General features: G+C 33.5%; 2 protein-coding genes across 7 annotated transcripts; one reads left to right on the top strand and one right to left on the bottom strand.

The window, feature by feature from the left end:
• Window positions 1-7,483: 7,483 nt before the first annotated feature.
• SLC25A46 (solute carrier family 25 member 46) lies at window positions 7,484-45,690 on the bottom strand. Of its 6 annotated transcripts, XM_051994360.1 has the most exons (10): window positions 45,590-45,627; window positions 45,422-45,485; window positions 39,697-39,811; window positions 32,617-32,659; window positions 31,303-31,360; window positions 29,427-29,504; window positions 28,813-28,913; window positions 16,418-16,474; window positions 14,923-14,980; window positions 7,484-9,899 (listed from the first exon to the last, which is right to left on the bottom strand). In XM_051994360.1, exons 3-10 carry the CDS (start codon window positions 39,761-39,763, stop codon window positions 9,321-9,323), a joined length of 1,041 nt encoding a protein of 346 aa, XP_051850320.1. In that variant the 5' UTR covers window positions 39,764-39,811; window positions 45,422-45,485; window positions 45,590-45,627; the 3' UTR covers window positions 7,484-9,320. The 6 variants fall into 6 exon arrangements, with proteins under 6 accessions (XP_051850320.1, XP_051850331.1, XP_051850302.1 ...); XM_051994371.1 differs by lacking the exon at window positions 39,697-39,811 and having other exon boundaries at window positions 45,590-45,690; XM_051994342.1 differs by lacking the exon at window positions 39,697-39,811 and having other exon boundaries at window positions 45,422-45,689.
• A 15,705-nt stretch (window positions 45,691-61,395) lies between these two features.
• On the top strand, window positions 61,396-112,738 carry ISOC1 (isochorismatase domain containing 1). Its single transcript, XM_051994405.1, has 5 exons — window positions 61,396-61,794; window positions 88,363-88,482; window positions 88,598-88,801; window positions 89,012-89,128; window positions 112,143-112,738. The coding sequence occupies exons 1-5, from the start codon at window positions 61,456-61,458 to the stop codon at window positions 112,287-112,289; spliced, it is 927 nt and encodes a 308-aa protein (XP_051850365.1). The 5' UTR covers window positions 61,396-61,455; the 3' UTR covers window positions 112,290-112,738.
• The last annotated feature ends 9,158 nt before the right edge of the window (window positions 112,739-121,896 follow it).

Genomic DNA, 121,896 nt, shown 5'->3' with positions numbered 1-121,896 from the left:
CTCCTGTTGTGGTGGTTGCTAAATTGTGAATCATCCCGATTGTGAGTTCTTAGTACTTGAATTCTTTCTTTCTGGCTACTTGCAGTTTTTTTTTTCTTTGACCTGTAACCCCTAGATTTTGTCTATAATGTCTGGAAGTTTTGTTTGTTTCTCCCTTTTTTCTTTTGGGAGCAACTTGTAGATTCTATTTTTTTGACCTTTGGTTCAGAGATCTGGAAAAGTTTCATGATTTCTTGAAATATATTATGTATACTTTCAGGTTATTCAATGATTCTTAAATTGTCTTTCCCTGATTAGTTTTTTTCAGGTCAGTTTTTGAATGAGATACCATTCATTTCCTCCTCCCCTCCTCCAACCTTTTGACTTTCAACATTTATTGTTCCATAGAGGCATTAGTTTCTATTTGATTCATTCTAATTTTTAGGGAGTTTATTTCTTTGGCAATGTTTTGTTCTTCTTGTGCCAAGCTATTCTCTTTCCAGTTCCTTCTTCCCTAGCTCACATTCTTTTAATGTTGATTTCATTTATAAAAATATTTTAAATGCTTTCAAAAAAACTTAGGTCATTTTTTCTGAAATTCTAGCTGAATTTGTTAACTATGGTTTTTGTTGTTGTTGCTGTTACATTTAAATTCCAAGCTTTCTCTTCTCGCTTTTTTTTCTCTTTTCTCTTCTCTCTTTTCTCTTTTCTCTCTCCTTCTCTCTTGCTTTGTCTCCCTCTTCCTCTGTCATTTATCTCCGGCTCTTTGTCTCTCTCTTCTTTCTCATTCTTCCTCCCCTCCTTTCTCTCTCTTCCCCCCTCCTTTTGTGGTTGTGTACTATACAGCATAGACAGCTAGATGGTACACGGATAGTGTCTCATTCTTTCTGTCTCATTCTTCCCCCCCTCCTTTCTCTCTCTTCCCCCCTCCTTTTGTGGTTGTGTACTATACAGCATAGACAGCTAGATGGTACACGGATAGTGTATTATTGGGTCTGGAATCAGGAAGATTCATCTACTTGAGTTCAAATCCAGCCTCAGATTCTTAGTAGCTGGATGCCCTGGGCAATTCACTTAACCCTATCTTTCTCAGTTTCTCATCTGTAAGAGCTAGACAAGGAAATGGCAAACCATTCCAGTTATCTTTGCCAAGAAAACTCCAAAAGAGGTCACAAAGTCAGACACAAATAAAACAGATTAAACAATAATACATATTATCATATTTCCATATATCAATTCTTTCTCTGTAGTATTGTGAATAGCATCTTCCTTCATAGGTCATTTGTGATTGATTCAAGTATTCATATAACTCATAATGGTTTAGTCATTACGTTGCTCTGAATAATATAGCTACAACTTTCTCTTGGTTCTGCTCATTTCACTCTTATTTCATACGTCTTTTTATGTTTTCCTAAAGTCAACCTGCTCATTTTTTTCTTTTTCTTTTCTTTTTTTGAGGCAATCAGGGTCAAGTGACTTATCCAGGGTTCACACAGATTTAGTAAATGTTTAAGACCATTTTTGAACTCAAGACCCCTGATTCCCCAATGCTCTAGCTAATACTCCAACCATTCTACCACCTCGCTGCCTCGTTCATCATTTCTTATAATAGTATCCCATCATAATCATATACTCCCTTTGAACTCTGACCTGCCTTTGGTCTTGCTCTATTTGGAATTTCAGTTGACTGCTACAGAACTCAATTACCATTCAAGCTATCTAGAAAACTCCAAAGGTCTGGGATTTCTGGCCTGGAGTTTTCATGCTTCAAACTAAATCATTAGGTAGAACTGAGACCCTGGGACACTCTTGATATCTGAGACACACAGCTTGTTCCATGCTTAATACATAGGCTGGGGTCCACTCTTGAAGAGTCCACTCCTAGGTGCAGGTCCATTTCCAATTGATGCTGATTCTATGACCTAGAACTGGTAGTGACACCTGTCCCTGACTGCTCTAAAAAGTTTGGTCTCCTCAGTGCTGGGAATTTGGGTCTTTCTCTTGCTCTTGTCTGCAGCTTGGAATGCTCCAGATGTGGTATATTCCTGGTTAGGTCCTGTGCCCAATGTCTGTATACCTCGAAGTCTCCATTTACAGATCTAGATTAGGAGAATTACTCATTGCAAATTTTTTTCTTGGATTTCCTAATCAATATTTCAGTCTGATATGTTTTCTAGATCTGTTTGGAGAACTTTGAGAAAGATAAATGGTAGGGGTAGAGTGAAGGTGGAACTTGCTGTATTTCTTCCTACTCTGTTATCTTGAGTCTGTAGGTTTCAAAACTTTACAAGAAAAAGTAGCCTAACTCATACGGGGCAGGGGTTAGGATGTTGTTCCCATCACACAACCAAAATGAAAAGGGGAAGGCAGAACATTTGTTAGAATGCCAAAGACTATTCTCTGGGGCTGCTTTCTGCTGCCACAATATGATCAGGAGAACAATTATACAGTAACAACAGTATTATAAAATTCAAATAGTAATTCTTATCAATGCAACAACCATGATTCCAGAGGACTCATGGTAAAATGTTATCCATCTCCTGACAAGACAGACATACACACACACACACACACACACAAATTTCTTCCTCTGTAATGAAATGAGTGAAAAAAGCATTCACTGAGTACTTACTATGTGCTAGGTACTGTACTAAGCACTTAAGATTAGAAGACAAAAACAAGATAGTTCTTTTTGTTAAGGAGCTTATATCATGTAACAAGGAAGACTACAAGCATTGTTAGGATCTAGGGCAACTAGAAATAGAACTCACAAATCAGGACAGCACAACTACAAGGTGGGACTTTGCTTTTCCAGTGTATTGAATCTAGAGGTCCAGGGTCAGGATGGCTGGATAAGAGAGACATGAAATGTAAAACAATGGAGTTGGACTAAATGCCCTCTCAGGTTTTTTCCAACTCTAAAATTCAGTGATTCTATTTTTTTTGTATATTCCCATTATCTAGCCTAGTGCCTAGTAGGAGCTAAATTAGATCAAAGAATTATAAATCTATAACTGGCAAGGTTATTAGGGACTATATAGTCTTCTCATTTTACCGATGAAAAAAATGGAGACCCAGGAAGGATAAGTGACTTGCAAAATGTTGAAGATAGTCATTATGAAAGGCAGAATTTTGACCCGTGTTCCAATTTTAAGTTTGAGATTTGTGAAAACAAAACAAAAAGAACCACTGATAACCTAAGTATTTAATGAATGGATGTTGCCTTTAGTCCTAAACTTCATTTTGTGTTTTTCATTGATGTTTATAGTAAAAAAAAGTTTTTAAAAATAGATCATTCTAAAAATATTAAATTTTTCCATGATGATATACAATTCAATTGATTCAAAATATCTAATATACAAATCACATGGGAAAAAAAAAACAATATTTCTAGCTGAGACAATATTTCATACGATTTAATGTCAAATTACATTTGGTTGCTCTGCTATATGTGATACTAAAAATCCAACAGGCAAGACTGTACAGATTCAATAAATTTTATAAAAAAAAAAAACAACCTATGAGGTTATAAAGGAAAATCATCATCTAAATTTAAGTCTCAAATTTCAATATTATGTGAATTGTTGCCAGGAGGATTTTAATCAGTTGTTTCTTAATTTCAAAAGGACTTATGTACTATTCTTAAGAATTACAGGGGTTCGTATCGATCAAAAGAAGAAAAAAAACCTTCACCATAGATTGTATACAATATTACACTATTTTAGTTTAGTTTAGTGAGGACAAAGATGAAAAAATTTTTAAGTCCTAACCAAAAGTCTCTAAATAAGCATATGAAAATAGATTTTGAGACAAATGTGATGTTGTATATATGGTGAAATTGAAAAAAATCTTGTCATTTTTGCAAATTGAAAAAAAAAATTAATGGATCAAGGAAATCTACAACAAGAGTTAATTTCAATTCACTTAAAAGTTTTTATAGTTATATGATTAATAGAATTAGTGTTATGAAAATTATGAAGGATAAGAAATATGTCTTAATAAGTCCCTTTTGGGTAGAAGAAGCGGCTGATATGGAACTATGAAAGTTGAGAATTTGTTAAAAAATAGATACAACCTTTTACTAAGTTATTTTAATTTTCCCCAAATCCACAGAAATTTTTATTTTAAAAATTATTTTCTGCTGATTTGGAGCCAGATGTATATATAAATTGCATTTTCCCAAAGTAAAAATTATTTTTAAAAGGTATATGGTATATGCAAACAAATGTTCTGTAGAAGGACTACTAAATTGTGAGAGGTTGGTATACAACATATGTACATCTCAAAATCACTGAACCAATTGAAGCAATTTATAAGTTTATTAGGTAGAGTGGCTAATTTTTATCAGACTTTTTTGTAACTTTGTTTTTACTTTTTCTGGGCTAACTTTTTCCAGATGAAGGCTATCTATATTTTCAAGGGAAGGCACAAGAAACATCAATTCATACACAAATCATAAAAAGTTACCCACATTTTTGGGGGAAAATCTATTTAAAAATCTAATTCAAAATAATTAAAATTCAAAGAGTAAGCTTTTTTTGTGTGAGAAATTTGTTCTAACATTAAAACTAAGCTCCAAAGGTTCCTTATGTTCTTTCTTTTTAAGAGGATTGAATATATACAAAAATGAAGTAAAAGTGAAATAATAGTTATTTGAAGAAAAATAGTAAAAGTAATTGCTTGCTTTTTCCATTTTAACCTTAGTATAAAATTATTCATATTTAAAATAGACTATGAAATTTTAGATAATTATTGATATCTAATACAGCAGTTTTCTAGAAATACTAAAGATAAAATATTAATCACATTTAAATAATTTTAAATTCTCAAAACATGAGTTTCCACATAAGCCAAATAAATGATCCTATAGGTCTTTAGCAGAAAACTACTCAAATCAATTCAATTTTAAGTCATCTATATAATAGATTATAAACATATGAAGAAATTGGTTTTAATTTTTTTTTTAAATAATGGCCATAAATAATAAGGGACTCTTTTCTTATCTGGGTTCAAGGACTCTACTGCATTGCCCATACACAATTCCAGATTGCATTTCCAGGGTAAAAAGTGCTTGCAGCCATGGAGGTTCTAGTTCTAAGGGGAAAGAGTATGATCATTCACAAAGGTTAAGAGTACAGACCAGGAGGGGAGTGACCACACCTTTCCTTAAATCATATCACCTTGAAAGCACTAAAAACCTATAGATTCCCTAGTTCTGAAAACAATAGTGCAAAAAAAACTGAGCTTGGGACAGTGCCTCCTCTACCCCAGGAAGAGAAGACAATTTAACATATTAAAATTTTTAAAAAATGGAAAATGAGCAAATAACAAAAAGAACCTGATCATAAAGAGTTACCCTACTGAGAGAAAATCCAGGCACAAACTCAAAGTTTAATAATCAAAACAGCCACAAGTAAAGCCTCAAAGAAAATATGAATTGGACTGACACCCCCAAAAAGGTCCTTGGAAAGGTCCAAAAAGATTTTAAAAATCTAATGAGGGGTAGAGGTGGACTGGGAAAAAAAATGAGAGATATGCAAAAAAAATTATTAAAAGAGAGTCAGTTACTTGGTAAAAGTGGCACACAAAAAAATACTGAAGAAAATAATACCTTACAAAACAGTATAGGCCAAAAAGATTAAAAAAAAAAAAAAAAGCACAAAAATTCACTAAATGAAAAAACTCCTTGGCAGTACTGGGCAAATGGAAAAAAAAGGTACAAAAGTGCACTGAAGAAAATAATTACTTAAAAATTAAAATTGGACACATGGAATCTAATGATTCCACAAGACATCAAGAAACTATAGAACAAAATTTTTTAAAAAGAAAAAATAGAAGAAAAAGTAAAATATCACATTGGGAAAAAAAAACTGACTTGGAAAAGACATCAAGGAGAGATAATTTAAGAATCATTAGGTTATCTGAAAATCATGATTTAAAAAGCAGCCTAAATGTCACATATTTCAAGATGTTCTCAAGGAAAACTGCCCTGATATCCTAACAAATTGGTAATCATCAAAACAATCTGGTACTGGCTGAGGAAAAAAAATGGCCTAGATTGTTAGATTATCAGTGAAATAGATTAGATACATAATACAGGTTGTAAATGACCACAGTAATATTAAATTTGACAAAACCAAAGATAACAAGGCTTTGGAGACAAAAATTTATCATTCTGACAAAGATTGCTGGGAAAACAGGAAAATAGCTGAAACTAGGTATAGACAAAAATCTCACACGATATATGGAAATGAGGTCAAAATGAATTTATGATTAAGTCATAAGAATTTATAATCAAATAAGAGCTAGCATTACAGGATGTAAAAATAGATAATTTTGATTTAAGGTAATCAATTTAAGTAATTAAAAGGATTTGCACAAACAAAACTACACCAAAATTAATAGAAAAGCAGGAAACTAGAGGGAAAAGTTTTATAGCAAGTTGAATTGATAGAAAAGCCTCAAATATTTCTCAAAATTACCTGAATCAATTTTATTTTTAAAAGAGCCTCTCTCAACTGATAAATGGTCAAAATAGTATGTGATCAAGCAGTTTTCAGAAATCAAAGCTATTTACAATCATAGAAAAAAATACTTGCAAATCAAAACAGCTTTGAGATACTACCCCCTTCACTTTTATCAAATTGGCTAATATAACAAAAAAATAAATACTGGAGAGGATGCAAAAAAATGACATATTAACTGTTGGTGGAAATTATGGACTGATCCAACTTGAAGTTATGTTCAAAGGGCTACAAAAATGTGTATATCCTTTAATCCAGTTAGATTCCAGAGATCAAAGAAAAAGGAAAAAAGACATGAGCAAAAATATACATAGTACTTCTTTTGATGCTAGCAAAGAACTGGAAATTTAGAGGATTTACATCAAATGGGGAATAACTGAAGAAGTTGCGGCATATAATTCTGATGGAATATTTTTGTGCTATAAAAAATGATAGCTGGTTGCTTTTAAGAAAATCTGGGAAGATTTACATCACTAATGCAGAGTAAAGTATGCAGAACCAAAACACTGTGTACAGTAACAGCACTATTATATGATGATCAATTGAATGACTTAGCTATTCTCAGCAATATAATTCCAAAATAATTCTGAAGGGTTTATGATTTTAAAAAATGTTATCTGCTCCCAGTGAAAGAATTGATGTAGTCTGAATACAGATTAAAGCATATTTTTTAAAATTTTATTTTCTTTAGTTTTGGAGGGTAGTCAGCGCATCTTCTTTTGCAACATGGCTAATATGAAAATATTTTTCATGACTGCACATGTATAATCTATATCAAACTGCTTCCCTTATCAAAAAGGGGGAGGTGAGAGGGAGGAAAAGAACTTTAAACTCAAAATTTTAAGAGCATATTAAAAAATTTTACATTTAATTGAGAAAAAATAAAATAAGAAAATTAACTGTTAAAAAGATAGTAATCAATAACCACAGAAATAATAACTAAACCAAAAAATATAAAAAGCTTAACCAAAGAAAATAGCTATTGAGCAGTATTTTTTAATTTTATTCTTTCCCTCTCTTAATATGGCATATAAAATGAAAACTGTATATGCTTCAGCAATTTTATTTAAAAAAAAAAAAACACATTTTACATGGACAACTTACAAGACAGCAGAGAGTCCTGATTTTTAAAAAATTTTAGGCCATTTGAATATCATTATTTTCTGATTACAACACATTCTGAGTCTTATGTGTTTCCATTAAACTTTCAGTGAATTTAACTACAAAAGTCAAAATAATGACAAGTCACCATTCTCTTGATATTTAACAAAAGAACATTTCCATTTTCTTCTATTCATGGATTTCAAAGTGTTAAATGGCTCCCAATTAAATTATGGATCATTGATGTGAGAAATTGTAGAGTGCTTAATGACCAATAAGTTAAATACACATCAATTTACATTGCAAAGAACCTACTCACCAAAGCTAATTCAGAAGAAAGGCAGAGCCTTTGCCCTTATTTAAACTGATACCTTCAAGTTTTTGTTTGTTTTTTTTTTACCCCATTTGGTTAAAGTGTGTTCTCCCATGAAAATGATTAAGAAAAAATGAAAACTCATCTATTACCAAATCCCCTTTTTCAGGGTTATGGTGTTTTTCTTAGTACTCATTTAAACATAAGATCAAATTTTTTAAAAATGGAAATTAGTCTTGCTTTGCTCTTTATACACTTATATTTTGAAAAGTTTTAAGCTAGTCTTAAGCTAGGACTAAATTTTTAAAAGGAAATTAATTGAACATGACTACAAGAAAGGCAAAGGTCAATAAATACATTAATTCTGGTTTTGTTTCTTGAAGATCAAGTAGCTCTGAAATAAAATATTTTGAGACTTTTCAAAACACAATTTGTAAATATGGACATCAGTGATAATCAGTTCTCATGATTATTCTACATTTTATACATCTTCAAGTGTAATGAATGTCTGAAAAATGGCTCTAAAAATAGTACCTGATAGTTCATATAGCAGCTATACAAGTAAAATCAAAACTGCATTAAGTTGCTGGCAAAATACAATTAGTGATAAACCAGATTCACTATGTGGACATTGAAAAACCAATTAGTTTATTCTGCCTCATTGTTACCAAATTATTGAGACTATAGTCTGTATGTTTCAATGTTAGTGAGATACCAAGTACACCATTAATTTCATTTTTGGCTAATCCTGCAATAGGGTAAATTAGGAAGATGAATATGGAGAATGATATGGAGGAAAGTTTTGAAAATACCAAGGTGTCTGCACATACAGCCTTTACTAATTATTATTTTATAACTATACTTTCACAACACACTTAAAACACACAGTCTCAAACTCCAGCTCATAATTTGCAAGGTATAATATAACCCTTTTGATCTTTTCATGGTTGACTAAATGCAATTGTTATCATTAAGACATAATCAAATGACTCTGTGTAACTCAAACAGATATCTTTGAGATGCCATTCTAATATCAATCTAGATGCTTAAACAGATAATAAATATTAAGGCCAGATAAAATAGTCTACATACCAACATCTTTTCACATTACAAGAAAAAAAAGGTGTTTCTGTTCAGAATATTATTTTTAAATCCAGCATAGAAGAGCTCAGCAACACCACTTTAATCTTATGAGGATCATTTTGTTGTGATTTGGGAATTTAGAATATTTTTGATCCAAAATAAAGTACTTATGTCTTATAATAAAAACTGTTATCATGGACTCTTTTGTTTACCAATTTCATTTTCCTAACCATTTTTCAATATTCCTTTTCTCATAATTTCATTAGTAGTTAAAGAGTCCAGATTGTGTTTCCTGGACTAATGAGTGCTGGATTTCCATTTTAAACATTACTTTGAAGCAGTGTAGAGTAAATAATTTTGGTAATCTGAAGAACAGCTGCATGCAGGGTATATTGTACTATGATAGCTCCAAACCCTTTATAAAAACCAAGCATTCCTTCTTCTTGCTTTATAGTATTGATACAGTCTTTCATTCCCTCATACTGAGTATTGATTGGAAGCACTTCATAGCCAAGGTCTGTATTGTCAATTATAGTACGTGTTCCTTGAATATGAAGACGGTGCAAAACTGTTTCCAGTGGGTAAAGCATAACATCAGAACAGAGGCTGGCAGCAAAACTCGCGATCAGTTCAGGAAAATAAGCATCCAACATACTCTGTACAGGACTGGTGCTTTCAGATGGATGACTATGAGCATTCTTCCTTTTCAGAACCAGTAGAACAAATTTCTGGATGATAGAACTTATGATATAATGAAGAACTCCATGCAAAACAGTGGGAAAGGTCAAGGCAAGAAGTGGGAGCAACCTCTTGCTATGAGGTACTCCCAAGCCTATCACTCGGCCAATCCCTTCTTTTACACATTCCAAAATTCCAGCATTATCCCGAATGATCTCACTCTGCAATCAAAAGAATGAAATAATTTAAAAAATTAACATCTCATTTTATCAAAAAGTACCAAATATGGCTCTAAAATTCTGTTATTCTAAGTCAGAATACTTCCCCCAAAAGAAAGATCAAAAAGAGGAACTGTTTTTGTTCAATTTTCAGTAAGGTCAACTGAGAAGGAAAACAATTATATAAAGGGAGTTAGAATAAGTTATTATTAAAAACGAAGTTGTGGTACAAACCACAGAGCTATTGGAATTCAGGAAAGGAAAAAGATCAATGTGCAGTCAAGACAATCAAATAAAGTTACACAAATGAAGCTAGAGTGGTCCTGGGGATTTCAATGACAGTGGGAAATGAATTAGTAGTGAGTAGGAGAAAGGCCATTGTAGACAACTAGAATGAAAAATAAAAGTAAAAGGGAAAGAAAAAATAAGGGACACATAGGATTAGGATAAAGAAAGAAATTGACTGATTGGAACAGTTTTAACCGAAGAATAGGAAATAATTTGGAAAGGTAAGATGAGGCCACTAAAAGCTTTGGATACTAGATTTAAGAGCTTAAACTGATTTCACAGTCAATAAGAGAATACCATAAAGCAGAAAATAAACTTATTAAAGTAGCACTTTATGTTAATGTGAAATAACAAGACACTGACTTGTCAGCATTATTTAAATGCCTATAATGCTTTCCACATATAATCTTGTTTCAAGGATGATGGCTATTACTTCCAGCCTACAGATAAAGAAACTGAAGCTTAAATACATTCTGATTTGCCCCAAAATATATAATCTGTTATGTGTCAGAGATGGGATTAGGACCCAGATCTTCTCTGATTGAGTCTAGCACTCTTTCATCAAGCTGTCTCTGGGGTAGAAGAGAAACCATTGATGGAGACAAATGAAAGAGCTTCTGATTTGAGGAGTAATGACAAGCAGGAGGACAAGCAAGGAAGCAGATGAGGTCTGAACCAGGGTGGTATCAAGGAAATAAAGAGAAAAAAATCTTAAAACGCTGTAAAGAAAGAATTGATATAAAATCTGCTGTCAGTGGGAAACGAATGTGAACTATTTGCATTTTTGTTTTTCTTTCCGAGTTGTTTTTACCTTCTGAATCCAATTCTCCCTGTGCAACAAGAGAACTGCTCGATTCTGCAAACATATATTGTATCTAGGATATACTGCAACATATCTAACATATATAGGACTGCTTGCCATCTAGGGGAGGGGGTGGAGGGGAAAAATCGGAACAGAAGCGAGTGTGCAAGGGATAATGTTGTAAAAAAATTACCCTGAAATTGTGGTATATGAATGTTATGGAATATTATTGCTCTGTAAGGAATGACCAGCAGGATGAATACAGAGAGGCTTGGAGAGACCTACATGGACTGATGCTAAGTGAGATGAGCAGAACCAGGAGATCATTATACACTTCGACAATGATATTGTATGAGGATGTATTCTGATGGAAGTGGATTTCTCTGACAAAGAGACTTAACTGAGTTTCAATGGATAAATGATGGACAGAAACAGCTACACCCAAAGAAGGAATACTGGGAAATGAATGTAAACTTTGCATTTTTGATTTTCTTCCCGAGTTATTTTTACCTTCTGAATCCAATTCTCCCTGTGCAGCGGGAGAACTGTTCGGTTCTGCAAATATGTATTGTATCTAGGATATACTGCAACATATTTAACATATATAGGACTGCTTGCCATCTTGAGGGGGGAGGGTGGGGGAGGAGGGAAGGAGGGGAAAAAACGAAACATAAGTGATTGCAAGGGATAATGTTGTGTAAAAATTATCCTGGCATGGATTCTGTCAATACAAAGATATTATTAAATAAAATTAAATTTAAAAAAAAAATTACCCTGGCATGGATTCTGTCGATATAAAGTTATTATAAAATAAAATAAAATACAATAATAATAATAATAAATAAAAATTAAATAAAAATAAAATCTGCTGTCAGATTAGCTGTCAGAAATAGTCAGTGGAGATTGATAACTCAAGTCATAGAACAAGAATTCAAATCTAAGCTGTCAACTGTGACTCTGGGCCATTCAGATAATCTATCAGGGACTCAAGTTCCACAACAGTAAAATGAAAAGACTAAATCAGATGGCCAATGAAATCCATTCCAGCTCTAAATCTCTGGCTAGCCTAAGAAGGAAAAATCAAAAGTTAGTTGGAAAAATTAGAACCACTCTGAAATTTGTTTTTGCATTGACAAAATGATAAACTTGCATCAATCAACTAGTTGTTCTCTAAGATCCCTTTCAATTCATGAAGCACTTATGAAGCAAACATGAAGCCAAAAAAAAAAAAAAAAAATGGTAATACCATTGACAAGAAAAGAGAAATCAGGAAGAGGAATCAGTTGTTGTGAAGGAGAAGAATTTGATTTTTTTACATTAAATTTAAAGTAATAGGACAAAATGATATGCTATAGGAAGCCAAAATGAGAAAATGGATACTTGGTTAGAGGTATGAATTGAAAAAAATTTCCAAAACCATTCTGGAGAACAATTTGGGTCTATGTCCAAAGGGATACAGAACTGTGCATACTCTTTGACCTAGTAATACCACTATTAGGTCTGTATCCCAAGGAGATCAAAGAAAAAAGGAAAAAAGGATCCATATGTACAAAAATTATTGCAGCAACTTTTTTTGAAATTGCAGAAGAGTAGAATATTAAATTGATTTGGAGGTTACACCTAAAAATTAGCATGCTGAAAAACCGGTAAAGGAAAAAGACAAGAAAAGAATGGAAGGAAAAACATAAGATCGTGACATGAAAACATGAGAAAGCTAAAAGTCTGAGACAAGATTATAGGATTTAGTTAGGAGGTCATTAGAAATTAGAGAGACAGCAATTTTAGAGATAAGATAAAAGCAAGACTGTAAGGAGTCTATAAGGTAAGTAAAGAGAAGATTCAGGTAACACAGAGAACTCATTTAATGAGTCTTATACGAAAAAAGAGGCAGAAAGGTGAAAAAAATAGAAGTGGTGGGAAAATGTGTATCTTTAAAGCAAAATAAAACTGTTGAAAGTGTGTTTGAAAATGAATGTTGGTGGGGAGAAAAAGAAAGGGAGGAAAACTTTAGAGTGAACGTTCCCTAAGGAATTAGGAAGGAATAGGATCTGGAATGTATGTTTAAAAAAAGAGAAAAAATATCTTTGGGGTTGCTCTATTTTAAAATCAATGCTCTTGAGTCGCCACCTTGTGGTGAAAATGGCCCCCAAAAGAGCTGACTTTTATTTAATATTCTCATAAAATTTATTTGGAAATTTTTCATATATTTTTGTATGATATTTTATGTACATTAAATCCATTTAGAGTATGCTACCAATGGGGATCACCCTGAGACAAAAATGAGAGGGTAAGAGTCTGAATTAGGATTATGGCAGTATGAGAGGTAAAGGGAAGAAAAGAAAAGCTATGAGAAAAATTATAAAAGTAGAATCAATAAAATTTGACAACTCATTAGACCTAGGAAGACAATATGAATGATAAGTTCAAGATGATTTAGATTTCAATTCTGAATGATGATACAAGAATAATGGACTGTGGAGAGAAGAGTAGCTTAGGGATAGGAGGTTGTGGAGGAATTGAACATATGTTTGAGGTTATTGACAGAAAATCAATATGGAGCTATGTTTTCAGCATTTAATTCGAAGTGCAGAACAAGAGACAGGAATAAGGGAAAAGGACGGATATGAATTGAGCAATTAAAGTGAAATGGTCATTAAAAATTCAAGGCAATGATCATAGAATATTTTTTCTATAAGTTTTATAGTTAATCAGCAAATGAGACAAGGAATATGGGTTTATAATTTGGGGTGTCTGAGTCAAGCAAAAGTTTTTTATTTTGTTTTAACATAGATCTATGAGCATATTGGTAGGTAAAACAGGCGCTATTAATAGGAAAAGATTAAAAATAAGAAAGAATGAATATGCAGATTTAGAAGAGACTGCATGACTGGAAGAAAATCATTAATGGTATCATGGAAGTAAAAACTTCCAAATAAGGAATGACTGCTTTTACAGTAGGCAGCTTCTCAGAGGACTCTAAGAAGAACTGAATTCCAACTATGGATATTGTAGAGGGGACTCTTGGATAGGTTGGATCAAATTGCCCTTGGTTGATGGGACAAAATCCCACACTGGATATGATTAAGACAAAGGTGGTGGAATGGTTAGCCTTAGCAAAGAGGAAGACTACGTCATTCTCTAAGACCAGATGAAAGGAGTGAAGAATAGGCTAAGTTTTGAGGTAGAGAAGAAATATGAGAAAGCTCAAGATGTGGCTTCAATCTCTTCTGAAAAGAAAGCTAGGTCCTCAGCCCAATAGGGGTGAGGGGAGAGAGAAGGAATGTTGTTAGGGGTTTGAGAAAAGAGGAGAAAGTTTGGAACAGCTATTGCTACAGAATCACTTAAGATTCTGTTAAGGAATGTTAAGGACTCACAAGATTAGATATTTCAAATTTATAGTGGGTCCAGGTAGTGCCACGTTTTGATTTCCTCTAATAATGCCTCAGCAAATTGGAAATGGGTAGAAATACAAGGTAAAGACCAAAGGGAGAGAAGTGAACAAATAATTTAATTCTTGTGGCAATTAACTTCTGAGTGTTCTAAAATAACCTTAAAAAGACAAACAAACAAACAAACAAAACTACACATAAACTGCACCTGTGACAAATCCCAAATGAAAGTCTAATTTCAGAGTTGATAAAGAAGAAAAGAATGGCTAAGGGGCAGGTAAGAGACTCAAAACTAGAACTGTGAGACTAGCCTGTCTTGTAATCATCCTTTAGAAAGATGTATAGGGTATAACAATGTAATGAAAACACTAGTTAGGAAATACTACTTTAGTCCAAATGATGTATTACTAATCTATACTATTTTTACATTTTCATACAAAATTCAAGTCCACAAAATATATCATGTGTATATAAAAATATTTTAAAAATAAGAAATATACTTAAAAGACACACACACACACAAAGAATAAATATGTTGATAATTTACCTGAACAGTTTCAATCAAGCTTGCTGAATAAAAAGGCATTGCCACCACATAAGTTAGGCTGTAGGGATCAAAATAAACTTATCATTGTCTTATAAACAAGACTTGCTTATGCCAGCTTTTTAAAAAGCTATTTAAATATAATTATTAACGATTTGCATTAAAGTAGCAAAATTTTATGCAGTTTTCAAGTACTCATAATATAAAGAAATTAACTTCAGAATGCATGGATTATTATATAGTTCCTTTAGTAATGAGGGAAAAAATCAGCTTAGAAGTAGTGACAAGATATTAAACAGCCCATAAAATCTGTTTCCTGTGAGTCTGGATTTAATTTATCCATCTAAACACTTAAATATGACTTATGACAAAAAATTTATTCCACATCTTCAGATTCAGAAGTAGAGCTCACTGTCATTGTACCAATATCATTCACTCATATCAATCCAAGTCCTTGAATCTCACCAACAGAACAAAATCAGCTTATAGAGGTAAATGAAGTCCTTTTTTATTTTAAAAAAAAAAATGAAATCTTTGCCAAGCAGTTTCATGTCACCAATGTTTTATCATACAACTTTAGTGTAAGACTGCCGCATCCAATTATTAAACAAATTCCAATGTGGGAGCTTCCTTTTACAGACTAGGTCCTCAACAAGTAGTAGTTTTTCTGCTGAATGGCATGCACGCGAGTGCGCATATACACATACACATACACACATACATATACACATGTATATAAGGAATCAATTGGAAATTAATAGGCTCCCTTATGATTAGATACTACAAATTTACATTGTGGTCCTGTCACTACTATGTTTTCATTTTCTCCAATATGTGTATACATACATACATATATATATGTATATATGTGTATGTGTGTATATATACACATATATACATACATACATAATACATACATACACATGCACATAGTATATACATAAACCTTCATATATACATATATCCATATAAACATAAACACATACATATACATATTTATGCTAGAGTATCTAATAATAGAGGCCAGGTAAGTTTGCACTTCATGATCTTCAAATAAAAGTCTGTTGTTGTTTTGAATATGTAAAGTTCCAATCTACAGAACTGGTCATGTTATACTAATTACTAAAGTCTTTTAAGTACAGCATATTTATGTCATTAGGGTGATAGATGTCTTAGCTCTTCACTATACAAATACATATGTATGCCTGTGCAAATAAACAAGTATGAATATTAATTAACTGTGTCAATTTTTGTTAATTTTTTAAAAAATGAATAAAAAAGTTGAGCTTACAGTCCAAGGTATGGTGAAATTTCTTTAGTATGGGAAGGATATAATAATTACACATTTCCTTCCCTTTTCTCATATGCTTTTCCGACCAATATCTGATCAATCTCAAAAATTTGGAAATAATCAGTAATCCTGCTATTTATTTAGTATGAATTTTTTTTAAACCTTTGCCACTGTAATAATAAGAATAACTTCTGGCAAGATACTTACGCTTTAAGTAGAAGGTGTTCCCCCACTTGCTTAGGACTCCATTTGTGAGAAAGTTCCCTAAAACAAACAGATTGTAACTTATTAATTAGTTCTTGAATAATCTCCAGGTCCTATCTAATTTTCCTATGTATAGTCATAACATTAGGAGATGACAAAATGAAGGGGGATGCTTATGATTAAGCTAATTTTGCCCCAATGTTCTAAAAATGTTCTAAATTTTCTCACAAAACCATGACAGAAAGGAAAAGGAAGATTAAAAAAGAAGAGCAAATTAAGGATGTGATGATATTTAGTAATTTGGATAGGAATTGTAGAAATGGCTACATTTCTTCAGACAAAATAAAATTTATGCTTTGTTTATTATGGTAATGAAAATGGTGAGAAAGGGAAGTTAAGGGGGAAAGTAGAAAACAGAAGTGAAAAAGAAAGAAGGAAATGGAGCAAGGGAGGAAAGGCAAAAACAAAAAGGGGAAAGAAAGTATAGAAAGATGAATAAGAAAAATCAACAAAAGTAAGATGAGAAGACAGAGAATATCTGAAAGGAAAAAAGGGAGGAAAAGTGGAAAGCACTAAAAAGAGAATGTGAAGAAAAGAAAAAGAACGAACTCTATAATCTGTTTACCTTGGTTCTATACTATATTTCTGCTATAACTTGGTAATCTGCAACCACGGGTTAGTCATACATATCAATGACATGCCTAATCTCATTCCTGAGAATTGCCTTAATGTCATAAAATTCTCTTAACGGGGTCCACAACAAATTCGACTAGAATCTCACAAATGCATGGTAATTATTTTTAATGTCAATTCGTTTAATCATTTACATATTAGCTAGTACATTTCATTCTTATCACTTACAATTTTAATTAAATTTTTTCACATAAAATGAAAACTAACTAGTAGAGAATGGCCTCAACTCATTGATTTTGAGAGACAATTAAAAACACCCCCATTTACTAGCAACATGGTGTTAGAAGAATTCATGTTCTGAAATGATTAAGTTTTAACCAATGGATAGATAATACAAGAAGTAAATTCTCTAGTCTGACATTACAGTAGGCAAACTAAAAGCAAGATAGATAGTGGGGACCTTTAGAAATCATCATGACATAAAACAATAACCATTTCTTAATACTACTGATAATATGAAATTAGTATACTGAGCTTATTTTTTATTTGGACAAAACACTGATTTTTCTTACATTTAACTTTAAAAAGACATGGGATCTTTAATGCTTAGGACACTAGTACTTCCAAGTTTGCTAAACAAAAGTATAATTAAGAGAATAATTCATTTTTATCCAGTGTCCTGAGCATTAAACTGCATGACTTTTCTGTAGCATGGCTCACAGAACTTCCTATTTCATTTTATGAAACTTTCCTTTGGTTTCTTCTAGCTGGGGATTCTATGAGTTCATCCTCTGTTTCTTCCAATGTTTTTCTCCTATAAGCAATTTGATTTTCTCCATTCTATCCTGTAAGTACTCTTTAAGAGGAACAGACATCAACATAGACATTGCTATGAAGGCACTCGTCAATAATGGATATTCCTCCCAAAGTTACAATGTTATTAGGTAGTGTTGCAATCTAAAAGATGGCATATCAGGTAATGCCATTTCTACTTTGGAAAATTTTCAAAATGTCCACTATGCTGACAGGTAATCCAATTAGTTCCAAAAAAAGAACATTCATTCCTTTTAAAGACATGGCCCTTTCTCTAAAGAAATTTTATCTTTTTGCTGTTTATGGTAAGAAACATCTACTGGCTTCCTTTCTTTTGAGATATGTTGTGAAAGAGATATATGTTGCCAATGGTTTTGAAGACAGTATACCAAAACAATCTTGGGCCAAACATTATATAAAATTAAACATCCTTTTGTGCTTTAAAAGTACCCAATGGAACCAGCTCCATGTGATACCATATTTGCTGTCCTATTTGCTAGTTGAGACATAGTCCATAGTAAATTCCATTACATGTTGATGAATGGTGGTTGTTGAATTCAGTTCCTAGAGAGTTGTATGTTTTGGGAAAAAATCATTACTCAGAAGAAAAGCCTAGACAGCAGAGCCTGTACCTATTTATATTTAAATGATCCTTTATCATTTTCTTCTTTATTGAGTCTCCAGCTCTCTCCTGTTATTAGCAAATCACCAGGCTTCCTGCCTTTTATCTTATTGAGAATGTTGAGGTAAGTGTAAGTTCCCTCATTTTATTTCATTTTTATTGATACTATACTACTAAGTTTCAGAAGATTTGCCTCTATCAAAGTTAACCTCTTCATTTCTTTTCTTGATTTCACTTTAACATTCACTTCATAAGCACTATCATCTTCAATCTCTCTGTTAACCAAGATTGCTTGTTCAGATCATTCCTATTCTAAAAAAGCACTTCCCTTTGACTTTGTCACTATATTAGATTAACTTACATATCTTTTCCCTTTCCCTGTGAAATGACTAGAAAGAATAATTTAAACTTCTTCTTTCACTTCTCAACCCCTTATAACTGGGCTTCTTTTCTCACCTCTAATAGAACTGTTCTTTACAAGTTTGAAAATTAGCTATTTTCTCAATCCAATGGTATTTTCTTTGACCTCATAATTTCTTTTGTTGTTGTTGTTGTTGAGGCAATTGGAGTTAAGCGACTTGCCCAGGGTCACACAGCTAGGAAGTGTTAAGTGCTGAGACTAGATATGAACTCAGGTCCTGTTAATATCAGGGCCAGTGTTCTATCTACTGTGCCTACCATCTAGCTGCCCCTCCCTCATTTTTGATATTCTCTCCTTAGCACTCCTAACAGTACCATCATCTTTAGGTCCTCTTCCTAACCATTTGAATATTCTATGGTGATTCACTTTCAAATGCCCAGCCTCTAAGTAGAGAAGCTCCCTAAGGCTCTTTCATTGGTGGTCTTCTTTTTCTCACCTCCCTTGGTGATCTCATCTATTTCTTTGGCTTTAAATGTCATTTTTATGACTCCTAAAATTCACATTTCCAAGTGCTTAGTAAAAGCTCAGATCTTTTCCTTCAGCATGTATGAAATGGAATTCTTCCTCCTTAATACCTACCACTCCTCCTCATTTCAGTATTTGTCAATGACACCCCAAATCTTCTAGTCAATGAGCTTAAAACCCACAATTTATCTTTAAATCTTGTGTCCATATCACTTCCCTCCTCAAAAGCCTTCAATGTCACCCTGTTTACGATAAGATAAAATACAAACTTATTTAATATTTAAGGCCATCTATAATCTGGCTTTAACCTATCTCTCCAGTCTTATTTCCCTTTCTTGACACTTGCCAGACACCTGAAATGTTTTTTCATTTCCACTCAAACTCAGCCAAAAAAATTTTTCCCTCTTTACCCAAAAGTAATTAAAGAAAGAAAATGTATCAATCTGGGCTGACATAAATAAGATCCTCCTCCCCTCCCCCCCTGCCTTTTTTACCCCTTTGGGTAAATCAGGAAACATTCCACTTTGGTATTATCATCCTATTCAACTAATTACTTGGGGAGCTTGGGGAGGAGGCAGGGAGAAGAGAACCAAGATAGCAGAGTAGGGAAAGTGGCCCAGCTTCTTCTATAACTTTAAAATAACACATCCAATCAAATTTTGGAGCAGCAGGGCTCCAAAGAAGGTTGGAATGAGACATTCTTGCAGTCCAAGACACTGAGGGGAGCAGAAGTCTGTGACACTGGGGTGGAGGCTGGCCCAGAGCCCACAAGCATACTAGCAGTAGTAGCAGTTTCAGAAGCCCTCAGAAGAAGGGGGACTGGACAATTGATCAGAAAGAGACATCAAGGGATGCCTGTTGAAGCACTGGGGGCAAGGCAGGGCAGTGCTTGGCACTCCACTGAGCCTAACTTCTGTATCATAGTTCCAGGGCAGAGAATGCTTAGTTTACAAGAGAACAAGGACTCTGAGGAACTGTATGTTACTGATCACAGAGAAGCAGGGGCTCCAATTTTTTTCAGTCACAAGGGAATAGGGATCCTGAGGAGCAGTGTTATTTGTAGGTATAATGGAACAATGACTCTTATAAAGTTTGATATCCCATTTCTAGGTTGCAGCCACAAAACTTTCTTTGTGGGCCTGGGAATTGGAATTCTAGATCCGGTTCTGGGATAAGTACAACAGAGCTTCTGGCCTATTCCTGGTCTGCCCAAGAAAGTTGAATCTATAATCATTCTCTACAATCATAGTGACATAGCTCTGATATTTCAAAGACCCAAGATTTAATTCTTGATCTTAAGCTAGAAAATGATCTATTGTTGTTTCTCCTTGAATATTCTTATAACTAGTTGGTCTGGTACTCTTCCTAAGGTCCATATTTGAATAGGTGTGAGAGAGTTCAACTAACCTAATTCCTTTGACTTCACTATCCAACAATATTTTTTTTCCAGTGATGCTGTTTTGACTACAACTCATGAAATATCATTCTCCAAAGAATTAAAGTTGAGTCTTCCAAGGCACAATGGAGAGATTCATGGTGGGCCCAACTAGATTACTGAATATTATCAGTAAAGAATTCAATTAAGGAAATGGCATAAAAGATGTCATCAGATTACCAAAAAAAAGAGGACTAATCATATAGTCAAAGCTAGAGATCACTAAGGTTATCCTGCATGATATATTTGTAATATCAAGATATTTAGAAGTTCTGCAGCTTGATGGATGGGATCCCCTACAAAGTACTTACAGGATATGAACAAGAGTTATTCAGGATAAAAAGGTGTGAATGGGTTGTCATCTATATTAGAAGTAATACCCACCTTCATACCAAAGTATTTAAGTTAGATGAGAAGATAAACTTGAAATGTTTTTAAAAATGAGAATTTCTCAATTTCAGAGAAAAATGCATCAAGAAACAATCATTTTAAATTGAAAATTCCATGAATAATTTATGCAGAAGATCACAGAATGTTGGAATAGGAATTTATAACCAGATCCCCTTGTTTGAAAGATGAAGAAAGATAAGGGCCAGATTTATAAAGTAACTTAACTAAGATCACACAAATAATCAGTTGGTAGAAGAATTGTAATGCAAATATTCTACTACACTATTCAGCCTTCAAACCCTTCAAGGAAAAATAATGAAAGAATAAAGGTAATATATACTGATGATGATTTGAGATAGAACCAATTAATTATACAAAACTTAGAAACAGCTCATTCTTTCTTCCTTTCTACAGTTATTGCAGTCATTACTCTGCTCACTGCTTCTCAGAGAGAACAGTTAGGATTACTTATGAAGAGAACCAAAGATATTCCACAGTTAAAGATTCTGCCTTAGGAAATAGTTTCCCCTTCACTGGGGAAGGAAGCTAAGAAACTTGGGGCTTATCCAAAAGACCTTTCCTTTATCAAGGCTAGTTTCAAATCTAAAGTATAAGCTAAATTTTAAGACTTTTTAAAACCATGTTGAAAATCAGTCTTACCAAAGGATGAAAATATCTCAGCCCTGATTTTTTTCTCCATTTTATTGATTTGAAAGCATGCCCAATGATCTAACAAAAACAATGTTAATAATTAGAGCAGCAAGGGAGATAAAAACCAAAGTTAGGAGAAGGGCATTTTAGGGATTTAGGGATAAATAATATACCTTGAAAGAAAACAAAAGAGAAAAGCTCCTTGCAAAGACTTAGCAAAATGTTCCCACAGGAAGAGAGACAATCAATATCAAGTAATAAGCTTTTACTCCACATCTAAAGAATGCTAGGCCACCTTCAGGTGTGAGTTAAGTGATGGATAACCTTTCTCTTTGAGAACCTTCACAAAAAGAAAGTTATGTTATATATAATTACGTATTATATTGTTATGTATAATTACAATACTAGTAAATAGTATGGAATAAAACTACTAATAAGTACTCCTATTTAGCAGAATAAAATAATGGATAGGATTCTCAGAAGTCTTCTAGTTCATTCCTTCTTAAAGTTTGTGTCTTTCCATAATATTTTGACAAATATTTGACAAAGAAAATACCTAAGTTTTCGTTAAGTCACTGCAATGGATAGGCTCTGACTTAGGCCATTCGTCATCTTAACAGTGTTCCAAATATATTCTTTCAATGTCACCCTTTCAAGACTCAGAGCCAAGATGGAAAATCAGAAGAAGCACTACATCTAAGTTTTCCCAACATTTTCCTCTAAATGACTTCAAATTAATGCTTCTGATGCTTAGAATTCTGGAGCAGCAGAGACAATAAAAGGACAGGATGAGACATTCTTCTAGTCAAAGACAATTTAAGATGTTGAAAGGAAAGATCTGTGACATAGAAGCAAGATGTGGATGCAACATCATGGTGAGACTTGGTGGTGGAGAAAGGAGCAACAGGTTTGGGAGTGCTCAAGTTAGAGATAGTAAGATGACTGGATAATTGGTCAGAAAAAAATTACTGGAGATTCCTGAAACAGCAATAGGAGCAATAGGAGCAGACAATGTTTGGCAACTCCGTTGCCTATGAACATTTAACCCTGGAATTAAAATCACACACACACACATACCACACACACAAATATAAAAATTTCTGCAAAGTTGATCCAATCCTATCAGTACATGGAATGTGTGCACATTTATGGACATTATAGAGACAAACAGTCCTTGTTGTGAGAGAACTCAGCAGGTATCACAACCAAAAAGCACCCCTGAATGAAACAAAATTGGCAAATGAAGACTAGCCTACCAAAAGTGGAGCTGAATGAATTGTATTTTTTTTTTCCTGGAATGGCTACAGTGAAGGCTAATGCCATGTACCTGGCATACTTCTGGAATCAAAACTAATCTAGTCAACAAGTTTATATGCCTCCCAAAAGAAGTGAATAACAGGCTCATGAAAATGTGATTGCTACTTGAAGGAAAGTACAGTACAACCATCATTAGTGTTCCTACTATGATGAATCCTGAGGAAGTCAAAGAAAAATTTTATGAAGACTTGGAGACCTTCATCATCAATGTGCTGAAAGAGGATCTGAGTTCAAATCTGGTCTTAGACATTTAACACTTCCTAGCTGTGTGACCCTGGGCAAGTCACTTAACCCCAATTGCCTCAGCAAAAATAAAAAACAATATGCATAGACTATCAAACATGGCAAGGAGTCATTGAATAGAATGCAGAAATAGCTTTCACTATATATTCACAATACCTAATTAGTTACTACTTACTGCTGCATCTCAACACCAACACTTTCTTCCATTTATCTAAATGCAATTAAACTTCATGAATACAGCCTTGCAGCAAATACTAGCATTTAATGGACTATATCATTGAAAGGAAAAGAGAGACAGAATATCAAAGTGATAGAGGTGATATATGGCACTTACCTTCTCCAAGCCAAATATTCACATTTAATAAAAGTGGTGGCCTTAAGGCAAAATGACTACTAGAAGACTTAACCACAACAGATTAGAAAGTTTCTTTGAATGGAAACAATTTGTAGCTAATTTGGAGGGAAACTGAGCCAACCTAAAGTTGACAAAAGTACAACAGAAAAGCAGTGGCTAGCTTTCAGAGATCTGGTGTATTAGATTGCATTTACTTATATGGGTCAGAACACTTGCAAACATCAAGCAGGGTAGTCCATCTATTTAGGCAGCATTTAACTCCATGAACAGTAAAGTGCTAGTGAAGTTTAGAAATGCAGGATTCTTGGCTCTGTAAAAAGGCAGATGAAATTCAGGTTTAGTTTGATAATAACAATCCAAAGTGCTTTTATGAGGCCCTGAAAGCCACTTATGGGCCAAAGTTCTTTGATGCATCTTAACTACTTGGTGCTGAAAGAGCCACAATGATTAGTGATAAAGACATGATCTTGGAGAAATGGGTTGAATAATTCCATAGTATTCTCAAGAGACCATTATTAAATAATGCTGAAGCTACTGACCACATACCTTATGTTAAAGTACATCTAATTTCCAACTGAAGAAGAGGTTTTAAATGTCATTAGGTTTCTCTCATGTGGCAAAGCACTTGGTGTGGATTCTATTCCAGCTGAGATTTACAAAGCAAGGGACACTGCTCACATAAAAGTTAAATGAAATATTCTGAATTATGTGGCAAGAGGAGGTTATTCCCCAGGAGTTTAAGGATGTCCATCCCTATAAAGGAAAATGAAATACACTGTCTTATGACAAAAGTACAGGGCAGGAGGTGGGGGGTTGTCTCTATCATTGCTGGCAAGATTCTTGTTCAACTTAATAGGTTGATCCTTCACCTGGAAGAATGTTGAATACAATATAGCTTCATAAGGAACTATAGAATGGTTCATCTGGTCCAGGAGTTCCAGGAGAAATGCTAGAAACAGAAGACAGGTCTGAACACAAGATTCATCAATCTGACCAAGGCCTCTGATACCGTCACTCATGAGGGTTTATGGAAAATTAAATTTGGCTGCCCAGAGAAGTTCATCAGTATCATTTGTCAATTCATGACAAATGGGTTCTTCACAATGAACAATGCTGCTTCACTTTCCAAGTCACCATCTGTGTGCTTGTTCCCATGATTTTTAGTATATTTTCAGCAATATTATCAAATGCCTTCAAAAAAGATATCAGGAGCAGCTAATGCACTAATGGCAAATTATTTAATTTGAAAAGGCTACAACAAAAGTCAAGACTAAAATGCAAGAATTGATGCATGATCCCTTTTGTTCCCAGATAACTATGTGCTCAATGCAAACTCTGAAGCCTAGATGCCACAAAGTATGAATCGATTGTATGCTGCTTGTGTAATTTTGGCTTAAGAAAAGAGATTCTCCATCAGTCAGTACCATACCATTCATACGTGGAACTATCAGTTATAGTAAATGGAACAACTTTGAAAATTGTTAATAAGTTCATTTATCTTGCCAGTATACTTTCCAGGGATGTCCATAGAGATAAGGTTGATTCACAAAATGCCAAAGCTGGTTCAGTATTTGGGAGGTTCCAAAGGAAAGTGTGAGAGAGAAAAGTTGTTAGGCTGCTTACAAAACTAAAGATCTGCACAACCATTACGCTGACTTCATTGCTGTATGCTTTTGAAACCTGGATATATACCAGAATCATGCCACAAAACTGAAATACTACCATCTGAATTGTCTTAGGTAGATTCTGAAAATCATCTGGCAAGATCAGGTACTGAAGGTCTTTCTCAAGTTCAGCTACAAAGCACTCAAACTTAATTGTAGAGAGAGCACAACTCTGATGAACTAGCCATGTTGAACTGATGCTGAAAGTACATTTGCCTAAACACTTATTTTATAGAGAACTCACACATGGTAGGTGCTTACATGCTAAGTTAGAAGAAGGGATATAAGAACATTCTCAAAGTCTCTCTGAAAAACTCTGGAATTGATTTCATGACATGGAAACAGTGGCAAAGACCATCCCACATGACATGCCCTTATCAAAGAAGGTGTGTATTCTATGAGCAAAGCAGGATTGTAGTAGGTCAAAAGAAATGAGAGATGCAATTTTAGAAAATTTCCATTCCAAATATTCATATGAACTATCTGTGCCCCACCTGTAGTAGTCTTTTGAGCATATAGTGGTCTAATCAGCAAAGCTGGACACATTGTACTTTGACTGCAACACAGTGATGTCATTTTGGTCCTCTTCTAGAATGAAAGACAATAACCAACTATGCTAAAGGAGCAGAAGCCTTGGAACATGACATTCCATAGAGCAAAGAAACTAGGATTAAAGGCAAGAATAATTTGCTCAGCAAAACTAAGTAAAATCTTTCAAGGAGGGAGAAAGAGGTTGAAGAATGGACATTTAATGAAATAGATGACTTTTAGGTATTCTTCATGAAAAGAACAGAGCTGAACAGAAATTAAGACTTTCAAATATAAGATTCAAGAGAAGCATAAAAAGAAAAACATGTAAGAAAAATCTTAAGGGATTCAATGTGGTTAAACTGTTTACATTCCTATATGGGAAGACTTTTTTATGTAACTTAAGAAGTTTAAAATTATTAGGACAGTTAATAAGGCAGTTAGAATATAGAAGGTACATGATTGAGTCAATTATGTTGAGATTATCTAAAATAAAATGGGTGAGAAAGACATACTGAAAGAAGAGAGGGAAGGAAGAGGAAAATGGGGGAAATGATCACACATAAAAAAATGCAAAAAAAAAAAAAAAGATATAGTAGGAGGAAAATAGTTTGGGGGGAAGGGGAGGAGACAACTTCATTTTTATCTGAATTGGTCCAAAATAGGAAGAATATATATACTCAAATGGTTATAGAAATCTACCTTACCTAACTGGGAAGTAGAAAGTGAAAAATAAGATAACAGGGTTGGAAGTAATAAAAGGGAGGGCAAATTAAGGAAGGAAGTGATCAGAACCAGAATGAATACTTTATGATCAAACCATTAAAATTTATTACTCTGTTGTTACCTTTCTTGTACACACACACACACACACACACACACACACAAACACACACACACACACATGTATTTCCACAAGAAAAAATGTCAAGAAAGCTATATATTCATAACCATGCATTTCACAAAGCAAGTGAATTAAAACAAATCCCCTTAAATATAAAACTAAATACTGTAAGATGTTCCTCTAAGAATATTACAAAATATTTTTCTTCAACAGAATCAACTACCACATTTATCCACTTAAATACAATCTAATTTATCCCATTAGTGTCATTGGATATTAAATATCAATCTTATTGAGCAATATATAAAATGAATTACAGAAATCACATTTATGTATTATTGTTCAGTTGTTTTAGTTCCCTAACTTTTCATGAGTAAGATCCCCATTTCGGATTTTCTTGGCAAAGATACTGGAGTAGTTTGCCATGTCCTTCTCCAGCTCATTTTCCAGATGAGAAAACTAGGACAAAGGGGGTTAAATGACTTGCCTAGTATTCACACATCTACTAAGTGTCTGAGGCTGAATTTGAATTTAGTTTTCTTAAAATTCCAGGTCTTATCCACTGTACCATATATAGCAGCCCTGTGCATATACATACAAAATTTGATTGCTTTATTCAGCAAATATTTAATTTTTATTAATATGTACAAAGTACTGTGCTAAGTAGGAAGGGAATACAAGGAATAAGAAGACATAGTCTGAACTTTCAAAGAGCTTCCTATCTAGTGCAGAAAGAGATTCAGGCAATTAACTCTCATATTGTGATAAATATTAAGAGAAATACACAAAGTACTAGGAGAATTCAAGAGAAAAATAAGTTTTGCTTCCTTCAATCCCTTACTTATATAAGATTATAGCCTATACACAAATGTAAATTAATACATTGAGTCTGGAGAGGTAAGAACTCAGATTGGAAGGTCAGTAAGAATTTTATTAAAACATTATTGCCTTCTTTTTTCACACAACCCACCAATTCCTTTCTTGGATTCTGTTCCTTTAAATGTAATACCTACTACTCTGAAACATACATTTATTCATTCATTTATTTCTTCTTTGTGCTTGTCCTTTGAGAGTAAAGGAAATGTTTTATATTTGGGGGATATTTTCCATAACATATATATTGAGCTCACTACAGATAGACATAAATATTTATTCCTTTCCACATTACATTATCTTTTCACAGGTTTTAAACTCTGACCAAACTTCTGAGAGTACTTAGCTTTGAGTATGAATTTATACTCTTTTAATATAGTAATATCCAAAAAAGAAAGGTGAGTATGAATGACCCAAGAAAAAAGATTTCTAGGCATGTATATTCTGATAAAAACATTCACTAACCAAAATTTTTAAGTTAAAATTTAAATATACAAACTTAAAATCTTTTTTTGGATGACTATATTTAAGAGAATTTTAAGACCATAAGATGAGGAGACAGACTACACCTGAATCCATAATTTCAATGGTATACAGAAATTTTGGTTAGAAAACTCCCTCTACCCTTACAGGTTGGCTTTAGAAAAGCATGCGAAATTTTAAAAGTATTATTTCTAGAAGGAAAAATTTGAAGATATGGTTGAATAAGAATAGGCAAAAATGTTCTTCTAAGTTCCTTTCCATTTCTAAGGGATAGGGGTAAGAAATAGATCTGTGAGTTCATTGACATAGGGAGTTCCCTTGGTAAGGAAATTCTCTTTACCAATTTAAATTCATACCTTTTCTGAAATTTAAGAGTCTTAAAGAATTACTTAGAGCACTGAGAAGCTGTAATCTGCCCAAAGTCACATAGTCAGTATATATAATTTTAGACACAGGATTTGAATTAGGTCTCCCTGGCTTTGAGAACAGTTCTCTATTTATTACACTATGACTACTCTAGTTCAAAACATTAATCTGTCATTTATTGGGCTATAATATTATTGGTAAATTTCTCTTTTGACTATTTCAGACTAGATAACAGTTTCAACATGAACACTTAATTTTCCCCCCTTCTATTTCACCATAGATTTTAAAAGGATACCTTGGCAAAGGTGTGAATTCGCTGATAATTCCCTCGGCCCCAAGTGTGATGCCCTGAACAATAAATGTGCTTCCCATTCCTTTCCAAAGGGCTCTTGGACCCTAAAATGCAAAAAAACCAATAATCACCAAAAAAAAGATATACCCATTAAAGCCTATATAATATGGACAAATTCGTAATTATTTTGTAATAATTATTGATGCTTTTTCAGAGAAAATCTTCATAGGAGGTTTTGGCTCAATTTCTTTTCATACTTGTAAAATATTCAATTCAATTAGAATTAATTAAGCATCTAGTATAGCCTGGAGCTTTGTTTGGTGCTGAGGATACAAAGAAACAATCAAAATAGGCCTTGAGGAGGCTTACATCTTATTCATACAGAATAGTTTGAATTAGGGTCATGGAAAATATGCTAATTAAATATGAATCCATATATTTGATCCCATTTTTAAAAACTGTTTTCTTTACTGTGCTAAATAATTCTAATAACTAGATGATTCACTGTCCATCTAAGTGAAGAATAGTTCTTTTAAAATTAAGGTAAATGAGTATACATAAAACAACTTCAAATTTTAAAAATTGTATCAATCAAATGTGTAGACTGACATTCTCACCTGGGTTTTGTTGAAGCTGTACATAATATTGATGACTGTAAATGGAGTGAGGTGATAATGTCGAGCATGATAATTAACCTGTTAAATTTAAATTAAAAGATTTATTATCAATGTTGTTATCATTTTCCCTTTAATACATGTAAATAAACCAATTTTAAGTGGTATTAATATATTTTTATGTCAGGAAATATAGGAATATATTTGAAAAGCATTAATTTTATTTTTAAAAAACGAGGAAGTAATTAAAATACATTTAAACTATATTTTTACTATAGTATAATGTTATATAGTTATATGAAGAGATTCCTAGTGAACCTAAGTTCCTCAAATATTTATGTTTTAAGCTTAATTCATTCTCAAAGAACCTATATATGGCTACTATATAACAGGAAAGAACCAATGTAGATGAGTTCCTCAAAAAGAACTCACAAATTCACTATTCAAAACAGATTGATACCTAAAATGCCAAATCTTCCTTTTTTAACTCCAAGATCTCAACCTTTGCATGTAATATTTTACCCTATTCTTTAAGTTATCCTTTCTATCTTAATTCATTTTTAACATAAGGCTTCAGAAATGGTACTCCTTATACTCCTTAGTAAGGAGGCTACATGAACTGAAGACATTCTGGATAGTCAAAAAAAAAAAAAAGTCTATGAGCTATGCAAAGGCAAACACTTCTCTCCAGAGAGCTCTAGTACACAGAACACTATGGTAGCAGGGAACTTAGTACATCAATTTTATACATATCATCATATCATTTCTTTTAGGAATTAGAAAATTAAGAGGGAGAAAGGAAGAAAAAGACTAACTGGATAGCAGGGATGCTTGCTGTGACTGTACCAAAACAAATTATTGAGGATAAGGCAAATTTTCCATATTTATAGTGATTTTTTTAAATTAATTTTTCCTTTTAAACCCGTAGATTCATAAAACTTGAAATAAATTAAGATTTAAATAAATCTTAATTTGTTTACATTTTGAAAAGCACTATCTTTACTATAAAACTTTTTTTTTTTGAGGCAATTGGGGTTTAAGTGGCTTGCCCAGGGTCACACAGCTAGGAAGTGTTAAGTGTCTGAGGCCACATTTGAACTCAGATCCTCCTGATTTCAGGGCTGGTACTCTATCCACTGTGCCACACACCTAGCTGCCCCATATTAAAATATTTGAGAGAAAAAAATAAAAAAATAAAAAGCTTTAATTTCTGTTTTGAAATATGAGGAGCCCATCTGCAATCTATTTGGACAAATCACTTTATCTCTAAGGTTCCTATATTTCTAAAATTCTACGCATTTATTACTCTAAGATGAAAAAGCTGGTGAAGAAATGTTACAGAAGTTATTAACAACTTTAAATTTTTGATTCTATCTATGTTCTATCTATGAAATTCTATGAATTTATCACAAAATAATAATACTCTTTATAGGTATACTAAAGATATACTATAGATATACTAAAGGTATACTAAAACAATAACTTACAGTGCCTTCACTTATATACAATATACAGAAAAATAACACTAGAGTGAATGTCAAAGACAGAGTGAAAGTCAAAGAAAATGAGTTCTGATCCTGACTGCCATTTATCAACCATGTGACTTTAGGAAAGTTATTTAAACTCTCTGCCCTCTGTTTTCTATTCTTCAAAATGACAGAACTGGACTAGAATGCTAAAGTGCCTTGTAGTTCTCGAATTCTAGGATCCTAAATACAGATTTTAGAAAAAAAAAAAAAATTACATGAAATAACAAATTAAATATTTGTAGCCTAATTTAACAAAGTTCATCACAAATCTTGGAAGTTTTACCTCCATATCATTACTAAGTCAACATTATTTAAAATTTTCAAAAGGAAACTGAAATCATGCAATTTACCTGACACTGGCGACGGAGAACAATGCAAGGATGGGCCAAAACATTTTCTGTAAACAGACTATAAAAACAATTTTTGAACATTTGTATAAATACTCCAAAATCTATCTTTCTAAAGAATTGCAGACTTACAAAAAACAAATCTAAAATTGTTTATATTTACTATCAAAAATTTCAACTACACAAAAAAATACTTCAAAAAGCAATGTACTCTTATTACTAACAAAAATCACACAACTGAGCTATAGCAATGTAACTGAAATAGACTACTTATTTATGAAAAACAAATCCCTAATGATGAATGTGTGCTAAGATAAATCCTTTCTCTTTAAGCCTTAAACAAACATTCACTTTCATTTTTTTTAAAAAGTCTTTTTTAGTATGTATTTATGGCATCAGAATATATGCCCCAAAAGTCCTCCTCTGATTTGTCATCAAGGTATAAAGATGCAACCAAGTTCTTTGTTGTCCAAGAAATGACATAGCTAAACTTGGGGAGGTGTATACATATGCTGGCCACAGGGTGATACATTTTGAAACCAAAGAAACTTTTAAGTTGCAGAGGGTTAGCACAACAGAGAAAGGAATTCCTCAGCAATAAACCCCACAAAGATTCCTGAAGTCTTAAGGTAAGCATTAAAAAGTAATAACAATAAGAAGCAAAAATAAATTTGGTATTTTGTCATTTACTGAATTTGATGAAAATGTGAATAAATGTCCTGAGTTGGCATTAAATGAAAAACTATACGTAAATAAAAGGGTATGTCATCGTTAAAATCTCCAAAATAACAAAATCATATGCTCTATTAAATGTATTCTGCAAATATATTCGGCTCATTGTAGATAATGTTTGTGAATTTCAGATTAATTTTAAATGAAACTCAGATTTTCTAATGTTTCTTTCCAATCTTTCTTTCCAATGTCATGCAAAAATCACAATTTTTTAAATTTTAATTTTAGAAGGAATTCTTAGCATAGAATAAATTTCAAGAGATTCATGAAGATGGATAAGAAATTACATTTTTATTTCTTTATTTCAATAAAACTCTATTTCAAAGTTTCCTTTGTAAACCCTGTATTTTACTTTGTGCATTTAAAAATATTATTTTTTAAAGAAGAGAACCATAATTTTCATCAGACTGCCAAAGGAGTCCATGACACAAAAATTTAAGAACCTTTGATCTAGCCTGTCTTCCTCTGATCACAAACTCAGAATCTTGATTCTTACTGCCAAAATAATTATCCCCTATTCAATTTCATCTTGGATATTACTCATTTTCTAATTAACTTAAAGCACATATTATATAAAACTAGTACCTTGCAAGTCCAATACCAAATCCAGCAAATCTATTCAACTGTTCTGAAAGAGAAGATTATATATCATTTAAAGTTGGGCAAATTGTAGCAATTTAAGATTAATTTCTATTTTTAGAAAGTTCATATAAATGAATTTGTACTGGAGACTTTGAAGTATTCCATGATTTCTAGTTACTCACAAATACATTTTCTCCTGCATACAATAAAGATGGATACATAATTACAGTTGTACCATTAAAATGTTAAGCCTATCAAAAAAAAAATTAATTTCATGTGAGTGTTTAATTCACTCATTGGCCTAAACTTGGGTATCATTAGTGCCTTGTAAATGATAAATTCAATGGAAAAATATCCAGTTAGAAGCAGTTATGCACAGATGACAAAAACAGACAGATGCTTTCTCTGTTATCTATAACTAGCAGAAAAGAATGTTATGGTCAGGTATCAAAATGCAAAAAGTTTGGACTTCAAGAGACATTTTAATAAAAGAGACAAAATGGGATAATTTTCTTTGACCACACTTTTATTCCTTTTATTTCCTTGCTTCTAAGTAAGCAATTACCTTACTCTTCTCCCCTTTAAAAGAATCTAGAATATAATAGCATATGTCCAGAGGAGTAGAAGAAACTATTTGGTTAACAGTGTTTAATAAATGCTTCATTCATTCATGCATTCAAACCAGCCTCAAAAAAAAAATAAATAAAAGACTACTTGCAGAATTTCTTTCTTCCTCTTACAGTTATCTCTACATCCCTTATTTTCTGTGAAATATCTTCTCCATTCTAGCCAGAAAAATTAAGCATCCAGGAAAGATTGTAGTACAAAAAAAAAAGGGGAAGGGGAATATTAAATAAAGCTTAAAAAAACAAAAATCAAAAGCTACTACTTTATTCTCTTTTGCAAGAAATGTCATACTTAAGGAGATTTTCTAAGGTTCAAACTAAATTGCAAATTGAGAGCAATAGTAGTTATCTTATTCATCATTATAGGCCCAACAGTGACAGTACTTAACAGAATCTATATAGGATAGGAATTGAATAAAATATTAGCTAAATGGAATTGCTTGCTCTATAGACTATACCATAAGCTATTAGTTCCTGTTTTTACTACCACAACTTTATACACTATTTTTAATGTAAGTAACTGACCTTAAGCTAAGCTTCTACTCTCATTTTAATATAAATTATTTCAAATTGAAAAAAAGGAATTTGTATCTTTACAATGAAAATAGTAATAGAGTTCTAGTAATAACTGTATAAATAATTATTTTCTCAATGACTGACCAGGATAGAATTATCAATTTAGATATGGAAGGAAATCTAGTTCTGCAACTTCATTTTTATATGGGAGGTAATATGCGATCTGCAAATTAGTTGACTTGCCCAAATTCACATAAGTGATACAACTAAAACTGGAAATCAAGCCCTTATAATTTCAAATTTAGGACTCTTTTTCAATTGAATCAGAAATGTCTCCTAGGATAGCAAATAAGTACTTTAAACATATAGGAATGTGTTGAAACCAGTTTTCATCTGTGGCTTATAAATTTCAGTACTTTATATAATAATTGTATATTCATATTTAGTACACTGTTTAAGTGTCAGGAACATAATGGATCTTAAGTGTTTAAGTGTATTTCTGGGGAAAGAGTTGTATGTATGAGACAGTAGCATCATAAAACTTCAGAAGACCACAAAAGGAAATCCTTTATGTTTAAATTCCTTCTGTAACATAATAAGACAAATAGAGTTTCCTACAGAGAAATCCATCACCTTTCAAAGCAGCTCATTCTACTTTTGGAAACTTTTCACTCTTAAGAACTTTTCCTTTACATTGTCTAAAACTTGTTCCTCTCAATTGCCATAAAGTGTTCCTATTTTTGACTTCTAGGGATCAACCAAATTCTTTTTATACAATATCTTCCCCAGCAATTAAAGGCAGTCATCAAGGAATATTTTCAGTTCCTTAGAGATCTTTCAGTTCCTTAGAGATCCTATGGCACTGCTGTCAGTTGTCTCAACCTCCTAAACGCCTCAACATCTTAACAATCTCACACGTATTCCAGTATATTGGTGTAATTTCTAAAATGTGATATCCAGAATTGAACACAGTTTTCTAGATAAGGCCTAACTAGGGCAAAAATGGGTCTACCATGTTTTGAACAGTATGCCTTTCACTACAACTTAAAATCACATTAATTTTTTAAAATTAATTCATTCATATTACTGCCATAGTTTTAGCCCCTTTAAAACTCCCTAACTTTTCTCAATGGACTTTATTAGTTATTACTTTAACTACTATTATATAACTATAATTAAAGTAAATCATTCAAATAATAAAATATTTTCACATTATGAAACTTTGGAGCTACAATTCCAAATTTGGAATCACTTTAGCATAAGGATGTCATTTGCAATTTCAAATACATATTTTGACATTTAGTTATGTTGTTTTATCATTATCATGAAAGCAATTAAGTTTTTTTAAATTCAAGTTGAAATCGTAAAATTAAATTTTAAAGAGAATCAAAATAAACTTTTTTTTTCCTGCATGTTAAGTTCAAGAAGATGTCTCTACTCCTAATGAGGATGGAAAGTCTATAAAAACCGAGAGTTCAAGATGAACATGAACAAAGATTTTAAAATTACTTTGAAGAAGGGAAAGCATTTAAAAATATTTTTTGAAATTAATGATGGCTCCAGAATACAATTTAACACCAGCCTTCCATACAATTGATACAAATTGTTAAATAAAAAATGAAGATTCATAGATATATCTAATGCCCATGTTATTGAAATTTCAAGTGAAAATAAATAGGTACATAATATATAAAGCTCTGAAAGCGCAGATACTGCGCTAACATTTTAGAAATGAGAGTTTAAGTGAATTCGCCCTCACGTGGTGAAACACAATAAGATAAAATTTAGTCTTCTGACATCCTACTCAAAATAATTTTCATTTTAAGTGTTACCAAACTGATTTCCTGGACCTTTAATATGCCCTCAGATTTCATATGGGGCATCTCATCTCGGAGGCTTTGGTGGAAAAAGAAGAAAAAGACAGTACGATTAAGTTAAAGAATAGAAATAATCTGGATGAGGCTTGGAGAGCCGGGAGAGGAGTAGGGGGTAGGGGATGGTGATGGTGGGGGAAGCATTAAGGAAAGCAATCTCGTGGTTAGAGTTAACAGCCACCTTCCCTTTCCTTTCAGAAGGAGCATAAAACGTTAAGGTTCCTGTTCCATCTCCCTCCGCACACCCACCCCTCACTCAGTTTCATTGCCCCGGCACTCCCGACTCCCTTGCCCCTCACCGCTACTAGCCCCGGGCCCGCTGCTGTAGCTGCCTGGATAGGGCTCCTCGCTGGCCCCACCGAGCGGGGTTGAGGCTGCTCCCGGGCCATAATGTGGAGTCTTCTCCCCCCAGTGCAGGTTGCGGCTGCCAGGGATGTCGGGAGGAGTGGTCACCCAGTGGCTCAGGTCGGAGGTGGAGCTGAAGGACTTTGCGGAGAAACTGTTGCCCCCGGGTTCCTCCCGGCTGCCGCCCCCACCCTTGTAGCCCAAGCCATCGAAGCCGTCCGGACGTCGAGGATGCATCGAACTCGAGGAGGAAGAAGGGAGCCACTACGTGCCAGAAGGCACCTGAAGCATCAGAGGAGGCCCACCCGCTGCGACCACCACTGCTTTCTCCTCTGCGTCCAGAGATTCTGACAACCGGAAGTCGCCCAGTGCTCCCGGAAGAGGAAATCCCGGAACATTAACCTTGCTTCCGCTAGCCCTTGGGGCGTCGGTTGCTGGGGTGACGCAGGTGTAACTAAATTGTATCCCAAATGGAGTCCAGGGGGATTGTAAAGGTTGTGATTTAAAAAAAACAAAACAAAACAAAACAAAAAAACAAAAACCGAAATAAAGGGGCGCTGTGGCAGAGATGTGAGAGAGGAAATCTGGTTAAGCAGTTTACCCCTAAGGAAGGACTGACTAGGGAAAGGGAAAACTCGTATAGGAGGTGTCTCGGCTTTTAAACAAAACCTTTTCTTCGAAGGCGATGACAGGCAAATGTGTCAAGGAAAATGCGTCACTTTTGTTGATGGCGAGAGCCTCACTCAACGCCAGCAGGGAGCAGACACTAAGGGAAGTCAGTCGACCAGGCAGTTGAGGAATTCTGTTTTGGTATCTCTTGGAATGTCTCTGTAGTCGCTGAGGTTTGGCATTAACAGCAACGAGTTGTTTTTCTCCAGTTTTATCAAATCTAACAGATTGGATTTTTGATGTGACTTTTTTGGTCATCTCAAATATCCAAAATACCTCTATATTATTACTACAGATACTTCTGCGAGGGCAAGATCAACCGGACTAGGGCAAAGACGTCGAGTCAATTCAAGTTATAATTAGGGCAAAGCGGGGAAGGAGAGAGAGAAATACAGCGATTATGATACTGCAAAGCAAATTTAAAGCATTTTAGGGGCGTGTTTCCACCTTTCACCTGAAAAACACATTACTTAATTCAGAATAATTAAGCCTAAAGACGAGCCATTATAGAAATACTAAGATTACAATCTTTTTCGAGTGCTTTATACGACCTGTTTTCATTAGCTCCAAGGACTCCTGGAGCAAAGTCGTACTTTCTGAACCTGAAGTTGCTTTCCATCTGTTCTTTACTCCCTTCTCTTGGCACCTCCTGCTCAAGATTCTGAGTGTTTTCAATAGAACATTGAATCATCCTTCGTTCTTGCCTATAGATCCGTTATTGGTCGATTTAAAATGGTAGGCAACCAATCAGTCAATTAACATTTATAAAACACCTTTGAGCCAAGCAAAGTAATGAACTTTGGGTATACAAAAAGAGGCAAAAGACAATCCCCTGCCCTCGAGAAGTTCACAATATAACGGGAAAGACACAAAACAAATGTATAAACAAGCTATATACAGGATAAATATGATATAAAAGAGCAAGCACTGGGATTAAGGGCAGCTAGAGATTAAGTGGATAGAGAAGTAGATTTGGAATCATGAAGACTCCTTTTCTTGAATTCAAATGCAGTCTCAAGCACTAGCTATGGGACCCTGGGCAAATCACTTGACCCTGTTTTCCTCATCTGTAATATGAACTGGCAAAGGAAATGGCAAATCACTCCAGTATTTTTGCCAAAACAAACAAACAACAACAACAAAAAAAAAACCTCAAACGGGGTCACGAAGAATTGGATAAAACAAAATTAAAACATGTTGAGAAATGTTTCCTATAGATGATGAAATTTTAGTTGGGACTTAAAGGAGGGCAGGAATAGTCAGTACAAATGCCAAAACAAATTGAGTGTCTTGTTCTTAGAACAGCAAGAGGCTAGTACTACTGGATTAAGGAGGAATAAAATTTAAGAAGCCTGCAAAGAGACTAGACTCTTCCCTTCCTCTAAACGTCAATGGTCAAAAAGCACAATTATATACACTTTTAGGGTTTAAAAAGTATCATCATTTAAGGTAGAAGGAGAATGATATCTATCAGTTAATGAAACCCTTATTTGTGTCCGTAAGTCATTGGGAAATAAAGTAATAAAATGTTAATAGCCCCTGCTCTTTATAAAAGGTGTACAATATTCTATGAAAGGAACACATATAAATATATACTTTACACTGAAATTATTTTCTATTAACATATTAATTAGAATTTGGGCTTCTTATTTTCTCATTCAGGGATCTGCTCCTGTAGATGTCAGCTAGGCCCTGAAGGACATAGCTAATAGAAAAGAATGCCCTACTCTCTTCTATCATGGACAGGCCCCCACTTAATTAGGAGACCTTACTTTTGTTTGAAGTGTAAACAGAATTTAATCTACAGGAATTTTGGCCTAAACCAATAAATTCTTATTATTGTTATTATTATACTTTTCTTATTAGAGTTTAAGTAACTTGGCTTATGAAGGAGAAAACAAAGAAAAGGCAATGAGAGGGAAGATCGATTATGATAATGTGAGCAGTAGAGAGAAAATGGGTTTGGTTGTACAGTATAGATTGAGGGGGAAAGTAAAGGATAAAGACACTGCGGAAGAGGTTGCAACTTAAATTGTGAAGTACTTCAAAACTAAAGAGTTTAAGTCTAGGTAAGAGATGGATTTCATTATCCAGATTACTGGATATTTCTGAGTCTCATGATCAAGCCTTTCTCAACAGGAAGATCTGAAGACTTTTAGCCCACCCCTTCATTTACTATTCACAAATCAAGATTGATTTTTACCTGTCAGGGGCACCCCCTTTTCTAAAAATATATTAAAGTTTCTAATTTCTTCATGTCTCTGATGATAAATCAAAATTTATCAATTATTAGCTAGCCTGTTAATAAATTGATCATTAATTACCCAGAAATTCTGTCTTTTTAGTTTTTTCATTCATCACAATATTTATAGAATAAATACAAAATAGTTACATTCAGGTGTACTAAATGTTCTTCATTCTGAAAGAGGACCATGATATTATGGAAGTGATTCCATGACATGTAAGTGAATTGGATTTAAGTGAGGGAGGGCTCTGCAAAATCATCAGCCTTATTTTTTCTCCTCCAGAGCCATCTGGGTCAGTGGCAAGTTATAGAGGATGACAATGGAAGATTGGCCCTGAATGAAATGAGAGACCTTGAAAAGGCAAAAGTCCCAATTTGACTTAGATAACACCCAATCAGTGATAAAGTCTAGGTAAGAAATAATGCAGATAAAGATCTTTTTTACCTAGTCCAAAAAAAAAAAAAAGTCAAATCTGGGAGGAGAAAGCTCTAAGGGTTTCCCGCAAAAACAGAAACAATTGCAATTTACATTCCCTCTTGAGTCAATCAGGGCCCACATGATAACTAAGTAGGGCTTGGCATGGGACCTATTGTTGATCAATGAAAGCCAGAGTGATTTGGGTTTAAACCATGCTCTTATGCATAAACTCCAAAATCTTTTGAGGTTTCAGCAATCAAAATTTATATTCCTTTAGGAAGAGCATACACAACTAAGAGCCTGATAATCTATATGGACAGAGGGAAGAAAGGGAAAGAAGACAGCAAGAAAAAGAAAAGAACAGAAAAGTAAAGAGGTGTATTACTCAACTGGTCAGTTCCAGTTGGATCCTCGGTGGGGCAGCTCCTACTCCTATAGATTGTTGTTTGTCCTTCATTCTTCACGATGTCCATCATCAGGAAGTGATGCCATGATGTGAAAGGAACTGGATTTAAGTGAGAGAAGTCTGTACAAAATCATTAGCTTCACTTTCTTTGGAGCTATCCTGGTGTCCTGATCTAAGAGCTATCCTGGTGTCCTGATCTAATGGCAAGATATAACAGGAACACTGGAGAAGGCCTTTAATGAAATATAAATGTGTATCTCTGTGTACTTGAGCAAGTCTCTTCTTTTCTCAGGGCCACAGTTCCTCTTTTTAGGTAAGAAAAGGAAAAGGCATTGAGAGGGCAGATGGTCTGTGATGTGAGTAGCAGAGAGAAAATGGGCTTGATTATACAATTTAGAATGTTCTGAGGGAAAATGTAATGTATAAAGATACTAGGGAGATAGGTTGTATCAAACTTTATGAATGACTTCAAAAGCTAAACAAAGTAATTTATATTTGATCCCAGAAACATTAGGGAACCACTGGAATTTATTGAATAAGGAAGTGGCATGGGCAGATCTGTCCATAAAGATTATTTCCAGGATCTTTCCTTCAGACAATACCACATCTCTTTTGCCTTATTCAAATCTTTGAAAAAATTTCTCTAATATTAAGAACTGAACCAAATTTATAAAGACTTCAGAACCATTCCATAATAAATGGTAAAAGAATATGAACAGATAATTTTAAAAGGAAGAAATCTATCAATAATATGAAAAAAATCTATAAATCATTAATCTTTAGAGAAATGCAAATTAAAATAAATATATTTTATTTTACATCTATCAGACTGGGAAAGAAGACAAAAGAGGAAAATGTTAAAAGTTGGAGCAATTTTTCCTCTGGGAAATCATGTGCACTAGTTATAGCACAATGCAGTAGCAGAGTTTAACTGCAGCATGTAGTATGTAGAATAATATGAAATAAGGCAAATCACATTAAATTTATTTAGCTAGGTGCATTTAAACCTCACAAATTCAGAAAAGCAAAAACTATTCTTAAATATCCTTTAGTGATTAAAACGCAGAACAAATAATAAAGGGCTGCTGGAAAAAACTAATTAGAGACTAAATTCTAAAGAACTGATGGGTCAACAGACGAATCATTTTTAAAAAAAGATCTAGACTGCTTACTTTATTGTGAGATCTAGGCAAGACACATTGAACATAAAAATATTATATATAAAATTGTAATTATGTATTGTCAAAAGACTATCATCCTTAAATTAAAAATGGCAAATAACTTGTTTAAAGCAATTGTCATGTAATATTCTTTATATAATTATTGAACTATAAAATTGATCATTACAGATTTGGAAAATATCCTAACAAAAACTATGTTAGTGAAATAACTTAATGTAGATATTATAAATTCAGCATTAAAGCCAGAATTCAACTCTTCAAAGTTAGGAAGAAATGAAGTATTTGTGAATCAATGTCCATTTAATAAAAGAAGAAATTTACTTTGCCCAAAAAACAAAGATAAGGGTACAGAGTAAGGTTTACAGCAATGCTTTGCTACACTGGAAAGTGCATTGCATCTGGTCAATCAGCCATATGTGATTATGGGAATTCACCAAGTCTAAGAAGCCTTGAGCTCACATGGCTTGGCCTTTTTATTGGCCATGGACTCCTTATATAAGTGAATTTGTTATGTACCAGGACTAAATTGCAATAAAATTCAAAATAGAACAGAACATATCAATGCAAGGAAATTATAAAGAACTTTATCTCTAAATTCAAATTACATAAAATAAAAGCAAAAAACAAGGAATTATTTATACTTGAAGAAGGTAAAGTCAAAGAACATTCAGTCACTGAAACATTCAGTCACTTAAATCCAACTCCAGAAATTCTGTTTAATATGAATAACAAAAACCATGGATAGTATTTCAAAGGATCTTAAAAAGGAAATGAACATATGTAGAATGGAATTTTGAAAAGTCATTTTCAAAAAATGATGACACAGATGACATAGTCAAATAAAAGATTTCCAGAATGGTTCACGACCAACAAGAGATAGAGAGGGTCATAACCAGAGCCAGGATGGTAAAGTGAAGACAGGAACACCCCAAAGTTCTCTCTAAAACCCCTGCAAATATCTTTAATAGTTTAAATAACGCTAAACAAATTTTAGAGCATCAGAACCCACAAAAAGATAGTGTGGAACAATTTTCCAGCCAGAGACAACTTAGAAGATCTGAAGGGTGGAAAAGTAGCATAGTTCTAGCAGTTCCAGCCCCAGTAAACCAGGAGTGGGAATTGGGGCCTCTGAATCAGTGGCAACAATAGCACTTTCCCGATCTGTCAGCTCACAGACACCAAAAACCAACATGTCAGCAGGAAAAGTTGAAAAAGAAAGGAAAGGAAAGCACTAGGGTGAGAGGGAAGCCCCAGCAAACCAGAATGGAAGTCACTGAATTGTCAGTGTAGCAATAGCAGCAGCAACAGCAGCATCAGGAGCACTGTCATAGGCAGCTTCCAGAGATCTCAGCCCACAGACTGGATGGGGGTCACTGCACTGAGGCAGAATTCTGTTGCTTTGCCTAGACTGAGATCTGAGACACACTCTTGGCTCACAGTTCCAGAGCAACAAGGAATACTAGCATACTAGAACTAAAGAGTCACAGTGGAGTAGGAACACCCCTCACAGTTCAGGGGAGAAAAGACCATTCACAGGCCAGACCATAGTCCAGGAGAGAAGTAAATGCAACTCTCCTTGGATCATACCATCTTGGAAGAACTGAAAAGTTAGGTCTCTAGAAGAATCTCTGAAAACAGTGACACAAAACCCCTGAAGCTTGGGACATTGCACCCTCTACCCTGGAAATAGAGCCATACTTTAACAAAGAGTTAAAAGCCAAGTAATGGGGGAGGGAGGGGGGAGGGGGGAGGTGAGCAAACAAGAGAAACAAATTTTGACCACAGGAAGTTACTATGGTGATAAGGAAGATCAAAACACACACTCAAAAGAAGATAAAATGAAAGTTTCTATATACAAAACTTCCAAGAAAAAATAAGAATTAGTCTCAAGCCATGGAAGAGTTCAAAAGAGACTTTGAAAATCAAATAAGAGAGGTAGAAGAAAAATAGGGAAGAGAAATGATGCAAAAGGAAATACAAAAAGCTAATGAGGAAAAAATGCCTTAAAGAGCAAAATTGGCCAAATGGGAAAGGAAGTACAAAAACTCACTGAAGAAAATACCTCCTTAAAAATTTCAAGAAATTATCAAGGAAAATTGTCCTGATATTTTAGGGCTAGAAGGTAAAATAGAAATTGAAAGAATCCACTGATCACCTCTTTAAAGAGATCCCACAATAAAAACTCCTAGGAATATAATATTCCTAGAGAGTCTCCAGAATTCCTAGGTCAAGAAGAAAATATGGCAAACATCTAGAAACAAACAGTTCAAATATAGTGGAGCCACAGTCAGGATAGCACAAGATTTAGCACCTTCCACATTAAAGAATCAGGGAGCTTGTAAGAATACAATCTGGAGAACAAAGGAGCTATGATTATAATCAAGAATCACCTAGCAAAACTGAGCATAATTATTTGGGATGAAAGGTGGATATTCAATGAAATAGAGGACTGACTTTTAAACATTTGTGATGAAAAGACCAGAACCAAATAGAAAAATCTGATTTTCAAATACAGGTCTCAGGAGAAACATAAGGAGGTAATCAGGAAAGGAATATAAAGAGAGATATAACCTATAATCTGTTTAGTTTCCTACATGGGAGTATTCCTACCTTTTTTCATTGTTAGGGCTGTTAGAAGGAGTATATCAAATATATAAATACTCAAGAGGGTTCAGGTATGAGTTGAATATGAAAGGATAATATCTAAATAAAAATAAAATTAAGAGGTTGAAAGAATGTACTGGGAGAAAGGGAAAGGGAAGAAGTGGAATAGCATAAATTAACCTGCCATATAAGAGGCAAGAAAAAACTCTTCTAGTGTAAAGGGAAGAAGGGGAAGAGAGGGAGTTAGTGAATCTTATTTTCATTAGAATTGGCTCAAAGAGGAAATAACATGCAGAGTCAATATAAATATAGAAATCTATGTTATGCTGCAGCAAAGTAAGAGGGAAAGGGGATACAAGAAGAAGGGAAGATGTTAAGGAGAGAGGGCTTAATGGGGGAGGGATTAGTCAAAAACAAAGCATTTTGAGGAATGTGAAAAAAGTGAAAAGAGAAAGAGAATAAATAGGGGGAGGGATATGAAGCAAATTTCTCTGATGAAAGTCTTTTTTCTCAAACATATAGGGAACTGAGCCAAATTTATTTTTAAAAAATGTCATTCCCCAATTGATAAGTGATCAAAAGATATGAACAGTTTCAAGATGAACTAATCAAGTTACTGATAGTCATATAAAAAAATTACTCTGATATAGAAAAGATCATAAAAGTTAAAAAGAACTTTTTTCATTATACAAAATTTTATCTTGCACAAAGAAAACTAATGCAACAAAACTTAGAAGAGAAGCAGGTAAATGGTAAAAAAAAAAAAAAAAAAAAAAAAAAAAAAAAAAAAAAAAAAAAAAAAAAAAATTTGCAGCAAGTTTCTCTTTATAAGATCCCCTTTTTTAGACACCAGAAACTGATTCAAATTTATTAGAATTAGTCATTCCCCATCTTATTACAAAATTGAAAATAGCAAAAATAAGTAAGTTTCATAATTATTGGTTCAAATGGTTCACAGTGGCTCATGCAAAGAACTTTATCAGTATATCTTAATAGGGTCTTCCCTTACTAAAAATAATCACATGCAGAAATCAGAAAATTGGGGGAAATTTTTTATAGACAATTTCTCAGATGAAGGGTTAATATCTCAATACATAGAATCTACCAAATTTATAAAAATATGAGTCATTATCCAATTGAGAAATGGTCAAAGGATAGGAATCAGCAGTTTTTAGATGAAAAAATCAGTTGTATGAAAAAATGCTCTAAATTATTATTGATTAGAAAATTGAGAATTAAAACAATGTTTACAAATATTTTCACATTTATCAGGAGGAAATGACAAATATTGGGATCATGTAGACAAATTGGGATGCTAATACACCATCGAAATGTGAACTGATCCCACCTGAAGAGCAATTTCGAAGGAGTTATAAAACCGTCTCTATCCTTTGACCTAACAATACAGTTATTAGGTCTGTTGTCCAAGGTGATCAGGAAAAAAGGAAAAGAACCTATTAATTCCAAAATGTTTTGGCTCTCTTTGCCGTGGCCAAAAACCCCTAGAAATTGAGGAGATACCTATCAGTTGGGAAATGGACTAAACAAGTTGTATATGATAATAGAATTGTACTATGTGGTAAGAAATTATGAGCTCAATACTTTTAGAAAAACATGGAAAGAAATGAATAGAATAATGAAAAATGAAATGAACATTTCCAATTATAGGAAATTTACTAGTGACTTCTCCAAATATAAACTAATTATATGTTTATGTATTTTTGAGATTTCCTAGAGATCCCTAAATTATTCTCAGATCCATGTCACTATCTTCTGTCTTTGCCTCAAGGCCTTCTCCAGCACTCTGGATGACTTTCCCAGATCAGAACCACATCCAAATACCAGTATCAGATGTTACCCCACACCCTCCACTCCTTCCACTCCCACCATCCATCCCCCCATGAACACTGCCCTCAGGGCTTACCTCTGCCTGTGTCTGCCTTCTCCAAGTTGGGTCTTCTGGGCCTCAGACAACTTAATATCATTACCTGTTGAGAGGTTGGGCTTTGAGGCAGGTCTTTAAACAGTTTGATTTCCTGCCTCTCCCTCAGTGGCCCTCTCATTAGTCATGTTATTCTGCTTGTATTCATACCTTTATGGTTCACATACACTGATCCTGTCATACTCTCCCCATCCCAGTGATTCTTCTCTCCCAGCTAAGTAGTACAGTAGATTGAGCACTGGTCTGGAGTCAGGAAGATCTGTGACACTACTTGTATGATGCTGAGCAAGTCACTTGACTTGTTTGCCTCAATTTCCTCAGCTGTAAGATAGAGGTAATAATAGCACAGAGTTGTGAGGATCAAATGAGATAATATTTGTCAAGTGCTTAACATAGTGGCTGGCACATAATAAATACTTAATAAAATGTTTAATCTCTTCCTGTCTCTATTCCCCATTCCTAACTACCCATTCTCATCATTCCTATTCCCTCAATTTTGTTGTTTTGTTGTTCAGTTGTGTCTGTTCCTTATGACACATATATTATAGCACACCCAAGCCCCTCTATCCTCCAAAATCTCTCAAAATCTACCCAAGTTCATGTTCATTATTTCCTACGACACTCTCGTCCTCTGTCATCTTTCCTTTTGCCTTAAATCTTTCTTAATATCAGAGTCTTTTCTAATGAGTTCCATCTTCTCATGTAGCCAAAATATTTAAGCTTCAGCTTCAGTATTTGACTTTCCAGTGAATAGCTTGAATTAATTTCTTTAAGTATTAAAACTGAATTGACTTCCTTGTTATTCAAGAAACTCTCAAAAGTTTTCTCTAGTATTACAATCTGAAAGCATTCTGGGATGCTCTGCTTTCCTTATAGTCCAATTCTTACAGCCCTACATTACCACTGGAAAAACCATAACTTTGACTATATAGACCTTTGTTGAAAAGGTGAAGTTTCTACTGTTTAGTACGCTGTCCTGATTTGCCAAAACTTTCCCTCCAAGGAGCAAGGATTGTCGTCGTTGTTGTTATTGTTGTTTTTAATTTCATGATTACAAGTTGTCATCTATTGTGATCTTTAAGCTCACAGAAGGACAGAAAATCTGACACAGCTACATTTCTTCTCCTTCTTTTTGCCAGGAAATGATGGGATTAATTGCCAAAATCTTAGTTTTTGTGATGTTAAACTTCAATCCAGTTTTTACATTCTCTTCTTTCACCTTTATCAAGAGGCTTCTTTTCTGCCTTCAGAGTAGTATCATCTACACGTCTGAGATTTCTTCTAGCTATCTTAATTCCAGCTTTTGATTCATCCAGTCTTGGAGTTTGCATAATGTACTCTGCATATATGAGTTAAATAAGGTGACAATATATGGCTCCCTAGCATAATTGTTTTATTTTTCTTTGAAGTGCATTCAATTCAGATTTATTAACCAGTCAAAATTTAGTAGATTTTTTTCTCAATGAGTTCAGTGCCTGGCTCATAGTCTTTTTCTCCTCCACAACTACTGCCTTCATTCTAGAGCAGGGGTGAAGAACTAGGTACAACAACCTCCCACTGCTTGAGTTCTATTAATTGATAATTTTGTATAGCCTGTGATGTTATAATTATCCAAATGACCCTTAGCAGAAAAAAGTTTCCCCATCTCTCTCTTAAGGGAACTTCAATGTATATATTAATACTTCCTAACTTCTTAGTTTTTTGATCTATACATTGCTTATGACCTTTTTCACCTCAAGTATACACAGAGATGGTCATATTATTATCTTACCATCATGTACAAGTGTTCTAGTTCCATGGTCATATTTATCAGCTCTGAAATTTCTTTATCTAATTATAGTTTTTTAGCATTCTAATTTTTCTTCTAGAATCTTAATATTTATATTTATAACTTTGTTCTTTATCATCATTGTGAACCTTGAATACCTGTACTTCTCAGTCCTTCTCCAAGCCTTAACTCTTGGGCTGATTATACTAGCCCCCTTTTCCACTCTTGACATGTTAGCAAACCAGATTTACTCAATACTAGCCTTTAGACTCAAGTCTCTTGTTCCCATATGCTATTGCTGATCATATCTTGCCATGATCCAACTTTAGATTCTTCTTACCTTTAGTTGCCTTCTGAATAAATTTCCAAAACTGCAAAATGGATCCATTAAAAATTTATGTTGCAAAATATCAACTTGGCCCACATTGAAGTAAAGCAATCTTTTTACACCTTCCTAATGGATTTGTTCTCCCACTCATCTCAGTGATTATTTCAAACTTATTCATCTTTTCTTAAAGTTTCCAACAGAACCTCTCCTCCAAACCACCTCAAGTGAAATTCTTGTCTCATATTTCATCGAAAAAATTGATATCATTTGTCAAAAGCTCCTTTTTCTTCCTTTCTCATTTCATTAATATCTTCCCCCTCTATCTTCTCCTCTCTCTTGTCTCACATTAAGATGCAGCCCTTCTCCTTGCCAAGGTAAATCCTTCTAACATAGACACTTGTTCCCATTATGTCCTATCTTCTCTAGCATATTATATTGCCTCCCTTTATTATATCCACTTTTTCTGATTGCTTCCCTGCTACCTACAAACATATCAGGTTTTCTTTATCCTTTAAAGCACACACACACACACACACACACACAACCACTCTGATACAATTACTTTTAGCTAATAGTCCTATATCTAGCCTCTCCTGTTCAGAATCCTTGAGAATGTCATTAACAATCAATTAGATCCTCTTGTTTCTTTCCCTCTTACTTTGTTATAAATCCTTCCTAATTTTTTTCTGAACTCAGTTTGACTGAAATTATTCTCTCCAAAGTCACCATCGGTTTCTTAATTGCCAAATCTGATGAGCTTTTCTCAATTTTTATCTCTGCAATCTAATACTGTTAATCATCTTGACCTAGATACTTTCTCCTAAGAGGAGAATCTTTCCTTAGATTTCTTTAGTTCTGACTATATATCCTTTTCAATCTTCTTTTCTGCACATTCATCCCAGTATTATGCAGTAACTATAGATGACCCCCAAAGTTCTATCCTGGAACTTCTATTTTCCCTCTATGCTCTCTTGCTTGGTGATCTCATCAGTTTCAATGGATTCAATTATCTTGAGCTATGGGTGCAGTGAGTAAGGCACTGGACTTGGAATTAGAAAAATTTATCTTCCTGAGATCAAGTTCAGTCACAGAAACTTACTAGCTGTGTCACCCTGGGTAAGTCACTTAACCCTGTTTCCCCATCTGTAAAACGAGCTAGAGAAGGAAATGGAAAATTACCCTAGTATCTTTGTTAAGAAAACCCCAAATGGGGTCATGAAGAGTCAGACATGAATGAAATTATTTTACAAAAACAAACATTATTTTTAGCTCTTTTTATCAATTCCTTATCTCAACCACATCACCAAGATGAGCCAACAAAACCTACATTAAAAAAATCTAAAAAATACGAGACTGAATTCCAATTTAGAAACAAAAATCTTAAAAATTAACATAATGAATTATTTTTCCAGCCTAGGGTGTCTTAAGGAGATAGAAAGGTCTGCAGACAATGGGGACAAAGTCTGATTAGAAGCCCAAAAATTAAAAGAGAGGCAAGATTCGTCATAAGGACAGAAAGCACTGAGACAGGAAGAGATTCCAGGAAATGCCAGAACAAGTTTAGGGTTTAGGAATAGGTGACATCTGGCAACTCTGTCATCCACTACCCTGGGTGGTAGTGGTTAGGTGCCCTGGGAGGGAGGGGTTGGTCTGAACATAAAAATGGCAGAAGAGTGTTTACTATAGGACTCTACCTGTTTACTGAGCAAGAAAGTTTAGATGTGAACAGTATGGCTCTGATCCCAGCAGAGCAGGAACTTAGTTGTAGTCTCCAGATAGAGTGAAAGCCTGAAGTAGAATAACTTGGGTAGGAGTCCTAGACAAAAGAGGAGCCTGTGATTGAGTTTCTCTGACTCTGCAGAACCTTCCAGTGAGCTAATAATGGCTGAGTATAACAACAGTTGAGTGAAATTCCCCATTGGGAACAAACTGAAATATTAAGACCTGGGTAAGGAACTTACAGAGCTCAGAAGATAACAGTAAGCAGACTTCTCCCCAAACAAATCAATTTGACAGCATAGAAAGTTTGCAGTCCACCAGGATGAGCTCTGAAAATAGAAGAAGTATATAAAAGGACAAAAATTTAGCTAGACTCTCTTTAAAGTGTATGGAATATGACATTAATATAAAGTTCAAAGTGAAGAAGTAGACTAAAAGGGGGTGAAGCCAAGATGGCAGAGTAAAAGTAAGATGCACCTGAAATCTCCCAAATTCTCCTCCAAAAATCTTAAATACCTCAAAGTGGAATCTTGAATGGCAAAACCAACAGAAGGAAGGAGTGAAACAATTCTTCTCGTACTTCATTTGTATTAGGTAATTGCTCCTTTTTATCTTTTCCTATCCAATGTTGTTTTTTAGAATAAACCTCATCATAGCTCAGCCCCAATCCTTCTTTAAAACTACTCAAGTACTGGTGACAGTCTTAAGAATACTGATGACATTTGCACATGTAAATAACAATTTTACCTTATTGAGTCCCCTGTAAGTGGTCTTTGATGTTTACCTTGTATTTCTCCTGCATCCTATATGTCAAATTTTTCATTAGGTTCTGGTCCTTTTGGACAATACCCGAAACTCTTTCAGCTTATTTAAAATTCATTTCTTTTTCACATTCAGGATTATACTTAACTTTGCCAGATAAATTATTTTTTGGCTACAACCCCAGCTCTTTTGCTTTCCAAAATAGCCTAAAGGACTATCAAACTCTGCATACTCTTTGATCCAGCAATGTTTTTATTGAACTTGTATTCCAAAGAGATCTTAAAGGAGGGAAAGAGACCCACATATGCAAAAATATTTGACGTGGCAAGGAATTGGAAACTGAGTGGATGCCCACCAGTTAGGGATTAGCTGAATAAGTTATGGTATATGAATGTTGTGGAATATTATTGTTCAATAAGGAACAATCAGCAGGATGATTTCAGAGAGGGTTGGAAAGACTTACATGAACTGATACTAAATGAAATGAGTAGAATCAAGAGAACAGTGTACATGGCAATAGCAAGGTTATATGATCATCGATTCTAATGGACTTAGCTTTTTTCAACAATGAGATGATTCAGGCCAGTTCCTGTGATGGTCTTGTGATAAAGAGATATCTGCACCCAGAGAAAGGACTAAGGGGGTTGAGTGTGGATCATAGCATAATATTTTTACTTCTTTTATTGTTGTTTGCTTGAATTTTGTTTTCTTTCTAATTTTTTTTCCTTTTTGATCTGATCTTTCTTGTGCAACATGATAATTGTGAAAATACGTATAGAAGAAATGAACATGTTTAACATATATTGGATTACTTGCCCTCTGGAGGCGGGATTGGAGGTAAGGGAGGGAGAAAAATTTGGAACACAAGGTTTTCAAGGGTGATTGTTGAAAACTATCTATGATATGTTTTGAAAATAAAAAGCTTTTAAAAATAAATAAAATGAGATGGAAAAATATTAGTGTTCCAGTTTTAGTGTAGCACATACTAGATCTTGTGTAATTCTGCTTATAGCTCCACAGCATTTAAATAGGTTTTTTGTTGGTCATAATATTTTCTCCTTAACCTTGGAGTTTCATCCTGAGATCTCTTTCAAGTGATGGCAGATGAATTTTTTTCTATTTCTACTATACCCTCCTGTTCTACAATTGCAGGGCAATTTTCTTTAATTATTTCTTATAATGTATCAAGATTCTCTTTTTCATTGTAACTTTCAGATAGTCCAATAATTCTTATATTGTATCTTTTCAATCTTTCTCCAGATCAATTGTTTTTCTAATGAGATGTTTAACATACTCTTCTATTTTTCTTTCTTTTTTTGTAATACTTTATTATTTCTTGGTGTCTTATACCATCATTTGCTTCCTCTTGTCCAATTCTAGTTTTCCAGGAGTTGTTTTCTTCTTTAAGATTAGTGATCTCTAAAGATTAGGAGCCAAGATGGAGAAGTGAAATTCTCCCCCAAACACTTCCAAATACCTTTAAATAATGATGCAAAACAAATTTTAGAGTGTCAGAGCCTACAAAAAGATGGAATAGAACAATTTTCCAAACAAAGATGGCTTGGAAGATGTCATGTCGACAGGAGGGATCTATTGCCTTGGGATGGGTCTGGAGCATGCACCTCAGATCTCAAAAAGTCAGGAACAGGAGGTGGGGGCCTCTGAATCTGTGGCAGTGGCAGTGATCTTTGGGCCTCTCAGCCCACAGAGGCCAAAGACAACTCAGCAGGAAAGGTTTGGTTCACTAGGGTGTGAGGGGAACCCCAACCCAGGATCGGGCTTTAGGAGCCACTGAATCAGCAGTGGTAGCAGCAGCAATAGCAGCAACATGTGGCAGCAATGGAAGTGACTTCTAAAGATCTCAGCACATAGGTTGGGAGGCCAAACAGTTGGTCAGAGAGATTGCAGGTTTGTCTTTGATGGCACTGTGGCAGGACTTTGTGCTTTACCCTTACTCAGATCTGTGTGGTAGTGCTGGCTTACAGTATAAAGTCCTCAGAAGGATCTCAGAAAAAAAGTGACACAAAACTCCTGAAGTTTGGGACATTACACCTTCCATCCTGGAAACAGAGTCCTACTTTTAACAAGAGTTAAAAGTCAAGTAATAGGCTGGGGAAATGAGTTAACAATAGAAAAAGATTCTGACTATAGAGAGTTAGTATGGTGACAAAAAAAGGTCACAATACACATTCAAAAGATGATAACAGAGTTAAAGCTTCCAAGAAAAACAAGAATTGGTGTCAGATGATGGAAGAGCTCAAAAGTAATTTTGAAAATGAAGTAAGAGAGGTAGAAGTAAAATCGGGAAAAGAAATGAGAATGATGCAAAAGGAAATTTAAAAAAGCTAATGAAGAAAATAATGCCTTAAAAAGTAAAATTGACCAAATGGGAAAGAAGATACAAAAACTCAGAGGAAAATAAGCAAATGGAAGCTAATGACTTTGTGAGAAATCAAGATACAATAAAAGAAATCCCAAAAAATGAAAAAATAGAAAAAAGATATGAAACACCTCATTGGAAAACAACTGACATGGAAAATAGATCCAAGAGAGAGATAATTTAAAAATTATTGGTCTACCTGAAAGTCATGATCAAAAATTTATGTTAGACATCCTCTTTCAAGAAATTACCAAGGAAAATGATCTTGATATTTTAGAGTTAGAGGGTAAAAATAGAAATTGAAAGAATCCACTGATCACCTCTTAAGGAGATCTCTATATGAAAACTCCCAGGAATATTGTAGCCAAATTTCAGAACTCTTAGAGCAAGGAGAAAATATTGCAAGTGTCCAGAAAGAAACAATTCAAGTATAGTTGAGCTACAGTCAGAATAATACAAGATTTAGAAGCTTCTATGCTAAAGGATCAGAAGGCTTGGAATATAATATTCTGGACAGCAAAAGGGCTAGAATTACAAGCAAGAATCATCTACCCCACAAAACTGAGCATAATTCTTCAGAAGGAAAAGTGGACATTTAATAAAATAGAAGACTTTCAAGCATTCATGATGAAGACAGAGGTGGATAGAAAATGTGATTTTCAAATACTCAGAAGAAGCATAAGGAGGTGATCATGAAAGGGATATTATAAAGCACTTAATAAGATTCATCTGTTTACATTTCTAAATGGGAAGATGATACTTGTGGTAACTCATAAGAACTTTCTTATTATTAGAGCAGTTAAAAAAAGTATATAGATAGAGATAGATAGAAATATAAGGCACAGGTGTGAGTCAAATATGAAGGGATAATATCTTTAAAAAATCAAAGGGTGAGAGAGGAATGTATTGAGAAAGGGAGAAATGGAATATGATATGAATTATCTGTCATTAAAGAGGCATGAAAAAGCTTTTACAATGGAGGGGAAGAGGGAAAGAGGAGGGGGAGTTAGTGAACCTTAAGGTCATCAGAATTGACTCAAAAGAGGAAATAACATGCACATTCAATATGGATATAGACATCTATCTGCAGGAAAGTAGGAGAGATAGGGGATAGGAGAAGGAAGGAGGATAATAGAAGGGCACATTGGGTGAAGGTGTAATCAGAAGGAAAACACTTTTGAGGAAGAACAGGGTGAAAGGAAAAAGAGAATAGAATAAATGTGAGGGAAGAATAGAATATAATTAGCAATAGTAATTATGAAAAGAGTTTTGAAGCAAGTTTCACTGATGAAGGCCTCATTTCTCAAACATATTAGGGAACTAATTCAAATTTATAATAAGAAAAAAAAAAAAAGAACCATTCCCCAATTGATAAATGATCAAAAATATGATTAGAGGGTTATAAAATCATGTATATTCTTGGATCTAACAATACTACTATTAGTCATGAATCCCAAAAAGACATTTTTACCAAAAAAGAAAAAAAAGGAAAAGAACCTATACGTATAAAAAAACATTTAAAGCAGTTCTTTTCATTAGGCAAAGAATTGGAAATTGAGGGGGTGCCCATTAATTGGGAATGGCTAAGTAAATTGTGGTAAGGAAATATGAAGGATTATTATCGTTCCATAAGAAATGATGAGCAGGATGCTGTTAGAAAAATCTAGAAAAGTTCTCCAGGATCTCAAGCAAAGTGAAATGTACTATGTACATAATAATAAGTTGTGGGATGAGCAGCTGTGAATGACTTTGCTATTCTCAGCAATACAATGATTCAAGACTATTCTAAAGGACTTATAATGAAAAATACTATCTGATATTTCAAAGAACTGATTGTATCTAAGTACAAACTGACGCATACGTTTTTAAAATTTTGCTTTTTTTTCCCCTTGAGGTTTTTTTCTGTAGAGAGTGGAGATCTGTGTTTTCTTTTGCAACATTACTGTTTTGGAATGTTTTGCAAAACTTCACCTGGGCCTTCTCGATGAGGGGAGCTGAAGGGAGGAAGGGGGAGAATCTGGAACTCAAAATTTTCAAAACAAATATTAAATTGTTTCACATGTAACTAGGGAAAATAAATTTTTAAAAAAGATTATAGAACTCTTTTTCCAATTCTAAGTTGAATAATGGAATGTTTTAAGCTTGGCACCTGGAAAATAGGAGGTGACTACTAACTCTAAACCACAAGTTCTTTTTTCTCAGTGAGTTCTTCTGGTTACAAAAGGCACCACAAAAGAAGGTTTCTAGGGTAGGATAAAGAAAGTCTGGGAGAAGCTAACTAGTCAGGTAACCTGTCTTGGCCAACTGAATTATGTTCAAAACAAGTTTCTCCATTTTTTATTTCTTCTTTTCTGTTATAAAAAAAACAGCTCTATAAATCATTCCTTATCTCTGACATCTGAGGAGTCAAATGACCTGATTTGATATGCAAATACTAGCTTTGCAAATTAAATTATAGATGCTCTGTAAATTTGTCCTCAGTTTCCTTTTATTTCAGATAATTAATTTTATTTTTTAAATTTTTTAATATTTTATTTTATTTTATTTAATAATTACTTTATATTGACAGAATCCATGCCAGGGTAATTTTTCAGATAATTAATTTTAACAGGTCCACTAAATATTCTGAAGACATACGTATATTTCCCTGGCTATTACAGACATTAGTGGAATATTCAGATTAACCTCCAGATATCCTTTCCCTTACTACATGCCAACCCTCATTTATGACATCCTTTACCTTCTATAATATGAAGTTAAAAAAAATTATTATATGTAATAGACTGCTTGCATTCATCAAATTTTTACTTAAAAGATGGGCCTGTGTTTATGGGCTCATTGCCCATTGGCTGACAATTCCTGAGCTACAGAAATCCATTATATAAACTACAATTTGAAAAATTAAATCTCCACACCAATATCTCAGCTTCAAGATACAAATATATAAGTTCAAGAACTATTCCTCAATGAAGTTTCCAAAGAATTGCAAGCTCTCAACCATGGAAAAAGTCATTAATAATGACAAAACCACAAATTAAAACAAACCTGAGATTTCATTTCATACTGAATGAACTACAAAGACAACAAAAGATGGAAATAGTCCGTGCTGGAATAGCTACAAGAAAATAGGCACTTTTGGAAATATAAATTGGACCAACCATTATAGATGACAATGTGGAATTATGCAAGAAAAGTCACTAACACTCATTCATATCCCACCACTTCAAAGAACTCGATGACAAGGGGGAAACTGTCCCAAATCTATCAAAAAGTTTATAGCAACATTGTTTTTGTATATTTTGAAAATAAAATTTTCATCCCAAAGATCATTGGTATGTATCTTTTCTTATTGTGGAAATCAATGCCTTGTGGATCAGGGCAAAGTTGATAAGAATGGAAAAGGAGAGAACTTTAGTATCTTTAAGCTCTACAGGCATTTAGGACACTTTTGGCTTTAAGCTTTGAGAGAGAAGGTGGAAGATACCAACCCCACTTCAAATTATTAAAAGGAAAATAAGGCTCTAGAAAGAAACTATCATGAGAAGAGCTAGCAATGTTCATCATTCCCCTATTCCCAGGCACTTGCTATATTCAGATATTGGGGAATTTCACTTTGAGTTTAATAGGGGTTATTTGGTTAAGCTGAGTTACCTCATTCTGAATGGGAACATTTTTTCTTTTTGTATTGGCTGGCATATATTCTACGTTTACTTTCTCAGATTTCTGTGTTGCTATTTGTTGAAGGCCTGCCAACACTTTCACCTGTTCCTATCCAATGGAAAACTGATACACCAGTGTGGATAGAACAGTGGCCCTTAAGTAGCGATAAAATTCAGGCTTTATTAGATATAGTACAGGAGCAGCTTGAACAAGGGCATTTACAACCTTCTCTAAGTCCTTGGAATTCCCCAGTGTTCGTTGTAAAAAAGAAATTGGGAAAATGGAGGATGGAGAATCTTTACCTAGGATCTGTCCCATTTCAGCCAAAAAAGGTTGTACTCACTAAGTTCCTGGTCACTGGAGACTTCTTCAGTGAAAGTAGGGTCCTTGGTTCCCACGCTGGGTGCCAAATGTTGGGAGTTCAAATGTTGGAGTTCTTGTTCTTCTCAAAACACAGCCGGTTTAGCTTAGGGCCCTCCGAATATCTCCAAATCCAAAGGTTCTGTCCGTTAGCCTCTGCCTCTGCTTTCTTCAGCCTCCAACCAGCACAGAGATGGAATGAATCTCTTGTTTCCTTCTCTTGGGGCTCGGCTAGCTTTCTGGTGAGTCTTTCAGACCAGCTTGGTCTCAGTGGGGGGTGTGCAGGAGCCCAGCCACCTACCACAGTGGTGTGAGATGAAGATGAATCTGGTTGTCCACTGAACTCTCACTCGTAGCTTTATCCTCCGAAAACTCTTCATCTGCCACCAGAGTCGCTCCTCTCCAATCCAGCTGAACTCTCCTCTGCGACCAGCCAGCCAAGTGGAAAATGTATTCTGGAATAGCTCTCTCTCCTCATTGGCCTTATATGTGAATCTTCTGAGAGAATGGGATTATGGGTTTTCTTCCATAGTGTTCTCTGGCCCAAAGAGCTTTAAGGGAGGTGTGAACACAAAGGTGTAAACACAAGCATTGTACTAATTAGTTCTACTTAGTACCTTGTTTCAGGTTCTGGCCAAAATCTTCTTGTAAGATTAGATCAACTCTAATTAGTTAGCAGTTTGTAAGGATTCCAACACTATTGACTTGAATAAAGTTTCTTCACTATTTGTTATGCATGATCTCATTTTGGAACTATTATTTGGTGAGAACAGCCTTAGTATAGAAAAAAATTAGGAAGAAAATGGGTGTCCACCACTTGGGGAAAGGCTGATTAAACTACAGAATGTCTACATAATAGAATATTAATTCACCATAAAATGACAAATATGACCAATTCAGAAAAACAATGGAAAAATTTTTTTACAAACTGATATTCAGTGAAGCAAGTAGAATGATGGCTACAATAATACAAATGAAAATAATATTAAGCAGAAGTCAAATTATGAATAATTGTGATTATCGTCTGTAGTTTTAAGGAAGAGAAGATAAAGCAAACATCTTTCCTTTCAATAGAGATGAGGGAATACAGCTATAGAAGGCTGAACAAAGAGATACTGGAGTTGTTTTCTACTTCTTTCTCCTGCTCATTTTGTAGAGTTAAGTGACTTTCCCATGATCACACAGCTACTAAGTGTTTGAGGCCAGCACTCTAGATACTGTATCACCTAATTGCCCACTAGAGTGGTTGGCTTTTCTTCTGCAATGGATTAAAACAAGCAGAGGTTTAGTGATTTGACCTTATAATTAGGACCTAAATCCCTACCTGCTCTCTACTGTGCATTTTCTGTTTGTGGCTTTTGCCCTGCGTTGCATCCTCGGTATGGGCAAATAGAAGATCCCAGTGTTTATGTGCCATCCTTTTTAATTAGACCAATTGCTAGAAATGTGCATGTGCTTCTTTGTCCTTTGTCTCCTACTGCATGGAGGATCAGACAGTCCGGACTTAATGTGATCATTATTTTGCAACCAATAAGACAAACATGTAGTATCAAATTGTTCTTCTGTGAGAAGAATGAATCCTTCCACTCATTCACCTTTAATTGGAAAAAGATCACTAATTTTTCATGATCTCATCTCCAACTTGAGCTTGTGACATTGTCTAGCCTTCAGGTTTGTATTAGAGCAAAACTGGACAGGTGGTCAGGTAATGGGATGGCAAATGAGATGTAATATATCCATCCCTGAAATGAAATGTGACATTTAGGACAGAAATTGAGAGGTTTTTTTGTGGGGTTTTTTTTTTTTTTAAAGTCAGGAGGCCTGGGACACCTGAGTGGATTTTTTAGGATAGTTCCACAGGGATTCTACTTCGTGTGAAGCAAAAAAGCATATTACTGGATCCCCTCAAATTGCACCTGCAAATGGATTAGGGTGAGTGCTTTTTGGCCTATGGACCACATATACTTTGATTCCTAGCTCACACTTGGAAAGCAAATATGTAGCCTTCCAAGTTTTTTTCATTCTTCCCTCTTTTAGTAAGTGATACTGAATATGCCTTTTCCAATTTATTACCCATGTATGTCCAGTACAGATGCAGTCCGGTGCTCCTGAAGAAAATGAACAATTTTTGAAGTATTTGTTAATAAAACCAGAGGTGAAGTGAAAGACCTTAATACCAAGTCCACACAATTTGGGTCTAATACAATAGGTTAGCTCTAGACTTCCTCCTGGCAAAGAAGAAAGGAGTATGTACTTTCCTGGGTCAGAGGTGATGCATGTGGCTATATTCATATCCATATAGACTGGATTTAGAATGCCTGGAACAAATTTCAGGATGATGGGAAGGAACTCTTTGGTTTTGGCTAACCTCTTGGCTCCTAAATCTCTCATGGCTAAAATATCTATTTGTGGGTTTTTTCTTGTGTGTCCAAAGGGATTTTGTATTTACAGTACTTCCTTTGGTGCAAAGAACTGTTTACCAAATGACTGATCCCAAACTGCAAGCAGAAGAGATTAAGATAATGTTGTTGGAGGACAGAGTGATATAAGTTCAGTTGTGGTGCTGTACTATAAGTATGGTTAGCACCAAAGGAGTGATTATGTAAAGTTAGCTATTTGTGTAGTCAGAGTGAATTCATTTTTAAATCTTGTTTTGACTTTGACACATGCTCAGCCAACCTGCAAAAGATGGGAGTCTGGAAATCTCCTTGCTTATCCACATCAATCCCCTCTCACTATGATACTATAATGAGGGAGGAGTTGACACAGCACTAACTCCATCTCCTCGTGACTATGTGTACTAGTCAACACACTTTTGTTCTTATATGGAAATTGTTTACTCCTGTCTATAAAAATGCCCAATTTGAATTGGGGATCAACCCAACTGCTTGTTTCCTTGGGATGCTAAAATAATTTTTATTTTTCTTTTCCTGAGTTTGTCTCATTGACCCAGGAAGAGACTTGAATCAATATTTCTTTTAAGAACATATACCAAAGACAAGCTGTTCAAATCTGATCTCAGACACATACTAGCTTTGTAACTCTGGGCAAATCACTTAATCTGTCCCTCAATTTTCTTATCTGGACAAGGAAATGGCAAACTACTTGGATATTTTTGCTAAGAAAATCCTAAATGGGAAGAGTCAAAGAGGACTGAACAAAAACAAAAAATTAGGAATGTCAAATGAATTCAGAGTACTGTATACTACTCCCACCTCCTATTCCTATGTCTCTCCCTTACTCCTTCCCCCACCCCCCCAATCATAGTATTAAAAACTATACTAATAATCCAGCTAGAAGGAGACTCAACAGAAAACAAACATGGCAGTTTCAAGGAGCATGACTGGCTTCATACTAAATAAGAATACTGGTTTGCTGTGGACTCAGGAAAGGACTTCCACTAATCTAGGAGATGTGAATATATTTTTTGGCCATATATTCTCTCTACAGGCGTCTCACTATTACTGTTATATTTGTTCCTACTCACCCTATGGTATTTTTATTCATTTGTGAAAGTGTGCCCCAGACTTTTCTGGGAGAATGTTGTATTAACTTTCCATGTTATATTTCCTTCAAAAGTTTTTTTTAAGTATTTATTTTCTAAGGTATTAATTCTAGCTGATAGTCAATGGAGAATATACTAAACAAGGCTCTGGGAATTAAAGTGCTAGAAATGTAGTACCTGAATTCCTCTAGTACCATGAAAAACAAATATTCCAATGGGAGGTGGGAAAACAACTTGCAGAGGATACTTAAGCTAGCCATTTTCAGTTTTAACCCGGCTCTTTCATCTATTTTTCCATATTAATTCCAAAAACTTTCTTATACCCAGTAGTGGAACTGCCTCCAATTCTTCTGTTCCCACTCCTAATTGTTCTCATCTCTTTTTAATGATTATTATATATTCCTCAAGGTCAAGGAAATGTCCTGTTTTTTGTTTGTATTTGTGTTCCTAGCTCTTAGCATAATATCTGATACATAGTTAAGTATTTAATAAATTACCTATCATTTATCTATCGATCTATCTATCTATCTATCATCTATCATGGTCTATGTGTCCATCCTCAGGTGGTGCTACATGTAGCATATGCTCCTTCCCAACTGAACATTATAATTAAGTAGTAAGGTTAAATTAGCCTGGGACCTAGGCTCTAGTTATTCCTGGAAAAATATCCTCTGTTGCTTGAGTAACAGTGAAAAGTAGTAATTTTGTAATAACCTAGTAAGTCATGTTCATACCTGTTCTAAAAATATATATTTGTCATAGTATTTTTAAGAACCTCCTTTATTAGCTCTTCTTTTTCCCCTATCCCCCGATTTTATAACGGAGAAAATAGAGGCGGAAAATAGCATTGCAGGGATTTGAACTCGGGTTTTGATTTCGAATAGAGTTCTTTCCATTGCATGCATATTAAAAATAATGTAACTGTTGCTAGTATTGTTTATCTGCAGTGGTCAACAGCTGTCACTCCAAAAATAATTCCCAGTTCTCAGTCGTATTAACAAGGGCCACACACGTTTCCAGGTCCATGTCTAAAAAGCTTTTTGGATTCTAATTCTGCATTAGAAATAGGGGAAATCCTTTATATTTGAGGTTTGGAAAGGAAAAGAAGGAACAGAGGTGAGACATAGCTCAAGATAAGAGCCATAGTCCCAAACAGTGTCCTTTGTACAAAAGAAAAGAACAATGAAGATGAGTGCTGTAAGCACGGGTGAAAGTGGAGAAATCTAGTCCAAAGCCTTAAAGAGAGGGTTCAGCTCCAGTGTTTGGGAGACTGTCCAACAAGCTGCGGGGCAGTCTGACACACACTGACACCCTGAAGTGCGGGAGCGGCGGGGGGAGGATCAGAAAGAGAAGGCGGAGGAAAGACGAAGCACAGGGACTCCTTTTTTCCTCCTTCTGGTTGCTGGAGACTGGAGCCGCCTCCTGGTGGCGAGAAACCGAAAGGAAAAGGAGGAGCTGTAGGTCGGTGTAGTTCCCTTAGCTAGAGGAAGCTACAGAGAGCGTGCTCAGCTGTGCACTGGAGCTGCCCAGGAACATGGCGGCGGCGACGGAGTCTGCTGCTCTTGCACACTCGCACCCCAGTAGCAACAGCGGTGGCGGCGGCGGCGGGGCCGCCGGGTCACTGTCTGCGGGGGGTACAGTGCCAGTGCTTTTCTGCTTCTCCGTGTTTGCCCGGCCCTCCACCGTGCCTCACGGCGCGGGCCACGAACTGCTCATCCAGAAGTTCCTGAGCCTTTACGGAGACCAGATAGACATGCACCGCAAATTTGTGGTGCAGCTTTTTGCTGATGAGTGGGGTCAGTATGTGGACCTGCCCAAAGGCTTCCTGGTGAGCGAACGCTGCAAAGTTCGCTTGGTTCCCTTGCAGATCCAGGTAAGACCCATCAGAGAGCGGGATGGTGGTACCGAGAAGGGGGTGGGAAAACGCGCCGCTTTCCCTTTTCTCTTAAATGTGCATACTCCTCAGGTGTCCTTGGTGCAACCATAGCTGATAACTAACCCTTGCCCGCAGAACGTGTGCCAGGACTTTGGTGCTTCATGTCCTTACACTTCTGCTACTTCAGAATGTATGTGAGCGTGCGTGCACATGTTTGTGTTGCAATTGTAAAGTCATTTCGTCATGTTTCCAAGTAGACATGTAAACACTCCCACCCATGTAGGTTAGAGGTGGTACAGCAGTGCTTTCCGAAGGGACGGTACAGTTCTCTGTTTTTTAAAAATTTTCCTGCAAATCTCTAAACTTAATACTCCAAGTTTTTATGTGAAAATTAACTATTGCCCCCTTTTCCTTTGGTTATTCTATATTGTTAATCACGTTTTTCAAAAGCCCTGTGAGATAGATTTTTTTTTTTTAATTGGGAAGGAAAGGTTTAAGACTTTTGGAAAAGGGATGTTAAGTATAATTTGCTTCCTGGTATTATTCATTAGTCATTACTTTATTTTGAAGCCCTGCTTATTGGTAGCAGTGGAAGATGGGGGAAATGGAAAGCTTGGAATAACCTACGGATCTTATCATATCCAAAAACTATATCAATCTTAAGCTTTATATTTTTGCCTTTTATTTTCTTTTTTTGTATAATTAATAGAAATTAGCCATTCAGGTTGAAAATGAACCAAATATGGAATTCAGATCTTGGAGTCTGTTAGAGCTCCCTACCCTCTGCCGATTACAATAAGCAGCAATTCTTTAACTGCTTTCTGTGACCTTTCTTACCTGTCGTTATTTCCTCCTGTCTGTAATCACTTGAGGATCCTCACCAAAAAGTTCACATGTGGTTTCCTAAATCAAATAATGTTCCCTTAATTTGAGAGCTTTAGGGCTTATCAAGTTTTTCTCAGGATCTTTGAGATAGAAATATTGAAAGTCTCTTAGGCAACCTTGGAATGATGCCCTGAAACAAATATCCCCATCTTTATGTCAAAACAGCTTTATAGTTAATGCAACTCTGCTTGAGAGGTTATTTCTGAGAAAGTGAATGCTGGAAAATGTACAGCTAATAAATGGTCATTCAAATAGTATTCAATACTCTTGAAAAAAACAAAATAGCCATTCAGGGTTGGATGAGGATTGGGGAATGGGAAATAAAGAGCACAAATAAATTTGTATTTATTCATGTTATCAATTTGTTAACTTTTGAGTGTGAAATTGATTATGAAATTATGAAAATGAAATGACCAGCGTCATTTTACAAGTATCAATAGTCAAGAAATATTTTCAACTGAAATTTTTGAAATAATATACATGGCCCCTTGATATTTCCTTTATATTTTAATTAAACCTTATTGGGAAGATCCCTTATAGAATCACCTGTGATTTTTGGATTATGTTCTGCGTATAGGAAACAGTCACTGGAAACTTATTTTGCTTTAAAATAAATTTCACAGACATTTTTAAAAGTTACATTTTTTTCTTGGGCTAACACTAAATGAACACTATTAAAACGTACCTTTTTTTTCCCCTTTAGTTGTGTTCTTAGCAATTAAAAATTGCTGAGATACACAAAATTCCTTTCCTTTTCAATAACAATTTTTTAAAAGCACAATTCTGGGAGGTAGTGCTGGAGTGCAAAGATAAAAAAAGGGATAATTTCCTACCTCAAGAAACTTATATTCCACTAGAAATATTTTGGGTTTATAGGTTTTCTTTTTGTTAAGTACTTTAATATGCATTTCTTAATCCTGATAGTTTATTTTAACTATATATTATTCATGATCATCTGTAAGATCATCTCTTTGGTTAGACCCAGGAATATTCCATTATATTCACATACCACATTTATTCAGCATTTTCCAATTGTTTTAAGAGATTATCTAAGATATTATCCCATATTCCGGGTTTTTTGCTATTTTCTTCTCTTCCTTCTAAAACAAATTTTCATTTGTGTCTTGTTTTATTTTTAAATATCACCAATTTCCCCCAGTTTCTTTTCTCACTCCCATGTCTAGAAAGTCAATCCATATCACAAATACTATTTTAAAGAGAAAAAATCTATAAAACTAATCAATGCACAAAAATATTTGAAAATACGTTCAATGTACCACACCCAATGGACCTTTAACCTCTACAGAGAAGGGGATGTCTTACATGTTTTCTTTGGAGGCAAACTTATTCTTTGTTATTTTGCAACATTTTCTTTTGATTGTTTTGTGGTTGTTCTTTTCACTTTTTTGAATTTTATATTTTATGTATTTCTTCACTCTGTTTACTTCACCCTTCATTAGTTCCTGTAAAACTTTCCATGCTTCATTGTATTCATAAATATTCATTATTCTTTATAGCACAGAAATATATTTTTTTTACAGAAATGAGATGAACAAATTTAGAGATAGCTCCAATCCAAATGGACTATTTGTCCCAGATCTGCAGTAGAGCCTTCTGAGCTCTTATTGGCCTGATCAGCCACAGTTGGACACACTGTACCTTGACCTGAACATAGTGATGTCATTTTGAGCCTTTTCTAGCACAAAGGACAACCTATTTCTATTTCATTCATGCACCACATTTTGTGTAACCATCACCCACTTGATGGATATCTGTTTTGTTTTCAGTTCTTTGCATTCTCTCCCCCCCCCCCACACACACACTTTCCCTCTCCCCACCTCCCTCTTTCTCTCTTTTTCTATGTCTGTCTTTCTCACACACACAAACACACATAGGTTTTTTATAAATATTTTGATGTATTTGGAAACTTTCTTCTGGGTGAAAATTTACCAGCATTTTAGTTATTTTAAATTGCTTTCCAGATGGTTGTGCTAATTCACAGCTCTACCCACCAGTATTTTTTTTTTAATTTATGAGCTTTGGATTTTGACCATGATATCATGGATATTATATAGGATATCATGATATCCTAGGACTTTTCCTTTTGGAGCTTCTTTCAGGAGACTATTGATAGATTCTTTTTGTCTTTACTTTGCTCTCAGGTTCTGATAGGTAGGAGCACTTTTCATTTGGCAGTTTTTGAAATAGAAAGCACAGATTTTATTTTTATCAGTTTTCTTATTGTCTGATGGAGTCATTGATTTTTATTTGGTTTATTTATTCTGTTTTCCAGAAAGTCTATTTGTAGAATAAGGTTTACCACTTTATCTTAAAAATTCTTAATTTTCCTTTCAATTCTTTTTTTCTAGACCTCTTATTTTTAAAAATTCTTTTCTTCTTTTCTTCTAGGTATTCATATTGGTTTTTTGGAAAGTCCATTTTTCCCCCTTAGAATCTCTGCTTGCATTTTTATAAAAGAACTATTCTCTCCTTTTTGGGGGGAATCTCTAAATTTGCAGTAATTTTTTTTTATGCTGGTGGCAGTTTTTCAGATTTATTCATTTTACCAGCTTCCTGAATTGGTGTTTTGGGTGTGCTTTTAGGAAGGACGGTCAGTCTTGCTTGGTTTTGCCCGGAGTCACCAGGGTTCTTATGTTAAATCCAGCTCCGCCTCCAGCCAGAACTTTGAGGATTAGAGTACTGGATCTTCTGTCTCTCTGTAGCATCTCAGGACACTACTTGCTTGGGTTGGTCTCTGAATATATTAGCATTGTATTGATTGATTGCCCCATTTGCTATTCTCTGATAGTTCCAAGTCCCTAACATAGGACTTCCTGACCATCTTTGGACTTTTTCTGGATAGTTGGTTCTTGCTTCTTTCAGATACAGAGCTTTGCAGTCTACATTTCTAGCCAATCTCTGGTTCTACTTTGAGATTATCCTGTAATTGCTAGCTGAGAACTAGCAACTCCCTTTCCTTTTTTGCCCTCAGGCTTCTAGATAACCTCTTATTTAGTTCTGGATTTTTAGTCTGTAATTTCTAAATTAACTTTTTGACTTTTTTTGGTTTGTTGCAAACTAAAGGGCTATATACGAGTAAATATGTGGCAGATGAGCAATCTGGTTTTTGATTCTGGCAGCTATATTAGCCAGGAATCTCTAGTTGAGCTTCTGAGAACCCTTGTTTTGAGGCCTTGCAGTACAACATTAACCAAGAACTACACAACAAAACTAGGAATTAGAAGGCCTATGTTATAATCTCTACTGTGTTGACTTGTGTGATCTTGGTAAAGCCAGTTGGACTTTAATTTCAAATATAAAATGAAGGTAGTTGAATTTCATGAATTTGAACACTCCTTCAGTACTAATATTCTTTAGCTTTCCTAGAATAAAAGTATTTATATTACAAAGACCATGTTTTCCTATTCTTTTTTTCTAGACCTCTTATTTTTAAAAATTCTTTTCTTCTTTTCTTCTAGGTATTCATATTGGTTTTTTGGAAAGTCCATTTTTTCCCCCTTAGAATCTCTGCTTGCATTTTTATAAAAGAACTATTCTCTCCTTTTTGGGGGGAATCTCTAAATTTGCAGTAATTTTTTTTTATGCTGGTGGCAGTTTTTCAGATTTATTCATCTTCCCAGCTATCTGAATTGGTGTTTTGGGTGTGCTTTTAGGAAGGGCGGTCAGTCTTGCTTGGTTTTGCCCGGAGTCACCAGGGTTCTTATGTTAAATCCAGCTCCGCCTCCAGCCAGAATTTTGAGGATTAGAGAGTACTTCTGTCTCTCTGTAGCATCTCAGGACACTGCTTGCTTGGGTTGGTCTCTGAATATTTTAGCATTGTATTGATTGATTGCCCCATTTGCTATTCTCTGATAGTTCCAAGTCCCTAACATAGGACTTCCTGACCATCTTTGGACTTTTTCTGGATAGTTGGTTCTTGCTTCTTTCAGATACAGAGCTTTGCAGTCTACATTTCTAGCCAATCTCTGGTTCTACTTTGAGATTATCCTGTAATTGCTAGCTGAGAACTAGCAACTCCCTTTCCTTTTTTGCCCTCAGGCTTCTAGATAACCTCTTATTTAGTTCTGGATTTTTAGTCTGTAATTTCTAAATTAACTTTTTGACTTTTTTTGGTTTGTTGCAAACTAAAGGGCTATATACGAGTAAATATGTGGCAGATGAGCAATCTGGTTTTTGATTCTGGCAGCTATATTAGCCAGGAATCTCTAGTTGAGCTTCTGAGAACCCTTGTTTTGAGGCCTTGCAGTACAACATTAACCAAGAACTACACAACAAAACTAGGAATTAGAAGGCCTATGTTATAATCTCTACTGTGTTGACTTGTGTGATCTTGGTAAAGCCAGTTGGACTTTAATTTCAAATATAAAATGAAGGTAGTTGAATTTCATGAATTTGAACACTCCTTCAGTACTAATATTCTTTAGCTTTCCTAGAATAAAAGTATTTATATTACAAAGACCATGTTTTCCTATTCTTTTTTTTCTAGAAATAGAATCATAGAAGTTTTTGTTCTAGAAAGAACTTTGGATAGTTGCTTATTTTAACAGATCAGGAAAACAAGGTTAAGGGAGGTGAAATAACTTGATCAAGATCACATGTACTTAGTGGTAAAATTTAGATTTGAAAACAACTCTCCTAATGCTTAGTCTAATATAATAGTATAATACTATACTTAGATATAATAAGTATGCCTTATATCATACTAGAGAGTCATTGGCTTTTATTTATGACAAAACACACAATTTTGATAATTTAATTTAAGAAAAGAGAAAATTTTTCTTAAATTAAATATTCAGTAACTCAAAAGGGTCCCATTTCATTTCAGTGTTGAACCTGAACTAATAGGTGCTGACTTTTGGTCTATACCTATAACAAGGAAGATCCCTTTCCTTATTTTTGCAAATAACATGTTTAATATTGGAATTAATTCTTCTTTGAATGTTGATAGAACCTATTTGCAAATTCATCTGGTTCTAGATCTTCCCACTCATTGCTATCTTTTTGATATGTCTTCATCATTTAATATCATCAGAGATCACCTTTTCCTACTGAATATTCTTTTCTCTTGGCTTTATTGACACTAAGTTCATCTGATGCCCCTTCTATCTCAGTTACTTTCTCAGTTTCCTTTGCTATTTCTTCATATATATCACGTCCTCTAACTATGGAAATCTCCCAAGGCTTCTCTTCTCCCTCTTTACTAACTTATGGAGTTGTCTCCGCTCCGATAGATTAAAATCTCTATAAGATAATACTTTGATCTGTATATCCAGCCCTGCTGTTTCCACTGAGTTACATTTACATCTCTGGCTGCTTCCTTTGACATCTTAAAATTAGTTGTCACATAGGCAATCTTAAATTCAACATTTCCAAAATAGAACTCATTATTTTTCTCCACAAATTCTTCTGAACTTCCATACTATTCTCTAGAGTGCCACTGTCTTCCCAATTATCCAGGCCCATAATCTGGGTATCATTCCTGACTTCTTCCTCTCACATTGTGATAAAATAAATATCTACCAATTTTCTCTTCTTTCTCTTCTCTCTCACAATATTGGGTGGGATAGTTTTTCTTTAACAGGAGACAAAACTACTGTTCCTGTATCTTTGAATACTCTTTCCATGTTAGAACTAAATAAATATATTTTTAAACTTTTCAATGACCATGAATTCTTCATTTCATAATGTCATTTTCTGACATTGTACCTGAACTAAAAAAAATACTGACATGTCTGGCCTTATTGTTTTTTATTTTCAGTCTTGATGTTTCTACTTTCACATCTCATATTCTCCTCACTCACATAGCAACTAGGTAATAATTCACAGCCTCCTCAGCTCCCTTTTAGATCACTTCAATAGCTGCCAGTTTAGTCTACTTACTTAGACTCTCTTTTTAAAAAATAAATATTTTATTTAAAAATGTTCATATTCTTTTAAAAAAATTAGTTACAAATTCTTTCTCCCTCTCCTTCCCTTTACCCCACTTGAGAAAGCAAGCAATTTGGTATAGATCATACATGTGCAGTCATGAAAAAATTTTCATATTAGTCATGTTGTAAAAGAAAAAAAACAAGAAAAACAAACAAAATTTTTTCAAATATGTTTTCAGATGCTTTCAAATTCTATCACTTTTTTCTTTGGAGGTGGATAGTATTTTTTATTATGAGCTTTTGGAATTCATTTATGGTATTACTGAGAATTGCCTAAACTCATTTACAATTGATCATCCTATATTATTACTATGTACAATGTTCTTTGGGTTCTGCTCACTTCATTTTGTATCATTTCATGTAAGTTTTCCAAGGTTTTTTTTCTTTTTAGAGAGCATCCTGCTCATGATTTCTTATCACATCATAGTATTCCATCAAAATCATATACCACAATTTGTTCAGCATTCTCCAGTGGGCATCCTCTCAATTTCCAATTTTTTGCCACTACAAAAAGAACTGCTACATTTTTTTTTTTTTTTTTTTTTTTTTTTTTACAAATAGATCTTTGGAGTAGACTTAATAGTGCTATTTTTGTGTCAAAGGATAATGCTGTTTTATAGCCCTTTGAATACAATTCCAAATTGCTCTTCAGAATGGTTGGATCATTTCACAGTTCTATCAACAGTGCATTGTGTCCCAATTTCCCACATCCCCTTTAGCATTTATAATTTCCTTTTTTTTTTCATATTTCAATCTGATAAGTGTGAGAGATAGTATCTCAGAGCAGTTTTATTGTGCATTTCTTTAATTAATAGTGATTTAGAGCTTTTTTAAAATATGATTGTATTTCTTCATATGAAAATGAAAACTGCCTGTTCTTAACCTTTGATCATTTATCAATTGGGAAATGACTGCTTTCTTATAAATTTTACTTATTTCTCTATATATTTGAGAAATGAATTTCCCCCCAATTTTCTGATTTCCTTCTAATTTTGGCTACATTAATTTTGTTTGCACAAGTCCTTTTAAATTTAATGTAATCAAAACTATCCATTTTATATCTTGTAATGATTTCTCTCCTTTTCCCTTCTTCATACATCTTATAGGTAATTTGTCCATGCTCCCCTATTTTGCTTATGGTATCACTCTTGCTGTCTAAATCACGTATTTATTTTGATCTTATCTCAGTATGTGGTAAGTATATAGTGTCTGTCAAACTGCTTTCCAGTTTTCCCAGCAGTTTTTGTCAAATTAAGATTTTGTGTCCCTAAAACTTGGATCTTTAGGTTTCTCTAATATTAGATTACTGTAGTAATTTACTACTATATGCTATATCCTTGTACAAGATTTTTTTTTTTTTTTTTTGGCTAAAGCACTTGGAGTTAAGTGACTTGCCCAGGGTCACACAGCTAGGAAGTATTAAATGTCTGAGGCCAGATTTGAATTAAGTTCCTCCTGACTTCAGAGCTGGTAGTCTATCCACTGCAGCATCCAGCTGCCCCTGTACAGGATTGTTTTGATGATTACTTCTTTGTAATACAATTTAAGATCTGTTATAACTAGCTAAGCCATCAACTTTCATGATTTCTCTCCCCCCAGTTGATTCCCTTAATATTTTCCACCTTTTGTTCTAACATATGATTTTTATTATTTTTTCTAGCTCTATAAAATAATTTTTGGTAGTTTGATTGGTATGGCACTGATTGCTTATATAAATTAATTTAGGTAGAATTATCATTTTTATTATATTAGCTTGGCTTACCCATGAACAATTGACATTTTTCCTCTTTTGTTTAAATCTGACTTTATTTTGGTGAAAAATATTTTATAATTGTGTTCATATAGTTTTTGAGTTTATCTTGGCCCAATAGGCTTTTTTTTTCTTTTTTTTTTTTTTATTTAATGATTACTTTATAATGACAACATTATTCCTTGCACTCGTTTCTTTTCCGATTTCCCCCCCCCCTCCACCCCCTCCCCTAGATGGCAAGCAGTCCTTTATATGTTGGATATGTTGCAGTATATCCTAGATACAATATATGTTTGCAGAACGAACAGTTCTCTTGTTGCATAGGGAGAATTGGATTCAGAAGGTATAAATAACCCGGGAAGAAAAACTAAAATGCAGATAGTTCACATTTGTTTCCCAGTGTTCGTTCTTTGGGTGTAGCTGCTTATGTCCGTCATTTATCAATTGAAACTTAGTTAGGTCTCTTTGTCAAAGAAATCCACTTCCATCAAAATATGTCCTCATACAATATCGTTGTCGAAGTGTATAATGATCTCCTGGTTCTACTCATTTCACTTAGCATCAGTTCATGTAAGTCTCGCCAGTCCTCTCTGTATTCATCCTGCTGGTCATTTCTTACAGAACAATAATATTCCATAACATTCATATACCACAATTTATCCAGCCATTCTCCAATTGATGGGCATCCATTCATTTTCCAGTTTCTAGCCACTACAAATAGGGCTGCTACAAACATTTGCCCAATAGGCTTTTAAGTGCCTTATGTTATTTATAGTTATTTTAAAGGGGATTTCTCTATCTCTTCCCACTGAACTTTGCTGTGTTATGAATGAAATTAATCAAAAATGTAAATGGAGGCAATTCTTTAAACAAGATATCATTTATTAACAAAGATATGTCTGTGATAATAAAAAACAGGTCAAATGGCCTTGCTCTTTCTCTGTTTTATTGATGTAAGCATTTAGTGATATAAATTTTCCCCTAATTACTGCTTTGGCTGTATCCTGTAAGTTTTGGTTATCATCTAATTGTTGTTATTGTCTTTAACGAAATTTGTTTATTATTTCTATTACTTGTTCTTTGATGCTTCATTCTTTAGGGTTAGATTATTTAGCTTCCAATTAATCTATATCTTGTAGCTCTTAGTTGAAAATAATTTTTGTTGCATTATAATCTGAAAAAGATGCATTTAATATTTCTGCTTTGGATATTTAATTATGAGAATTTGATGCCCTAACATTCAGTTACTTTTTGTGTAGTTGATAAAAAGTGTATTCTTTTCTATTTCCATTAAGAGTTTTCTAGACGTATCTGTCATATATAACTTTCCTAAAATTCTATTTATCTCCTTAACTTCTTTCTTGTTTCTTTTATTATTAGATTTATCTAATTCTGAGAGTAGATAATTTATGTCCTGCAATTTTATTGTTTTACTCTCTGTTTCCTCTTGTAACTCATTGAATGAATTTGGCAAAATTATGGCAAAACTTTTTAAACTGTAGGGTCATGGAGTTGAATGGGAGGGTCGTGAAATTATGATTCATTATCAGCAAATGTTTGATGTGTATACCTATTTTATAGATCTATTTATAGTTGCAGGATATAAAAAACCCACATAAATGATCAGCATTCCTACATATTACTGAGGAATTCTATTTATATTCATATTCAATATTCAAATGTATTCATATTTGGTTTTATCCTATAACCAAATTCTGTTTTCTACATAAAAAGCTTGGATCTCTTCTGTCTTTTGAGAGAAGTAGTATTTTTTATTTTGTGCTAAAATTCAGCTTCCTCTTTCTGAAATTAGATACCAAAATTTAAGATTTCCTACAAGGATTGCCAGTTAAAGATAAGTTTAAAAAGGCTGTATAAATATTTCTTGGATGAAAGGACAACATGAGTGAAAAAAGTTGTCTTTTTGTTGCTTTTACCATTCCAGAATTTGTTTTGAGGCATTATTTTGACATTATTTGGAGAGAAATTTGCTTTATTTTGCCATTTTGGCTCTACTCTGCCTCAAATCTCTTGATAATTAAATTCATCCTTTAATAAAATGAAAAGGACATTTTCTCCCCCAAACCCCAAAGAGTAGGTATAACTTGTTTTCTTTCTGCTTGGTGAGCGCCATGGATGCTTACTAACCCCAGGATAAAATTTTTGATTTTTAAAATGCTTTATAACATGTCTCCTTTCTGACTTTCTGGTCTTCTTATACTTTACTCCCCTCTCTAAAGTATACTTACTTTCAGTTTTTAATTTTCTGATACTTTATTTCCTGATGCTGTTCCTTTAATGTTACTGTCCCTCATACCTGGAATGCTTTGCCCCTTCCCCTTTGCCTCTTAGTTTCCTTGCTTTCCTTACAAACTTCGCTCACTTCTTTCCTATCTTTAGAAGACCTTTCCCAGCCTCCTTACCCTCTAGCTCCTAATGCATGCCTCTTTCTAATTTAATGAGAATGTTATTTTCTTTTTAATAACTTTTGCCTTTAATGTATTATCTTTTATGTACCTAATTATTTATTTACATTTTGTTCCCTGCATTAAAAAAAATTTTTTTTGAGCAAGAGATTGCTTCCTCTACCCACCCCTTTTAAAAATCTACATTGCTTAGCACAGTATCTGACACATTGTAAGCACTTAATATTTTTAAATAAATGTTCAATTATTTTTTCTTATATAAAGTAATTTAAACAATACATTTCTTGTTTTGCTAGTCTAAGTTGTTAAGGTTAGATCTAATTTCAACATTCTGTTAGTTTAGGTTTAAAGTTGGGACAAAATGAGGTACTTCTAAGTCATTGAACAGTTAACAGTGGGAGCTTTACTTAGACCTAACATAGGTAGAACTTGCAACAGGGATACAATAGTGGATAACTTCTGTAAGGCACAGTGACTGGCATAGTCATCAGATACCAAATAAGTCAGAGGATCCTTGATCCCACTTGGGTGAGACCTTTTTATCCCGAAGTGACTGTGTCAGAAAGCCATGTCAAAATATAGGCCACCAGGAAGCTGCATAATAAGAGGCACAGCTTGAGCCTTGCCCCAGCCTCCACCAATTGGAGAAAAAGGAGAAATCTTAGTAGATAGTGTTTCTATCACATAATACCCTCATATGTCTAGATCCTAAGGATTTTCTAAGGAACTTTTTACTATTTAAATGGTACCAGGGCTTTTATTCGACAAGTATATTTATTCGACAAGTATATATATATATATATATATATATGTGTGTGTGTGTGTGTGTGTGTGTGTGTGTGTATGTATATATATATATATATATATATATATATATATTATATATATATATATATATATAGCTTCCAGAAGAATCACCATAAAGAAAAAGAAGAAAGAGAAAAATGTAGACAAAGACAAAAACTAGCAATCCAGTTCATTCCTGTTAGAAGAAGTAAGTCTTAAAGCTCAATATTCTGCTCTATGTGGTGAGTGATAACAAATCTTCACAGTTCACAATGGGTCTTGTTCACAGTAGGTCTTATGTGATGCATGATGGTAATGATGAACCTGTAAAGGTTACAAGCCAAAACTAAAATGGAGGGAGTATTGGTGCAGGATTTTTGGTTTGAGATTATTGTGCACTCAGTGCAGCCTCCAACAAAATATGAATAGTTTCTCTGCAGATTGTGCCAAGCAAATGCAAGTGACCTATCAGCCAGTACCACTATCCATACGTAGAACCATCTATTACAATAAATTGAGAAGTTTTGGAGTTCTCTTACCTTGGCAGTATCATTTCCAGGGAGGTACATATTGATAATGAGGGTAACACACACTTTGCCAGAGTTAACTCTTTGGTAGTCTCTGAGAGAAAAGAGAAGTGTTAGACTGACCACCAAACAGAAGATCTATGAAGCTGTTGTGCTACCTTGTTGTTGTATGCCTGTGAAACCTGCACAGTGTACCAGCGCCTGTCATTTTCCCTCAGAAACAATGTTAAATCAAGCCTGTAAAAAAATCCCATAGTGAAAGCATCCAAAAAAGACAGATTGAAACAGTTTTCCCCCCAAGAGAACTTAGAAGGACTTCAGGAGATGTCTGTCTCACTTGCAGAGCTCAGCAAAGGTGGTGTCCAGACAAGAAGTGAGAGTCTCTTAACCACAGCAGGCCCTGCAGTGCTGGCTCAGCAGGCCAGTGGTTCAGCAGGCCTTTTGGGAAGCCTCCAGCCCCAGCACAGCAGGCAAAATGGTAGCCTCAGAACCTAAGGCACAATAGGCATGACAAGGCTGAACCACCCTAGTGGCGGGATAGGTGTCCAATCTCACGGGCCCCAGCACAAAAAGCCAGTGATCAGACCTCAGACCCCCAGGGCAAGAAGCTGGGACAGTGTCCTCTGTACCCCAAAAGCAAGGCTAGCTAAACTTTGAAAAATGAGCAAAAAACAAACCAAAAAAGCCCTGACCATAAAAAGCTGGTATAAAAAACACCAATTCAGAAGAGAACAATAATGTCAAAATATTTATATCCAAAGCCTCAAAGGAGAAAAAATATCCTCTTGAAAGAGCTCAAAAAGGATTTTTAAAATCCTGTAAGAGTCAGAAAAATTGGAGAAAAAAATGAATTATGCAGAAGTATTATGGAAAAGAGTCAACAGCCTGAAAAAGAAAGTACAAAAATTGACCAAAGAAAGCAACTCCTTAAAAAAAAAAAAAGGATTAATCAAATAGAAAAAGAGGTACATATGCTAACTAAAGAAAATAATTTCTTAAAAATTAGATTTAGACTCATAGATGCTAATGATTCTGTTAACCATAATGAAATCAGTCCAGCAAAATAAAAAGAACAGAGAAATAGAAAAAAATGTAAAATTCTTCATTGGAAAAACAACTGACCTGGAAGATAAATCCAAGAGAGATAAATTAAGAATTATTGGACTATCTGAAGGTCATGACAAGTCTGAATAGCATCTTTCAAGAAATTATTAAGGAAAACTGTCCTGATATCCTAGAATCAGAGGGTAAAATTGTCATTGAAAGAATCCACTGATTATCTCCTGAAAGAGACCTCAAAATAAAAACTCCAAGGAATATTATAGCCACATTCCAGAATAATCAGGTCAAGGAGAAAATACTTCAAAAAAAATCAGAAAGAAAAACAATTCAGTTTTCAAAGAGCCATTGTCAGGATTGCAAAGGGTTAGAATCCAAGGACTTGGAATGTGATGTTTTGGAAAGCAAAGGAGCTTGAATTACAATCAAGAATCAACTACCCAGCAAAACTGAGCATAATCTTCCAGAGTAAAAGATGAACAATTGGTGAAATAGGGGACTTTCAACTTTTCTTATGAAAAGACCAGAGCTGAACAGGAAATTTGATCTTCAAATATAAGATTCAGCAGAAATATAAAAAGGCGAACAGGTATATCTCAAAATATTTTAAGTTATTTTTCTATATATATTCTTCTCCTGGAGCATAAATATCAAAACAAAACAGAATTATTATTTATAATAGCAAAGAAAAATCTTCTGTGGTATGCAAAAACAAAATGAGTATCTATCCTGTTACAACTCTTACATTCAAAAAAATCTTTGTTTTGTGTATCTTAAATACTCGCAATATTTATAAATATTAAAAACAAAAAAGACTCAGCAGGGAAAAATAATGTGGAATGTTGGAGGGGATGTGGGAAAACTGGGACACTGATACATTGTCGGTGGAATTGTGAATACATCTAGCCATTCTGGAGAGTGATTTGGAACTATGCTCAAAAAGCTATCAAACTATGCATACCCTTTGATTCAGCAGTGTTACTACTGAGCTTATATCCCAAAGAGATACTAAAGAAGGGAAAGGGACCTGTATGTGCCCAAATGTTTCTGACAGCCCTCTTTGTAATGGCCAAAAATTGGAAACTGAGTAGATACCCATCAATTGGAGAATGGCTGAATAATTTGTGGTATATGAATACTATGGAATATTATTGTTCTGTAAGAAATGACCAGCAGGATGACTTCAGAAAGGCCTAGAGAGACTTACATGAACTGATGCTGAGTGAAATGAGTAGGACCAGAAGACCATTATATACTTCAACAACTATAATACTATATAATATATATATAATAATATATGATGATCAATTCTGATGGACGTGGCCATCTTCAACAATGAGATGAACCAAATCAGTTCCAATAGAGCAATAATGAACTGAACCAGCTACGCCCAGCAAAAGAACTCTGGGAGATGACTGTGAATCATTACATAAAATTCCCAATCCCTCTATTTTTGTCTGCCTGCATTTTTGATTTCCTTCACAGGTTAATTGTACATTATTTCAAAGTCTGACTCTTTTTGTACAGCAAAATATTGTTTGGACATGTATACATATATTGTATTTAATTTACACTTTAACATATTTAACATGTATTAGTCAACCTGCCATCTGGAGGAAGGGATGGGGGGAAGGAGGGAAAAAGTTGGAACAAAAGGATTTGCAACTGTCAATGCTGAAAAATTACCTATGCATATATCTTGTAAATAAAAAGCTATAATAAAAAAAAAAAAGATGTCAGCCTAAAAGATGAGTTGGTATATGCAAAGTCTCAACTTTTCTATATAATAGTTATATACAATATAAAAATGTTAGTAAAACAGACATTCTTCCAAATTTACTCTTGGGTCATATCAATTTAATATTAAATATTTAATTTAAAACAAAGTTAAACAGGAGGGGAAAAGCACATGGTATCCAATAAGACTAAACAGTTTACAAACATATATAGGAAGATGATACTTGTAACTCATAAAAGCTGCATTGTTATTGAGCAGTTAGAAAGAATATACTTGGGCAGAGGGTGTGGGTATTAGTTGATGTGATAATCTAAAAATAATTTCTTAAAGGTGAAAACAGAATTGTACTGGGAGGAAAGAAAAAGGAAAGGCAGCATGGGGTAAATTATATTTCATAAAGAGGCATGAAAGACCTGTTACAGTAGAGAGAAAGATGATAGGGAGTAAGCAATTTCTGAATCTTACACACATTGGATTTCAATCAAAGATGGAATAACATACATACATTTAGGTAAAGAAAAGTAGGAGGGGAAGGGATAAAAGGCGGGGAGAGACAGGAATGATAGCAGGGAAGGCAGATTGAAGGAGGGGGGTGTTCAGAAGCAAAACCTTGATGAAAAGAGACAGGGTGAAAGGACAGAAATAGATAAATAGAGAGAGAGACAGAAAAACAAAAAGATGGGAGTGGGGCGGTTTATAAAGAGGAAAACTATGATGGAGGGAAATACATAGTTAGCAGTCATAACTGTGAATGTGAATGGGATGAGTTTTCCCATAAACAGAAGGGGATAACAGAGTGGATTAAAAAACAGAATCCTGTATAACATTATTTAAAATAAATATGTTTGAAACAGAAAGACACACAAAGTAAAGCTAAAAAGTTGGACCAAAATATATAATGCTTTAGCTGAAGTAAAAAACAAACAAACAAAAAAAACCATGTGTAGCATTTCTGATCTCAAATAAAGCAAAAGCAAAAATAAATCAAAAGAGTTAAGAAAGGAAACTATATCTTGCTTAAAGGTACCATAAACAATGAAGTTATATCAGTAGTAAACACATATGTACCAAGTGGTATAGCATCCAAGTTCTTAGAGAAGTTGGAGGCGGCAAAGCTATGAGGAACCTCAACCTTCCCCTCTCAGAACTAGTTAAATCTAACCACAAAATTTTTAAAAAAGGTTAAAGATGAATAGAATCAAATTTTAGAAAAGTTAGATATGTTAGATCTCTGGAGAAAGATGAATAGGGATAGAAATGAGTATAATTTTTCTCAGTGGAACATGGCACCTAAACAAAAACTGACCATGTATTAAGACATGAAAACCTCACATTAAAATGCAGAAAGGCAGAATTGGGAAATGCATCTTTTTCAGATCATGATGCAATAAAAAAGAAAAAAAATACATGTAATTAGGCCATTGAAAGATAGATTAAAAATTGATTGGAAGCTAAATAATCTAACCCTAAAGAATGAGTAGGTCAAACAATGAATCATAGAAACAATAATTTCATCAAAGAAAATGTGATAATGAACATACCCAAATTTGTAGGATGCAGTCAAAGTAGTACTTGGGAAAAATTTTATATATCTAAATGCTTACATAATTAAAATAGAGAAATAGGAGATCAATGAATTTGGTATGTGATTTAAAAAGCTAGAAAAAGAACAATTTAAAAATCCTCAATAAAACACCAAATTGGAAATCATGACAATCAAATGAGAGATTAATAAAATTAAATGTTAGCAAACTATTAAGATAAGCAATCTAAAAGTTGTTTTTATGGAAAAAAAACAGTTAAAATAGATAAACCTTTGGTTAATTAGATTTAAAAAAAGAAAGAAGAAAACTAAATTACCAGTATCAAAAAATGTTAAGGGTAAATTCATTATCAATGAAAAGGAAATCAAAGCAGTAATTAGGAGCTACTTTGCCCAGCTGTATGCCAATAAATCTGACAATTTAAGTGAAATGGATGAGAATTTACAAAAACATAAATAACCCCATTTTAGAAAAAGAAATAAAACAAGCCATCAATGAATTCCTTAAGAAAAAGTCTCCAAGGTTAGATGAATTTCCAAGTAAATTCTACTGAACATTAAAGGATAATTAATTAAAATATTATATAGAAAATTTGGGAAGATGCCTTTTATAACACAAATATGGTTTTGATACCTAAACTAGAAAGAGTCAAAACAGAGAAAGGAAAGTATAGATGAATTTCCCTAATGATTATTGATGCAAAATTTTAAATAAAATATTAACAACGAGATCACAACAATTTGTCACCAAGATGATACACAGTGACTAGGTGGGGCTTATACTAGGAATGCAGGGTTGGTTCATTATTAGCAGAGGTATCAGCTTAATTGACCATATTAATAACAAATCAACAAAAATCATATGATTGGTTCATAGATGAAGAAAAGATTTTTGACAAAATAAGCACCTGTTCCTATTTTAAAAAAAATAAAACACTAGAAAGATTAGGAATAAATGGAGTTTTTCATTAAAATGATAAAGACTATCTAAAACCATCAACAATAATCAACTTTGATAGACTTAGCTTTTCTCAGAAATACAATAATCTAAGACAATTCCAAAAGACTCATGATAGAAAATACTATCCACTTCTAGAGAAAAAACTATTATAGAGTCTGAATGTAGCTCAAAGCATACTGTTTTCAGTTTTTTCTTTCTCATAGTTTCTTCCTTTTGTTCTGATTCTTCTTTCAGAGCATGGCTAATGTGAAAATAAGATTTTAGTATGATTGTACATCTGTAACCTATAGCAGATTGCTTGCTGTTTTGGGGAGGGAGGAGGAACTAGAAGAAGGGAGAAAAAAATGATAATCAAACTCTAATAAAAATAAATATTGAAAACTATCTACATATAATTGAAAAAAATTAAATGCTATTGGGGGGAGGAAAGGATACTTTTCTGACTCATAAGAAAAGGAAAAAAAAACCATAAGCAAGCACTATATGTAATAGGGATAATAAGCTTTCCCAATGAAATTGAGGTGAAACAAGGATGCTCCTTATCACCACTATTATTCAATATTGTACTGGAATTACTAGCTCTTGCAATAAGAGAAGAAAAATAAAAAGAAGGAATTAGAATAGACATTGAGAAAATAAAACTATTCACTCTTTCTAGGAACTATGAATAAACTAATGAAAAGTGAAAAGAAATGTGACCTTGACATACCAGATATAAAACTATATTATAAAGTGACATTCATTGAAACTAGTTGGTACTGGCTAAGAAATAGAGTTATGGAGCAGTGGAATAAATTATGTACACAAGATGCAGTAGTAAATGACTATTTGATAAACTCAAGGATTCTAGCTTCTGAGATAACTCACTATGTGACAAAAATTTCTGGAAAACTGAAAAATATTCTGGAAGGAACTAGGCATAGACCAAGATCTCACACCATATACCAAAATAAGGTCAAAATAGGTACACGATTTAGACATAAAAAGTGATAGCATGAGCAAATTAGGAGAGCAAGGAATAGTTTATCTGTCAGATTTGTGCAAAAGGGAAGAATTTATAACCAAATAGGAGATAGATCACATTATGAAATGCAAAATGATAAATTTGATTATATTAAAATTAAAAAGGTTTGCACAAACAAAACCAACACAAGATTGGAAGGAAAGCAGAAAACTGGGAAAATTTTTACAGCAAGTGTTTCTGGTAAAGGCCTCATTTTAAAAATATATAGAGAACTGAGTTAAATTTATAAGAATACAAGTCATTTCCCAATTAATAAATGAACAAAAGATATGAATAGCCAATTTTTAAGTGTAGAAATCAAAGTTATCTTTAGTTATATGAAAAAATGCACTAAATCACCATTGATTGGAGAAATGCAAATTATTTTTTTTTTTTTTATAATAAATTTTATTTTTATTTAATAATAACTTCGCATTGACAGAATCCATGCCAGGATAATTTCTACACGACATTATCCCTTGCAATCACTTATGTTTCGTTTTTTCCCCCACCTTCCCTCCTCCCGCCCCCAGGATGGCAAGCAGTCCTATATATGCTAAACATGTTGCAGTATATCCTAGATACAATACATATTTGCAGAACCAAACAGTTCTCTTGTTGCACAGGGAGAATTGGATTCAGAAGGTAAAAATAACTCGGGAAGAAAATCAAAAATGCAAATAGTTCACATTCATTTCCCAGTATTCCTTCTTTGGGTGTAGCTGTTTCTGTCCATCATTTCTCCAATGAAACTCAGTTAAGTCTCTTTGTCAGAGAAATCCACTTCCATCAGAATACATCCTCATACAATATCGTTGTCGAAGTGTATAATGATCTCCTGGTTCTGCTCATCTCACTTAGCATCAGTCCATGTAGGTCTCTCCAAGCCTCTCTGTATTCATCCTGCTGGTCATTCCTTACAGAGCAATAATATTCCATAACATTCATATACCACAATTTACCCAGCCATTCTCCAATTGATGGGCATCCATTCATTTTCCAGTTTCTAGCCACTACAAACAGGGCTGCTACAAACATTTTGGCACATACAGGTCCCCTTCCCTTTTTTAGTATCTCTTTGGGGTATAAGCCCAATAGAAACACTGTTGGATCAAAGGGTATGCACAGTTTGATAACTTTTTGGGCATAATTCCAGATTGCTCTCCAGAATGGCTGGATTCGTTCACAACTCCACCAACAATGCATCAATGTCCCGTTTTCCCGCATCCCCTCCAACATTCATCATTGTTTTTTCCTGTCATCTTAGCCAATCTGACAGGAGTGTAGTGATATCTCAGAGTTGTCTTAATTTGCATTTCTCTGATCAATAGTGATTTGGAACATTCTTTCATGTGAGTGGTAATAGTTTCAATTTCTTCATCTGAAAATTGTCTGTTCATATCCTTTGACCATTTATCAATTGGAGAATGGCTTGATTTTTTATAAATTTGAGTCAGTTCTCTATATATTTTGGAAATGAGGCCTTTATCAGAACCTTTAATTGTAAAGATGTTTTCCCAGTTAGTTACTTCCCTACTAATCTTGTTTGCATTCGTTCTGTTTGTACAAAGGCTTTTTAATTTGATATAATCAAAATTTTCTATTTTGTGATTGGTAATGGTCTCTAGTTCATCTTTGGTCACAAATTTCTTTCTCCTCCACAAGTCTGAGAGATAAACTATCCTATGTTCCTCTAATTTATTTATAATCTCGTTCTTTATGCCTAGGTCATGGACCCATTTTGATCTTATCTTGGTATGTGGTGTTAAGTGTGGGTCCTTGCCTAATTGGAGAAATGCAAATTAAAACAACTCTCAAGTACCTCTTCATGTCCATCAGATTGATTAATAAGACAAAAATGATAAGTATTGGAGAAGATGTGGGAAAATTGAAACGCCAGTGTGTTATTGGTAGAGTTGTGAACTAATCCAACCATTTTGGAAAGGAATTTGGAACTATTTTTAGAGGGCAATCAAATTATGCATTTCCTTCAATCCAGCAATATCACTACTAGGTCTGTATCCCAAAAATATCCTAAAAAAGAGGAAAGAACTTACATGTACAAAAATATCTCTATCAGTTCCTTAGTGGTGGCAAAGAATTAGAAACTGAGGCTATGTCCATCAACTGAGGAATAGTTGAATAAGTTGTGCTATATAAATACTAGTGTGCTATAAGAAATGATGAGCAGGTAGATTTCAGAAAAATCTACAAATACTTATATGACCTCATACTGAGTGAAGAGAGCAGAATCAAGATAATATTGTATACGGTAACAGCAACATTGTGCAATGATCACCTATGATTGAATTAGCTCTTCTGAATTCCAAAAGACTAGTGATGAAAAATTTTATCCATCTCCAGAGAAAGAATGCAGATCAAAACATAGTTTTTTCACTGTTTTTTGGTTGTTGTTGTTGTTTTTCATGGCTTTCTCTTTTTTCTGTTTCTTCTTTCACAAAATGACTAATGTGGAAATATGTTTACATGATTACACATGCATATACTATATCATATGGCTTGCCACCTTGGGAAGAGGAAAGAGGGAGGAAAAAAATTTTGAAAATCAAAGAATTATAAAAAATGATTTTACATGTAACTGAAAAAATAACATACTATTGAAAAATATTTTTTTGGACTTCTTCCTAAATAAAGGATAGCATACTGAGTCAATACCTTTCATCCTGGGCCTGGGTTACCTGGACTATAACAATGATGAGATCCAGACCAGTTATAGTGACTTTGCTCAGCTCCTTGCAGTACTACTCCAGTGTCACCTGCCTGCCTCACAGGCTACACAAAGTTGTTGTAAAGGGAATTGTTTTAACAAAGTTTAAACAAATCTGTTTTGAACACTTTCCTTCATCTCCCTCACTAGAGAGGAAATATCTTTCATCCTCTCCTCCCCATCTCCTACTTGATCTTCTTGGATCTTAATTACATGGTATAGTTTGGGTAACACTCAGGATTTTCATTTAACTTTACTCATATAACATATATAGATGTTATTGAAAGGATTTGCACAGATGTTGCCTCCTGAGAACCCATAATCCCTCTATTGCCTCTCTTTTATAGACTCCCTTAAATGAATCAAAAAGGATGAGGGCTTTAGAAAAGACCTTAGGCTTGGGCAGAACTAAATGGTCTCTGCTGTCCTGGAATTGAATTACCCTGAACGGTTTTACTAGTACCCTCAAAAGCTGGCTGTTTGTTGCTTTCTTGTTTGTCTTATATTTTCAGTCATTCCCAAAGCTTTCTCCAGGAGGGATTTATTATTCTCTGTTCATTTTTCCAACAGAGGAATAGGCTTAATGATTCTTCCCCTCATTCCTACAGGTTGAGTTCACTTTCAGTCTTATTATCCTAGCAGAACTTCCTGTAGGATGGTTAACAAGAAAGTTATTCTGAACTTCATGTTTTATCCTCTCAAGCAACTTCTCCCAACATCTTCTGAGGTAATAGCTTGATATGAGCAGGGTCTGGCTCATATCACTGAGAGAATTCTCCATAAATATCTTAGAAGGGTTCTTGCCATTCTTTTGATATTCTCATTCAGTCCCTTCTTCCAATTCAATCATGATTTGTATGACAGTGATCTCTCATTTCATTCCAGTTACCAAATACACTAAATTTTAGTGGTAGTCTTATCAGCAGTAATTTTTTATTTTAAATTTAATGTTGAGTCAAAGTGAAGCATTAAGTAAAAATAGTTAACTTATCTCTAACATAGCAAGAATATGCAACAAGGACACAGTGTAACTTGACTTCTGGTGTCAGTATAATCTGTATAGCAGTGCAGGGTGTGGTAAATTACTGTGTCAAGGAGAGCATAGATTCAGTCTTGACTTCCATCTAGACCAATAGGGATAGGGATATGGGGAAAATCTTGATAACAATATTGGTCCTATTTTCTGAATATTTTATATTTTAAAAAATATTCATCCATTGTATTAAAGCTATCAATTTTGTTATATAGTTAGACAAAAAGGTTTCTAATATTGTAGTTTAGTCATGTCTGACTCTTTAAAACTCCCTTTGGGGTTTTCTTGATAAGGATATGGTTTGCTATTTCTAATAGTTTATTTTTTTGTTTCATTTCTTTGATGAGCTAGTTGGACTTACCTGACTTGCTCAAGGTCACACAGCTAATAAATGTTAAATGTCTGAGGTCACATTTGAATTCACACCCTCTTGACTCCAGGGCCACTTTGTCTGCTGTGCCACCTAGTTACCCCAATAGTTTCTTTTATTTCACCTTCTTTGATATAAATTGTCATTTTTTTATTCAATTTGGTTTTATTTTCTGTCTTTATAATCAGACTAGACAACAGTTTAATTGTGTTGTTTCATAAAATCTTGTAGTTTTATTCATTTATTTGTTTATAGTTTTCTTCTGACTTCTCTGCTCTCAGCATGATGCATCAAAACTGAAGCTCCTGGGGTGAAGAGTGTATTCTATCTAGTCTTTTATCTGTGGCTTGCTAGTTATTATCCTCATCAAGAGAAACTTCTTTTTACAGCTGCTAACTTGTATTAGATGCCCCTCAACTTTCATTGATCGGAAAACTCTGGCTTTAGTTTCTAAACGTGGTGGTTGAGTTCACTTTCAGTCTTATTATCCTAGCAGAACTTCCTGTAGGATGGTTAACAAGAAAGTTATTCTGAACTTCATGTTTTATCCTCTCAAGCAACTTCTCCCAACATCTTCTGAGGTAATAGCTTGATATGAGCAGGATCTGGCTCATATCACTGAGAGAATTCTCCATAAATATCTTAGAAGGGTTCTTGCCATTCTTTTGATATTCTCATTCAGTCCCTTCTTCCAATTCAATCATGATTTGTATGACAGTGATCTCTCATTTCATTCCAGTTACCAAATACACTAAATTTTAGTGGTAGTCTTATCAGCAGTAATTTTTTATTTTAAATTTAATGTTGAGTCAAAGTGAAGCATTAAGTAAAAATAGTTAACTTATCTCTAACATAGCAAGAATATGCAACAAGGACACAGTGTAACTTGACTTCTGGTGTCAGTATAATCTGTATAGCAGTGCAGGGTGTGGTAAATTACTGTGTCAAGGAGAGCATAGATTCAGTCTTGACTTCCATCTAGACCAATAGGGATAGGGATATGGGGAAAATCTTGATAACAATATTGGTCCTATTTTCTGAATATTTTATATTTTAAAAAATATTCATCCATTGTATTAAAGCTATCAATTTTGTTATATAGTTAGACAAAAAGGTTTCTAATATTGTAGTTTAGTCATGTCTGACTCTTTAAAACTCCCTTTGGGGTTTTCTTGATAAGGATATGGTTTGCTATTTCTAATAGTTTATTTTTTTGTTTCATTTCTTTGATGAGCTAGTTGGACTTACCTGACTTGCTCAAGGTCACACAGCTAATAAATGTCAAATGTCTGAGGTCACATTTGAATTCACACCCTCTTGACTCCAGGGCCACTTTGTCTGCTGTGCCACCTAGTTACCCCAATAGTTTCTTTTATTTCACCTTCTTTGATATAAATTGTCATTTTTTTATTCAATTTGGTTTTATTTTCTGTCTTTTTAATCAGACTAGACAACAGTTTAATTGTGTTGTTTCATAAAATCTTGTAGTTTTATTCATTTATTTGTTTATAGTTTTCTTCTAACTTTGTTCATCTCTTTTTACCATTTCAAAATTTCTACTTGATAATTTGAGGATTTTTAATTAATGCTTTGTTAACTTTCTCATTTGCATGCTCAGTTCATTAATCTTTTTCTCTTTTGTTAATTAGTATTTAATAACATAAATTCTTTCCCCTGCAGACTATTTCAGTTCTGTTTGGTTTATCATTTTATTATTGTCATTTTCTCAGATGAAATTTTACATTGTTTTCATGATTTATCTTTGACTCACTATTTCTTTAAATTAATCTCCAATTAAATTTTATTCTTTCTTTAAAGGCTCTTTGTTGAATATAATTTGTTGAATTATGGTCAGGAAGGAAAAATTTTGTTTAATATATTTTTCTGCATTTGTTAAATTGTTATGTCCTAGTAGATTGCTAATATTTGTAAATTGGTACACTCAACTAAAAAAAAAGAAACATCAACTCCTTTTGTCTCCATCAGTAAACTAATAATCTTTTAAGCCCCTGTGTTAGGAACTATATGTTATATGTTCGATTGTGTTATGAATTATGGTATGCACTGGAGTATAAAGAATGAAATAATACTTGTAGTCCAGAGCTTAAATTCTAATATCACTTAGTAATAATAAGAGATCTAACATCTAACTTAATCTATTTGGGTTCTTAACTTTTTTCTTTTTTATCTTTTTGTTAGCTTTTAAAGTTTCCCTACTATCATAGTTTGCTGTTTCTCCCTGCAATTTGATTAGCTTTTGATTAATTTTTCCTTTAAGTATTTGGATGTTAAAAGATTAGGTGTGGATATTTATTAAGTATTGATATTTTTTTATTGTGCTAATAATATATTTATTGCTTATTTATCTATTCTTTTTTTGCTTTGTATTATCTGAAGTCTTGATTTCTGTCTCTGTTTTTTTAAGTTAATTTTAAGCATATTACATTTTACTCTAGTTCCTTTTCAAATTCTACATGAATCTGTGTGTTTCCTGTGTGTAACATTTTTTTCGATTCTGTTTTAATCCATTTCATTTCCTTTTCCATTTTATAATAAATTCTTCCCATTCATATTCACAGTAATTATAGTTAATTGAGTATTTCTCTCCATCTAGTTATCTTCTACTTTTTCTTCTTTGCTTCTACCTTGACTCCTGTTCCCAATTAGTGATTTCTAATTAAAGCAACTTGTTTTTCCTTACTGTCTCTTTTCTTTTCCCTTTGCCATCCCCTCTCAGGTTTTCACTGTTTATTTCCTTTGTACCCTCCTTTCACAGGTATATGCCATGAGTTTGTTTTGCTTAGGACAGTTCACTGTTTCAGCCTTCCTTTTTCTGCTTCAGATGGAAACGAGGTTCATCATGGAATGCCTAGACCTCCCACACTTTCCTCCATGTTTTTAAATACTCTTTAACTCATGAACCTTTAGAACATGCATCTTCCTGAATAGTATATTTGTCTGTGAGAGAACCCTAACTAACCCATCCCCCATTTAAAAACTTGTATCTAGTAGGATTTGTCTTGCCGGTATTAGAAAAGTTATTTTTAAATAACTTAAAAGTTATTTTTAAAAAGCAGATGACAGATTGAGGTCTATGCTGGCCCTTGTGGCCATCCCACCAAGATGTTTGGCTTTGTTTTTAGATAAACTCCTCTTAATTTTTTACTAGGTGAGTTTTGCTTCTATAATCAGGGTGAACAAAGATTTTCTTTAACATTAAAAAAATGCAACTTTTAGGAACACTGCAAAAATGGGAGAAAAGGAGGTTTTTAATCAATGACCTTCACTTTTGAAAGAAACATTTAATCACTATTAAATGACCTCCTGCATTGCTACATCTTGGGAAATGAGACTAGAGACAAGGGGGTTGGGATGGAAGCTCATGTTGCTATATGCTGATTCTTTGGTAAGCAATTGGATCAAAGTTCATGTCTGCAGTCTAGCCTATCCAAACAGATTGATTAACATTAGATATTGAGTAGCAAGTTAGTACCTGAAGACAAGCCAGACTGAAAACAATGGAGTCACTTAGGCCACAAATTCCAATATTAAAAAGTTTCTGCTTTTTATAATTCTACTTGTGTTCGTTGACAAAGCAACCTTTTTCTGCTTTTTTCCCTTACTTTTCTAAGCGCTTCTTGATCTGTCACATTTCATTTCAAATTGCCAATTTTCTGTTTTTGTCTTCCATTTTTAAGGTACCTTATTACCTGCTTTAAGTCTTAAACATTAAAAATTTGTTAATGAATATATTCAAGAATTAGAATTCTAAAATCAGTTGCTAAACTTGTTTCTCTTTTTTCAGCTCACCACACTGGGAAATCTTACACCTTCAAGCACTGTATTTTTTTGCTGTGATATGCAAGAAAGATTCAGACCAGCTATCAAGTATTTTGGTGATATCATTAGTGTAGGACAAAGATTGGTAGGTCAAAAAAAATTTTTAAATTAAATTTCTATTCTCTTGTTGTTATTTTTTTTTTGTTGTTTTTGTATACTTTTCTTGGGAAAAAACAATTGTTCTTTTTTTTTTTTTTCAGTTGCAAGGAGCACGGATTTTAGGAATTCCAGTTATTGTAACAGAACAATACCCTAAAGGTCTTGGTAGTACTGTACAAGAACTTGATTTAACAGGTGTTAAACTTGTACTTCCGAAGACTAAATTTTCAATGGTAATACCTGAAGTAGAAGCAGCATTAGCAGAAATTCCTGGAGTCCGTAGTGTTGTCTTGTTTGGAGTAGAAGTAGGTATTTTTCATATTAAATGTTATTGTATTGATTTGTATTTATCCCTTTAAAATGTCATCTTGACAAACAGAAATTTTAGTTTGTGTTTTTAAGCCTATTTATATTCAGTTTTTCATAATTTTTGAGAATAGAGGGGAATCAAAACAATTTTCTGAATTTAATATATGTTTTATTGTTCTGTAATCATCTCAACACTTTTCTATTAGACTCATGTCTGCATTCAGCAAACAGCTCTGGAATTGGTTGGCCGAGGTGTTGAAGTTCACATTGTAGCTGATGCTACATCATCAAGAAGCATGATGGACAGGATGTTTGCTCTTGAGGTAACATGACCTCTTTAATATCTGTATTTAATTGATAAATCTCTTGTAGTAGATCCTATCAAATTTTTCACATAATTCTGCTTTTAAAACAATGTTTAATAACCTAATAACAACTCTATGTTATTGTATTTGAATTCAGAATTATGGAGAAACTAAAATTCATATGAATTCATTTAGGACTTCATCACTATTCACAATGTAATCATATTAAATAACTGTTTGCTGATATCTGAAAGAATTGGCTGACCTTATGATTTTACTACTATAGTCCTAACTTGAATATTCTGTGCCATATTCTCCAAGTCTGAAACCAGAAGCTGAGATAATTTCATGCAAGTATGTATTCTTTTTAGAGGGCATTAAGAATATAAAAAAGAACCTTCACCTCTAAACAAAGACTCTACTTTTTGATATCTGGAAATTAAATATAGTTCTTCAAATTTTGGCCAGTCTAAATGTGACCATAAAATTAAAAATAAATGAATAAATAAAGGGGAGAATTATGATAAAATAACTTTTAAAGAAGTTGATTCTTTTCATTGTATTTTCATTTCATTTTAAGGGAAGAAGATTAGAGGCAAAGGGACTAACGGGAAAAGTAGAGATTATATAGGTCAGTGATGGAAAACTGCAGGGTAGAGATATTCACTGTACTCCTTGTCGTTCTCCAAAATAATACATAATGTATAATATATAACATATAACTGACCTTCATATGATATGCTGGGATTGAAGGCTTCAAAGATAAATAATTTCAGTTTTAATGCAGGGCTGCACATAACAAAAATAAACACTGGTATAATCTTTGGTCTTTGAGAAATTATAAAATAAGTTTTTTAAAAAGTAGAGGCAATAGGATTATTTATTTAATGTTTTATTAAACCATGATAATATAGAATAGGAAATACTGAAGGAGTAGAGAAGAATTATGAGGTTTAAGCTATGTCACTATAGAAAGAAACAATTATTGATGGACCAAAATAAAAATAAATAGCATGGTCTTTTTCTCGCCTTGAACTCTAGACTACTATTAAGAGAAAGAGAATAGAATGCCTATTTATGAAATAAAGTTCCTATCCCATTCGTATTTAAAGTTGCTATTAAAACTATTAACTAGTAATGTAGTAATCCAAAAGAGTGAACATTTTTTACACACATATCTTATTGGAAATGATTTGAATACAAATGAGATTCAGTAGGTGAGACACTTAAGTAACTTAAAATACATATATTTTATTTTTTCCAATTACATGTAAAAACAATTTTTAACAATTATTCAAAAAATTTTGAGTTCCAGATTCTCTCTCTTCAGAAGACAAACAATTTTATATAGGCTATGCATGTGCAGTCATGCAAAACATATTTCCATATTAGTCATATTATGGAAGAAAACATAGACTAAAAAGAAAAACACCAAAAAAAAAAAAAAAGGAAAAAATAGTATGCTTTGATTTGCAGACTCTCATCAATTCTTTCTCTCTAGAAATGGATGACATTTTTTTATCTTAAGTCCTTCAGAATTGTCTGGGGTCTTTATATTGCTGAGAGTAGCTAAATCACTCACAGTTGATCTTCCTATGTATTGCTGTAACTATCTACAATGTTCTGGTTATGCTCACTTCACTTTGTCTCAGTTCATGTAAGTCCACTAGCTAGTTACTTTTAAAAAGAAGACTGAAAATTAATTTGCAAAGGAACATAATTTTCTTTGACAATTTGAAAGATTTGCCAATATTCTCTCTTGCAATGTTCCTTCACTTTCTTATCTTATATTTATTCATTGCTAATCCCTCTCAGTGTTCTATTGACAATTCTGAGGATTCAAGTTTTGTAACTGGTGGTCTCATCAATAGAGAGAGAGGAAAATTTAGGGAAGGAGCACATTTGGCAGTTACTCTTATCACTGAAAGGATATCTGCAGATTTCCATTCTTTGATTTAAAAAAAAAAGCTTTTTTGGACAAAATGTGACTTTTCATGTTGCTGGTCTCTATAAAAGGACTTTCCCTTACAAGCTGTCTATACTGCTTGCAGGGTCCATACTGTGTCTGTGCTGCTGGAAATGTAAGCTTATCCTTATTCAATAAAAGTGCTTTTTTTTTTTTTTTTTTTTTTTTTTTTTTTTTTTTGGCTAATACAATGGTTCTCATTCTCTTGGTGATCCTATGATCTAAACACAAGCCTCTCCTCCCTGGATTACAGAAGGTCACCTTGACTGCTAGATTTCCCTTTGATCTTGGCTTTGGAATCAAGAGGAGTTATGTGAAGAGAATGCCAGTCATCACAAATAGGTCAGACACCAGAAAGGAACATTAGGAATAGCTGGAAGGATCTTATCAGTGTTAATGAAGTAATGGATTTGACTATAAAGTGAGCATTATCTCCATGGATGATTAAGCTGGGGAAGAGCAAAAGAGACATACATTTCCTCTCCCTCTGAACATGAAGAAACTGAATGTTCCTTTATATTATCTGCTCGATTTCATACCTCACTTCCTTTCTTTCCCTGTTAGTCATCTAATTGGTAGAGGAAATTTTAGTTTTTGCCTAAAATAATAACTTTAATACCTAAGCTATTAAAATAGAATAAAACCTATTTGCCTGCTGAACCCCTTGGCTATTTTCTGCATTTTACTTATTGCTAATATAATATCAATTTCAGTAGCTCCTCTCACAGAAACTTTAGATTTTCTTACTCTTTATCTTTAAGACAGAGTTAGGATGTTCATTGTCAGGTGAGGAGTAAGTCTGGGTTTTTGAAGGCTAAGATAATTAAATATAAGCTCTGAGAGATTCTACATGCTTAAAAAACTTCATATTTGACCTCAGAAACAATACAGCTCTATTTTCTGATGATTAACTTAACTAATCATAGAAAAATATATCACAAGTAGGGTGGTAATTAATATTTCTTTTTTTTTTTTTTTTTTACCATGGCAGCCAGTAAAACAAAGAAAAAAATTTAAATGGCCTTTTTATCTATCTGGCTTTCACCTTTTCCTGTGACAGTGGCAGAGTAGTGCGAAAAGTGGTGCTCAAAATCAGTTTTTAACCCATCAACAAACTTTAATTTTACTATTCATACTCTAAATGTGAGTTTATCCAAAGATTGATGAGTTGACATAGTATTAGAAGAACTGAATCATATCAATCTTTTTTTTTGTATATTTAAAAATCATATCAATCTTAATAGTCTTGTTATAAATAAAATTAGAAGGCGAGGCTCAATCTTAAATGTAAATTTTCCATTTTCCACTTTCCATTTATCAATAGTAGGCTTTTTCTGCTCTATTGACCTCTAAAAGAGGGATCCCCTTTGATCATTAAACCCACAGTAGGTCACTCTGTAATGACAATAAGCTTTATCTGCTTAGTAACAACTAGCATCCAATAGTGGGAAAGTAACTACATTTTTGGTGAAACTAAATGATAGTGAAAAAAGTGTTGAGTTTAGAGTCAGGAAGACCTGAATTTAAATCTGGCCTTAGGCATTAGCTGTGTGACCCTGGGCAAGTCAATTAACCCTTTTTGCCTTTGTCTCCTCATTTCTAAAATGAGCTGGAGATGGAAGTGGAAATTCTAGTATCTTTTCCCCAAAAAAAACCCAAATGAGGTCATGAAGAGTTGGACATGACTGAAAAGACTGAATAACAATACCTGCTTGTTTTAAGTGATACAGTAAGTGACAGCTTCAGGAAGACTTTTGTCTTTAGAAATGAAACGATCATTTAATTTTCTTCACCTATAGGGTGGACATACATAATTTCCTCTGATTAGCTGCCACAACTACGATCCCCCAAAATTTCTGTCTGAACAAGAATGCTTCTTTCCTCATAGCTTGCCCAGGGAAATTTCTTTTGGATCAGAGAATTGATGTATCCATTAGTATTCCTTCATATAACAGTAGCTTCACTGCCAAAATCCAACAGCCCTTTTTCTGTTTGTCACTCCACCTCCTTTCCCGGCCATTACAACATGACATATGACATACAGTCCCTCTGAGGTACTCCTCCTTGAATATATATATAATTGTAGTCTTTTAGAATCCTATTTTGTCTTTGTATTGCTTATAGTTTTTTGTCCTTTCAATGTTATTTTCCTGTACATTGTAATATGTAATGTGATATATTACATAATAGGTTTTTTAGCCTTACTAGTTTGACCCAGTATCAGTTCACAGAAAACTTCCAAAAATGTCTTTGAATCTGTCTTTTTTGTAATTTATTATCAAACAATAGTATTCCATTTTAATTATTTTTTTTTCAGCTAATAGGCAATTATTTCCTCTCCTTTTCATCTGCCATACCCCAGTTGGGAAAAGAAAAACAGAGAGAACCAAAACTTCTGTAACAAATATTCATAATCCAACAAAATATTATCCTACTGACCATGTCTATATATATATATATATATCATTTTGCATGTTGAATCCATCCATTTGCTGAGTAGCATGTTTCATCACTGATCCTCTAGAACAGTGGTCTTCAAACTTTTTTTCTCAATATTTTTATCCTATTAAATATGATTGACGATCTGTCCAAAGAGTTTTTGTTTATGTGGTTTATAGTTATAGATATTGATCATATTAAAAATAAAAACTAATTATGAATTTGTAGACTCTGAAAGGATTTCAGAGATTCCCAGGATGCTCTGGACCAGACTTTAATTCTAGCATCTGGAATCATTCCTGTGAATCACTTTGTTCATAATTTTACAGTCTTTATAATTGTTCATTTTTAAAAATATTTTTGTTTTATTATAGTATTCTTGTAGTTCTGCATATTTTACTGAGTTCATACAATTCTTTATAAATTCCTTTGAAGATATTCCTTTTGTCATTTCTTAGCATAATGTTAGCCCATTGTATTTTCATGCTACCTTTTGTTTAGCTGTTCCCTTGGTTTCCATTCTTTGGTATTACAAAGAGAGCTAATATAAATATTTTTGTATATAAGAGTCTTTTTGTTTTCTTTTAATCCCTTTTAATATAGATCTAGTAGTAGTATTACTGGTCAAAGATTATACACTTTTTAGTGAATTTTGAGGCATAGTTAGAAAATGTTTCATTGTTTCATCACCAATTGAATCATCTCTTAACATTTGCATTTTCTTTTTTTAATCAGCATTACTAATTTAATAGATATGAAATAGGAACTCAGGCTTGATTTAATATGCACTTTGCTTATTATTAATGATTTGAAATATGGTTATTACTATTAATAGCTTGCTTTTTTTCTCTTGAAAACTGCCTGTCAATAACATTTGATCATTTATTTATTGGGATATTGCTCTTGGTCCTTATACATTTAAGTTATGTCCTTATATAACTCAAAAATCTTTTATCAGAAAAATTTGCTTTAAGTGTTTTTTCTCAAATTACCTGTTTTCCTTCTATTCTTTTACTTAAGAAATTTTTTTCTTAATTTTCTGTAATCAGAATTTTCCATTTAATCATCTTTGCTCCTTTCTATTCATTATTTTATTGTGATCTCTTTCCCTTCCTGATTTTCCCTATCCTTTTTTCTCTCTTTTATTTGTATTATTTCTTTATGTATCTGAGTCATAAAAATAATTTTATTCTAGGGTTTTTTTCAAACCTTTTGGGTGTTCATTCATGTCATGCTCAATTTGTTTTTTTTCTGAAATTAGGTCATTATCTCTTGTTCTATTAATCTGGGAGTTTATATTTTTCTAAATATTCATGTATTTCATTCAGTTAAATTTCACTAGCTTCCTTTATTCATTTGTTACAATTAAAAAAAAATTTGATACTGGTAATTTAGTTTTCCTCTTTTTTTTTTTTTACATCAAATCAACTAATGTTTTATTTTGTTGGTTTAAAAAAATTCTCACTTTTACTTATTAATTCTTTTATGTTTGTCTGATTTTAACTTTCATTTTTTTAATATCTGTCTTCTTTGACTTTTCAGAATTTATATTTTGAGTGTGTGTATGTGTTTAGTTGTTTGCTTTATTTGTTACTGAAAATATTTAGAAATATAAAATTTCTCTAAGTATCTAATTTGATTATATCTCAAACATTTTGATATATTATCTTAATGGCATTACCTTTAATGAAATTGTGTATTGTTTCTACAAATTATTCTTTTACCTACCAGTTAAGATTAAATTGCCTCAGAAAAGTTATTTGAGTAGAATTTTTATTGCATTGTAATTACTAATAGATTTTTAATATTCCTATTTGTATTTTTGAGGTTTTAAGGCCCTTGTTCCATGGTCAGTTTTTGTAAAAGTGCCATGCATAGCTTAAAATTACTAGCTTAAAATTACATATGCTCCTTTTTAATGCCCATCTAGTAATTACTAGAAAGCCTTCTTTCTCATTTATTTTGGTTAGGATTTGTCTACTTCTGAAAGGGATACATTGAGATCCCCCATAATTATTTAATTTGACCTTTCATTTAAGTTTTCCATTATGTATTTGTATTCTTTGTTATTTAGTGTATGTTTGGTATTGTTATTATTTCACATACTTTTCAGCACAATGTAGTTTCCCTTTTTATCTTTTTTAATCGTATAAATTTTTGCTGTTTCTTTGTTGTAGATCATGCCTTTTTGAGTTCAGTTGTAGCATAATAGGCTTTGTCCCAGTTCCACTTTTTAACCTTTTGTACATCTTTGTGTTTATAATGAAATTCTTGTAAACAGCATGTTGTTGGATTCTGCTTTCTAATCCATTCTACAATTCTCTTTCTTTTTATGAATGAGTTCAATTCATGGTCATAGTAAAACTTTATTTTATTTATATCCTGTTATATGTTCATCCATTCCCCAATTGGAGCATATCTACTTTGTTTTTACTTCTTTTCTACAGTAAAACTATTGCATTAAATATTTTCATATTTATGGGCCCTTTTCTCTTTGATCTTTTTGGTGTGTGTGTGTGTGTGTGTATGTGTGTGTGTGTGTGTATGTGTGTGTGTGTGTGTGTGTGTGTGTGTGTGTGTGTGTGTACTTTGTAGTGATATTTCTGACTGTAAGGATATATACTGTTTGGTGACTTTTTTGGGATATAGTTCTAGATTGCTTTCTAGTTTAATTGGTTCAATTTATAGTTTCTCTCCAGCATATAAATATTTCTTTCCTGCATGACCTTTTCTTGATGAAGCCTTCCTGTTTCTTTTAAATTACTCCTTCTCTTCCTAGATGTTTGCTAATATCCCTTACTTATCTCTACTAGAATTTCCCTAGGTATTGTCTAGTTCTGTGTTTCTGATAGTTCTCAACAGTCACATCTGTCAGTATCTATGGAAGTCATTCATCTAGGCTAAGGGAACTCGAATTTATTTAAGGCAAAAGTTTGGTCTACTTTCTGTTTATCTTGAAATTCAAGATATACTGATGGGTAACTTGTCAAAAATCATTTTAATTTACTTTCAATGTAAAGATCATTCCCCTTGGAAGTATGAAGAGAGGAACAAAGTAATTAAATATTTCTGATTTTTCTCTTTTGTCAGTTATCATAATCCTTCCTAGTCTAAGAAGAGATATTCTCTCTCTGTCACACACACACACACACACACACACACACACACACACACACACACATCCTTTGTTCTTAGCTTCTAGCACCAGCATTAGCTTAATCCAAATTTTAGCATTTCTTTTATAGGTCAGTGCCATACTCTCATATTCATCCTGTTACCTCAACTTGCTTCCATTTTCTATTTTTTCCTTTAAAAATCTTTGTTGGTTGATGAAATATACCCATATTAGTCTTTTCAGACAATCTCAATTTTTCTCTTTCAAATTATTATACTTTGTGTCTTCTGAATTTCATTTTTAAAAATCTTCTGTCTTTGCAAGGCTTATTTCTCCTGAAATAGCTAAAAAGATAAAATCTAGTTCAAAGCCAAATCAACAAACATTAGGTGCTAAGTTGTGGGTATGCAAAGAACAGTAAAAATACAGTTCCTTTTTTATAAGGGGCGAGAGGTTTACATTCCAATGAGAGGTTTACAATCCAAATTTACAACATTTAAATAGATCAATAAAATATATTACAGGGTGATCCAAAAGTCTTAGTGTAGGATTAGACTATTAAAGTGGTTGTAAAAGACCTTTCTTGGTCCATTGAGCTACTCCAGACTTTTCCCCTCTCATCATTTTAGTCATACTCTAAAGCTTAAACTTTATTAATTTAAGCGTAAACTTAATTTAACATCAAGTCTCTTAGTATCCCAGTAACTCACTCCCAATGTCCATTTAACCAACACATTTCATCTTGGATCCCAGATAACCCTTGTAATTTGTCTGGAGTCTGGAAACATCTTCTCTAAGACATTCTGGAATAGATCTCATTCTCTGGGTGTTTCTGAAGAGATTTCTCTTCACTTGCATATCACTTGCAGAGAATCTTTGAGAATGTTTTGTTCTTTATAAAATCTTTTGCAGGATCTTACTACAGCTGAGTGTGGTCTTTTAAATTTTACTTCTCCACTAATTAGTTTATGTGATGAAAACCAGTTCAAGTCTTATTAATAGTAGTTATAAAAAGAACATCAAATTAGGAGTCCATAATTCACTTGAAACATAAGAAAATTTAAGTTTTACATATCTCTTGCTGTTTCTGTTTCTGTATAAATCCTATACCCAATATAGATATTACTAATAACAGGCTGAAGGAAGAATTTTTACAGACAAATGAGGGTCTAATTTGTAAAATGAGCCCTTCTGGTTAAAGATTTAATATTTGCCAAAGTTGACATGTAAGTATTATCATTCAACTTCCTTTGACAGAGGAATTGTGATGTTGATCTATTTAGAAAATTTTTAAATTAAATTTTAAAAAAGAACTAAACAATTTAAAATCCTCTTCAATTAAGTGTTAAAAGAGACCAGAAAGTGTCTGATTTATGTAGAGAGTGAACAATACTATTTAATATATTAAAAAAAAATCTTGAAACCAGTTGTAGAACTTGTTATTTTTTTTTATTGAACTGAAAACAAAATAAGAAAAAAATAGAAAATTTAGAAATAGTTATATTATAACATTTATAGTTGAATGAATGGGAAGCATGAAACACGACTTACTGCGACATCAATTCATTTACATTTCTAAGTCATCTTATATAGAAAATCATATACTTTATTACTTTTAGCATTTTGCACCAATCACATTTAAAACCCACTATAAAATCATCTATTATGTAATAATTACATTCAGTCAAAGAAATAATAAGCATATAGTGTTTACTATATGCCAGATCTTTTGTTGAACACTTCATAATTGATGTTGTCATGTTTTTGATTCTCACAAAACCTTGCAAAGTAGGTACTTTTAATATTTTATTTTAAATTGTATAGTCTCAAGCTTTGTGTCCCTTCTTGTGATAATAAAAACCTTCTTTTAACCTGTGATTATGTAAAACAAAGCTTCTTAAACTGTAGTTTGCAACTCCATATGGGGTCCTATAACTAAATGTGGGGGTTGCAAAATTATGATTTATTTTCAGTAAATGTTTGATTTGAATACTTACTACCATATCAGGGGTCATGTAAAAATTTCTTGGGTAAAAAGAAATTGCTAGAGGAAAAGTTTAAAAATCTCTATTGGAGAGTAACTGGGGGAAGTTGGATTGTAGTTAGGATTTGTAGAGGTATAGTTGATACAGAGAATAAGTGCATAGGTAGGAGGATTTCAGAAGGATATTACCCCTGGGAAGTGGGTGGAGATAATGGTTTAGATTTTCCCTTCCTTTATTCTCTCTCTCATATATCTCTATATACCTCTATCATCTAAGAATGTCACTATTTTCGGTTTGGTCACTAGATGTCACCTAATATGATAACTAGTTCATACTCCCCAGGCCCATCAGTCCTTAAATGTTCATCGGAAATCAATTTAATTCTTAATTTTTTTTTTTGTCTTGTCTTTTAAGGATTTTCTGAACTTTTCTAACTCATCATTTCTTGTTGCACAATAGTATTTTATTAAATTCGTATATGTTAACTTGTCAGCCATTTCCCAATCGATAGGCACCCCTCAATTTCCAGATCTTTACCACCATAAAAACAGCTACTATAAATATTTTTGTATAAGTTAGTTCTTCCCTCCCCTTCCTTCTAAAATCTCTTTGGGTTACAGAACTAGTTCTGCTGTTACTGGATCAAAGGGTATGCATAATATGATTTCCCTTTGGGCATAGTTCCAAATTGCTTTCCAGAGTAGTTGCATCAGTTCAATAATAGTGAACTCTGCAGACAATGCATTAGTATCCCAATATTCCCATATCCATTCCAATATTTATTATTTTCCTTTTCTGTCTATTGACCAATCTAATAGATATGAAGTGGTACCACAGAATTGTTTTAACTTGCATTTCTCTAATCAGTAGTGATTTAGGACATTTTTTAATATAACTAGAGATTACTTTAATTTCTGTTTCTGAAAACTGCCTGGTATATTCTTTCATCATTTATCAATTAGTGAATGATTAGTGTTCTTATAAACTTGACTCAGTTCTCTATCTGAGTAGTGAAACCTTTATTAGAAAAACTTGATTTAAATTCCTCCTTCCACCCCCACCCTCCCACCAGTTTTCTGCTTTCCTTCTAATCTTGGTTACATTGCTTTTGTTTGTATAAATGTTTTTTAGTTTAATGTAATCAAAATTATCCATTTTATATCCTGTAATTCTCAGTCTTTTCTTTGGTCACAAAGTTTACATGTTCCCCTAATTTGCTTATTTATGTCTAAATCACATACTCATTTTGATCTTCTCTTGGTATAGGGTGTGAGAAATTGGTTTAAATACCAAGTTTCTGCCAAATTGATATCCAATTTTCCCACTAGTTTTTGTCAAATACTGTGTTCTTATCCCAAAGGCTTGGATCTTGGAGTTTATCAGACCTAATCTATTTTACCAGTCCACCACTCTGCTAATCCTAGATTGTTTTGGTGGTTACTGCTTTGTAATACACTTTGAGATCTGATATGACTAAGCCACCTTTCCTCACATTTTAGAAATATTCTTGATTTTTTCTTTTTCCCAGATGAATTTTATATTATTATTTGTTATAGCTCTACAAAATGATTTTTTGGTGCTTTGATTGGTGGCACTTAATTCAGGGTGTTAAATTAGATAGAATTTTCTTTTTTTAATATTGCTTCTCTTTGAGCAGTTAATATTTTTCCACTTGTTTAAATCTGATTTTGTGGTAAGAGTGTTTTGTAATTGTGTTCATATAGTTCCTAGATTTCCCTTGGCAGGTAGGATTTCAAGTATTTTATATTATCTGCACATATTTTAAAAGGAATTTCTCTTTATATTTTTTGTTGCTGAACTTTTTAGTAATATGTAGAAATGATGATAATTTATGTGGATTTATTTTATATCCTGCCAACTTTGCTAAAGTTGCTAATTATTTCAACTAGTTTTTTCTGTAATTCTCTTAAGTATACAATCATATCATCTGCAAAGAATGATAGTTTAGCTTCTTCAATTATATTCTAATTCCTTAAATTTCTTTTTTTCCCCTCCTCTTATTGACATTGCTAGCATTTCTAGTGCAATATAAAATAATAAAGATAATGGTCATCCTTGTTTCACTCCTGATCTCACTGGGAAGACTTCTAACTTACCCTCAGTTACAGACAATACTTGCTATTGGTTTTAGATAGATATTACTTATTTTAAGGAAAGTTCCATTTATTGCTGTGCTTTCTAGTTTTTGTTTTGTTTAACAGAAATGAGTATCGTGGTTTGTAAAAAGCATCTATTGAGATTATCATATGATTTTTTGCCGTTTTTATTATTGATATGATCAATTATGATGACATTTTCCCTAATGTTAAATCAACTCTGCTTTTCTGGTATAAATCCCATCTTCTCATAGATATAATTTTTGTGATTTATTTCTGTAATCTCATTGCTAATATTTTTATTTAAAATTTTTTCATCAGTATTCCCTAAAGAATTCACTAAGGTCTACAGTTTTCTTTCTCTGTTTTTGCTCTTCCTAATTTAGGTATCAGCATAATATTTGTATTATGAAAGGAATTTGGTAGGATTATTTCTTTGCCTATTTTCCCCAAGAGTTTGTATAACATGGAATTAATTGTTCTTTAAATGTTTGATAGAATTCACTTGTGAATTCATCTGATCCTAAGAATTTTTTCTTAAGTTTATTGATGTTTTTTACTCAATTTCTTTTCCTAAGATAGAGTTTTTAAAGTATTCGATTTCTTCTTCTATTAACATGGATAATATGTATCTTGGTAAATATTCATCCATTTCACTAAGAATGTTAGATATATTGGCATATAATTGGACAAAATAGCTCCTAACAATTGCTTTAATTTCCTCTTCATTGGTGGTGAATTTACCTTTTTTCATCTTTGATACTGTAATTTGCTATTCTTTGGTTTTTTTAGAAGTCAAATTAAGCAGTGATTTATCTATTTTATTAGTTTTTTTTTTAATTGCATGCCCAATTCACTTATCTGCTTTTTATGTTTTTAGTTATTGTAACTAACTTTTATAAAATTCTATTCATCTCAACTTCTTTCTCCTTATATTATTGTTAAATTGTTTTTAGTTCTGAGAGGAGAAAGTTATATTTCCTCAATTGCATAATTTAACAGCCTCATTCCTTTTCCTTTAAGATTTTGGATGCTATGCTGCTTGGTAGATATATGTTTAATATTGACGTTATACCATCACCTGTAGTACCTTTTAGCAAAATTTATTTTCCCTGATTATCTCTTTTAAGTAGAAATATTTTTATTTTTGCTTTATCAGAGATCATGATTGCTACTCTTGCTTTTTTTTTTTTTTAACCTTGGCTGAAGCATAATAAATTTTTTTCCAATCCTTCATTTTTACTTAGTGTGTCTCGCTGTTTCAAGTGTGCTTCTTATAAGCAACTTATTGTTGGATTCTGGTTTTCAATCCATTCTGCTATCCACTTCTATTTTATAGGTGAGTCATCATATTCACAGTTATGAATACTAATTATGTATTTCCATCCATCTTATTTTTCCCATTTGCCCATCTCTTTCTCTCTGTCTCTGTCTTTCTGTCTCTCTGACTTTTCCCCTCTTTTTTTTCCCTGTCCCTCCTCAAGAATCTGTTTTGCTTCTGATCATTGCCTCCTTCTATCAAACCTCCTACCTCTTTTCTTAACCCTCTCTCTTCCTCCTTCCCTATAGGATAAGATAATTTTCTTTATCCAGTTGAGTGTGTATAATATATCCCCTTTAAGACAAATCTGATGGGAGTAAGATTCAAGCATTGCCTATCACCACCACCCCTTATTTTCTCTTTTACTTCTATTTTGCTCTGTTTCATGCTTCTTTTATGAGAGATAATTTCCCCTTTCTAATTCTCCCCTCTCCCAGTACATTCCTCTTTCTCATCTTTTAATTTTATATTTTTGAAATCACCCTATCATAACTCAGTTTACACTCATGTCCTGTATATATTCTTCTTCTCACTGCCCTAATAATGATAAAATTCTTAAATTCTTAGAATATTAAAATTAACAGCTATGATCTTCCCATATTGCCTTACTGAAACCCTTATGATTTCTCTTCCCTGTTTATTTTATTATTCTTCTCTTGAGTCTTGTGTTTGAATATCACATTTTCTATTCAGTTCTGGTCTTTTCATCAGAAAAGCTTGGAAGCCCTCTGTTTCATTAAATGTCCATTATCTCCCCACTAAAAACTTATACTCAATTTTGCTACATAGATTGTTCTTAGTTGTAGTCTTAATTCCTTTGCCTTTCAGAAAATCATGTTCAAGAACTCTAAAAAGAAGGAAAATGACAAGTGTTGGAGGGATTGTAGATAAATTTGGATAGTATTGCATTATTGTAGTTGTAGACTAAACCAACCCTTCTGGAGAACACTATGGAACTATGTCCAAAGGGCTATAAAACTATGCATACTCTTTGATGCAGCAATAACACTCTTCGGACTATATCCCAAAGAGATCAAAAGAGGAAAAGAACCTATGTGTACAAAAATATTTACAGCAGCTCTTTTGATGATGGCAAAATATTGAAAATTGAGGGAATATACATCAATTTGGGAATGGTTGAACAACCCGTGGTATATGAAGGTAATGGAATACGATTGCTCAATAAGAAATGATAAATAAACTCAGAAAAATCTGAAAAGAGTTGTCCAAAATAAAATAAAGCGAAATGAACAGAAACAGGAAAATATTGTACACAGTATTAGCAACAGTGAGTGATGATCAGCTATGAATGACCTAGGTCTTCTCAGCAACACAGTGATCCAAGACAAATGTAAAGGATTCAGTAAGGAAAATGCTATCCACATCCAGTTAAAGAACTGATGGAGTCTGAATATAGGTCAAAGCATACTTTTTTCAAGTTGTGGCTTATGATTTTGATAGAGTACTATTATGTTAAAACAAATGAGAAAAGGGATGATTTCAGGAATATCTGGAAAGACTTAGATGAATTGATACAGAATACAGTGAATAGAAACCAGGCGATATTGTTCATAATACAGTCATATTATACAATAATCATCTGGATCTAAGATTGAAAAAAAGGTGGCTGTTCAACAAAAGATATATTTAAAACATTCCTAGAAAGAAAACTAGTTCTGAAGATATTAGTTCCTTTTCAAATACCTAGGAATTGAAGTATAAGAGTAAACAAATACATCAGCCCCATACAACAATAAGAAAATAACAAGAGAGATAACACAAAGAGATTTCTTTCTGAATAAGACTGTGGAGACAATGTTAGAAAACAGAAGTCAGGTGGAAAAACAAGGCTGAACATCAAGTGTTAAATTGTTACAATACTCTGCCTATAATTAAATCAAGGAATTTTTGTAGACTAAAATATGGAAAAAGAGATTGCAGAAGGGAAGTAGAGGAAGAAGATTGAGGGGAATATGTGATGTTCCTTAATCACATTGAAGGCTAAAAATAAAGGGAAGGAAAATCTTGTAGAGTCTCTGGAAAAAGATAAGAGTACAGGAGAAAAGGTAGTGGCACAAGAGGAGAATTTAAAAGAGGGGGAAAGAAAGGGAAACTAAAGAATTAATCAAATGACTAAAATCTAGAATTGACAAAAGCGATAGTTATATATAGCTCTTAGCTAAGAGCTTTATACATATCTCATTTGATCCTCAACAATCCTATGAAGTAGTTGCTGTATCCCAATTGTACAGTTGAGAAAACTGAGGCAGAGGTTAAATGACTTGCCCAGGGTCTTATATTTTATGTTAGAAACTAGATTTGTACTTAGGTTTTTTCAACTTTAGGCCCAGTGTTCTATTCACTGTGCCATGAAACTAAAATAATTGAAGAGACATAATATCATATTTATAGGGGAATAGGAAAAATCTTAATTTGGAACAAAAAAGAATATTAGAACTTGAGAAAAATATAAATCTAATTCTTAAAATTTTAAATATGAATAGATTAAGTAATCTAATAAAAGCAAAAAAGTGACAGGTTAAGAAAACAAAACCTCATAATCAGTTGCTTATAGGGAACGCATTTTAAAAGACATACACAGTATTTAAATTTATAGGTCCTTAAAAATATCTCTGAAGATAGCTGCAGAAAACCTTTGAGGCATAGAATAATGTGCCCTCCACTGTGGAAACAGTCCTACTTTAAGAAAGAATTAAAAGTCAAGAAATAGACTGGGAAAATGTGCAATAAGAAAAAACTCTGTTCCTAAAGAGTAAGGTGACAAGGAAGATCAAAATACACACTGAGAAGAAAATAGTAAAATCAAAAATCCAACATCCAAGGCTTCTAAGAAAATTGGTCTCAGGCCATGGAAAAGCTCAAAAAAGGTTTTGAAAATCAACTAAGAGAAATAGAGGAAAAAATGAGAAGAGAAATGAGAGTGATACACGAAAATCATGAAAAATGAATTAACAGCTTGGTGAAGAAGGAACCAAAAAAATTACTTAAGAAAATAACTCTCTAAAAAGCAGAATAGGCCAAATGATAAAAAGAGGTACAAAAAGCCAATAAGGAAAAGAATGCCTTAAAAAGCAGAATTTATCAAGGAAGAAAAGATCCACAAACATTTACTGAAGAAAAAAATTCCTTAAAAAGTATAATTGGCCAAATGGAAAAAGGAGGTACAAAAGCTCACTCAAGAAAATAATTCCTTAAAAATTAGAATTGAACAACAGAAAGCTCTAATGACTTTATGAGAAATCAAGAAACAATAAAACAAAACCAGAGGAATGAAGAAATAAAAGACAATATGAAATATCTCAGTTTAAAAAAACTGATCTGGAAAATAGATCTAGGAGAGATGATTTAAAATTTGTTGACTACTTGAAAGCAGTGATTTAAAAAAAAAAGAGCCTAGACATCACCTTTCAAAAAATTATTAAGGAAAATCATCCAGATATTTGAAAAACAGCAGGTAAAATAGAAAGAATCCACCAATTATCACTCAAAAGAGATCCCAAAATAAAAACTTCCAAATATAGCCAAATTCCAAAGCTCCCATTTCAAGTAGAAAATACTGCAAATGGCCAGAAAGAAACAATTCAAGTGTTATGCAGTCATAGTCAGGATAACACAAGATTTAGCAGCTTCTATATTAAATGATCAAAGGGTTTATGATATGATATTCAAGAAGGCAAAGGAACTAAAATTGCAACCCCAAATCACCTACCCAGCAAAACTGAGTATAATCCTTCAGAAAGGGGATAAGGAGAAAGAACATTTAGTGAAACAGAGAACATTTAAGCATTTTTGATGAAAAGAACAGAGCTAAATAAATAATTTGCTTTCAAATATAAAACTTAAGAGCATCACAAAATAATGAGGAAAGGGAAAATGAACTGTTTGCATTCCTATATGGAAAGATGATACTGGTAACTCATATGAACTTTCTCTTTATTAGGGTAGGGAGAAGGAGTGTTTATCTGAGAAAGTAATAGACTGAGAGAAAGGGAAAGGGAGATGTAGAATGAAATAATTATCTCACATAAAAGGCAGTAAAATTTTTTACAGCAGTGAGAAAGAGTGGAAGATAAGAGGGAGTGAATCTTACTGTCATAGGAATTGGCTCAGAGAGGACATGACATACATACTCATTTGGGTATAGAAATCTGTCTTACTCTATACTATGCAGGGGTCCTCAAACTATGGCCCGTGGCCCAGATGCAGCAGCTGAGGACGTTTATCCCCCTTACCCAGGGCTATGAAGTTTCTTTATTTGAAGGCCCACAAAACAAAGTTTTTGTTTTTACTATAGTCCAGCCCTCCAGCAGTCTGAGGGACAGTGAACTGGCCCCCTATTTTAAAAGTTTGAGGACCCCTGCATCTATAGGATAGTAGAAGGAGAAGGAGATGGAAGGGAGGGCAAATTGGGGAAGGGTATAGTTAGAAGCAAAACACTTTCAAGGAGGGACAAGGTAAAAGGAGAAAGAATAGAATAAATAGTGGAGAGATACAGTTAGCAAGAATTGTGAAAAAAAAATGAAGCAAGTTTCTCTGATAAAGTCCTCGTTTCTCAAACATAGAGAATTGAGTCAAATTGATAAAAATAAGAGTCATTCCCTAATTGACAAATGATCAAAAGATTTGAACAGTTTTCTGATGATGTGATCAAAGTTATTTATTTGTAACTTTGATTATATATTATATATACATATTATATATAATATTTTATGCTCTAAAATATTAGAGCATATTTTTTTAAATGCTCTAATTATATTGATTGGAGAAATACATATTAAAACAATTCTGAGGTACTATGTCATACCTATTACATTGGCTAATAGGACAGAAAAAAATGACAAATGTTGAAGGATATGTGAGAAAAAGAGATATTAATGCATTGTTGGTGTAGTTGTGGACTAATTCAACTATTCAATAGAGTATATATCCTTTGACCTAGAAATATTACCACTAGAAATATTACCAAAAGAGATAAAGAAAAACAAAAATGCAAATAGTTCACATTCATTTCTCAGTATTCTTTCTTTGGGTGTAGCTGCTTCTGTCCATCATTTATCAATTGAAACTGAGTTAGGTCTCTTTGTCAAAGAAATCCACTTCCATCAGAATACATCCTCATACAGTATCGTTGTTGAAGTGTATAATGATCTCCTGGTTCTGCTTCATTTCACTTAACATAAGTTCATGTAAGTCTCTCCAAGTCTCTCTGTATTCATCCTGCTGGTCATTTCTTACAGAAAATAATATTCCATAACATTCATATACCACAATTTACCCAGCCATTCTCCAATTGATGGGCATCCATTCAATTTCCAGTTTCTAGCCACTACAAACAGGGCTGCTACAAACATTTTGGCACATACAGGTCCCTTTCCCTTCTTTAGTATTTTTTTGGGATATAAGCCCAGAAGTAATACTGCTAGATCAAAGGGTATGCACAGTTTGATAACTTTTTGGGCATAATTCCAGATTGCTCTCCAGAATGGTTGGATTCGTTCACAACTCCACCAACAATGCATCAGTGTCCCAGTTTTCCCACATCCCCTCCAACATTCATCATTATTTTTTCCTGGCATCTTAGCCAATCTGACAGGTGTGTAGTAGTATCTCAGAGTTGTCTTAATTTGCATTGCTCTGATCATTGGTGATTTGGAACACTCTTTCATATGAGTGGTCTGAATCCAATTCGCCCTGTGCAACAAGAGAACTATTCGGTTCTGTAAACATATATTCTATCTAGGATATACTGCAACATATTTAATATATATAGGACTGCTTGCCATCTAGGGGAGGGGATGGAGGAAGGGAGGGGAAAAATCGGAACAGAAGTGAGTACAAGGGATAATGTTGTAAAAAAATTACCCTGGCATGAGTTCTGTCAATAAAAAGTTATTATGAAATAAAATAAAAAAAGAAAAAACATCAAACCTATTTGTTCAAAAATATTTATGGTGGGTCTTTTCTGGTGGCAAAGAATTGGAAATTGAGGGGATGCTCATCAATTGGGGAATGACTGAATATATTGTGATATGTAATTATGATAGAATACTCTTGTCATATAAGAAATGATGAGTAGGATGCTTTAAGATAAACCTGTAAAGACTTACATGAGCTGATTCAAAGTGAAATGTACCATGTATAAAGTAACAATGTTGTAAGATGATCAGCTGTGAATGACTTAGATATTCTTAGCAGTACAATGACCCAAGACAGCGCTGGAGGAATTATGATGAGAAATGCTACCCATCCCCAGAGAAAGAACTGATGGTATTTGAATACAGACTGAAGCATACTTTTTTAAAATTTTATTTTTATTGAGGGTTTGGGGTTTTTTTGGATCTATGTTTTCTTTCACAACATAACTAGTAGAGAAATGTTTTTCATGAGTACACATGTATAACCTATATCAAATTGTCTGCCTTCTCATTGGGGAAGTAGAAAGAGAAGAAGGTAGAGAATTTGACACTCAAAAGTTTTCAAAATGAATGTTAAAATTCATTGTACATGTAACTGGGGGAAAACAAAATACTAAATAAATTCAAAACAAAAAACAAAGGACATAGACTCAAATAGAGACTTAACAATGGAATTCCAGATGAGTTTATCTTTCGTGAATGAAATTTAATCGGATACACTGAGTCATTTCTCCAGGCAAGATACCATCTGTTAAGAGAGGTGCCATCTAATAATAAAAGCTGATTAAATGGCCCTGCCTCTGGCCAAAAGACTTGAATTGAGAGTATAATACATTTTTATAAGCATAGAACAACAACAACATAAAAAGAACAATATATAATTGGTCCAGCATTACATAGGTGAGAGGTTATAATTAGTTACATCAAAGAAAGGGGGCATTCCTCCAGTGGGGATGACAACCATTCCTCTACGTCTAAGAAATGCTTTTGTGAATTTTATGGGTCCTGGCTAAATCTTGAGGTTACTGATAAAGGAAAACTTACTGGTAACTAGGGAATTATTTAAAGATTACTTTAATAGTTAATGATGGGAGAAAGTCAGATAGTCCTAGCTTCTCAAGACAACCCTACAAACCTTTCGAGAAGTGATGATAATTTTGTATGGATGTATTGAGAACAGAATTCTTGTTTAATTGATAGTCATTGTGGAAAAACTTAACTTTGGTATCAAACTTCAGAGAGTCAGAACATATACATCACTTATTGATTTAAGTTTTCTATCATATATGTGCATGGCTTGTGGTGCCCTAAAACAATGGCAGTAGTAACATAAAAGATCTCTGTAACAACAATGAATAAGTTTGAGATATTACAAGAATTACTAAAATGTGATCTAAGAGACATGATTTGAGTACATGTTGTTGGAAAAATGACTCCAACAGACTTGTTTGATGCAGGGTTTCCACAAACCTTAAATTTATGAAGAAAAAAAAATCCACAATATCCACTTAATAAAGTGAAGTGTAATGAAACGAGATATGCCTATATAGGAACTGAGAAAAAGTTTTTAATATCAAGGAAAATATTTAAATAAAAGCAAATGACTTATTTTCAAGGGGGTATAAACTAGAACCCTTCCTAATAAAAACAGGCATAAAGCAAAGATGCCTACTCTCCCTACTTTTATTTGATAGAGTTCTATCAGTAATAATAATAGAAGAGGCTCAAAATTAAATAAAGATAGGTAAAGAAAAGATAAACTTTATTCGCTGGTAATATGATGGTTTACTTAGAAAATCTTGGAAAATCAGCAAAGATACTAATGAAGATAATATCTTTAGTAAAGTTATAGACTATAAAATAAGCCCTCAAAAATCAATAGCATTTTTATATAATAAAATTCACCACTAAAAATGTATCTATTCTTTGAACTAAGAATACCATTACTAGATCTATATCTTAGATCAAAGAAAAGGGAAAAGGGCCAGATATACAAAAATATTATAATAGTAGTTGTGTTTTGGGTTTTGTTTTTTTTTTTATGTGTGTGTGGTGGCAAAGAATTAGGAATTAAGGGATTGTCAGTTGGGGAATGACTGAACAAATTGAGATATATGATTGTAATAGAATATTATTTAGGAAATGATGCATGCGATATACATCATAGATAACATGATATAGAAAAATAGAAAACAAACATAGTTCATCAGATACAAGAAAATAGTGTACTCGCTGACTTCAAATCTATAAATAGAAAGAAAACACACAAAAAATCAAAATGTAAAGAACAAGGATGACTTGAAAGAAGAGTTTTATGAGCAGATGTTCCCACTTAGTAGAGTTGGAAAATCTATTTTCTTATTTCATTGTCTTCCAAAGTGATGCTTTAAAAAAAACAAATATATATATATATATATATATATATATATATATATAACTTTTATTAGAGTGGGAAGAGGAAAAAAGGAGTGATGTTTTTAAAAAGTAGATTAATAAAAATTATTTTTAATAAAGAAAGAAAAATTGGAATAGAAAAAACTTTTCTTAAAGACTCAGAACAGTAGCTTGAGTTTCTCCTAAGGCTGAAGGCATTGATCTCAAGTTTTAGAAGATTAGGTAGTTTTCCCATTACTATAGCTTCCTCTCTTCCACCTCTATTTTTTTTTCTTTCATGTAATACTTTCTCAGATTAAGAAGCATATCTAGGCTTATCCCATCCCAGTATTGTCATTTTTTCAACATCATCCCATAGCTCTTTGCTACCAGCTGTTATGGGCCAGTATCATGCAGGATGTTGAAACTCTGCTTTGTCCTTGAAATGAGAAATATCTGCCATTTTGGCTTCCTAATTTGCAAGACAGCTCAAAAAACTGTCCTAAATTTAGATAACCACATGGCATAAATGAGGGGCCTAGTACAAGTAAGTGAACATAAAAGAATTGTTTTATCTAGTTTATAAAGATAAAAGTACTGAAGAGAGAGGAAAGACATTTCTTGTTAGTTTTGGTTCTTTTGAATTTATTAGCAAAACCTTTCCCTATCTTCTTTTCCTCCATGGAAATAATGGCTATGACTGTTGCCTCAGTTATAGAGAGCCAGGCCTGCCTCATCTGTCTGAGTCCAAATCTGGCCTCGGCTACTTCTTAGCTGTGTGACCCTGGATAACTTTATTAGATTCATTTTCCCCATCTCCAAAGTGAGTTGGAGGAGGAAATTGCAAACCCCTCCAATATATTTTCCATGAAAACCCCATAGGAGTTCCCCAAAACACAGGCATGACTAAAGCTACTAAACCCCCCATCACCACCAGTAGGCATCAGATATTCAAGGGAAAGCCTTAAGTTAAATATAAAACAAATATTTATGTTTTATCTTCCTATGTAGAGAAAGACGATTACTGTCTACCATCTAGTTATTGACAATCCTATCTGTTCTATATGCTAGGGTCCTCTAGAAAATTAAATCTATCTTTTTGTATAGCAAAATAACTGTTAGGACATGTATGCTTATATTTAATTTATACTTTAACATACTTACCATGTATTGGTCAACCTGCCATCCAGAGAGGGGATGGGAAGAAGGAGGGGAAAAATTGGAACAAAAAGTTTGGCAATTGTCAATTCTGTAAAATTACCCATGCATATAACTTGTAAATAAAAAGCTATAATAATTTTTAAAAAAGAAAGAAAGAAAATTAAATCTATACCATAGCTGGGAAACTTCCCATTTAAAGTCCTGACTTCTTCCTCCAGCCTGCTTCTTAAAGAATCCTTTTTAATGTGTATAGGCCTGATCCTAACCTGCTCCAAGGTCTAAAGAGGGTGTTCTCTATTTCATGCTCTTTAATTTTGGTTTATTATGTTGCGGTAGAGATTTAACTCGTGTCTCACTTTTATACTGTATTTCATACTATCTAACTCTCTTCCCAATGTCTACCTCAAGTCTGATACAAAGCATCTGTTACTAAACTTAAGGTCTGTTTTAAGATTAAAGCAAAGATGAGGTCAGTTCTCATCATTGATTTTAAGTATAGTATTTAGAAGCTTTGGCTTCAATATAAAATGTACTAAATTATTATAACCTGATATGTCTTTGCTATTTGAAAACAATTTTATTTCTTGTACTGATTTTATTTATTTGTTTTCTTTTTTAGCGTCTTGCTCGTACTGGAATAATAGTTACTACAAGTGAGGCGGTGCTGTTACAGTTGGTAGCTGACAAAGACCATCCAAAATTCAAGGAAATACAGAACCTAATTAAAGCAAGTGCACCAGAATCTGGTCTACTTTCCAAAGTGTAGGATTTTAAAGGATTGGTTGTTAATCCACCCTATATAAGAACAAAATCATAAACATAGATGTGCTGTCTTCTTACATGTATACAATTGAAATGTTAAAAATTGACTACTTTTTTGCTTACCTTCACAAAACTGATTTGATTAGTCTATTTGGGGACCAAATTTGGTCACAAAATCAAAGCTTTTCAGTGTTTGTTATTTATTTTCTACATTTCATCATTATTCTTTCATTTTTGAAACATTACATTTGAACCTGTTTGTTGTAACAGCTCTTAAAAATTCATACTTCTGTAAAATTTCTCAATTAGGCACTTTGTTAATAATAAAAGTACTTGTGAGTGGTTTCACTTTTGGCATTAACATAAAATTTATAAATAAATGTCATATGGATTCCATGCTTTCTCATAATGTAAACTGATTAAATGAAAGTTATTTTAAAAGAATTTCAAAAACATTCTGAATTTTTTTTCAATTAAAAGAATATTTTATTTATTCTCAAGTCATGATATATTACTTTGGGCAGCAGAAGCTGGCTCTTCTTTATTATATTCATCACTGCCTTACTATCTTTGAGCAGAGAATTATCAAACATCATTACTTTTCTCTCTGTGATCTTTATTGTTTTTTCTCTCACTGGGTAACTTCTGTGACTCTACATTATCTTCTCCTAGAGGATAAGCAACTTCTCACTCATCAGGACATCTAAATCCCTCATCAACATGAAGAGTCTCAGTTGTGTGTGTGTGTGTGTGTGTTTAAAACTCCTTTCATATATATGGTTGTTCTTCTACTAAAGTTCCTCTACTTTACAACTTCTTAACGAGGGTTAATTTTTCCTTTTACAACTTTTTCCCCCATTGAAGCTCCATTTCTATTTTCCAAGAAATACTTTATTGTCCCTGATAACTGGAAATATGGAGAGAGAAAAAAATTTTCTTGGACTTTATACTGATTAATGAGGCAAAACTCAGAACAAAGAAAATTTAAAGCAACATGTTGATGACAGGCTGATCATTGGAGATCATCTATGGTTTCAAACTTTTATTGGTTAGGTCAAATGTCAGAAATGGTGGACCCTTGCATCTCCCAGGGGAGATAATTTTCAGGTAGATACAGTCATCTTCTCCAAACAGAGCCTCCACTCCAATTCCAATTAACAGATAGCTCTGGGAACATTGAGTCACCGAATCAACATAACTTTCAATGATAATAATAATTTGTTAAGGGGGATAAGAATAAGGGAATGGAGTGTTTCCCAATTTATTTGAGGTTGATTCTTATGGAGGTTCTTACTTATGTTGCTAAGTTTATGGCATTTGGTCCCGGATGGACACTTGCCCATGAAAAACTGAATGAAGTGCCATTATTAAGCCCTTGTTCAGTCGTTTCAGTCATGTCCAACTGTTTGTGACCATTTGAATGGAGTAAAGATGCTGGAGTGGTTTGCCATTTCCTTCTCTGGCTCATTTAATAGATGAGAAGACTGAGGCAGACAGGGTTAAGTGACTTACCCAGGATCATAAATATAAATGTCAGAGGCCCAAATTGAAATCAGGAAGAGGAGCCTTCCTGACTTTGACTTAAAAACAGTCAAGAAGGAAGGAGGGAGAGAGAGCATTCCAGAGATGGGATGACTTAGTCATGAAACATCAAGGAGGTATGTATCACAGAGAAGAGTATATGTTGGAAATATGAATACAAACTCAATCAGAAAAAGTCTCTGTCCTTTTAAAAAAAAAAAAAAAACTTCCATTCTAAAGAAGAATGCCATACAGAGGAATGGTAGGCAAAGTATGGTTAGGAATGCATTCTGGAAAGAAAGAAAGTGGGATGGTGGTCTGAGCATTTTTCCCAAAATGGAGTTTCTAGGAGGAACCATTCAATCAGAAGAAACCCCTATAAAAGTGGAGAATGAGTAGTCCAGGTGCAGAATGAGCTTTCAAAGGGAGGATATTTCTGAGGAAAAGAACAGTAAATGCACAGTGTCAGTAAATGGTACAGAAATGAAGGGAAGAACATTTTCACTTGGGAATCCACAGGAAAAATGAGTAGAGGGAAATCAACAACTCAAGAAGCAATGATAGTATTACTAGTATAATCAAAGTAATACTTTTTCCAGAGTAAGAGACATAGGGGAGAAAGGCTATGTGCTTTGGCAAAGATGATGGCAAGGACATTTTCCAGCAGTCAGAATGTGAAACATAGCCTTGGATCTGGGTGTGACTAAAAACAAAAGTTAAGAAACTATTAAAATTACTCAAGTATACAGGGCAATAGCCAATTAATAAGGACATGAGTCTTAAGAGCTCATCCTTTAAATTGCCAATCCTTGTGGTGTAGGTGATTAGGATTCTTCTCTCAAGGGAAGATCAAATGTTACCTAATAGAGAGAGAGGTGTTTAAAGCATGTTCTCTTAGGAGTCTGTCTATATGTAAATGCTACTTCAGATTCTATTAAGGGGTAGGAAATATACTTTTAATATATAAACATCTTAACACATGGAAAAATCCCCAGTGATTAATATAGCTATGTATAATTCTGTATAGACATGTATTATGTATTATAAATTTATTTACATGTCCAGAGAAAGGATGGAATTCTCAGTTACAAAATTCTAAAAAACAAACTTGTCTTTATATACATAGTGACAATGATCATGGAAATCACAAACCAGATACTGTGAAATTAATTGAGATAGTCCTAGCTTAATGGACCTTGCAAAAGTAATTAGGTAACATTATTGATTAGTTCTTTTCTTTTATTCTGAACTTAAAAAAACAAGGATTTCCATAACATAGTAGAATGGGGGGGGGGGGGGGGGGAAGAGGGGAGATAATTGTACATGAAACTGCAAATCTATTATAATGTGCCATTCTTTTTAGACATGTAATAAGATTATCATGTAACTTCTTTTTTTTTTTTCTCTTTTCCCTTCCCAAATGGCTACTGTTAGATACAAATATGGCTATATATATATATATATATATATATATATATATATATATATATATATATATATATATCTGTATGTATGTAAAACCATTCTGTACATCTATTTATCAATTCTTTATATAGATGTAAATATGTGTTCTTTGTAGTTAATTTGGATATTTATAATAGTCAAAATGACTTGGTCACTCAAAGTTGTTCTTAAAATAATATTGCTGTTACTGTATACAATGTTCTCTTGGATCTGCTTCTTTTACAATTCATTATTTTGTGCAAGTCTATCCATGTTTTTCCAAGTTTACTGTACTCATCATTTCTTAGAATACACTAGTATTCCATCACAATCATTATTAAAACTTGTACAGCCATTCCCCAATTGATGAGCATCCCTAAAATTTCTAGTTTTTTGACACCACAAAGATATCTACCATAAATATTTTAAAACGTATAGGTTCTTTCCATTTTTCCTTAATCATTTTGAGAAACAAGTCACAGGATGTAGGCAGTTTAATAGCTACTTGGGCGTAATTCCAGATTGCTCTCCAGATTGTTCTATCAACAGTGAATTAGTCTTCTAATTTTTCCACATTTCCTCAGACATTTGTTGTTTTCCCCTTCAATCATTTTAGGCAATCAGATAAGTGTAAAATGATATCTTAAGGTGGTTTTCATTTGCATTTTTCTAACCAATAATAATTTGGAACATTTTTTCATATGACTAAAAATTGTTTTGATTTCTTCATCACAAAATTTCCTGTTCATATCCTTTGAGCATTTCTAAATTGGGGAATGACTTGTATTATAGATTTGACAAAGTTCTTTATACATTTGAGATATGAGACGTCCATCTGAGAATCTGTCCATAAAATTTTTTTGTACAAAAATCTTTTTAATGTAATCAAAATTATTCATTTTGTACCTCACATTATTCTCTGTCTCTTGTTTATTCATAAATTGTTTGCCTATCCATAAGTCTAATTGGTAATACATTCCATGTTCTTCAAATTTTCTTGTAATATCTCTTTATATTTAGATCACATATTCACTTTGATCTTGTCTCAGTAAATAGTGTAAGATTTTGGTCTATGCCCGATTTCTGCCAGACTGTTTTCCAGTTTTCACAACAATTTTTACCAAATAATGAATTTTTATCCCCAAAACTGCCTTTACACTTATAAAATATAAGGTTACTATATTAATTTGCTTGTGTAGCATGTATTTTTACTTCATTCCACTGATCTACTTTTCTATTTCTTAGTACCAGATAATTTTGATAATTACAGCCTTATAATATAGTTTAAGATTTATTACTGCTATTAATTCTTTTAGGCATTAATGATTTCTATAACTTGATGAAACTGCTTTTTGTTCACCAACTCTGGTATTTGAATTTATGTCCTGATTTTTCCATTTATTTTTTGACATTGTGGTAAAGCAGTCTAAAACTCTCTCTTTCCTCCTTTATAAATGAGACCAATAATACTTACATTAGCTACCTCATAATATTGTGAGAATAAAATGAAATGGTGAACTTAAGTGCTTTGTAGCTATAAATAAATTAAGTGCTTTGTAACTATGGAAACGTAAGCAATCATCAACCTCATCTTTATTTGTAAACATACTCTTCTCAATCTAGTTATATTCACTTTTTATTTAAACTATAGGAAATTGTTCTTTTTATAATTTTTAAACGATGTATACCCTTGTCTTTGTGCATCTGTTTCTAAAGTGTGAAGAGTTAAATCTTTATAGTTATTATTGTTGGCAAAAGTAGGATCTAAAATAAAGCTAATCTGGACCTAGCTTCTGCTTTTGTTGTCACTAACAAGCTATCTAGAGTCTTGTAAGAAAATGATTATATTGTGATTGTCATGTTACTGATGGTGCTATTAAAATGTGTAAGGCATTAATGTGTGAAGTAATATTAGAGAAAATTTGAAATTGTATACCATTTTCTCAGTATTTTTGAGTTATACTATGTAAATGCTCTTAGAACTTTTAATAAATGTTTGTTGAGTGGGAAAAAAAATTAAATGCATTGGTGTGAGCAGTAGTTTGAAGAGGATTCTGAATCATGAAGTATTAGAACCTGAGGGAAATACCTGGGATCAATGAGTGAAGAGAGGGTGATGGATATTAGAGAAAGATGGCACACATATCAAGATCATAGAAGCACAAACTGAGAGATGAATCCAAAATCTTCATTTTAAAAATGAAGAAAATGATGCTGCCAGAGGGTAAACTAATTAAGTTTACACAGCAAGTGTCTGAGGCAGGATTTTAATTCAGGTTTTCTTTACCTTAAGCTCAGGACTCATCTATTTGTACCATCTAACTGTATTAATCATCATTAGTTCAATTATCTGATTTTATTTTTCTTATATTGAGATTTATCAACTTGAATGGGTAGAAATATGCTTTTTTAATTGGTTACCTTTGTAACCTAAGGCAATGTTAAATCTAGTCTGTGGCCTAGTTTTGTGAGCTGAAAATAGTTTTTATATTTTAAAGTATTTTTATTGAAGCTAAAAATGTAAAAAAAAAATTCTTAACTTTTAAGCCTAGCAAGTTTCAGGCTGTAGTTTATCAATCTCTTGCCCATGGTATGACTTTATTTACAAAACTCTTGGCCCATGTTGCTTTGGAATAATATCTCTAGAAAAGGGTAAAACTATCCATAGGATATGGGACCTTTCATTGGACAAAGCTCTGGAAGAAATTGAGAAGGTTTGGGGAAAAGAGAATAAGTTCTGTTGTTGAAGATGTCTATCAGATATCCAGCTGATAGTCTGGTAGTCACTGATATAAGACTGGAGAACAGGAAAAAGGGTAGGGCTGGATATCTGAGCATAGAGGTAATGAGCTCACCAAACAAAATAATACAGAGGAAAAAGAGAAGAGGCTTGGGACAGAACCTTAGGAAATAAGAGTTAGCCCAATCTTGATAAAGACGCAGCAAAGGAAACTGAGGAGCAACCAGTCAGGAAAACCAGAAAGAGAAGTACAAAAGCCTAAAAACGAAGAGAGTGATCAACAATGTCAAGGGGTTCAGATAACTTGATAAAGATGCAAATTGAGATAAGACCATTAGATTTTGTCATTATGACATCTATGGTAACTTTTTGGAGAAAGTTTTACTTAATTGAAGACTGCAAATCATTAAGAAGAGTAAGAGGACTAGAAATGGATGCAGTGATTTTTAGATACCCTTCTCAAAATTGATGAAAGAGTAGAGATAAAGATATCTACTGGAAATGGAGGGATAAAGTAAGGATTTTTCTAAACATTGAAAGTATATTTGTAGACAACAGGAAAGCAGCCAGTTGACAAAGAGAATTTTAAGATTAGTGATAGTTGTGGATGATTACAAAAATAAAGGAAAATCTGTTTAGAGAAGGCAGGATGTAATGGTATCATGGGTGCCACATATTCATGCAAATAGGTGAAGGAAGAGGTAGTGGTTGAAGGCGTATTAATGATGTGAGATGAGCATAGAAGAGGAAGTTTTCAGCAACTGACCTTAATTTTTTCATTGAAATATGAGGCAAAATCTTCAGATAAGAGAGTGAAGGAAGGGAAGCCATGGGAAATTTGAAGATGGCTGAAAAGATCTGCAAAATATTTTGTGGTGAGTGGTATACCAATAAATTCATTAGGGACTAAAATGTACAAAAACTGCATAGCCAACAGTGAGGGATAAATGATGGACTGGGAGATTTGACTCTAGAGACTAGCACTGTCATTACTAAAACTGAATTAAATACTTTTCCTTCCACTACAATCTTTATTTGAGCTGGGCTATTACCTGGCAGTACGGTCCTATCCTAAATAGATTAATAAAAGATAATAAAATGCCAGAAACCACCAAGATCCTAAATAGATTAATAAAGGACAAAATGCCAGAAACCACCAAGATTTGCATGAATTTGACTTCCATATTGAGAGACACAAAAACTAGACCTAATAATTTTTTTTATTTTTTGCCTTTTTATTTAGAGGTAATTGGGGTTAAGTGACTTGCCCAGGGTCACACAGCTAGGAAGTGTTGAATGTCTGAGGCCAGATTTGAGCTCAGGTCCTCCTAAGGCCAAGCCAGTGTTCTAACCCCCGTACCATCTAGCTGCACTTACTCCTACCAGTTCTAGATGGTAAAAACTGCCATTGTCATTGATGTTATTGTGCCTTTTGAGAACTGATTTTCTTCAGTCAGACAAGACAAAAATGAAAAATGTCAAATAATGTGCTAGTATCTGATTTTGGAAGTAATAATGGAGTCTCTAGGACAACAATTCTGTAATATGTGTGTGTCAACATATGTATAATATGTGTATATGTTATATATATATGAAATCAGTCACAGATATGGAAATCTTATGAGGAAATTAGTGATATAATGGAGATGCATATACTAAACAATTACTGGTGAAAGACAGGATACAGAGTTAATATAAATTAGAGATAATAAATCTCTTATTATTTAATGGCATAATTTTATAGTTTTTAATTTGAGAAGCAAGCAGTGGTTTTCTATAGGTTTATTGTTAAATAGTTTTGTTCTTATTGGGGATGGATATTTATTTTATATAATTACATTACTCCTACTTGTTTATTCAGAGAGTTTTATGATGAATCATCATTTGGTAATAAATTTATAGCTATATTTTTAAAATGCTAATTGAATAAAGGAAAGAGGTGAGAAGCCACTGTGTGGCTATGATAATGAGAACAAACTATCTGATTGGTAACCAGTTAAATCAGTGTTCAAAAAATATATGTTAACTTTATTACTTCTTCCCACAAAAGAAATACCAAGGGACAGCTAGATAGTGCAGTGGATAGAGTACTGGCCCTGGAATCAGAAGAACCTGAGTTCAAATCCAGCTTCAGATATTTAATACTTCCTAGCTATGGTCCTGAGCAAGTCAAAATAAATAAATGAATAAATAAATAAAACATGAATGGGATTAGGAAAGTGTCATCACATGTATTTGACCTACCATCTTTCATTATCTATTAAAACTCTTATCTTCAGAAATTCCTATAACATGAAAGACCCAGTAAAATTTGAAGTCTCACTGTCTCAGCTTCACAAGCTTCACCCAGGAAACCTAGATAAATGGATGTATAATACATCCCTGAAAGGTCTCCCTATATTCAAGGCAAAAGACAGAAGGTTCTTCCTCTCAAGCATTGCCAGATATTGTTCCCAGTAGAAGTTGCCAGATTCTGTCATATGTAGTTTGGAGAGAATGTGCGATAGGTTTGTGAGGGGAATGTTTTCTTGAAAACTTTTCTACTATGCTAGTTCATTAAATATATTTGCTTGCTCATTGTGTTCTCTGACTCACTTGAGAAGTAAATAAATGCATCAGTGAGTGCTTGTGAGTAATTATTTTGAATGGATTGGTACCCAGAGAGTACCTTGAATATGGGAAGCTTATTCTTTTTTATTTTTTTTATTAAAGCTTTTTATTTACAAAACACATGCATGGGTAATTTTTCAGCAATGAACCTTACAAAACTTTCTGTTCCAAATTTTTCCCTCTTTCTCCACTCCCTCCCCTAGATGGCAGGTAGTCCAATACATGTTAAATATGTTTAAACATACATGTTAAATCCAATATACATATACATATTTATATAGTTATCTTGCTGCACAAGAAAAATCGGATCTAGAGGGGAAAAAACCCGAGAAGGAAAACAAAATGCAAGCAAACAATAACAGAAAGTGTGATAATGCTATGTTGTGGTCCACAGTCAGTTCCCACAGTGCTCTTTCTGGGTGTAGATGGCTCTCTTCATCACTGAACTATTGGAATTGGTTTGAATCATCTCACTGTTGAAGAGAGCCGTGTCCATCAGAATTGAGCATCGTATTATATTGCTGTTGCCATGTACAATGATCTACTGGTTCTCCTCATTTCACTTAGCATCAGTTCATGTAAGTCTCTCCAGGTCTCTCTGAAATCATCTTGCTGGTCATTTCTTACAGAATATACCACAATTTATTCAGCCATTCTCCAACTGATAGGTATTCACCCAGCTTCCAGTTCCTTGCCACTACAAAAAGAACTGCCACAAACATTTTTGCACATGTGGGTCCCTTTCCCTCCTTTAAGATCTCTCTGGGGAGGCTTGGAGAGACCTACATGGACTGATGCTAAGTGAGATGAGCAGAACCAGGAGATCATTATACACTTCGACAACGATATTGTATGAGGATGTATTCTGATGGAAGTGGATTTCTATGACAAAGAGATCTAACTGAGTTTCAATGGATAAATGGACAGAAACAGCTACACCCAAAAAAGGAACACTGGGAAACGAATGTGAACTATTTGCATTTTTGATTTTCTTCCCGAGTTATTTTTACCTTCTGAATCCAATTCTCCCTGTGCAACAGGAGAACTGTTCGGTTCTGCAAATATGTATTGTATCTAGGATATACTGCAACATATTTAACATATATAGGACTGCTTGCCATCTTGGGGGGGGGTGGAGGTAGGGAGGGGAAAAACGAAACATAAGTGAGTGCAAGGCATAATGTTGTAAAAAATTACCCTGGCATGGATTCTGTCAATACAAAGTTATTATTAAATAAAATTAAAATTTTTTTTAAAAAAAGATCTCTCTGGGATATAGACCTAGTAGAAACACTGC

The sequence above is a fragment of the Antechinus flavipes genome, chromosome 1 (assembly GCF_016432865.1).
Source record: "Antechinus flavipes isolate AdamAnt ecotype Samford, QLD, Australia chromosome 1, AdamAnt_v2, whole genome shotgun sequence".
Classification (NCBI taxonomy): domain Eukaryota; kingdom Metazoa; phylum Chordata; class Mammalia; order Dasyuromorphia; family Dasyuridae; genus Antechinus; species Antechinus flavipes.
Note: the sequence above shows the minus strand (reverse complement) of the source record. Positions and strands in the feature narration are given on the sequence as shown.

Excerpts from the sequence above, each read along its gene's own strand:
- SLC25A46 (XM_051994335.1), bottom strand. The coding sequence starts at position 36,211 with ATGCATCCTCGACGTCCGGACGGCTTCGATGGCTTGGGCTACAAGGGT. Across the intron at positions 31,361-32,616 it reads TTTGGTATTGGACTTGCAAG|TCTGTTTACAGAAAATGTTT; the intron begins GTACTAGTTTTA and ends TTGTTTTTATAG. Across the intron at positions 16,475-28,812 it reads GAATTCACACCTTTGCCAAG|GGAACTTTCTCACAAATGGA; the intron begins GTATCCTTTTAA and ends TGTTTGTTTTAG.
- ISOC1 (XM_051994405.1), top strand. The coding sequence starts at position 61,456 with ATGGCGGCGGCGACGGAGTCTGCTGCTCTTGCACACTCGCACCCCAGT. Across the intron at positions 61,795-88,362 it reads TGGTTCCCTTGCAGATCCAG|CTCACCACACTGGGAAATCT; the intron begins GTAAGACCCATC and ends CTCTTTTTTCAG. Across the intron at positions 88,802-89,011 it reads TTGTCTTGTTTGGAGTAGAA|ACTCATGTCTGCATTCAGCA; the intron begins GTAGGTATTTTT and ends CTTTTCTATTAG.